This window comes from Sipha flava, unplaced genomic scaffold (assembly GCF_003268045.1).
Source record: "Sipha flava isolate LNK unplaced genomic scaffold, YSA_version1 106_pilon_pilon, whole genome shotgun sequence".
NCBI lineage: Eukaryota > Metazoa > Arthropoda > Insecta > Hemiptera > Aphididae > Sipha > Sipha flava.
Genome location: NW_020271721.1, coordinates 918516 through 1036035, shown reverse-complemented (window position 1 = coordinate 1036035; position 117520 = coordinate 918516). Strand labels below are relative to the sequence as shown.

Here is a 117520-nt window from a genome sequence, read left to right as displayed (position 1 = left end):
TTTTTCATATAATACGCGTAGGGCAATATGTCTGCGTGTATACACGGTATAATATTCGTACGATCGTCGACCGAGGAGGGAGACCCGCCGTGTGATGTGGAGGGTTTGGTTGTCGTCTAGATCATCGTCACCAACCACTTACCGTAAACATGTCTCGAGCCAAATATAACAATGTTACGAAAACTATGTAGTCACAAATATATTATGTATACACCCATATGTAAAAAGAAAGAAATAAAGAAACGTATTATATATACGAGTACGCAAATGTGGAACGTTATCATGAAAAATCAACGAGCGAACGATAACCGCCGTATTGTGCATCGATCAATTTGGGTTATCGAGGTATGTAAAAGAGTAATTTGAATAGGTTTAAAAGAAAAAGTTTAACTCGTCAGAGATAATAATCGTTCCGTATCGTTGTCGTCGTCGTGGCTCCGATCGTTTTAATGGTTTAAAATTTTTTCCAGGCGGCTTTTTTTTTTTATATATATTCGTTGTACCGAGTAAATATTTATTGTTCACTCAATATATATCACTCATAATCGGAGCGATATTTATTTTTTATAACCGCAGCCGGATCGTGCGCTAGGGTCGACACGCTTACTCTAAAATAAAGCACAAACTTAAAATAAGTCCCAATCGACCATTATACCTTGTATACATTTGTTTGCGTTAAAAACCGGATATTCGATTTCCGCTTCGTACCACGTAGACGTATCAACGCGGACTTCATACTTGTGAAACGGCTGACGTTCTTGTGTGCTGCACAGCGTATCGTCACTGTTATTACTTTATTTCGTACGTCTGTGACAACAAAAAAATTCGACTGATATCTGAAGTTTATTGCTCATTTAAATTTAAAACTTTTGGGTAAACAAGATATAAGGCAACAACTTTCAAATGCATTTAGGCTTAGTATACAAAAACATAATGAAACTGTAACTAACAACCGTTATATTTTATCTAAAATTATTGATTGTATTAAATTTTGTGGTGCATTTGAACTTGCTTTTCGATGGCATAATGAGAAGTCAGATTCTGAAAATCCAGGAATATTTCGCGGACTTATTAATTTTAGTTCTGAATTGGATAACACTTTAAAATTACACCTCGAACAGTCTACAGTATTTAAAGGCCTTTCTAAAATAATTCAAAATGAAATGTTGGAATGTATGCTATTCGTTATTCGACAAAATATTAAAAACGAAATAAAAAACGCTGATTTCTTTTCTGTTATATCTGACGAAACGACAGATGTATCAGCACAATTTCAAATGTCGATAATATTTCGTTATATTTTATCCAATGGTACGCCAGTTGAGAGATTTTGGGGCTTTTTTAATCCATCTGGACATGATGCAAAGTCACTATCAAAGTGTATAAAATATAACTTAAAAGAAGTAACAGAAAACCACGACAAATTAATCTCGCAAAGTTATGACGGAGCTGCTGTGATGAGTGGTCGACTTTCCGGGGTTCAAAAACTCATAAAAGATGAATATAAAAATGCACATTTTGTTCATTGTTATGCCCACCAGTTAAATTTAATCTTAAGTCAAGCTACAATGCACAACCGTGATGTAAGAATTTTTTTTTCCAACTTGACTGATGTAACTAATTTTTTTTCTAATTCTCCGCAAAGAGTTACCATTTTGGAAAAGTTGTTAACCATAGAATCCCTCGATCATCAAATACAAGATGGAACTTCAAAAGCCGTATTGTTAATACTGTACACGAAAATCGTGAGTTATTAATAGAATGTATGGAAGAGATCGAAAATACATTTAATCAAAATATTGTAATTAATCAGGCGTGCGCTATACGTAGAATGTTAAATGATGAAAAATTTATATTTTGGTTAGATGTTTTTCATTGTTTAATGCCACATGTAGATATATTATATAACCAGTTGCAAAAACGGAAAATCGACTCTATCGAAGTGAAAAATGCCGTTTCTCGATTTGAAGAAAATATTCAAAAAGAAAGACGAAATTTCGATAATTTTCAAAATGAAATGCCAGGTGAAGTAACTCAATGTAGACAAAAAAGAAAACGTGATGATGATACACTACTTTCTAGAATTTGTGTTGCAAAAGAAGTCTGTGATATTCTTATTGTCTGTGTTAAAGATAGGTTCGAATATAAAGCTCATTTAAACGCGTCTCTATTATTTATGTCCACTGAATTTCCTTTGTATGAAAAAAGTTTTCCACAAACATATGTTGATGAAACAATTGAAGCTTACCCTTTTTTAAATAAAAGGAAGCTTCAAACTGAATTGGAACTTATATATAAACGAACAGATTTTCGTAGCGTAATAGGTGCTGTTAATTTACTACAGTTTATTATTGATAACAACTTGGAACAAATATTTTCAGAAACATTTAAACTTATACGTATTATAGCAACAATACCTATGACATCTGCAGAAGCAGAAAGATCGTTTTCGACATTGAAGAGGATAAAAACATTTCTTCGAAATAGTATGGCAGAAGAGCGATTAACAGCATTAGCGATGTTATCAATTGAAAAGAAAATGGTGAACCAAATATCAAATTTTAATGAAGAATTCATCAAAGTATTCATGAAGAAAAAAGACAGACGGATCGATTTGGAATTCAAAAATATAACTACTGTATAATATTGTGTTAATTGTTAAAAGTACTTACAACTTATAATTATATTATAACGGCATAATAATTATATTCAATATTTATTTTTAAACCATAATTTTTTTTTTAATTATTTGTTTTGCAAGATACTTTATAAGAGTATAAGGTTTTGGTAAAAATTTTTATTTCATTTAAAAAATCAACAGGAATTGATGGTAAGTTCAAAGTTTTCATAGTGGAAAAAGAAGGAAATATTTGTGCCCTACCTTCAACGAACCCCACGAGCCGCCACTGTTAACAATCGTATGAAAATAACTCGTATACAATTTTCTTGATATAAACTATATTATTACTTGGCTATATAATTAAAACGCCAGAGTAATACAATGAACCATTTTACAAACTTGTCTTACGGGCAACGTTTTATTTGAATTCCTTAAGAAAACATGTAAAATGATGGTTTTGGAGACCCTACGTGACGACAAAAACAAGTACTGTATGACGGGATTCAAAACCCTACGTGGCATTATATTCAAAACTGAATTTTTTGTCTTAGCACTTAACCTGTAAATGTTATTATTTAATTGGGTAAATTGAAACGTTTCATGTTCTTTGTTTTTCATCATGACATCATTATTCATTAATCATCCTTACATATTTTGTTCCGAAAAAATATTTTATTGATAGTCTATCGTCCATAAGTATTAAATATTTAAATATATAGGTAACCATATTTTTTTAAGTATTATGAAGTGGGCAAATTTAATCAGTTGCCTCACCCTTTCAAAAGTTGAAATGACGCCCCTGCGTACGGGCCCCGGGGCTCTAGCCTTCCCTACCCCATCCTCTCGCCGGCCCTACCTATTCCGTTCACTTTTACATCGTTAATTAATATACATATCAGTGTATTATTTCTTATGTGTGAATTACACTCGCATTGTACAAATTACCTGTATGTTTTGTAATTATTTTGCATAGGTATTAGGTAGGTAAATTTACGTAAATAATTGTTTAGTTAATATTTGTGATATTATATGATCCGAGTGAATCGATAATCCTACGAAAACATGAAATTTCGTTCGGGCATTAATACGTCTGACATGATGAGTAAAATATTTTAATAATCCATGATCGTCGTTCATTTAAAAATTATTCTTATTAAAAACTGATAATTTGATAATAGATCAAGTGATAACAGTTAACATGTTACAGAACATTATTGTTTCTCCTATTACTCTATTACTCGTTTTGTGGAGTCTATATTCAATTTACTCGTAAACTTTAAATGCATTTCTGTTTAATAATATAAATCGTTTTAATTAGCATAATGATTCTCAACCTCATTGAACTGAACTATGCTAGCAGCTGTATTTTAATAGCATGCAGTACTAACAAAGGTGGAACTAGGAATTTTTACGCCCTGGGAAAATGTTAAAATTACGCCCTATCAGACCAATGATCAAGTACTTTTGTCGAGAATTTTTTTCTAACAATGAATATACAATCGTACTTATTGTGTTTTAAACTTATATCAGTATTTAACAAAGTTAAAACTATCTAATTAATTGTTAATAATTACAAAAATTACACCCTCTAAAATTTTACGCCCAGGGATGAATATCCGTCTTCCACTCCCTAGTTCCGCCTCTAAGTACTAATACATCTCCTAGTGGTTGGTATAAAATGAAAGGTTAAATTTTATTTATATGCTATGAAATGTTTAACGCTTATATGTTTTAGGTATTATATAGCTGCGTAAAGAAAAAAATGTGCAATGGTGGTCCAGTTTAAGAAAAGTTTGAAATCCCTGTCAAACTGATACAAACAAATTGGTTAAAATGTGTACCTGAAAGTAATATTTAAGAAGGACAGGAGGTAGAGTTAAAACCCGGTTCAGAATATCTCGACTGGCTTTAGAAACTTAATACGTAAAAATGTATTAAATTATAGAAGTATGCTTTTTATTTTTTTAAATATCCAAGCAAAATTTATACTATGAAAAGATAAACCTGTTTAGTGTCCAACATACTGAGAGTACAAACTTTAAACGGTTATTAAATTAATTTTTTATTTTAAATACATTTCATTAAAATCATTTATTTAATTCTACCTATACTTAAACATTCCAACTATTATTTAATATATTTTAATTAAAGCTATTATATAAATGTAATTTACGTTAAATATTAATTGAACCTTATATTATTTAGAACGTATCTTGCTCAATTTATATCATAATGACAAAATTAATTCTTAATAGTAACTTTGTTGGTAATAAGCCTTTTTGTTTTTGTTAAAATTCTTGTTTTTGTTAGAATTTTTATACTAATAAGTATAATATAATATACTACCATTAAAAAACAAATTTTAAATATTACAATTAAATACAATTTACTTATATAAGAATATAGTTTAGCTAAATAAAATGCCATTTGCTTAAAAATAACCTAAAATTTAATGTATACTTGTTTACATCATTCATTCACTATTTATTTATTTATTTATTTGGACAAACATAAGCCCAATAAATTATATATATGGTCAATTTAGCATACATTTTTTTTAAGTAATTACTATACACTAATAAAATTAGGTAATACTTTTTTAAATATACATTAACATCAATGTAAATATATATAAATATGATCAATATTAAGAATTATCAGGTTCTAGGTAATATCTTGTACATATTATTTTATTTAATTATTTAAATATATAATAAACATATCAACAGTTGCACATGAAAATAAATCAATATTAAATATATTAATTATTCCATACCTCTGTTCATAAGAGAACTTTGACCACAACTCATGAATTAGAATAGTAGATTAAGAGTGTTAAATTTTCTTGTTACGCGATTAGGAACCAGAATTAAAATTGGATGATAGTTAGTAGTGAATTGTCCTCTTTATAATGATTATATAATTTTTGTTTTAGGCAGACCAAAATCACTGGAAATTTGATTCAGATTTAAAGCGCAATACTGGCTTAGAATACAAAAATTAAGAATAAGAAAAAATAACTTTTTGAATAAGTTAAAAAAGTTTTAGATTATGTATATGTATAAGTAGTGATCATAATGTCTGTTTTGTATTTTTAAAAATCAAATTGAATTTTGCATTATAAATTCTAAAAAAAAAAACAAACAAAATATAAGTATTTTATTGCAATAATATTTGTTAATTGTAAATTGGTATTAACATGAAATGGCTCAATAAAGAGAGAATTAATGAGAAATTGTAGTGACAGGTAAAACTCTTAGAGTAACTCTGGAGTAGTATGGTCAAATGAAGAAGTAAATTGGTATATATCGAACGTAGATAGGTTAAATTATAAATTTGAGTACTTTTTTTTTCTATCTCAAAGTAACTTCTAAATTAAAAACACTTATTTTTAAAAATTAATGGTTAGTAGTATTCTAACAATATATATTTCTAAAAATGTAATTAAAATTTTAAGTTAATAATTAACAAATTGTAACTAGTAATTTTAGAAATAAGTGTAATAATCAAAATTTAAATTATCTGGTACTAAAAATGTATTAAATATTATGAAATCACTAAAATAAAGTCTAAGAATATTTTTATGACTTACTTCCATTAACCAGTACTGTATATTTGATGTATCTAATCATTAGATAATTATTAGTCCAATCTAAAAATGTAGTTGGTAAAAAGTGGTTTTTTTTTCACTGCATTCTATCATGTTGTATAAATTAAAATCTATAATTTCCACTATAGCAATTTGATCAATCATCTTATTCACATACTTCTGTGTGTAGCCCATCATTAACTTTGGATCTGATCATATGATTTTTATGAAAATAAAACTCACCCAGATTACAGTACCTACAGACTTGTTTTTTCAGTATAACACTAAATATTATTTGTCAATATGTGCCTTAAACGTAATTATATTTATAATTTTTATTATTTTTAACTTGTTTCTTCTTTAACAATTAAATTAAACCAAATCATATTGAAGAATACAATATTTAAATTGTCAATGAAGAAGGACTGAATTGGAATAAATCTTATCGGTATGATGGTAAATGTGTTAAAAACTTTATAATAAATTGAGTTATTTGTAACATAATGAAATTAACATAGTTCTAACTTCTAAGGTATACAGATTTACATAAAGCTATTAAAATAAATTCACTTGTAATGTGAAAAATAATGTATTGCATTAGTTACTTGTGTTCACTGATAGATCGCGCTTCGGATACCGTTATACTAACCATGAAGTAAATACATTGACATATTAAGATATCTCAATGTCTATGAGTAAATATTACAAAAACTTATCTTAGAGTCTATGTATTATAATATACTTAATAATAAATATGTATTATTATTACGCATGATCTCTAACATGTCCTATGCATTTTCAAAACAATTATTTTTAGAAGTTACAAAATATTGCGCAAATTCTATAAGCTCTAATAAAAAATATTCGAAACATAAACAATGAACAGTTTACTATTAACTTCCGTTGGGTACCGTGATATTATTTAGAACATTTTTTCACAATTCAAACATCGTTTTGACATGAATATTCCTTATCGCTGTGGTCATGCTTATATTTTGTGCGAAACATCACAATTGCCTAGGGGAAAAGCTTAAACCAATACGGTTCACCGTTGTTTCCCTGGCAACGATTTTGTTCTCAGAGTACCTACATGTTTGCAACGAAATCCTGATCAGAATCGTAGTGAATTTTGTGGAAATATATTCAAAACAGCAGAACCGTCCGATACGATAATTTTGACTGTGATTTATATTTTTTTTATTTATTAATTTATTCATACGGCCAAATCGTCGTTTGGAAAACGGTGAATTTTGCTCTTTTGCGTTTAGCGTAACACCAGTGCTCAACTTGTGGGGGGGGCAAGGGAACGGAATACCCCAACTAATTTTCAGAAATTGTAGCGTCCTCCTACTATTATTACGTTATAATTATAACGCTCAACAAGTTTTGGGGACGCTCTTTCTTTCAAGTAAATAAAGTCTCCTTCTTTAATTTTTTCCAATTCGAGCACTGCGTAACACACATGTGCTCCGCCCGACGATAAACGGCCGGTATGACGTTAGACCGTAATGCAATCTCGAATATTTTCCAAATACGGCGCGTAAAAATTAATATTGAAAAAAATTCGCGTACACGAAAAGTTAAGCTGACGTCCGCTCGTATGTCACTCGCAGTATTCGTTCGACAAGAATTTTTACGAACCGCATATTTTCGTACGAAAACGATAAACGTATAAGCCTTTTGTTTTCAACATTCGGTCGAATAAAAAAATAACCAAACGATCAATCAGGTAACCATACGCGATTGTTTACAGTACGTTATGATCGCAAACTTCATTCAGTAAGCACGGAGCGTGTAAAATGCAACCCGGGACCGCCGGAGTTTGGGGAGAAGCACAGGGTAAGTAGGAACGGGCAACAACGCGGTAAAAATACTTAGGCCCCTCTCCAACGTTATCTTCGTACGAAAGTTCCAAGTGTACATGTCATATTGTTCTTTCGAATGTTTACTGTGAAACGTTAAACGAAAATAATTAACGGATAATTAATAATTGCATAAAGTAAGAATGAAAATCCAGTTTAATACTGTAAAATACGTGTCGCATTTCGCGTGAATTAATGCTCTATTTAAACACTTGATACTAACTTGAATTGATTTTGAATGAATAATTGCCGCGTACCACTTAATTTTAATGTTTAACAATTACTGTTACTTATTATTATTCCACAGTTAATCTTCTCAATATTCTATATTTCCTTTTATCATTTTCTGTTTTCCATAACATTATGCGCGCAATTTTCCTCGATGGTCGTCAATAAATGAATGATCAAATTATCAAACTACCGCGTATAGTTTAGAAATTTAATTTATTAACATTTTCGATTATTTTAAGCGAGTAGTTATATAGTCTCGGGATTGTTCGAAGATTCCAAGGCCCTCCGCGCTCCGGGGCACTGCCCCGTTTTGTCCGATAGCTGCGCCACCGGGAAGAAGAGTATTTTAGTCCGGCGCACATAATGCATCGGAAACGAATCATGTGCGTGCACCTGTTTCGATGCTACTGAACCGTTCCCTTAGGTTTTTCGATATTTTTCTTATCGAAATGAAACTTCGCACACGATTCAGGCACTCGGGATCTGCAGAAATCTATCCGGTTGGGTTTTATTTGCTTACGTCGTACACCGACAGGGGTTTTCGAACGAAACCGGTAACGTGTATCGTTTAAGGTGAAGTCTTCTGTCAATAACCCAGTAATACGCATCGAGGTTTTTGAACTTGATCGTAGTGAATGTTATTATTATTTATTTCTAAAGTCTTTTACGATTTATCAACCGCCGAAAAAATAAAGAAAAAAAAGTATGTAGTGGTTTTAAACCTCATTTTAAGTGCCTGTATTAGGTGCGCTATCCGAGATTTTTTTATACATCTAACAATTTATAGTAACAGCTAATGATCCCAGTAATAATGTCAATAATGAGATTTCGTTTTTAAAATTTCGTAAGACATTACGATCTACGGTCTCCATCGCGTAGTGTAGAACATCTTTTGGTAAGGTTCTGACGTAATACAATGGACATCCAGACACAAAAAATAATAATAATAATAATAGTAATAACACGCTTTTAAGGTTTAACTACAAGAAAAAACCATTACCGTGATTAAAAATATAGGCAAGTGCATTGTCTGCAACTATTGAAGTGCGTTACGCACAGTAATCGTATTATTATACAATATCGTTTGGACCGGTGGTGGTCATAGGGTTGTCAGTTATCTTGGTCATCTTATACGAGATTAAAAAGTATAAAAAAAAAAAAAAAATAAAAACGATCTATAGAGTCATTACAATTATCATTGAACTCGGTTTGTGATTCATTGAAATTCTTCGGGCACTGGTCGATTCTTGCAGTCAGATAATCGTACTCCGCACGTTACACAATAAAACAGGCGGGTCGGTACATTCCAAGTTCCAGCGGACGGAACGTTTTACGTATATCATACCCACCTCGTACAACCGACAAGGTAGTTTTTAAACTTTGTGGTTTGCATTCCGTAGAGTTACGTCGTTACGCTGTAGACGTGTTTAATAAACACGGTTTGAAAAATGTAAGCGAAACGCTAAGTGTTACACGAACCGTGTTTATTGTTCTGTTTGTTCTATACGTCCGTTTGCCGATCAATTTCGGTTCATCAATTATAATATTTAAACCGACGTTTCGCACCGTGTCCACGTGAAAATATATTGATTTGTATAAATGTATGTTACATGCGCGCACACGTTAAAAAGAAAATTGCTTGACAGACCGCCGATTCTTATCTACGATTTCTTGTTGTAAAATAATTGATAACGGTTCAATTGTTCAATACTCGAGAACAGATAGCAGGTTCGGTTACGCAGCCGTGTTTTATATACCGAATAAGGTAACCTAACCTTCTATGCTTGGTCAAACGATGTACATGTTTTACGAGTGTTTCGTTTATTATTTCACCAACGGGCCTAATATTTTTACTGATTTTTTTTTTTCCGTAGTTTAATTTTCGGTGTTATTAGAATCCTCTCGTTAATGTCGCCGCGTCAAGTTTAGGTTGAATAAAGTGTTTTATACGGTCGTGGTCGTATTCGAGTTCTGACGATTGAATGTAAAAGTGGCATTGAGTGTACTTGACCCGGGAAGAAAATAAACTTTTCATTATAATTTGATTAAAAAAGGGCATCGATATTGAACGAGTTCTTCTTACGGTGCACAATCATGTTTGAACAATGTTTATATTTCTATGCGAGCCTATCTCGAATAGGTACATTGTTTACGAAAGACGAAAACCCGTGGCCTCTTGGTCAACACTAAAACAACGCTTCAACGGTAATTATTTATGATTGTTATACGACAATATGACTTGTTACAATAAATATATATTTTTTTTAATATATTACACAGCAATAAAATGATTCGGTAAACGATTTTTAGATTAGAACTTGCTTTATACATTTTTTTTTTAAACTCTAGTTTACCGGTAAACTTTTTTATTTTAATCCAACGTGGCAATTATTGGGCTCTTCGTTGGTCCAGTCAGTCGTATCACCCACATCCATCACAGTTAATGAGTCCGTATCGGTTCCGGGTGTGTCACCTTGCCATCGATTAAGTGGTCGTATTGCATCCTATTACGACTACAATTTTTCGATTCTGAAACTCACTGAATTTTTCCACTACATTTGTGCCAATTACTTGGATGACTCACGTTTCATCTCGGACATGTGGGCTGATATGTCAAGTATAGGTGATCGTACCACAAACCGTTGCTAATCTTTTCACGCAAATTGTAGTGCCGAGTTCACGTATGCTCATCCTAACATTTTCAATTTCATGTAAAGTTTAAAACAGATAATGGGTGATACGTATATAAAGCTCCGGAAGAATAGTAGGGAAAAACTAAAAACTAGCGAAAAATCTGTAACGTCATTCAGAAATGTTTTGTTGAAACAAGGAAAATTTACCGTAGTTGAGTAAACAAAAAATGTCTCCTTTAAGTTCAAACCTCTAGTTTTATAGTATTCATTTAGTTGATTTATTTCTGGGGTTATTTTATTTATTTATTTTACACGTCAACAACATTTTTAATCATGTCCACAGAGAATTTTTTCTCACTATAGCCAGTCCTCAGCCTGTAAATGGAAAGGAAAATGTTGATGATCGGAAGCCGATACGGCCATACTTCAAGTGAAAAGAGGGAGCCGGAGCGGACAGACGTAGCGGATACACATCTGTATGTTAAAATAATCAAGAATAAATCAATCGCGGTTACAGAGAAATCAAGGTATAATTTTCATTTATTTATTTAGTATATTGTATCACGTATCACTTAAAAATAGATGGCGTTGAATATAATAAGAATAACTTGGAAGAAAATATATTACACAAATCGCATACATTATAGGGAACAATTAAATATAATCGAAAATATTTACGAATTACCTTTATAGGAGGAGGAGAGCCAACTTTTATTTGTAAATATTGAATAAAATAGAACCTCTAGTGCTAAGGCTATTAATTGTAATACTTATTTATAGGCATCGATTATAGAATACATTGTGTTCCAGTATGTTCTGCAACCAGTTACACGTGCACTAACAGTGAACAGACCCGCGTAAAAAGATTATGGGTTCGTCAGATTTTTTTTCTATTATCATTTCTGCGGTAGGGCAGGTACTCCCGTTTTGGTCCCTGAATCCGTATTAAGGAATCGATTATATGTAAGATATCAATTTCAAGTTTTTTTAATATGGATTGTTTTAAAACGAAATCAAATTACGCGTGGCTGTGAATACTGAATTGGACTTTTTGTCGGGTCCATACTTAATGAAAAACCAAATAAAACACAAGCGTAACTTTCAATACACAGACAGGTGTAAAAAAAAGAACTTCACAAAAGTCGATTCTAAGTGAATCCGGCATTAAATTAAAAAAATAGCCACAGTTATTAAGGATTCACCTGATTTAAATATTACCAATAATTTTACTTGTAAATTGTGAGCCTGATTTAAAGAAAAAATTTGAGTTGCTCCCCCCCTAGAATTAAGTTTAAATACTACCCTGGATTACACCTTATTTGCCGCACGTACGATGCCCGCGATCTGCAAAGGATGACCATCTCATCTCGCGCACCATTTATCGATGTTTTACGCATTTTCGCAGACGAGCGGCCATAAACGATAAAGATAATTCGTTTATTACCTACCTATGGGATGATCCGAAATCCATTGAATCCGAACCTAAGTCCTTGTCCGTATGACTGCAAACGATTGACGGAAATCCTTGTCTCGCATCGATTTAAGAGTAAGTACAGCTAATATACGATTCCGAACGTTTTTACCTGCCTTTAATCGTGTGGATTTAGTGTTAGTCGATAACAAATTAGAACTACCAATGGCCCAGAGAGCTTTTATAGGACGTACAATGGTCAGTTTTATAGTCCCTATCCTTCAACATACGTAGTGATATCAGTTTTAAAAGAAACACAAACTCAAACTTTGACAATAATTAATTTAATTAAAAACAATGTACATAATCCTATAACCAAAAGAGATAAATCTAAAATTTTATTAACATTACAAAACGGTAATGATCATAAAATACACAAGGATCTAATTTTATATTTAAGAAGAACTGAAAATTCCTACCAGGGAAAATATTTAAATAAAAAAAAAGCAAAAACGAAGAAAATAATTTTTTTTTTTTTATTTGCCTTTGTTCGCATATTACAGCAAGAAAAATAATTTTTATAAACCTTTATTTTGTATGTATTATTTTAAAATTGTTTTGATTGATTAACGTGTTAAACACTACATATTATTTTGTAAAATTTTATTTTAGTTCGTAACGCAGTTATTGTTTTAATTGTGTTATTAATATCAATAGTTTTAAAAAACGTTTCGTAAACTTGGCAACGTTAGTCTATAAAAATGTTCGCAATTGTTCGTTTTTCGGCTAAAAAATCAAATCCTCTGATAAGCGTCATTCGTTCGCAATCGTGTTACGAAAAAAGTAAAACGTTTGCAACGTGTATGCGTCCGTTTCCGGGTACTGCTATGCCAAACTAGCTTCGCGCACGAAAACAATTTTCAATTTTATTTTTTAAATTATTTTTTCAAACAAATTGTTTTCGCACCGCCTCGCAGCAGTGTACACGTCGTTAAGCGCATGTCGGTATACATCCGTTATCGCGATCGGAAACAGTTTTTTAACTATCTCGCGGCGGCCCTACTCCTACCGTGTAGGTACGTATGCGGTGCGCGTCTTGCAAACCAAGCTAAACATACATTGAATTATGAATCGGTGCTACTCAGTGCCGTGTTAACCCTGCAGTGCATGTTTTTTTCTAAAGAAATTTGATGTAAAATTTGGAAAAAATCACTAAAAAAAATTTTTTTTTTTAATTGCAATCTACTCATTTTTACAATTTAAGGGTTTGTAGCCAATTGGCAACAGTGTGCATTGGTGACATGATAATTTTACCAATTAGTCATTTTTATTATTCGCGTTCCTCTAACGGTCGGTATGTAATATGATTGTTGCAGAATAAATAGTAAACAGAGAAGTAATAGTAATAACTACAAAAAAGAACGCCTGTAACATTGGCTTGTGTATACGACTTGAGATCAAATTAATGATACAAATAGTCTTAAGAAACATATAAAATCGACAAATATAGACATTTGTACTTTATTATTAATTATAATCAGTATTATGCAACCATACTACATGTTAATTTTCGATCATTTTTTCGATTCTATGGGAATTCAATTAATTTGCCTCGATTTTGTATTTTTTACCCAAATGCTATACATTATATGTAGTGTAGTTATGTACAGTTACAAGACTTAATCACGGTTCATAAATCAAAAGTACTGTTGGCAATGACGTCGTTTTCATAATTAAATTCCGTTGGAGTGTTAAACAATTCATATGAGTTAATAATGAAATCTCGTCTTTCAGTGCTGTATTTTTTATAAGTCCATCATTATTATTATGATGATAATTAGACATTATGTTTTAATTATTAAAACCTAAAAAAAAAATGCTATTATAAAGATAATATCCATAAGCATTTTCAGTTATTATGAAATTATAAAATATAATTATTTGTCTTAAAGAATAAGAAAATCATTAATTTTTTTGTAAAAATAAGACCACTTGAGACCTATATAATTTTTAGTCAAATTGAGGGTAATATAATAGAACAAACATTCGTTGTTTTGATAAAATTATAATTTTATAAGAGTTTTTAAAACATTATGTAGGCACAGTTTAAAGTTATACTACTGTGTATAACATTTTTGAAGCAAAAAAATTGTATTTTTCCAATTTCATTGTATAAAAAATAATTAATTTGTCTGTTTTGAGTTTTTTTTTTTTAAATTTATACTAATATTTTTTATTATGATAGTAATCTTGTATACATTTAATATTTTTAATTTATTAATTTAAATTCATAATAATTGATTATCTAAGTATATACCTAATATAAATAAGTTATTAATTAGGTGTTATATAATTAACTTTAAATTTACAAATAATTATAAAAATCGCTACGATAATAATAAAAATAAATTATACGATGTTGACTTGAACGATTGAAGAAATATTTGTTTCAAAAGTATTCGTAAATTGACCGTATTTCGAATCTAATTTATGTTTCTCTAGACCTAAGTAGATATTTTTCCTTCGTAAAGGATATTAGACAATGTTTGTCTAGAGAACGTAGACACGTTATAGTTTTTTATTAGTAGCATGTATTTTTTTCCTTGAGTTCTGCTAAAGATTTATAATGATGAAATTTTATAAAATCATCACTTATAATATTATACTACAGTAGGATTAATCACGTGCAATTCGCTGAAATAAAATCGTGCCTGGAAAGTTATTTATTTTTTTTTTGTCATGAACAATTTTTTTTTACTTACACTATCTTAAATACTTTTCTTTTTTCTTCATAATGTATTCAAAATAACTGTCATCAATAAGTTACGTCTCAACGTTTGCAATAATCTTTGTTATATACAGTGCATTGCACATTATTATTACTGTTTTAATACCATTCATTTTCACTTAAATCACATCTAAATAAAAATAATTCACCCACTTGCAAATTTGCCAAACCATTATAATATGTTGAATCAATTCAAATTTTGTAAACAGAAGCCAATATTATATTACAAATATTTTGATCATTTTTAAAAGCTTAAGATACAAAATTTTTTAACCACATTTCTCATATCTGGGCTGTGTCTATTATTTGTTTATTAACAACAATCTATCAACATATGCTCTAAAAACAATTTTATAATTAAAATTTATGTAGTTTGAAGCATATAATATATATATATATATATATATATATATATATATATATATATATATAATATTTTATTATTGAACTTGTCTAAATTAAGTTGTACACTAATTTTTTTTTTTTTTTTAATTGGGCTTTTATTAACATCAGCAGCAACGGCTATTAGTTATTATATTACAAGTTTTTTCTTATGTATGCGGTTCTTAAAATTATGTTGTTTAAATTAAATCATATAATTTAGTTTTTCTTAAAAATTTTAGAACTTGATTGATGGCGTCTGTATTCTGTCCGAGTGCTGTGTCAAGGGTGTTGGATATGTTGAAGTTGTTGAGTTCGTCTGTGTAACACTAAATTTTTTTCTCATTAATGCCATCAATATATGATGGTATATTCATTAATAGATAACAATTAACTCAAGAAATATGTTATGTTTTACCGTTTTTTTTTTAAAATTGGTACGTGTGTAGAAAGAAAAAAATTGGAAATCTCACTGAAATTTAAAATTATTTACATCCTAAGCAGAATTGTATTCAAATAATTATAAACACAAGATATACAGTTAGGATTATTAAAATTCTATGCTATAGAAACAGGTTTTTATTAAATTAGCAAATATATTCTTTAATAGTTATTACGTATTACCAACTTTGCAAAATTAAATTTAGATTTATGCGTATTACATATTTTGTGAACACGTCTGATCCCACGAATTGTGAATATAATAATGTATTTGAAATATTCTCATTTGGATTTATAGTTAGCTGATTAATCTTAAAATTCACCCTATATGTATACGTTCCTGATATACTGATATATAGTTAAAATATGTATCTATAACGACTTTAGTTACCGGTGTATAAAGTACAGTTAGAGTAAAAACTAGTTCCTCTTAGTTTTGAATGATCGATTGAGATTAAAGATTAATATGTACGTGAATATATAGATATTTGGTGGCCGTTACATATAATGTGCTCGTAGTTAGTCAGTATATCAGTATTATAATAACAATTATGTATGTAATATTTAGTAATCAGTTCATTATAGATAATTAGCGTGATGCGAAGATGATTAACTGATAACTGATGATATTCATTATAAAGTTTTTTTTTTTTTTTTGTATTTAAACGATAAAGTCATCCTGTGAGTCCTAATGAATCTAACAAAGTAACGTTAACAATTAACAGTATCTGTTAATTAACTAGACCACGTAGAAATAACCGTGAGGTGCGCGAGGAATAAATGTATTATACGCGTATAACTCTTACGATATATTTTTCAAACCCTCTTGTTTGAACGCATTTATTACTTACTGATTTATACTATCAAATTAATGACAAATATTGTACGGAAACGACAAAATATAACATATTCTACTACTAAATGTAAATCATGCACTAGATGCATAAATGTGTTCTAACGAAATATAGTCTTATGGCCGAAATTTGCCGTTTCAAATATTGGCGGATGGAAATTAAATTAAATTAGGTCTCCGGCAAACATCAAGCAATGACGATGAAATGATCGCTCAGGGTGGTGGGGTCGTGAAGAATGTTAAATCATTTCCGGCAACCACCTGGGGTTGACATAATGAGAGAGGTCTACTGACACCAATAATGTATGTTGCCTTCAGCACTATAGGAAATCATCATTTCGTGTGAGAGTGTTTCACATATTATTGTTATCGATAGTACTTTCCGCGGGCGTAGATGCAACCTTTTAATCAGTGTTTAGTACAACAGTTATGCCGAATAATAATTGATTGTAATTTGAAAGCATCTACCCGTAACCACGAGCGGTTTTTTTTTTCTGAACAAATTTTATCGTCTTGAATAATTGTTTGAACGAAAATACATTTCATTTATTAGTGAGGTTTTATTTTTTATATAATTTTATCGTTAATTTTATAACTGTTCACGAAAGAGAAAAAAACTTCAGCGTTATGAAATAGATTTTTTTTTATTTCATTTCCAAACCAGTCGATTTGCAGATGATCTTAATTAAGAATTCGATTTCTATTACATAAATAAACTGTGCATTAAAAAAAGTCTCGTAATTTCTTTTTTTTTAATCCATAACCTGCTACAATATTCGTGTTTTTTTCTTTTTTACATATTTGATAAAATGTGTATTATTATTTCGTATGATAAAACATTAGCATGTATGGTTTACTTCATGACGTGTTGTACATACCATATAAGTGATAATTATCTATGTAAATAAATTACTAATATAACTGTAAAAACTATTAAAGTAGTAAACAAACGTTAAATCCAAAAATATGGTATGGACTGACATAAAAATGTATTTAAATTAAATCATGGGTCTTACTGGGATAGAAAAAAATGTCATTGATAAAATAGTTTCACACTATTTTCATTTTTACAATGAAAGTCGAGTTAAAACAGAAAACCAAACCACGGAATCTAGTACAAAAGTGTACAGAACGGTTGGAGTTCTAAACGTTTTCTAAAAGAATGCAGTTTATGAACACTTTCAAATTACAAAATTGATTACCATTTTCCCTCGATATCCTTTACTGTTGTGTGTTATGTGCGCATAGCTTTCATGAGTTGTGATGGATATAGTATTTGTCAAATTATTGCTTATACCTAACGCTGGTGTTACCAATATGTATTACTTTATATTTTGTTATGACGAAATTAATAACAGAATTCCAATTTCCGTCGGACTTATACATGTATACACGCAACAACGAAACTATTTGACGACGAGGAACACGTCATCGAGCTATTTATAAAAATCTTGACCTTTATTACGCGATAAATATTTGTCAATAAATATATCAATATGACGGTCTCAAATGGAGAGAAAAAAATACAATAGCAATAGAAAGTCAACAATTTAAAAACAAAAACCGGAAACATAATCGAACCATCCCGTGCACATGATTTTCATAAATTAAAAATGATATGAGACATTCTTGTATCGATGACCCTCGAGGCTTCTTACTAACGGTACAGCAGAGTAACGTGTGACCTATACACCAAACATTCCGTATCCAATCATATACGTATAAGCATACGTGTACACGCGGTGGCACACAACCAAGGTGAATATTTTTTTCGTTAATTTTTTTAACTGATTTTAGACATAATGTAACAAAATACTTCTACATACAAGGGTTTATGGTAGTCATCACTTTTGGCATCGTTATCGCATTCACGAAAAATCGCTTTGTGTGCGGTGGCGATGTGGTACTCTGTTACTACGACTCAATAATGCATCCAAATAAAATAACAACGATTCCTCGCATTGCAATTATTCATATAATAAGATACTTCGAAAATATTATATCTATTAATGGAAGACGTGACACGTATCATACTCGCACGTCTCTTTATAATAATAATAATAATATAACGATTAGATATGGTGGACCTATCGTCCGAAGTCACTTATTTTTTATTTTTATTTTTTTTTTTTTAAACGTATTTAACGGTGCTTTTTCTACACCTTTTGTTATCACATCCTTTTGTACAGTTAGACATATAGGTACGTCGCATACAAAACGCGCTTTTCCCGCCGAGTGTTCTGCGCGCTACGGCGGCTACTTCGTTTTTGACGAACACGTACACGTTACTTTTGACGAATCAAATAAACATAACATATTAACGTGCAATAACTGATGACTGCACACATTATATAAGCATATAATATCGATTAGCTAGTGTTGTGCTTAATGTCAATCGTTTTAAGTCGTTTAAAAGGTCTTGTCGAACTTAGAGATGATTATTTTTGTTTTTTTGTTCAGCGTTTTTTCGTGTGTATCTGGGTATAGAATCCGATGAAAACAACTGACTGCGCGTTTGCAGAACAAATATATATTTTACACACTAATATGATATAAACGTTTTACATGAATTTTAATTCCTTTATTATGATTTTATTTTTCGGTTGCACAGGACGGTTTTTTAAAAAATATTATTTTTTTTTTTTATTATTAATGTTTAAGAATATACATGTTATCAGAGAAGTTGAATTTGAACGAGAAGATCTGTTTTCATTCTTAACCGCTACCTACATACTGGGCAAAACGTTTTTACGTTGTAAAACGATGTCGCAATATTGTTAAATCGTTTTCTCAAATCCTGCTTCGCTCCGCTGAGTAAGGTGACGCGGTAACATCGCCGCATAGTGGTCAGTAGCGTACGTACGATACAGGCTAGGAATGGGATATTTCGCAGGATAACGTTTCGATGTCCGTGGCCCGACGACCACGGTATAATTCGCACAGACAGGTATTTCTACGCGCGCGCACCCACCGCCGACGTTTGGGCGTACTGATATACAATTATTTTTTTTCTTCTGTTCGCGCGCGCAAGCCACCGCTGTTGCTGCTGCTACTGCTGCTGGTGCTGCTGCTTCTGTTGGGGTACAGCCCATTTGCGTCCGAAAGATAAGGTACTGCCTGTCGATTTATAGCCCTTTCGTGTACAACGTTGTCGTTTAGTATCATGGTTGTCTCGACTTATACCCCTCGAAACCAAGTATCTACTAAAGCGGGATTTAAAGTTACGATAATTGATGAAACACTCGTGGTTTTCAGTAGTTTCCGTTGTTTCAACCTATAAGCGTAACGCTGCAAAATAAATAGTAGCTACTGCATAGTTTCACTGCAAGGTTCACGGAAAGAAGTGAGAATCGTCGTGAACCGCAGTTAAGATGAAACGGACCGGTATATAGTATCGATGAGGACGTAACGAAAAAACTAAAATTAGTTCGATCGGTAAACAATGTACGGCACGAGTGCCCGATTGTGAAACGATAGAATTCGGCAACGTTGCACGGTTTTCGTTAGTGATGTTTCGGGCGCGAACGGGCTACGAAAAGGGTGTGATGGGCGCAAGTGGGCTGCTCCGTTCTGTCGCTGTACCTGCGTCGGGTAGCGGCACCGCGTCAAGTTTGTCCGCACGAAACGAGGTCTCGGTGTCTGTGCATGCGCGCACGGGGCCAAAAGGTTTGTAGTCGACCTTGGAGCCCACACCGCATTCCAGACACACGATACGTGTGCACGGTACCTGCACACGTACACAACGTTGTGCGTACTGCGAGAACCACATTTTCGAGATGGGAAAAAACACCGTAGTACGCAATAATAATAATAATAATAATAATGATAATAGTGGTAGGTAACGACAAACCCTCAACCCTTGTCCGCAGTCTGCTCGTTCACCATCGCACCCCTAAAAATATGTAATAAAAAAAAAAAAAAAAATCAACTCGGCGGCATTCGAGGCGTTCGAAATCCGTAAATGGCGGTATCATCTTTCGGTCGGTACCAATCGAAACCTGATACATGTTTACGACGTAGCTGGTTGTTTCGAATCAAAAAGTCGTCAGATCATCGACGACAGCGACGAATGCGTTTGTAATAGGAAGTGAAAACCGATACCGGATTACTCAGCGTCGACAGAACGAAGAAGGCGGAGAAAAAAAAAATCTCAACCTCCGCGTTCGTCATAGACGCATTTTTTTTCGCATCTGGTGAAAGTCAACGTACGAGCCATACGCATACGGGCCAGCGTCATGCTGATATTTCCTCCTACTTCGCATCCCTCGTTTCTATCTTTATTAGTCACCATTGTCAAGGACATCCGAATTTTTACGTGCGGCCGGGTGGTTTTCCCTCGTTTTCCTTCATTGTCCGACTCCACGCTACCGTGACCGAATAACCTGACTTGCAGTAATAACATAAGATTGTTAGGCGAACGTATTTTTTTTATATTTTTGTTTACTAATAAATGTATTATATTGTAACCCACGTATGGCGAGAATATTGTTCACACGAAATTATATTCTTCTGACATTGTGGATCAGTAAAATATGTCGAGGACTGTGTATGTAACGGAATTTACGTATCATATACACACGGTGTGTTCCGAAACGGAATAGGATTTTGTCTGTTCTGGCTATAACTTACGGTGATGAATGTTAAAGATTTTTCGATGCGTTTTCGAGTTCACCAAAAACAATTAACGCGTAACCCCATTTATTATAATTAATTGTTTATTAATTTTTATTTAATAATTATTATGATCGTATGATTTGACCCGACTTCCAAACAGGATGTAACGATAATAGGTGATACTAATCGTCTTAAAAAGTAAGACAACTTGTTGGGTAGCTATAAACAATCGATGAATTAATATGAACATTTTTTTCCAAAGCGCTATTTGAACGCCGATATTTATCAAATAATGAAAACAAATGTATTATTAGGAATCTAAGGACAGTTCAAATCCTGATGGAATGTATGACACGCAATGTTCAACCACACATTCATTAAATAGTATAGTATGTATGAGTAATCTCTCTGGCATACAGGAATACGTATAAAATCAATTCGAAGAAAGTAGGAAATGCGTAATGATGAGTTATTCTATATGAACCCATGGATGGTAAGTCTGATAAAAACTTATGAATGCTAATAATTGTGTTTAATATATCTGATAAAATTTGTAATTCGATTTCTAAAATGATAATAATATAAGGATCGGTCATGCCTTTTCGTTTCTTCACGATTTCTTATAATGATATTTTTCTAAATTAGTTTTTAATTTTTTAATTTTGTTTTTTATGAACAGTATAATGCGTTATTAACTATAGCTTTAGACAAAAAAGTGATTAAAATACAGCTTTAACTCATTGTTATTTTTATTAATTATCATTTGAATACAATTTTCTTAGTTGAAACTATTATTATTAAGATTACTTAATAAATACGACGAAACTTCCATTCCATTGCATCACCATATTACGTATAATATTATTTAAGCTCTACAATAAAACGAAAGATTTGGAAAAATGAAAACAGTATAGAGAATTAATATTTCACATTTATGTAGAAGTAGAACAATTAGATTAAATTACCATTTGGATATTGCACATATTATTTAATAGTTATTACTCGTAAAATGTAATAAGTTTAACAATAATTTATTTCACTATATAATATTTCTAGGTATAATTCTTAAAACATTAAATTTCATTTCTTTATTTTTTTAACTTATATAGTTTACTTACTAATAAAATTTTTAGTTTATGAACTGAAATACATTTATTTATCTTTTTTCATTACTTTTAGACGTTTAATTACTATACATTTTCATAACGCTTATATCGAAATATTTTCTATGTAAAATTATTCTGCTTGTGGCTTAGCGGTTTATATTGAATTTAAAAATAATTGTTATAGCATTAGATATGATTATAATATAGTCGAGAGTTATAACTTTTATAATAACGGCAAAAATATAAAGACAAATGCATGGAAATTATATGATATCGGACAATGTTCTTACAAATTATGGATTATTTTTATGTTACAAGGAAACAGTGAAAATGTATTTCAATTTTTTTTTATCCAATTGATATAAGTGTATTGTGAAAAATAAAACTATTAGTAATTCTACTAGTTAAACCAATAGAATTTTTTGCGCTTCATCTTGCGTTCAACTTGCACATAATGATTTTTACATGTATAAAACATGCCGAGAATATTAATATAAATATATGTGGGATTATATTTTGATGAGTCATAATTCAATTTTTAAAAGTTTTTAAAAATTCAACTTTATATCAACACTATGATATATTTATACTAAATGTAATACATTACATTTTTTTTTATTTTTAACAATTATAGAATTTTAAATATTGAACTAATTGCAATTGCATAATGCTACCTAAAAATGAAGGTTTAATAAATATATGCGTTTATTATAATATTATTTCGTAATCATGAGAAATATACAAAATTTAGATACGTGGTTGGTTAATTTGCGTATCATATTGATGCTATTTTTTTTTTTTTTTTTTTTAAATTAAGTTCAACATTTTATGATGAATCTTTTAAAGGAATCATTTTGAATCATTTTTAATTTGAAATATATGGTGAAATGTTATAATAAGTGTAAGAATATTTTATGGATGTCATAATATTACATTTGATCTTGTTCATTATTTCGATGTCTATGTTAATCAAAACATAAAAGAAATTCTAAAAGGTAAAACGAATAAAAAGGTAAATATTTAATTATTATGGAAAATAAGGATATGATGCATTTATGGTATGAACACTGTCAAAAATCAAAAAGATAAATGAAATAAAGCGTGGTCAAGGCTGGAATTGTACGGAGGGAATTTATCGTAGAACTAATAGAGTATTAAAAGAATTGCGTAATTCTTCGCCTTATTTATTTATCTCATTTAATGAAATATTATATTTCGCAACGTAGCGACCGAATATTGACTTAAAAAAAAATGTCGATTCAGGAATTTCGTACAATCGAGCAGTACCTGTATTGAAATCGTACACATTGTTCGAAATTGAAGTGGAATGGTCTCGAAACAGTGGCGTACGGTCAACCTACCAACGTATTAGTTGTTTTAGTTGTTATTTTTATTTGTTCGAAACACTATACGCGATATTTTATCGATCGCGGACACAAACCGTTGGAAATAAATTGTCGTAGTTCAACCTCGAGACTGGAATACAATATACGATTTGTGATACATAATATTGACGTATTATTATTATTATACGAACACGGTGAAGGATATACTTGCAAATCGTATTACGGGTATACACCGTGAATAATATTTATACACGTACAATTGTTTGCGAATGTTGAATTCGTATACACATGGATTTAACAGTCACGAATAATTGTCGTATATCGTTGCGTTTTTCGTGTACGGGTCAGAGCGACGATTACGCCGTGCTGTCGTTATTGAAAAATAAAACAATAAACAAGACGAGCGCGCGCGCGCGCGCGCCGATGTCGTCTTCTAATGATGTGTATTATTATTATTATTATCATCGACTCGATTTTCACTATTCAGGAACACTCGCCACAATTTGTCCGTTTTGCCCGCGCGCGCAGCGCTCGGTGGTAGGGGCGCACCTGCTTGTCTTGGCCAACAGGTTTCTTCTTTCTAGGTAGTTAGGTACAATAACCCGTGTCGGTTGGACGGCTCCGAGCAAAGGTGTCCGCAATACCGGTATTATCGTTTTTACTAACCATTAACTGCACGCATTTCGTGTTGCATTTTTCGTTTTACTATTCGCCAGTGTTTGTTCTTCCGTTGTTTTTCATTTTTTTTTTTTTTTTTGTGGAATACCCTCGTTAAGTGTACGATCGATGATAGTGTTCATTTATTCCCGCAGGAATATGATGATTTGATGGATTAAACAGTCACTCGAGAAACGTTCAGGTAAACCGTTTACGAACATTGTTTTTATTATTAAAAAAATCGATACAAAATCCATTCTTAATTTTCTGCTTTCCCATTTAAACGCGTCCAACGCACGTGGTAATAAATGTGTAGTAAATAAATTCGTAAATTTTGAACACTTCAACGTTAAACTGTTCAAAATATTTTACAAATCATTTAGCCCATAGTTTATTGTTATTGATAATAAGCAAATCCGAATAATTAACTCATGTCGCATGGATATTGTAGGCCAATGCAGTAGGTTTATTGTATCTGTAGAGAATATTATGGATTTATGTGATTTTAAAAATCTTGAGACACGGTTATTATTAATCTCTTTATAACGATAGTTACACATAGGATTGTTATATTCATTGTGTCCATCTGAAGTCAATCTAACCGTGGATAATAGCCTTTTGTGCATAGATGTAGGTCGACGGCACCAAAGTTATCGTATCTAATCATACGGTACATTATGAGATATGATACTTTATGTATGTGTCCATTGTATGTTTTCCCCAGAAAATACCATTCGTGTCCTTTAATTTAAACATCAAAGAGGAAATTATATTTTTTAAACTTCAGATGTCGGCGTCTACAAAATATATAATAGTCATCAACTACCGTTTTACGTTTCAAATGCATGTATTTCTACGAGAGAAAAATTGTTGTTTTATAATATTCTTACCTACACCTGCTGCAATAGTATACTCATGTGATAATATTTTTTATCGAAAATTATTTCCCCCTTTTCATGTGGAGATTGAAAATAAGACTATAGTGTCGAGGGAGCTTAATGCGCGTCTGGCCCATCCTTCCCATTGTATATTTTATGATATCTTTAGCCGTGGGATCGGAATGAATACTGTTATAAATAATAATTTTTTCGATGTTTTAAACATTATAAGTCATTTTTGTCTACTGCATATACATAATACATGGGCATATTTGTTTTCGTCATCGTGACGGGAGATTAAAAACTGCTAAACTTCCATTGATTTATAATAAGTTAGGTATATGGTTCGTGAATTGTGAAAGTGGTATTTTTAAAAGTTACAATAATAATATTTTTGCCAGAAAATACTGTACAAGAATAAAATTATGCTAAATCATTTTTGTCGCGATGACAGTAACTATTTATTAATAAGTTATTGTTTTTATTAAAAATATAACCCTATCATTAAGTACCATCTATGCGCTGGCACGGATACCGTTTCATAAAATAAGCTACTGCAGCCGGATGTCCGTGACTATATTTTATGATTTACTATTGTTTAAGATGTTTTTGTTACATATTGATGAAATAAATATACCTATATATATATATATATATATATATATATTTATTACGCTATAAACGAAGTACCATAAATACAGTTTTTTTTAGATTTTACGTTATTTTCCACACTACATGCAAATCATTTAAGAAAGCCGATGTGTTCTAAATTACAATGCGATACATTTGATATTTTTTCAAAGAATAGCCAGATTCCAGATTCAAATAAAAAACATATATTACGTCGAATTACCGACGAAAACTCTCATATAGTCCATGTGTAGATGCAACAAATACATTTATGCCAACAAGCATAAAAATGCATATAAAACGATTTTCTGTTAATTTATAGTGATGTGTAATTATGTACCCTATTTTATTTGAACTCTAATAAATATTGAAAATTCCTACAGTAAATAGTAATAAACAGAGTTCGACTTTATTCTGTATTATAACAAATCGAACCTAATCCGTAATGAATAGTGTTAAACGGTATACCATAATTTGTAGAGCAACAAAATCATTTATTTTACTTTAATTTCATTAAATTAATGTTAACATATATAATACGCGCATGTGCATACAAATTATATTTAACATAATTGTACATACGTTCGTCAAACACACGTATAGTGTATTTATAACTGTCTATTTTTAAAGTTCTAGTTGAGATTTTAATAAATAACTTCACTGTGATTGTAATGTATTCTAGTTAATCGACTATCTATAGTACTAAATATATACTATAACTATAGATATAGATATGTTTCGAAAAAAATATTGAATCGTTAAAACCGTTCTCGGCTTTATACTTTCTTATAGTGAAATTCTTTCTTTTTTTTTTTATAGGTACATTGATATAGTAGGTATGCCCGTAATTGTCTAATGCCTATTATAGGAATATCTATATTTATACATTAAATAATTTATACTATGATAACTATTAAATGTTATAAGCCTATTATATTTGAAAAGTAGTTTATAAATCCTCATGTTTTTATTAACATAATTAATTATATTCAAATCGAAGAATACTGTGTACCTATACTATTACATTTTAAATTGTTACTTTTACTTGATTAATGTTAATTGCAGAAAATTACCCAATACGGAACGGCATGGGACCATTTTCCGGCTTATCAATTACAATATTTATCTGCTATATAATTTGTAATGGGACTAAATACAATATTTTATTTTGGTTTATTCGAGGTCTATCTTTGACATGTAATTTCATACAACTTTAACGTAGCTCGAGAAATATTGTAAATCGATATTATTTTAAGTGATTACTCTTGTTCTATAGCGGTATTACTATAATTTACGGAGTGTATTGTGCGGTGTGCGTTTTATAGACGGCATTTAATCAAAACGAATACCAATTAGGTTATTTTATTTTATAATTTTAATTTTTTCGTAATTTTTTTGGTAACAAGTGCAAACAAAAAGAAAAAAAAGATGATTTGCGATATTTTTTACTTGATTATTCGCCATGTATGATGTGAATTATTCGCACATGTCGATTGAAATATGAACTTGATCGGTAGGCTATGCGAGAATAATAATTTCCGAGAGATAATTATACAGACACGCTAGTAGTGACATTCATTAGGTGCTTGTTGCAACTGCGAAGTGTAATACACAGTGTGTATAACGCACAAGACGCACCGAGATCCATAGCGGCTTCGGGAAATACGACTGCAGAGACTTAGACGGCTGCGCATGAACGGAACACATCATTAATGTTATATTTTGTACAGTATTTATACAGTCTATTTTTATTTTTATTTATATAACTACTTATTGTAATGTAAAAATCGCACACACGGTCGTACGTTAACGGAAATCACACACCTGCGCGAGATTGCGTGGTAGGATTTTATATATATATATTTTTTTTTTCCCCCCGTTTCCGAACCGAATAGAAACGCGCGTCGTACGTGCACGCCATGTAGAATACAATATTCGAGTACGATGTACGAAGCCACGCGCACGCGTTTGTCAAAAAAAGTACATTGTTCGGTGCGTAACAATCGTGCGCAGTGTTCGAGTCGGCGATAATTACGAAAATGAAACGAGAAGAAAATCTAACGTACACGTGTGTTATGGGTTTTTCGACGGCATTCGTCTACCGATGCCGGAGCGCTTGGCCCACGAGGTGTGCTTCCAATAGAGGTTTTCGACCGTTTCGCGTTCGTAGTGGACGTGTGCACTGCCCACTCGACGTACACGCGCGGGCGGTAAATAAAATCGCGTACAAAACGCCCAAACGGACCGGCCGAACCCTGTGCACGCGCGGTACGATACGCGTGCATTGCGTATTTCATTTGCAACGATATCGTGTTTTTTTCGCGTTACGCGACGTCGGCACGTCGACCGTAGATAATACGCGCATGCGGTCGTTAAGTCATTGTCCGGTTGTTAAACGCGCATGCACTCGAAGATCGCGATGATTTTCGACAGTCATATCGCAATGGCGTCGTCGTCCACTACGTACGTACGCGTAAATACGATTTTCACGGTCGTCCGAGTGCGCAGTCAGTGGCGTATCCGACTTAAATGTACGGGGCCGAGGGAGGGAGGGGGGGCGAATAAGATTCCGCTCGAGAAGGATGGGAGGAGGGGGGGGCAGTATTTATTCAAGAGTTAACACAACGTTTATTGCACTTGATATTGGTAGGTACTTTTAGATTCTGAGCGGAGCGAGGAATGTATTGGTTTTACAATGATGTTTATTTATTTTTCTTCTTTATTCTGTAAACACTTTTTCTCCCTCCAAACTTGCTCAAAAGTATCAAGCGTAGCATCTTTTCTGAAAGGTAATATTTTTGAACTGGTACTTTAGATATATCGTTTTTCGATTTTCGAAACGGTACTCGAAATAAAAGCGGTTAAACGAGAAAAAACGTACGGTTTCACGATTTTATAATATTAAATAACTACGGACGACGTTTTCTACCAGAAATATTGCTTCAAATGAAAAATGACAAGGGATATTGTTTGTTGTATTTTGGATTTTGTTCCTTACAGTTTAAAATTCAGGAATTCGATTTTTTTTCTTGTCTGTAGGGGTGATGGGGGTTTGTCCATGAAAATGGAAATGATAGTTCATCTATACAAAAAAAGTTAGATTTTAATGTAGAAAATAAATGTACCTATATATACTAGGTGGTATAAAAACAATAGATAGAAAAATATTAATTATACAAAATTAAATAAAAAAGATTCCTTCGTCCGCTCAGGATCGTTTTATATCGAATGCAATCATTACATTCAAATAGAATATAGTAAAATTACACTATCCTGTCCGAGGTTTTTCAAAATTATGTACGTCGAGAATTTATCGTGGAAACGGTATTTTATTTTTTAATTTACATAACTATTATAATTTTTTAAATTTTCCTGTTAATATAAAAATAGCTGTGCGGTATAAAATAGGTATTCAAAAATAATATTTATTTAAAATAACAATCAACAGTAGGTTAGTAATCTTATCAAGCCATAAATTCCTTGTTCCATTGTAACTTAATCTTATTGAATACGCAGCAAATACCTACACAAACATAAATCTATGAGGGGAATGATTGTCTCCATCTTATCCTTTCAATTACGCCATCGTACACAGTACACACGTAGTGTCGTTGTGAACTGCGCGAAACGGATTTGTGTTTGAACTTTTATACCGATCACGCGATCGTATCGATGCACGTCGTTACATTCTGTATCATGTATCCGATACGTACATAATACGTTGACGGCCGTCGCTATACCCGTTTGGGGCCAACAATTTTCAATTTTTACTTCTACGCATTATAGTTCAAATAAATGTCCGTGTAGCCTGGGGACGTGATCGGTGCAACGGATTCGAAATGGATCTGTATTGCTAAACGATTCACTAGTCATGTAACCGAGCGTGATTTTTTTTCAGTTATTCCGTGATGTACTTGTGAAGAATCATTTGTATTTTATTTTTAGTATGGCCAGTGACTGTTGGACAAAGATTATTTTCTAACCCGAAACGAATTAAAACTTACCTGATGAATCCTGTAGCTCAACGCCCAAACCAATGTTGCCGCGGTAAATACAGAACAGCGGCTGTCTGAAAACGAATACGGTTCCGAGTCTTCGATAATTCCGCGAATTATACAAGTCCAACGAGACATTTTCGTCTGGTTCGTTCCTCGGTTTAATAAGAATCAAACCCAACACTTTGTTCAGCTGTTTCCCCCCCCGGTCGTGTCCGGAGCTCCGACGAACCTAGTGGCGGCGCTGCTCGTGCGTACGATACAACTCATCGTGCACCGTGCGTAATGAGCTACGGCTACCGGCGTACCCGCGGCTATAATTATTATTAATTTTATCCCGAGCGCATACGTTACGGCCGTCGGTGTGCACGCGCACATCGGCGCCTCTCGATAAAAGGCGAACGAGTGCGTTGGGCCACGGGACGAGATCGGCCGTGGACGGTGGCAAATCTAATTAATACGAGATCAATCGATAACGGACGGAACGCGCGCGCGTACACCGTGAATAATGGAACGCGCTCGTTCGCGCCGCGGGAAGCCGCGCAAAATCGAACAGTCCTAGTCCCTCGTGCGCACACGTAATAGGTGCCCATACACGAGCGGATTTTATAACGGATTTGGTCTCTGACGGATTAAATCCTATAAAAAGTCCTATCGCGTGTGGTGTTCTAAGGATTCAATCCGGCAGATTTAAAATGCAACGGATTTAGTCCAACGGTTCAAGTCTCTCGCTTTGCCACAGACTAAAAGACCAGGTCCGGCGGACCACGGACCTTGATAAGAAATTTTTGTTTTATTGACAACTGTTGTAGTCCGTCGCATAAATCCGCAGATCTTTCAGAACGTCTTGAAAGACCAAAGGACTAGGTCCTCAGCATAAAAATCAACGGATTTCCTCCACTAACCAGCGGACATGGTCCGCTGGTGGATTCGCTCCGCGAAAAATAGCGGACTTTTATTTTCACGTTAGTGGACACGTTAAAGGACCTAGTCCGACGGACCAAATCTTTCAAGGACCTAAGGATTTAGTCCGTCAGACCAAATCCGTTATAAAATCCGCTCGTGTATGGGCACACGTAATAACACTCGTCGAAGTTCTCGCCGTCGGGACGCATCATTCCGCCGTCGCGCGTACGCGTTCCGCACGCGCAACGGCCGCAAAACACCGCTGCAGCGAAATCACGAACCGTGTACACGATTTAAAAGCCCACGGATATGCTCCAGTTACGCGTAGCGTATACCTGCACGCAGGCACGTGACTCGTGTACCGTGCCGTACATACCTGTGTGCGCGTTTGGTCGACACGAGAGAATCTTTTTCGAGTCGATGCGACGCGACGACGCCGCGCGTGCACCTACCGCGTTCGCAACATGCATTTTTATGCAACGCGTAACGTGTAACGTGTTGTAATGTGCAGCATCACCGGTCGACCTCGCGCTCTCGTTTCTATCGCTCCGTACGCACGCATGTGTCGCGATCGTTATCGCACGTAAACGAGCCGGTTACGACCGCGGTGTTTCAATTTTTATTGTTTACCGTATTCTGTACGCATACAACTATTGTTCCACTGCTACGTGCGTTGCCCGCGCAGTTCCGCGTCATCGGTAAGGTTTTCCTCATTTTTTTTTTTTTTCTCCCTCCCGAAAGCCGCTGATTTCGTTCAACACGGCCACCGGTTGTGCGGTGCTCAGCGCGTCCGCGGCTTACGCTTACTGCCGCGGACCATGAAACGTTTGCGTGCCCGTTCGCGATATCATTATTGTCGTGTTCGTTTTGTTTTTCGGTCCGCTGTTGAGGAATCTGTCGCATTGCACGTGCAGGGTACACGTATTGCGCATTGCAAATACAATGCGCAGCAATACCGAGCAGACGATAACAATTGTACTACGAGCACGTTACAGACATTGATTCTTACCCCGGAATCCGACCGACCTGGCTTGGAATTCGGACCCATACGGACCACTCCTTTGCGCGCGCGCGCGCGCACGTCACATTACCTACACGTATGCCGTGGAATTATATTTAAGCATGTATATATGTGGACGCGGATGACGGTGGAACAAATTTATTGTTTGCTCTTACCTTTTGGACGGTGCGCAGTATCTACACCCCTCGGTGATCCAAGGTTATTTATTATTTTAATGCGTACAGCTCAAACACGTATTTCTAAGGGTGTGTTTACCGTGCGCGATTCCACTTATAAAACGTGTTCGGAGAAAAGCCGTTTTTATATGCGTATTCACCTGGCAGTGCACATCGTTGTTCGTTAAAACTGGTAACATCCCTCCGCTGTATCACGACTCATCCTTTTATTTTTATCCGTCTACACGTAAACCTGTACGCACGTCGGGTTGTCACGTTAATAGAATGGAAAAAAAAAAATCAAATATGTGGTGGTGGCCCCTGCGATCACGCCGACGTTCGGTTAGACAATATTATGTCGGAGAAACGAGATTTCGGGAACATACGGTTATTATGAACGCGTACATGGTATTTTTTTTTCTTTTTCATTACGATTCGTCGGCGTCGTCCGATACCGTTAACATCTACCCAGTTTTTTCGTCGTTATTTTCATATAAATTAAATGAGATACGCGCGCCTCCGAGAAAAAATAATATGCTGTACGACAGGTAAACGATGTGATGGTACGTTACAACATAACGTATACGGAACAAATGTATGTACTGGCAGCGACGCGAAGGTTTCGGGTACACCAGAGGTCAAAATAAAAACGCCCATTATATTCCGAAATCGTTTCATGTGTACGCAAGTCCACCGGGTAAATGTGGGTCGATTTTACAGTTGTGCCGAGTATTAAAGAGCCATTGTGATATCTGTTTTTGTTTTTGTAACATTTTCACCACCAGAAGAGATAATAAAAAATAACCATCGTACAATTTGAACCGAAAAATAATCGAAATCGGTAGACATAACGTGCTTGGTCCTGATGCGTGAAAATTGTGCACGAAGAACGTACCTCGGTAAGATGTGTGTACGTAGTGAGATTTTTGAAAACGTTTGGTGTCCTTTTAAAGCGTTTTCGGTTATTTTGTATTTCGACGCCGAACCGGGGTAAACCAGATTCAGACCTTCAATCCCGACGGTTGGGGGGGGGGGGCGGTACATTTTTCTTGACCGGGTACCGCGGTACGCCATAGGAGTAAACGATCGATAAATAATTACATTTTATCGATGAATACCCACACCTACCGTTAGTGCAACGTACGCAGGCGCGCGGAAATACCACGACCGCGGTACAACAATAGTCGGATTCGCACACGTTATCCCCGTCCGTTGTCCGGTCACGTACCGGTGTCGATCACCGCGCATAGTAATGATCGCGTTATTAATTCGTAGGCGTCCGTTGCTTATTACTGTTATTGTTGTTATTGGCACGGGGCCGGGAAGATCGCGCGGCGAACGTTCGTTGCCTACGTTTTAATTACGTACCTGCGGCCGGCTATCGCGGTGACGTTCGTGCGCTCGGCGACCGTTCCGCACGTCGTCGCCGGCCGGCGGAGCGGGTGCGCGCGCAACGTTCCGCGTGTACTATCGCGGCGGACCGGTCGTCGGCCCAGTCCGCGCGACCGCGGTGGGCACAACGGCGGCCACGGCAAACTCGTTGTTGTTGCGCGCGCGTGTGACGCGGCGAGCGCGGCGTACGCGCCGCGGAGGAAGTCGGGAGCATCGAACTCCTCGCGCCCCGCGCCGCCGTAGCCGGCGCACCGTCCGCGGTCGACGCGATGCCGATTATTGTTGCGACGGTGGCTCGTTGACCGGTGCACGTTATCCGCCCGCGTAACCGTCTCGTTTTCGAAAAAAAAAAAACACCAACGTTCCCTCGAACGGACGCGTTCTGGAGCTCTGCGCCGCATCACACGGAATGCGCTAAAAAAAGACCGTGATCGGACCGAAGTTTATAAATAAGAAACGCGACGAGCCATTTTGGTATCCAAAAACGTTTTGATCATAGTTCGAATAACATATTATTGTGTTGGGTATTATTTCACCGTGTAATGTGTGCACGTTAAGCCATAATAAATTGTTGTTCAAAATTATGACCATTGTCGTCTTAATGGACTGAAGGCGAACGGACCAGACTGGACTTGATTTCTTTTTTTTTTAGACTAGGGGACCGGGGACGCGTTGAAACGAAAAACACAAAGACCGGAAAAGAGCACTAACGTATGACTCCCGTCCTCGGGCGTCGGTTGCTGACGGTTTTTCTTGAATTTTCCTCGCGCCCCGTTCGCCGAACCCTCCGTCCTCGGGGTACACCTGTGTTGTATCATCACCTAACACGTATATTAAATTTAATAAAATTAATATATTGTCAGCAAACACACACCACCTTCACAAAATGCTGACAATATAGATTAGAATAGCATAAAACGCCGCCCGCAAGACGGGATGGGGGTTCGTTCTACTACCATCGACGTGGAGAACGAAACGCTGCCCGTTTTGCGAGTGACCGGTAATTATTTTGTTTTTGTAGTTAACAAATATTTTTTCGTTTGTTTTAAAATAAAAAGTTTTTATATTATTATTTTTTTTTCTACCTTACGTACTCGTGCAAGTTTTGAGAGAGTTGGCAAACTAACGAAAGGGGTAAATAAAATTATATTGCATTTCAAACCTCAATCCAGTGCTAGATTATATTCTTTGTCAGTTGTTTCGAGTGTAAAATAACTTTAGAGCTATTAAAGGAAAGTAAACCTTTTAAAAAACCTGTTTTTCGACTATCCTATTAAGCAGTGCTAGATTGTATTCTTTGTCGTTTAAGAAGATAGTCGTCCGGGTCAATTATTAAGTTTTCCTTTACTTGCTTGTTTGACAGTTAGAGTGCCCGACAACCAATAATACCTCGTTTTTGTGTTGTTATACGCCAAACCTTTGCGTGGCGTATACGACACCTGTACGTGCTGCGAAAAGCCGCCGAGACGGGACCAACAACGAAACGTGTCGTCCGATCAGTCATAGTACTGTCACCATACGTTTACGTTCACAATGTTTATTGTATTTTCGGAAAGCGTACGTGTCACGTCGTCAGATTTGAGAACGTTTCGACGTCGAACGGATCCGCAACACGGGCGTTGTGTTATTATATATCGAACGGGAGAAAAAAAAAATGTCGTGATCGACGTCGCCAAAGTCGTAAATCATTACCGTCGAACACGCGATTATGTCGGCCCGAGCACCGCAATCGTAAACGATCGTTTCGCGATCATGTTCGCCGCGCGTCCATCTTTTACGTTTCGAACACAACGCGCTGATCATCGTCCGCACGGTCCTGAACGCCATTTCATAGCTCGGACGCACTGTGTTCGCACGCACCATTATTACGCGACCCGCTCGCGTAATAATGGTAATACGTCGTCTTTACGATAATCCGATAATAATACAACATCGCGTGTAACATTTTGTATTGCATACGAACACCTGTGCGTATATCCGTTCGGGGTTATACGTGTTTCTCGTACGCGCAGCGGTGTGCTTATCGGCGAAGGGTTTCCGGGTCTCTACATCCCTCGGTGTGAACATTTAAGAGATCGGGTTCGAAAGTCACGTACGACTCGCTGCGCACGGGCACGGAGAAAGGTTCATTTATTATTATGCGTTTACTGTTCGTATATATTTTTTTTTTTTTTTTTTTATAAAATATCATGTTGTGACTTGTGACAAAGAAATAATGGGAAAAAAAGTGTTGTCGCCGCAACCCAGTCATCTTATAATTGATCGATGTTTAACTATAATATTATAAAATCACTTACTCTTCGGAAAAACACGCCACTACATAGATTTGTATGCGCGGCTGTCCCACACTCGCGGCGGCACACGAAAACGTTCCAGACGTCTGTTTTCCAACGATTGTTATTAGATTATTATTACTGACTGTCGGTCGACCGCTCTGTTATTTATCGTTATTATTTTCTAAACGGTTTTTTAATTAACAAACGAGGTATAGTGGTTCCCGCGTGAAATCGTCGACCGGCCGCAGCGAATAATAGGCCCTCCTATCATTTAAAATCAAACCAGGCGTCGTCGTACCCGTCGCGCACATATTGTATTTTGTACACATCACGGCGGCGCGTACACCTTCAGCAGCTACCTGCGATGCACAACAATTGTTAATTGTTGTCGTTATTATCAAAAAATATTGAAAAAAAAATGACCATGATAAAAATAATTATAAAAAAAAAAAAAGGGGGCAACCGAACAAGATTAGTTTCTCCCCACCGCAGAAGTAGCTCTCCGTCGGATAGCCGTACAGGCGTAAACATGGTTGGGTAAAAATCTCGGAATTCAGCGATCGAGCGTGTTAGTCAAACGTAAATTTTTCGGTTTTTACTGATTGTTGTACTGATATTCGATGTGAATCTTGCTCGTCCTCTTCTCGTCCCGTTTCTCTGGCGATTCATGGCCCGCAGCATCACCGTCCGGTTTCCGTATTGTAGTAGGCGCACGCGTAAGCGTGTGATTTGTGTACACCCGGTGAATTGATGACCAACAGGAATGCGTTACACCGACGAATACCTATTTTAGTGTAACGTACACGTAGTTTATACAAAAGTCGATTGTGGAGTAATAATCTTCATGTTTACTGCGACATAACGGCCCGAGTGTTGTAACAAGCACAGAACCGTGAATTTATAGACAACAGTAACGTGTTTTTTTTTTTTAGTGAATTTCAACCACATGTGACAGTAAGCACAAAAACAACGTTTTGATTTGCTTTATTCGCCTTGTGGTAAGGTGGACTTTTCTTTCCTATCGCATTTTAAACCGGGATTAAAAGATCGTTTTTTTTTTAAAAATATATTTACATTTTAAATACAAGTCGGGAGTTCCATTTATTAAACTTTTTTTTTATATTTTAAGTCTTTTTTTTTTTTTATCTAAATATTTTCGAAAGCCTGTTACACATACGGTCCTAGATTATTGCACATGTGTTCGAAATTGAAGATTTTTTTTTAATAAAAAATACGTATTAGCGCTTTGCTTTTTTTATACGATAACAAAAAGGTTTATATTGTTTTAATGTAATGATAATTTGTCCTCACGCGTCTCTAATTGCGTATTGTACGTATTAATTCATATCGTTTCGTGGTGAAATCAGACTAGCGGATTTAACACGTCGAACGGCTGATTAGAACGCACGTCTTATTAGCGTTTTATAATCCGTAATAGTAAATCAACTCTCCACCCCCACGCGGCACTAAATAATATAACCTAATATCCGTTTATATACATATAAACTGTCAAAGATAATGGAAATTACCGCAATACCGCAGAGGAAAATAGAAAAAAAAATATGAAATATCCAAACACTTTTACTAAGTAACGTCCACGTAGTCGGTACATTAATTATAGCATTATGTATAATATTATTGTTATATCTCGTTTCGTATCGGTAGATACAACACGCGTGTTTTCTTTTTACGTCAAACAATAGACGCGAAATTTTGGTACGTTTTGTAATAATTTATACGCTTATATATTTGTATAGTGTACTGAATCTCGAAAGAAAATCGTTTTCCGTTAAGAAGTGAACTATACAATTATCGTGAACAAAATACCGAAAAAACTTTTTTTACTTGTTGCTACAGTACAAATATATGTATGTATACATTTATACCTTTGCGCGTCGTTGTACGCAGAGGCATGTGACATATTGGATACGGTTGGCCGACGTGTAGGTATGAAAGCCATAGAAGAGTGGGTTCGGCAGCAGCTGCTGCAGATGTTACTGGCATATTCCCGACGACGACGTATATAATAATGTACTTATATCATATAGGGTGCCGATGTAACAGTACAGTAGTGCACTTATTACGTTTTAAACGTATAGGTTTACACGGACCGTTCGGAATGTACTCGAATACAATACCCTGTACATTGTACAAAAAAAAAAAAAAAAATAAAATAAAATATTTGAACGTGCAGGTGTGGTGTTCGCGACGCAGGTATAAAGTCTTACGTGGCACAACATTGGTCACGGTTCGATAGGGGTTTATCGTGAAAATGTTTCCACCTGGGAACAGGTTTGGATACACAGGTATTCGAACACACATTTTTCTGGGGTTGGTCTTGCACGATACGTTCACCGAGTGACTTACGCTTGGGTGCGGTGCGAGTCGGCAGACGTGGAGCTATTTTGTTTTGAAGACATTATTATTATGTTACTGTGACGTCATCTCGGGGACGACGACAATACTGCACGATGTGATATATGTACATACATATTATTATGTACGTCTAAACATTGTAAACTGTAAACGTAGGTGCATACATTCACTGGCCGGCGTGTGCGGTCATTGTGTTTTCTTCCGAAAAGAAATAATAACGACGATAATCACTGTCTGCGACGGTACCTATCTGCTGTATATTATAATTTTCTTTCAGGGAGAGCGGAAGTACGTGTAACGTACCGATCCGTCGGAGACACACACGCGTGATGCGCGCACCCGCAGGCACGTGCTATAGTGTGTAGCTTAATATTCAAGACGAACGGTTTGACATTTGAATGATAGGTGTGACTGAAATAATATCGTCGATTCGCCATGACGCTGAGAATGCATATACATAAATATGATGTATATGTACGTAGGTACGGTCTGTTGGGTTTTTGACCCGTGTTGATTTTTCGATGCGCTTTTTTTCACCCGTCCTCCTCCTATAGAGGTTGTGTACATAATACCGTATACGCTTTTAGTATTCGGCTACGGCAACCGAGCCCGTCGCGCGCATAAATTAAAAACGATGGACGAGAGAGAAGAAGAGAGAGGAAAAAAAAAGGTAAAAAAATAAATAAATCATTCAATATTAAAATCGTCTCCTTCCGGTAGCGACGTGTTTTTTTTCCTCGTCTTTTACTCGGGTACACGAACAGATTCGGCAAGAGTTCATCACTCCATAACATGCGCGCGCACCTGCAACTGTCGCGCCAAGTTTCGTTCAATGATTTTAGGGCAGGCGAGAGTGCCTATAATATAGAGCGTGGTTTACCTTTATAAAAAATGTAAACAACCATTTACACGCAACGTTATAGTTAAGGTGATTGCGAGCCATAATTTATTGTCTCCGTCCATCGCTCGCGTAACACGGGGATTTAGATGTTTTCTGTTTCTAACGATCGATCGGTGCAATAACGATTTTTAAAATCGATTCGAACTCATTGTTAAGTATACTTTAGACTGGCTTTCCAATAAACAAATTATGGAAACATTAAAGTCAACGGAAGTTCATATTAGCATATTTGGTACAGAATTCGAAATTGCAAGTACGATCGAAAGTAGACTTTAGTTGAATTCAAATAGGTTTACAAAACTTTGATCGTATCAGTTAATCGATGTTGATCGATCGGTTCATTAGAAGTAACAGAAAGTTATAGCCATTCCGTGGACGAATAAAGAATGATGACCGTTTGACGAACGACCCCTGGAGGGTGAAAACCCACTTGTGAAACGAGATTATCGTGTGCTGGTGCTGTTGTCGTGCCGACGGTAAAACGCGCTGCCCGGGTTCGCAGACCTGTGACTAAACGGTCCACGAAATTAACCTAGATTTTTTTCTCTTTCCAACCATGGCCGGCGCGTCACGGAAACGAATCGCACCGCGCGTTATTAAATCGCGCCCGCGCTAGTGTGTTTTTCGTTTTCCCATTGTTGTAAAATTGGCACTGCGACGTATGCACACACCGTATATTTACCCATTCGTCGTGTGCGTGTGTACACGTATAATTTCGTGAGAAAGTGGTCATGGGCTCTTTGTCGTCCGCGTCGGACACTAATAAAATAACGCCACCGTCGTGCGGCCGACGATAACGAACAATAGGGCAAATCAGGGGAGAGGGGTAGGGACGATATTTAGGCCGGGGTGTTGTGCAAACTTGCAACACGCGCGGCGCATTATTTCGGCCGTGTTCCCGCGGCACTCGGAGGACCGACGGACAGTGGTTACGATACGTCCGCTCGGGTGGAAAACGTGTACGTCGGACGGGAAACACGTGCGCGCCTGTTGCTCGACGGCGGTTGCGAACATGACTCGTCGACCGGGGTCGAGGGCGCGGACGAAAAACCTAAACAATAGTGTAACGATTGTCGTACGACAGGTACGTGGGCTCGGCGGAGTCGCACCGATCGCGCGGGTCGGGATTTCGGGTCTGTGCCGACTCCCACGAATCCTTTGTGCGCACACACGCGCCCCTGTCTCTCGCGCATTGTGACGGGCACCGTCACCGGGTACCGTTGTCCGCGACGGAGAGAGATAGGGGGAGGCGAAGGGACCGGTGGCTGTTGAACAATGCGTACGCTCGCGCTATCTTTTCAACGGTAAAACGTTATGCGCGGGTTTTTTATTTTTTTATTTATTTTTTTCTTCCGTCGGGTACGACGAGGCTCGCCGGTACGTGTAAAGTGCTGCGCGCGCACAATGTACAATGCGTGTACGCCGAACGTTGTTGGTATGCGTTATGAAACGACTGCTCAGACGACGTGTACGACGTGTCCGCTCGAACAAAAACGGTTGTACACCGGCGGTAGCGGTGCCCGCGTGGTACTTTTGTGTTACCAAACCTAACCACACGTGGTACGTGTGGTCATGCACACCGTAACGGCGTGCCGGAATGCAAAGCGAACAACCGCTGCGGCGCGGTCCGCGCGTAAGAGGCGCTGTTGATACTCCCCCGTCCCCTCGCCGCCGCCGCCATCGTCTGCGAGACGTTTCGAATTTTACTCGTTAACGATAACTCGACGAAACCTGATCGTGCATCTGTTTACGGTACGCGCGCGCGGAACGCGTATGCGCGATCGTGTTGTCGTGTATTTTAAAAATACGGATCCTGATACGTACGCGCCCAGCGTTCATCTCGAATTTTGTGTCTCGTCCTCAATCCGTATCGTTTGGTTTGTCGGACTTGTAGAACAATACAGTTGTTTTCTTACCGCAAGATGGTTTATAAATTTTTCGATGGGGGAAAAAAAAATGATCAAGTTTTGTTGCTCATACACGATGTATTATTAAAATTTTAACGTTTATTTTCACTTAAAAAAAAAAAACTACGTAAAACGAAGAAACGTTATTGTTTTAATTAAACTAAGTGTAAGCAATTATGGATTTATAGTGCATACACGAGGAATGCAATAACATAAGCGTTTAAATTTTTGTTTAATTTTAAAAACAATTATGTACCTGTGTCTACACATATGTATTTAAAATTAATTCCCTAGTGCTTTCTTTAAACTATTAAAATTAAACAATTGTTCATCTTTGTTGTTAAAACATTTTTTTAATCTTCCTATTATTTTTTTATTTTTACACTATTAAAGTGTTTGTGTATGCTATATAAATTATTATTTTAATTATTTTAAAAATAGGTATACTAGATGTTTTTTTACTTATAACGGTAAATTTATAAAAAGAATTAGTAATACTATTTTATTACTATTATTATTGTGTTATTCATAAAATTAACTTGTACGTATCTCTTTCATATTTATAGAGCTTAGCCCGTCAACATTCTTAGTAAATATATATATATATATATATCTAATGCAGAATGAAACATAAAAATTCCAAAAAACTCGTTATTGAATAGTCATAATAAGATATGCGATTTTATTTTTGAAACCAGTTTTAATTCATCAACTAGAGTCGGAAAATTGTACACATTTTTCTAAAACGTTGTGTCTACAGAAATTTTTATACAAAATACATTTAATATACAGAAATGCTATATTTATCAAAATGGTATGATCGAATCTATAATGATGAATGCAAAAAAAAAACGAATTTTTGATATTTAGACACTGAAGTGTTGAAGCTGTCTCATACTTTTCATACTAATCATTTTATTCTTCGAAATTCAATAAGTGATATCATATTTCCTTACGTCGGAATTGTTACTCTTGCGTTGGTTTTGAAAATTGTTTTCTTCTATTTTTCGATTCTTGATAAACTTGAATTGCGAAAATATTTTTCATTAAAATAACGGAAAATGTTGCGCGTAAAAGGGTCGGGTATATATCGTGTTAAATATACGTATTTAACACTGTGCACCTATTGTGAATGACACTGAGCGGAGAGAAAAATTATTTTGAAAAGTATTGTTATGATGTCTACTGTTTTAATGGTTCTGAATACCCCCCGTAAAGATATCTTATTGTATAATAATTGCTCGTGTAAAACATTAAGTACAACCATGAGGAGAATATCGACATCAGTCAGACGATCGCGCGACTATGACGTTACAAGGGTAAACCATTGAAATGTATACATTTATTACACTATTTGTGATGCAGTGTAGAGCAGCAGCAGCAGTAGAACTGTACTATATATATATATATAAATGTATTGTTGCGTCATAATCTGTAATGAAGTCGAGCCTCGTGAGTGTGTACAGTTTTCGGATTGAAGTTCAAGTGCGTAAAAACTGGTCACGTTATTGTGTCAATGACGGGACACTGTAATACGCCTCGTATTATTTCCTTTCGTTTTTCACACGATTGTTGTACACGCGCAGAACCTATTTTTATAATACGTTTACGATGCTCGGTTGGTGCCTAGGATTAACGTCGAACGGCTGGTATGGGTATATTATCGGCCCACGACTTCCAAACCGTGTTATAAAAAACAAGAAATAAACCTTTCTCTTTCAAAACCGTGCAGTGAACTGCTAATAGTTAAGGCCGCGATTCTCTCTCGGCTTCCCCGGGTAAATACGATCACGCCCGATGTGAAGTGTAGCCCGCTGATCGGTGGATATCGTTGTCGACCTGGCAGCGAAGTAAATATGCACACACCTGTTAGCTCAGTTAGCTTTTAAAATGTGAATGTTTTTCGAGAATTAACTTCACGCTAAATTGTAATGCAAAGACAAATGGTCTTGGACCACATATGAGAAATGTATTGATATGTATATTTGTTTTTATCAAGGTATTTTTGATATTAACATCAAGGCCACAGTGGTTTTTCAATACTCGTAAATTCTCCAGTTATACTGAAACGTCCTAAAACAAAAAAAAAAAAAAACTTGTGCCACTGATTTTGTGACTGCATATTAACAACGTACGGCAGACGATGGATCTGAATTTGTGAATTTGTTGGCCTATCATACGAAAAAATTGGGTTCAACTCTCCGAGGACTGTTATCTTTCATACATTTTTTACACGCGCGTTAGCTTTTGAAACGTTTCAAATGGTCTTTATACGTAATTACATTGTATCTTAGGTACGAAAAGTTCGATGAAGATGCTCGAAGTAAAATATTAAATAGGTAATGATTTTTCTTAAAATGGTTACAAGAAAAATTGAGTGAAATGTATTCTCGCTATCGTTAATATCTCATTTAGTAAAGTGAGTTGACGATGAAGTTTAAAGTCTCTAGAACAGGGGTCCGCAATCTTTTTATCATCGAGTACCATCAGACACTTATATAATCAATACGCGTACCACTTTAATTCTAAAACTTAATTAGGAGTCAACATTTTTTCAACGTATATTTTTATTATTCATACATTTATTAAAATTCTTTATTATTTGAAATTTATGAAAGCTAAAAGAATCTCAATTTTTAGTTAAATCTTAATATTTAAATTACAATTATATTTTTTAAATTTAATGTGATATTTGTTGTTGTTTATTTTGTACAAGCAACTCAATGTCATCGATATTTATGAAATTAGATAATATCAAATGAACTAAACTAAATAATACCGAATGCAAATAGTAATAAAAATAATAATTCCAAAACATTTCTTCGCGTACCACCTACGAGCCTCCCGCGTACCACGGGTTGGGAACCCCTGCTCTAGATCAGTGGTCGTCAACCGGTGGTTAGAGAGAAAACTCAGATGGTCCGCAGAAAAATTTAAACGTCACTCACAGAATCTTTTTGTCGTTATTTCCCCAAAAAAATAGAACCCTAGACATGATGTTATGTGGATAATAGATCCATTCGCAGCAAACAATCAAAATAACAAGTCAAATACGACCGAAAAAAAAATAAAATACCTCATCGATTTATTTAACGGTATTTATGTAAAAAGCTATTTCAAGCTAAAAGTGGTCCGCAGAGTTTTGAGCATGTATTTAGAGGGTCCGTGAGGCCCGAAAGGTTGGCGACCGCTGCTCTAGACGATCGCATTTCGATCCGTTGCCCTCCCGCGATGCGATTCGAACGATCGCGGTACGCGGTTCCTTTGCACGCGAACACATTGAGATTTTCCACGGTTTCCAAGCGCTTTTTCGACGACGTGTTACGTTTACGGGACGCGGCCGCGCGATACCGCGTACACAGACGTAATGCCATATAATCACGGATCGCATTTCATCCGTGCGCCACGGTGTATGATCAGATCTATGAAAATATGTTCGATCGATTCGTGTACCAGACGCGAGCAACACGTTACGCACGCAAGGCAGCCGGCCACCATAGGCGGAGTGGACGAAAATCTCGTTTCCGTATACGAATACGAGCACTTAATTTCCGTGTGTTTAAAATAAAAAAAAAAAAACCCAGCCCGGTTTTGGAATGTTGTTTATTAAGTTGCGACCAGGCACCGTTGTTCGTCCTACATTCTTTCGCCCATCTTTCATGTGACCACGCTGTATGCGTTTCGTTGCCGGGTAAGCGAACACGGTTACCTCTACCGCCGGTCCGCCGCACCGCAGTCGACGTTAAGTCTGAGCCAATCGATTGCGCATAATAATCGTCATAGCCCACCGGCAACGGAACGTTTATTCCCGCAACTCGACGAGGACGATTTCCCGACGACGGACGTCCAACAATTACTAACCAAATGTACAATATTGTACGTCGTCGATATACGTTTCTGCGGCGTACACGCCCGTCCGCCGTAACGAATATCTGATCATTTTTTTTTTTTTTTTTTCACCGTACAGGAGTAGCGCATTCGTTTCGTTGAGCGTTTGGACCCGTTTTTATTTTATTTTCTTTTTTTTTTCTTTTATTTCATTTAAGTAGGTAAAATATAATAATAGTAATAATAATAATAATAATAATAATAATACACTCGTATGTAAGAAATACAAAGTGCGTTTATACACGTTATACGTTTTTACTCGCACGCACACTGTACACAGGAGTAAAATATTTCAAAAATATTATTCAAATGAGCGTGTATGTTAAACGATCTCGACTTATAATACTTCCAAACATTTTTCTACTGTTAATTATTTCGTTCCAATTTACGCTCCGCAGCCTCATTAGTTTTAATACTGGTACAATACACTCGAATTCGATAACACAACTCTTTATATAATGCAGGTATAGGTAATGTAACCAACTGCTTTCGCGGAGTTTTTATCATTATTTTACAGCAGATATTCGTGTAAAATATTATAGTTTCAGATTTAGGTCAACGTTAAATTAAAGTTGGACGACAATAAATGGGATAATAAAAATTTAATGAACCAGAATCGTTCTTAAGTCATTAATTTTCGTGATAACTGCCATGGAGTAAATAATAATATAAACATAATTTTAAAAATTATTGCGTTATCATTATTAAGCATACAGTCATTATATGTGAACTTAGACTAATATGTACATTTTAGATTATAGATTTTAGAATTATATTGGATTTTTAGTGAGATAGCGAATCCTTTCTTGAAGATAACGTGCACTTTGAAATCTTATACCGTGAAGTATGAATAAATAACTTGACATAGGCCTCGTTGGTAACCTTCTCAAACTGTACATTAATTACTCGAATTAATATATCGAACCTTGATAATATTCTTTCGGTCTCTTTTGTACTCGAATTACTCTCACCACAATCGAGCGAGTCACAAGGTATACAAGTGCGTGTTTGATGCATGTATTGTTATTTAAATAACTACCTGAAATAAATACGTCTGATCGTTCACCATAGGCATTACACAATTAACTGCAAGTATTTCACCGATGATTTCACGGCGAGTTAAATGCTCATCTTGGTACGTTCAAGTCGACTTTTCGTCACACTCGTCGACGAAATAAATTATAACTGCGATGGTTTTGCATAATATGTACACACACATATAAGATTCCCAACTGCATAGTTTTAGTTTTCGGGGTAAAAAAAACATTTTTACATGATACACCTCTATCGGCTCTATCAATTTTGAAATGTAATACAGACCGTACCATAAATAGGTCATTTTTTCGGAATGTTTCAAATCGTTTCAATACATTTTCAGAGAACTGTATAAAACATTACAAAACCCAATAATTGCGGTTACTGGTTTGTGACCAGTGTCTACTCGGTAAAAAAAAAATCGCATAAGTGTTTGTTTCTTCAATATTTATATCATTCCGTTAAAAATGTTTTTTAGTATTTATTATCGTTGTATTCATTTATAAGAAAATGGTACATGTAAATTAATATGAATGGACGGTTTTCAATATTACACAGTGATGAAACAAACATCTATTGGTGTTTCTTAAAAACACAATTTTTCCAAAATTAGGTTGTGCAAAATCGACTCGTTTTGACGTTATATTATTTTATCGTTTATAATAACCGTGCCGTGCAAAATAAAAATCTACCTACATGTTTTCAGACTAATAGTTCCTCCGTTCGCATTTTAAACATAAATTTTATTTATCTACATAAATTCATTACGTAAATTATGCACACATTTTACCATAGGGCGGTTCATACGGGTTTCCATAACTGCAAGCCAGTTCAACAGCAATTCACCTTGTTCCGCAATACGAACGTTTTCAGTAGAATTGGAAAATACGAGAATATTTAATTGCGTATATAATTTTTTTTTTTTTTTTACTACGCAATAAAATAAATTTGACAAAAGTGATATTAACAGCGCGCGGCTTGTACTATGATAATCAATTGATCCACGCGTTTTCTTCGCGTCCTTTCCGCCTCTTCGACCTCCGCCATATAGCGGATTGAACAGCCCGGGAACGGCACTGCGTACATACACGTAGAAATTGTTGAAATAATTCAATATTTCTCTCCGTATATCGAAGCGCACTGATATATAACTACAACGATTTTCGGAGCCCAAAAAACGTATATATACATAGGCATTTAAGCAAGTTACATAAAACTACTTTTAACTCCCACGACGAATCACATGAGATGTATACCACAAACTGTCCTACTAAAACACTGTTACTAGAAACGCATATAAGTATATATATATATGTCGTTCTGTTGATAGTATCATGCCGTAACGTACAAATGCATAGCGTTGGCCAATTCCGTTCTATAGACGAGTAAAATGTCACACCCTAGTGACCTTTAAATGATACTGATACTACAATGTCATTTTACTCCATACAGGTGCGGGCCAGGCTGAAAACGATGAAAGTGGGTTAGGTAACTAACGTTTTAAAAGGTCTAAATCGCCGTGTGATAAGTATCTGATAGATGTATACTTTTAACCATAATAAATCGTAATATACAGAGTTTGACCCAGATCATTCGCAATTCTTCGAATGTGGTTTCGGCTGCAGTTTGATTATACAATTGGCATTAAAATCATTGGCATTATTTGAAGGAAACGTACCGGAATGGTCACAGCGAATATTTTTGAATTAAAACATTTTGATTACTGTATTTTTTTTTTTATTATGATACATCATTGAGCGTGGGAAAAGGGCGTACCTTGGATATTTAGTGTATTGAACACTTTATATTATTCGGAAAAATGTATGGGTTGCATACATATGCAGCTCACGTTGTACCGTAATGTCCTATGAAATACATTTCGAATAACCAAATTGATGATTACGTTTTCAATATGCGTTTGTACTATTTATAAAAAATTAAAATAGTATGCTTAAAATCATAAAACAATCATAATAATACGCTCATTACAAAATACAAAAAACAATAAAACCAACCTCAATAACGTGCTATAACCTAGTCATAGTTAAAATCACATGAATACGGTGATTAATTCAATAATTGTATGTAATAAAACAATTCATGGTCTTGAGATTGTTATACCTCTCACGGTTCTATAGTAATTTTATAACAGGATATTTTTTTATTTAAAATTTAAGGCGCCTGATAATATATACATATGTAATTTCGTGCAATACATGTACTGAGAGATTATGATGAATTTTTAGTGAACTGGTTGATTTGATATAGAATGTAATAAAAAAAATGTACTTTAAACACCGTGATGTATAAAATATTTAAATTATATGAACCACGTAAAACATTAGTTCTGGCACTCTCTTTCAAAAAATCTATTTATATTAAAAAAAAAAAAAAATTATTTCAAAGTGTCGAAATAACTATAAATTATAATTTGTTCGTTGATAGTATTGTGTAATATCGTTACAATACGGTGGTGTGTCTGATTACTCTAAATGAGCTCATAAAATTCACAAAAACAAAAATAACCAACTGTATTTATTTATGACTATTTGATTTATACAACATTTAACATTGTTCTATTTTGTTACAGATTCATCTTGCTGGCATGAGGATAAAAATATATACGGCCATTTTCCTGGTCGTCACTCTTCCATACGTGTTGTCTCAGGTACATTAAACTATAGTAACCAACTATGCATAGATACTCATTAGTCATTATATACTTATTATAATAAACTCGTTATAATATTATTAACATCCGGACACAAAATTTGTACTGCGTTACGTCAACGAACATTATTATTGTTCCTGTTACCTAAGGATACGTCTATAATAAAACAGCTTCGTTGACAATTTTATTATTCAGCCTATTCAATATTATAATGTATAATATAATCTGCAGTCTCCATTGCGGCTCGTGGTTACGTTAAGACGTTCACTTCAAATTAAGCATAATGATGTAACACTTTTTTGTACTCTTTATTCTTACCTTTTATTATAAGACTAGAAATGGAATGAATCAAAAGATTCTAGGGGGAAAGTGTTTGTAGGATTCTTAATGAGTCTATTCCCTACTTCCAAAAACATAAATTTATCTTAAAAGTTTAAAAATTGTCTTCAAACAAACGAGTCGCATTTATTTTAAAAATAACCTTCGTGTAAACTATTACAACTTTCAGTAAACATACTTCAAAATTCAAATGCATACATTATAAGCGATATTTTGCTAATATTTTAAATTCATAATATCGATTGGGATTATGATCACTGCATTACTAAATAATTATTCATCAAACAGCGCCGTATAAAAAGTAGGAAGTGTCGCGTAATGCAGTCTCTCCGGTTTACTAATTAGAAAGGTTTCAGTATACATAGTAACATTTATGAGCGTCATGTTGTGTTGTATATATATAAATTTGGTCAGACACAGGACATACTGTACAGGGGTATAATAACCTTGTGAATGAATCGTGTCAAAAATAGTTGACCGCCCCTAATTTCGTTGTTATTTCAAGAACCTTGAGAAAAAATTAATTGTTTTTACTATCCTTAACCCAATAATAAAAAAAATAACAACAGCAATAAAAATATCGATATTTCGTTAACACATGTCGAGACGCGTATACCACTGGAATAACTTTCGACGTCTTACGGAATAAATGTGCGAGTGCACATATATTTCCGTGTACCATTAATCAGTCTCTTGCAGTTATGCCTTTATTTAACGTACGATATACTATACATTCATACCTATATACCCACTGTGAAAGTGGCACGGCTACATCACGACGGAATAATGTCTATAAGAACACCTTTATAATACGTTTCTTAACGGAATTGACTGTCGTGTATGTGCTCTGACAACATTATATGTACATAAATGCGTGTGTGTGTGTGTGTGCGCCCTCCGGAGGCAATCTGCATAATTGATGCAGCCGCGTATGTTTGCGATTAATTTTTTTCTCCTTCGCATACCTTCCGCGCCACACGTGCACACAAACGTCCAGTAAAGTTACGTCATTATTGTTATATTAGAACCGTTTAAGCATTTTAAATAATCGATTTGACGATACAAATACAAACACAACGTACACGGGGCGGAATATAATATAATATATTTGTACACGTGCGATCGTTACGACCGTATATAACGTTGAATAATACGATGTATGTATAATATAACGTGTACACTATTATAATATAGCATATTATGTGCTCGGGTGTGTATTGGTTCTATATTAGCATATATCAGAGGCATCCAAACTTTTTTCGGCCACGATCTACTAAAAATATACTTCACCTTTGAAGATCGACTTTCTTGGAAAATTTTTTTTTTATTATTAAATAATTATAATTATTAAGAAATATAACTTGCTTAAAGTGTATATAAACATACATAAAATATTATAAACTAATTACTAATTACTAAAAATAATATAATATACAGATAAAACTTATCGACAATTTGTTCATAATCGCCACGATTAATTTTCGTGTACGTGGCCTAAAAATAAATTCTAACATGATCGACTCTGAAATCGTCCGCGATCGATCGTTTGGCCGCCCCTGGCATATAATAATATTAATAACATGAATAAAATTGATCCGAAACGTGTGTAAGTAATACACTTGTATACTTCTCAACAAATCGTTCTTCTTCCACACCCCGTAGTGCTGCAATAAACGGTTAAACATTATACAACGTTATAAATAATATTATGATTTAACGACTCTAATATGTTTCAATGACATAATACATAAGTACAGTGAAAATGAGGCGTTAAGGATAGATTTTTCTTCATTTATTAGTAAGCGCATAACTCGGGAAGAATGTCTACTGTTATATTTTAAATATTTTTCATTTTATTCATTACCTAGGACTATATTTCCATCGGAAATACGTATCGACAAGCCATTGAGTATTAATTCATAATATAAAAAATATTGAAAGTTTCGTATTATTGACAAACGTTGGTAATCTATGAACATGTTCCTAATATTATGCCGCTGCAACTGCAACGTCGAGATTTTTGTATTTTTTACATACACGCATGCGTAATGCGTTAGTTTATTCGAATGTAAATATTTTATTTATTAATTATTCCGATTAATATTTTCAACCGTAAGAAGTAAGTATAGTAAAGCGCAGTTATTTTCCAAAAAATTATTATTTGACCAGCACACGTAACAGACAAGCAATTCTCGGGTTACTCATGTATCTACGAATGGCTAACCATCTAATTTTTTTTCTAAATCTAAATTGCTGATAGCATTATATAACCTAAAAACATGAAATAATAACTCGTTGAAATATTTTTCCGATAAACGTGATTTTTGTCTAAATTATAAAAATAAAAATTGTTCTTCGAGACAAAAAGTTATCTATATACTATTATACAAGACTTCGATGATTGGATTTTTTTTCATCACATTATACTCGAGCGTTGAATTTGTTTTGTAAACCTCTACCCTTTGAATTTATTATACTGAATGTTTAATAAAAAAAAAAAAAAAAACAACGAGCACGATATTGCATAATGTAACAAGTGATGATGTATTAATAATATAATGGTGACAATACATGACTCGTTAATTACATGGACGCTTATTGAATTTTTTCTTTTTATTCCGCTAGAATTAATGGCTAAACAAATAGCCCCCCCGATCAATACAATAATAATGCAACGGTATGAAAATAGTTACGAGTAAAATGTATTAAAGCGTAGTACATATCTTCATTTTTCTAAAGGCGTAAAATGTATTATTTCCAATAAAAATATAGTCATAAATTGTAGTATAGACAATTGAGACAATGAACGGCATTAAAGTTGTGTTGCGTGTAGACTCCCATAACTAATTCTGCAATGTTATATATTTTACTCGTATAGTACAAATCACAATAGTATCTTTCTTACATGTGAACCACCTTTTTATGTTGTCCTTGACTATTTGACCCCGTCGGCGAATGCGATGCAGTTGTTTTAAGAATATCATGTTTTTGGATTTTCAAATAAATACCACCGAAGGGAAAAAAGTGAACTGCTTAAAATATGTTTTTGTACTACATTTTTATATAATGATATGTGTTTCGAGTGCAGGTCCAGCAATTAAAAAAAACAATGATTTATACTTTCTATCAGTTTTTAAATCTATCTAACTTTATCTTAAAATTTAAACTATACGAATCAAAAATAAACAACCTTCAGACAACAAAATAGTGTAATTCTGTAGTAAATTATTAATATTGATATTTCTAGATTTAAAATTATTACTCACTAATTTATGTGTTTACTTATATTCCATATTCGAGTGTACTATGGTGCAAAACCGTTAGTAGTCTCATTACTGTGGTTAAGATATTATGGGCGATTGTAAATTCCACCGATTTACAGGTAATCGATTTTAGGGTTGGGTTTATAACATGTAAATTCCACTGATAATTTTTTTTTTATCTGAAAAAAAATGTAAATTCCACCGGTACGTACTTTTTACCTGATAACACCTAAACTCCTTTGAAGACACACATCCAAATAACTTTACAAAAGCTCGATTAGATATTAAATCATTCGCTAAAATTAAATTAAACAGCATTAATGAACCTAATAACCTTAGAAGTTCACAATCAAAATCACGCCAAAAATATTTAAACACCATAATTTTGGCATTCAAAGAAAACAATATTACCATTATGCAATTCGTCAAAGCTGCATCTAAACATTACCCAACCAAATTTTAAATTTTAAATTATTGTATCTAATTACACTAAATATATTATAATAAATCTATGTCCATATAAATTATGTAATCTTAATCAGATTGGCTTTGGATTAAAATTTTACCAACATAATGTTACTTTTATTTCAAGTAAAAAAAAACATATCAATGGAATTTACATTTTTTTTAAGACAAATAAAAACGTAACGGTAGAATTTACATGAATAAAGGTCTAAAAAGGTAGCAATCGATGGAATTTACATGCGCCCGATATTATACTTATCTAATATGTTACATAAAAGTTTAAATAATACAGGTTTATTTGATAATATTTAAACTTCTTCAATAAAAATCTACAATAAAATCTAAACAAATTTACTGTTAGACAACTATTATTTAATTTTTTTTTTTTTTTAATCCAATACATAGAAAAAAATTAAGTGGACTTATTACTACACATTATAATTTTCTCGTCTTACACGATAATTCTGTTAAAAATAATTGTGTTAAATGTATTTTTATTTTATATAGCGTTTGTGCATATAGAATTTATAATAATTGTACGTTTCCGTAAGACCGTATTTGGCGCGTGAATTTCCGAGTTTCTAATGGCCTTAATGATTTTATAAAATAAAATAAAAAATACAAGCAGACAAATTTAATAGTTCTATAGTTTTCTTACAATTAAAAAAAACCCCCACAAATAAATGTATACGATACATATTTTTTTTACGACTGACATGATTAAACATAATTGTTAATTGTTTAATTCGTCTGAAAAATTTTAATTTTTTTTTGTAATTAGTTCAAGGTTTTTATTTATACATAACTATATATTTTATTCGTATCTAACTGTACATATGCATTATCTTGAACCTTTAATGAGTTTAATTCGTAATTGAAATTGAATATTTAATTTTGAAATTCAGTAAAATAATTCATATTTGATATTAATTTGTACTTTACAGCGATAATACCACGTGTATAGCACATGTTTTTCTTGTGAACTGAAAATATACTTATGAAATTTGGTAATATATAAAGAAAGATTTCGTGTTAAGTAGTTGAACATTATACTCTTCTTATACAATAATAATTCTAATCAGTTTGAACACGATAAAATATATTATACACGTATAAGTTCATAAATTAACTTTTCTCTATGTGTTCGTTTTAAACAGGTATAATAAAATGTGCGGCTGTTTTATTTATTATGACACTCGATTTCTTTTCGTTTTTATTTATGATTGTACATGATGTATTGTTGATATATTATAGTACCATTGCTTTTTGTTTAATATTTTTTTTTCCGGGGATCATATGAATTATTATTTTCATTTTCACCCCGTAATTCTCAACATTGAAAAAACCAATTATCTATAATGGCTACTGTGAACATTTTATTTTTAACATCACATATGGACTGCAGTTTGACGTTTGAATCCCATCAAACGAAATATTGTTATATATACCATATTTAATGTCGTAAGTACAAAATTATAAAGCACTTCTCGAAAACATATGAAACTCAAAAAACGTGTAATATTTATGTATTGCAAAGTATCGGAGTACTATTTTTTCAGAAATTCATCAATCGTACCTGCGTTGTAACATACTTACCATATCATTCCGTCGTGTACGTATATAAAGCGGTTACAATCAATTATCACCATGTACCTAGTTGTTTAAACACTCGCGAATGCCCGCATTTCGCATTAGTTATAGTCCGTTATGCACATGTATATATTATTATAATGTTGCCCATGCCTACTAATTCCACGCCGGTTCCGTGGATAATATTTACGCACTATTTAGGCCGCTATACCAATCTCGCGTATACGAATGCGAATGCGGCTATAAAACGGTCAGTTATGGAGAGTTAAACAGTTTCATGTTAGAACATCATCCTGGATGCCCAGCGCGCGATTTAACCTACTTAAATTTTTTTTATATACCCGTATTTCGAGAACTATTTCGACTAAATAGTAACAATGAAAATGTATCGCGAAATATCAGATGATGTATAACAATAATATCATGTGTAGGTACGCACAAATAAGTAGTAGCTATAATAGGCCTGTGGCTTGCGCCCGTTTATACGATTTCGCGATTTCGATAAAAACGTATCTGACCTAGTATTAACACACGTATGTATACTTATATTTATGCGTACACGCAGTGCAAATCGGTCTAGTGAAAATATGTCAACAAAACGAGAAGCGTTTCTGATCCCATTAACAATTCGTGATGATAATACTAGGGTCAAATCGAAAATAAGACAGGTCAGCAATTTTAACGTAATATGCAGAGCCTGGTGAATTGGCATGTATTATATATGTGTATAGGTACACTTTAACGTAAATATCATCTCGATATGAACTAAATTATAGCAAACTAACACTATTACAGTATAGGAACTAAGGACCAATATAATATAATAACACTATTGTAACGAAACCATGCGAAATATTATAAGTATACAATATAATAACAGTTCGCCTATACTGCTGCACCCCGTCATTATTCGGAATACAAAAGCAAGGTGCCAGTGTTTATTTCAGACCTTCTGTTACCAGAGGTAATTACCTTCTATTATCGTACATTTTCGGGGGGAGGAGGTACGGTATGCCATAAGAGTAAATAATTAATAAATAATGACATTTTTTTGGGGGGGTATATATTTTTCTTCGGAGGTAATATCCTACCCCCTCTCGTTCACCACCCTGAAATAAACTCTGCGTGGTACTGTAGATAATTTATAATACCTTTATAGGCATTGTACCAAAAAAATAAAAAAAATACGTAACGTAATTATTTTACCTATACACTCACACTCCCACTGCTTTATTTAGGTGATGGTACTTAGGTAATAATTACAAATTTTAATTACCTAACCTAACCTAATCTCGAGTATAACATATTGACATCTAATTTATATTTATTGCTCTCACAATGGGTTTTCAATAAATCCAATACCCATTCATCCTGCATGATGTGATAGGTACCTGTATAATACCTACAACGTATATAATGGAATTTTTGATTTCCTTTGTAAGCGATCAATCATACACAGGATTATTCTGAAAACACTACGCACAACTAAAGTGTTAACTAATTACATAGGTACTTAATATGAACTATACTAGCTATATTATAGATGGGCTAAATAATATGTATTATATAGATAGGTTTTGCTGTAGGCTGGAGACAAGATTAATTATATATCCTAGAAGTGTTTGATCCAAACGATTTATGACTTTTAAATTTGTATGTAATTAACCGTTGTTTCATACACGCGTTCCCCATACAGGATAATATAGTCATATATACATAATATATCAACAATTTGATTACATTGAATCCTTACAGTTGTAATAATGAATAAAATGATACCCAAATGTTTTCTTTTTACGTAATTAATTATGAAACGAACACTGACAAGTGACAACGCTCTCAAGCCTATATACCTATATATTAACTAATCAAGTCGATTATACCTAAGTACCAATTACTATAATTACGTGTTGTATCACATTAGATGTCCTAATTATATGTCCTATTAGGTAAGACATTTTTACATTAATATATTAGATGATAAAGATTAAAAATGAAATTCATAAGATTAATTTCAAATATCTATCTGAATTTATTAGTAAGTTAAGGCAGGTAGGTATCGACTTATATATACCAAAATTATAAACAATATATAATACTAGTTGTTATAGCTTATATATTTTATAGGTTGAACTAGATTATATTTAATTATTAAACATGACGTGATAACAAAAGAGTTTATTAATTATTGAATTTAATGACTATCCGAAAACAATACAATACAATTAATAGATTTAGATAGGTACCTATTCGAATAAATTCAGAGTTACGTATAATATTAGGTGTACAACATTTTAAATTTCTGATTTTTCTTTGGTGGTATCGCAGATTACATTAAAGTTTCATGTACCTAATCTGTGGTGGTATCATACTCATAAAATATAACCGCAATTGTAAATTTTATATTAGCCGTTCATTAATTGTGAAAAATCGAATTTGGTTTAGTTACGTATTCGTATTTTCAATAAATATAACATTTAACACATCATAATAATTGTACTATTTAATTTTTTATTAACTTAATGAAATATCCTTATCATTATTAATTATAATATAAACATATTAAAAATTAGACTAAACCAAGTGTGTTTGGTTTAAATTAAATTGTTTTTCTTCATCTTACAACAATCCGGTATGGTCTAGTGGCTAGGATACCTGGCTTTCACCCAGGAGGCTCGGGTTCGATTCCCGGTACCGGAATAAAATTTTTGCGAATTTATTTTTCATATAATTACATTATTGTATGTATTTAGTATTATTTTATTTACACGTGTCTGTATTTTTTGTTTACAGATCCAAACTCCCGGAACTGGACTGTTTTCCTGTCCATCAGGTAAGATTTACATTTTTGTAAGTTCAAAAGTCCTTGCGCGTAGTGATACCAGTGTACACGAGCTAATATTACGAGAATGGTAACACCACCCGTGTTGCTCTTTTTTTGGTTGCAAAGTTCCGAAGTCGCTTAAATTTGTTCTCAAGACTCAGATCATTACGTAATCATTACGCTTTCCATGGCACTTTATTTCATACAGTATCTTTGTACAAGCGTAATATTATAATGTTTTTTGAAACTGCATTATTACAGTGTCGATTTTACGTTAGTGTTGTCAATACTATTATGGAACGCGATCATTATCGCGTCCAACGAAAACTAACATTTTAATCGGTTCGTGAATTTTCATCCTTTCACGCGTAGCCCGTTTCGGGTGTACGATATTATTTTCACACGTTGTATAACACGCGTTTTCAATCGAAATAATTATACGCGTAATGATTTCAATAGCCTCGTGTGCGAAACACTACACCCGCGCAACGTACTCTGGTGTATATTGTACAATAGAATCGGACGTGCGCAATGTTACGCGAACACATGCTAGTGGTATTATACGTTTTGATGAATATTTTAAAACGGCATATTTTCCCTCTAAAAAAAAAAAAAAAAAATAACCGGATCCAGCCCGGAACCGTTGATCGTATATCTGTGTATCGTTTCATAATCCCTACGCGGGAGCTGAGGGAAGCGCGTTAAGAACCGATACGTTCGTTTCTCCGATGCTGCTCGTGTGCGCCTCGTACGTTATGACTTACGACTCCCCGCGTAATGCATCGTCATATTTTTTCACTTAAAATGGACTACGAGCATTTGCCCGCGGCGTCGGTTGATTGTTTTAGAACGCGTGTATCCTTGCTGCGTATGGTGTGTGTGTGTGTGTGTGTATACACATTCTCCGCAGCCTCGTACCGCAGACGGTATTTGTTTTGATCGATCGTTCCCGGGTACGTTTTCAATTTTAATAACCCACCCGGGCCCGTGTTAAAGAAACGCGTTTTTCGTTCCATTTCATTCTGCCGCGCTCTGCGGGGCCACACGTCTTTCGAACACCGCATACCGCGCGTTCGTGTCGGTCGTTTGACTCGCGCACGCAACCTGACCGTAGGCACCGCTTCAACGGAATGCAACTGCTGCGCTCACCACCGTTGCTGGTGCAACAACAACGCGTCTCGCCTGACGTGGTAACGTAACGCGTTCGGTTTAGAACACGGTTACCGCGGAGGGTTACGGCGCGTCGGATTTTATCATTAACGTTACCAATCAAAATGTTTTATGTTTTTTTTTTTTTTTTTTGTACGACGCGTAACTATTTTAAACGATACGGTGATCGCATTCGCAAACAGTGACCCGTGGCGAGTGCGGCGAAGGCGGGCAGCCACAGAAACCGAAACGTGTCCGACGACCCCGTCGCTGTAGACTATGCTATGCGGGCCACTCCGAGGGATACGTTCAGAACCTGTGCCTATGAACGGCCTGTTCACGTAGTCGGCAATCGTCAACAAATCGAGTAACATCGGTGTTGTAGAATTCCGTTGTAGAGAGTAGTCGGCAAATTTGTACGTTTATAACCCGCCCCCGTCAATGTTTGTTGGCGGTGGCCCTAGATACGCACCGGTCTCGTCCCGCGGAAATCTAGGGACACCGAGAACACGCGGAAGGAGAGGGACCGTGAGCGGACGGCGCACGAAAATAAAAGGGATCGCGGCGATCACGGGGTTCAAACCGAAATGTCGCCGTCTTCGATGGTCACCTTATGCCGTGCCCTCCTCTTGGATAAACGCAGTTGCGCTCACAATGGCCGGATACTCGTCCGTCGTCCGTGTGCCCGTTCTTCTCGACTGACCGTAAAAATATTCGCTGCCGCCGCTACCCGGTTGTGTAACCCTGAGCCCGACGCGTGCTGTATACAGACCGATCGAAAAATTTATACTTTTTCGTTCGTAAACCGCCAAACGGCATCGATCTCGCCGTCGACCGTTTGCGAACCGACGACCACTTCCTCGTGCCGAGATCATCGCGTGCGCAATACGGCAAATTGAACGCCGTAGATTTTTCATGCGGTCGTCGCAAGTCGGACGACTTCCTGATGGTTTTCCTACAGAGCACCGTGGTCATTTGTTGCGCGACCGTTTTCTCAACGCTTGTTGGACACGTGTTTCAGAGCAGGGGGACCCGTAGAAGTGATTTTTACCAATAATGATGTACTATGGTCAGTGCCGGTTTACCCAATAAGCGGAGTAGGCGTTCCCCTTAGGGCCTTACTCATTTAAGGGGACCTGTGAAAACGGAACATTATATTTTTTATTATTTAATAATACCTGTATTTTATTTACGAATTTACGGGAAAAAATTCATTATGAAGTATATATACATATTAAGTTGTGGATGTTATATGCTGTAATAATAATAAAATTATTTTGAAAAAAATAGAAATAATATGATAATTATGATAATTAATTTTTCTTGCAAATAAAAATATTCAATAAACATGATTTTATTTATTAATTATAGTTGGTTATTATTAAAACTGTTTACTTTAATTATTGGATAGTAATGTTAAAAATGCCTAGGGGCCCACAAATGTTTAATCTGGCATTGACTATGGTACATACCACATCGTTGCGCATTATCGTTTTGAAGAAGATTAATAATCGCCTCCCCTCAAAAACAATCAATTATTGCCGTGCGGTTGTAAAAATAATAATCCGTTTATTGGCCGTTGCCAACGATTCACGGTAGTGCTCAAGAACCACGGAAGCGGCGTCTTCAGTGCCCGCCGAACAGGGAACGGTTTGTCAAGATCCACGGGGACTAAACGTTTCGTCGAGGTTTACCGCTGGATTCGTACGACATGTAAATTATAGGATAATTATTCTTTTTCGATCTCTCCGTATAATAATCATACAAGTACATGCTTAAAAACGACGACCGCGATAGCGTAGCGTTTAGAAAACCCGGTTGCTCAACATAATATTGTAATACGTGATGTAAATTTAGTACTGCAAGACATTTTTTTTCCGTTCGGATCGTGTACGCGAAACATCACAATGGCGTTTAAATTTTCCTTGCTCAATTCCGATTACGTTTAACAATGACCATAACAAGTGTTCTCCGCCGCGTGCGTATACTTTTACCAATGTCATGGATTCGAATTGCTGCTCGGCATAATTTGTTCTACGTCTTCGCAGGAGTGGAAAACTTTAGTTGTTTATTTAATGGTCATTATTTTATTTATTTCTCATTAAAACGTTGAAGTATAAAAATTTTATGTTCTTTTTTTCATCCATCGAAATACGTTCTAAAATCGAAAAATTCATACCCTTACAATCCGTGACCCTGAAAAAAATTTAAGGACCCCTTACTTTACACATCATTTCTCGACCGGCACGGTGCCATCGCACTAAAACCGAAACTCATTACGTACACGTCGTGCGTAAACACGGGTACGTTATAGCTCGTGTTTTATTTATGCGTACTATTATTATTGGTTTTTTTTTTATTCCCGAACACGTGTTATAAACGAAATGTATTTTTAAACAATCACGCGCCCCATCAATACCCCGACGCGTTTACAACTGCACGTCGTACAATACCTCTCTCAGCGTAAGTCATCTGTATAAATATCCAGGTGTCTTGCAGAATCCATTGGTTCGCTCGCGATTGTGACTTTTCTTCGTAAGCGGAAAAAACCAATTGTTGTGTAATTATTGCGAACTTGAAGTACGATTAATGATAAATTAAATATAATTGATACACTTTTTCTGTATTTAGATCAAAATTAACAGGGAGTACTGATTTATGTATTAAGCGTTACACTGCGCACATATAACCATCCGCATCATTGATTTGAGAACAATTAATACATTCACTTGTACACGGCATACACTGCCGTGGGGTAACGGGAGAATATTATAGCGTTATTGTGAACACACTGTATATAGTGTATGCCGGAGTCGCATAAACGGAATATCACCGTGACCATAGTTTTTTTATTTTTTTATTTCTTGCCCCTCTCGTACGTGACCAACTGGTCGTCGCTAAAGCCACAAGGACCGTGTTATTTATAACATATATACTGTGTGGTACGGGTATGCATGACGAACACGCGCGTGTGTGTGTGTGTTCTTAATATTGTCATTGCATTTTTTTTTTCTTCGGATCGTCATCGCCTGTGCGTGAAGCCGCGCACATCGGTCCCATGCGACAAACCGCAAACCCTATGTGCAAAGGTACTATAGTACCGTATATTACCTATACCTATAGTACCGTATATGGTCAAATCGCGGTTAATCCGTAACACTACACATCTGTTGTACACTGCTCATTACAAGTATTCTTATATATTATGGCGTGTACAGGAGTCTTCCGAATTTTAAATAACTCTCGCAGAAGTAAAAAAACCACAACGAATACTTGTTTGCATAATATTTTTATTGAAAACATAATTTAAATTAGATGCCGTTTAGAGTTCAAAGTTCGAAAATATGATGATTTAAAATTAATCCCAGTAAGACGGTGTCCGGATACATTGCCATAAAATGACTCGTCCGACATTAACAAGTTGTTAATAAAACTGGGGTCGATAGAAGTTATTTTTATACGCCTAATCGAATCGGCAGTAATCGGCAGTTCGATGGTTTCAGCTTCTGTATGATTTACATTTACTAGACGTTGGAAAAGCCACGCGCAGTGTCTGCGTTCTGTTTCAAGAATTTACATCTAAGTATACAAACGGAGACACCGTTCTACCGACATTAATTGTATGACATGATATTTTTATCCTTAGGACTCCTAATGACCTATAATGTAGATTTTGCGGTGTTCATCGTGAAACCCACGTGATTAATTTTATACATTTATTTTTGTTATTCGTTGATAGAATTTTCCCATCCTTCTGGAATACCATGTGTCAGTGTCAGTCCGGTCCATCCGATGATTCTCGTCAATTGTACTATATTAACAGCCAATCGACTTTCCATCGGGTATTTGAACTAACCCACTAGTTTTTCAATAACCCACGCATATCGTCGAGTCCTTCATGATCCCTATCGGTTATCTTTAAGCGTACAGATATTATACACATAAGATATACCTAGTGTGTATTGTTTGCTGTACCGCGGAGGTTGTAGCTCGTCCGTAGATTTGTTTATAGATTGGAATATCGAGATGTGTTAATCTGCATATATATATATTTATGTATGATTTATTTGTTATAATCTACCGATCGCGCGTACCGTGGTCCTGCGAAACGCAACTCAAAACGTGACCGCAGTCGATTTCTGTGCGCGTATTGTGATGCGATAATTACGTAATAAATGTATGGGCGAATATTGTATAAATGTATTTGGTGAGACGTGATGAGTACAGTGTAGATACACATACCTCGCAGTCACAAAACACACACACGCTCATGTATATATTATTTATAACGATTTGTAAGACCCGTTACATTATCATGCGTATTACGATATACGTATGCAAATCTCGAAAATAATATTATATTATTATAATAACGGATTGTTCGGTGTACGTGTACTCTGATGCGTTCGATGATGAAACAAAAATAATGATACACCTCGCTGTCCGCGTTGCAGATGTGCGTGTGTTTGTAATACGTTTTTAATCGGTACACATGTTTCTGAATTTGGCTATTCGTTATTCTCAGGTGCGTCCGTGTATAGCGATTATTATTAAATGCCGAATGCTGTTATACGATATCATTACGTTGCTGTTATAATCGACTTTTGATTTTCCTAACACGTAGTCATAATGTATTACAGGCACCGTTTTATTAAAAGAAAACTCATATAGTGGCATGTGTTTAATTTATATCGTAATCGAAAAAATGAAAAAATCGTTACAAAATGTTTATCAACAAAATTAACCATAGAACGTGGGAGCGAACAAAAATTCATGTAATTTATCGGTTCATTAAATATTGGCTGTACTCATCTAATATAAATATGATCCTTGCTCAGTGAACCAAATTCTTTTTTTAAAAGTACATTTATTTTCTTCCGTTTAGCGTCCCTCAATTTTCGCATACGAGTCCTGAAAATGATTCCAATCCTTGCCTTCCACATGCTATTCTCAATATATAAAATTCAACAATCGTGTATGAAAATAACAAGTTAAAAAAAAGAGATAAAAACAGTAAACTAATTATTCGGGAAAAATATAATATACAATGTGTAACCTCTTTACACACATATATTATGAATACATTAACTGCAGTTAACACGTGATTGGAGTGCACAGGGATAACATTGAGACTGTAAGTGTTTTCCTCAAGTGTCTTCCTCGATAACTCCACTGATTTATTATGTAATGTTTTTCTCATTAAATTGTTTATAATGAACTGTCCACAAAAAATCTCAAATTTAAATCACTGGGTTAAAATTATAATGGAATATAGTAAAACAATTTCAGCATTTTCCACAGCAATTCGATAACTCAACCACTTTTGATTTTATTTTCTCAATTTCTATCCTACACCTATACCCGAGTACGTTGACCTCTCCTGATGATTCTCAACCACGTATTTCTAATAGGTAATATTTTCAAATCAAAAGTCACAATATAAATCACTGCTGCAGCGTGTAATAAAATATGCACGAATACTTACTTAGATAACTATAAACATATATTGTTAAGAATATTCGTTTTCGGAATAAATTATCATCACAATTCATAACCCATAAACGGAAGATAAAAAATAAGAAAGAATTACTTCCAAAAAGTCGCGATTTCTATACGATTTTTTTTTTTTTTTTTGCGATACGGATAATTTGCCAGGCACGTATTACATTTTCTCGGGATTGATCGTTGAGCACGATGCTTTCTAGGTTAAGGGCAAGCTTCAAAATTAACATTCCAACTAGGTACCTATGCATATTATAATATGGCGTAGCAGTTGCGGTACTGCGAGTATACTGGTGTGTATATCAATGCAGGTCGTATTATACATAGAGAATAAGAGCTACAATTATATGTATTTATTATTAACTATTATAATACCGAAGAAAGCAAGTTTGTGTTTTCAAAAACGTACTCGAACTGAATAATTGTTAAATGGCTTTACACAAATATAGTATATAAATATATGTATAATATTCATACATGATGTAGAGACGATACGTTTTTACGCATAGTACGAAATAAATGCCAAATGAAATCGTGTACAAGCACGTATATGATATACGCATACACGGATATATCATTATTAATTCATTTCAGACGTAAATAATGTACTTCGGAGAAAATGCGCGACGACCAACATATTATAATACTACGGTGTATTTGTTCTGATTTCTGCTGCTGCTCGCAACAGGTAGCTGTTTTTTTTTTTAGGTTCGCCCCGAATGATACAGAAAAAAAATAATCAATTCACGTATACGTATTCGTTTACTTGTATATACTTAAGATTTTCGTCCACACACACTCACACACTTATCCGACCTACTTGACGTTCTGCTAATGCTGTGCTAGAATATAGTATTAAATATTTACTTTTTATTTGTATTTTTTCGTAAACGTGCGAAAAAAAAATAACGACGCAATAACGATATAATACATCGCTTTTGCATATATTATATGAACTTTGAACGTATTATTATACCGTTCACCGAATACGGCTACCGCCAAGTGTGTAAGAACTCGGTGATAAAAATCTTACGCCGTGTAAGAGACAATCACAGTCAAATATTTAAAAATTTTTTTTTTTACACACGTTTACAGTCCACGCATTACCTACTATTTTTAAATGTGTTTCTAATATACGGTTAATATAACGTTTAACGATGACCCGAAGTGAAATTGTTGAATCGAATAAATGTATACGCGCCGTCGTAGCGTACGCGCACGCTGTACAATTAAGAACATAACGGTGTTTATCACTCTGTGTAGAACCGTGTACTCATCGGACGCATAAAACAGTATAATTGAGCTACGGAGGGAAAAAAAAATCGATGATCATTAATTATAACGCTACATAATTGATAGCCGCGCGAATGTATCAATCATTCGGTCCTTCTTGCCCTCCCTCTTAACGTTAATTTCCGAGTACGCTTCTACGCGTTATTCGGCACATTTCGTCGGCCACGCGTGTACACTGTTACAACGTAATACGACGGAACACGTTGGTCCGCATTGAAATCATGCCGAAAACGCGCTCGTTCGCGAACCCGACGGAAACCGCTTACAAAACGCGACAAACCGTCTCCGTCTGGTCCAGCCGTCCGTACCGCAGGACGGTAAGACGACCGCAGCGGTCCCTTCGGTGTTCGCCGGATTTACGGTGACGCGCGATAACCTCCTGTCATCCGGGTCGAGCACGGAAACGTGCGACACAGATAGCTGCCGGTGCACGTAGTTCTTGTGATCGGATAAATGATCGCGTCGCCAACGAAATCCATCGGTAGTCAGACCAAGGGGGAACTGCAATTATAACCACGCGATGCACTGACGTACGTATACGAATATTATTATGTACGTCACGAGGGTGTCTTGCGCGTGTACAGTTATCGAGTTGTAGTGCGCGCGAGTAAGAAAGATACCAAGAGACGGGAAAAGAAATACGGAGAGAGAGAGAGAGAGAGAGAGAGAGATGGGAATTATATTATTACAATATGTAGGTATATAATTATTATTTAGTGTAACGCGAGGTCCGCGCGAAACGCCGGAACACCGCTAGGTAAATGATCGCTTATTTCGCGCGTCCGCAATATTTAATTATACACGCACACGCACCGTGTTACTGTCAGTAATTAACAAACTTATTTCTGGACGGCGAATCGATGTGCGTATATAAAATCTATCTGTGTCCGTCTCGCCTTCTTTCTCACGTGCGTCCACAGCGTCGTAATGTATACGACCCGGTAACGCGCGAAAGATTGATTTGATTTTTTTTTCCCCTGTACATTTTTTTCCTTTGCATCCGCATAACAGACGTCGGCGACGGTTCACGTTCGTTAACGCGGTGTGACGGGCTTTCGAATTTTTCCGGAACACCGGAACCGCAAGGAGATACGTCGATTTTTCGTGAAACTCTCGGACGGGTAAAAATATTCACACGCATGCGTACGGGTTTTCTTCGAGGACCTTTTCCCGCTGCGCCCATTAGTCGTACATTGTTGCAAAGTGCCAATACCGTCTCGTACACGATTCGATTCCATTCGGTACGTGTTGGTTTCGCGGCGAATTGTTGCAGTTTTTCTGCTCGCTTAAACCGTCCGATACCTTAAGAACACCGCAGCACGTCGCAGTACCAGATATTTCGTTGGAATCTGACCCGGACGCGCAGTACCTTTTGGCGAAGAAAGTGTTTTTCGATTTTTCCCCACGGTCCGCGAGGTAGGAGTGCTGGACAATCGACTAGGACTACATTGCAACGCGTTTCGGCAAACGTTCACGTATTGTTTGGTCTGAGCCGACGAAACGAATGGAGATGTGCGATGTGTGTGTGTGTTTCGGATTTTATGCGGACGGTAAGAAATTATTGACAGCCCTAAAGCCGCGAGCGAAAATCTTCGCTAGCACTCGCGTGGTTAGGTGTAACACAACATGATCGTTGTGTAACGTCATCGATCGTCGGCGGTGATGCGCGCGCTTCGGGTCGTGACGTGCTCGAGCCGCTGCGACTCCGCGACTTGGGAACCACCGCCGACGGGGTCTCGGCCTCGGCTCTTACCTGATACTTATACGCACGGCCAAAACCGTTTTGCAAGAGAAAGCCGTATTGCACGCGCGTAAAACGAGTACGGCGGCCGACCGTGCGTAATAGTATACTCACCACGAGATGACGGAGGCAGACGACGAGAAAAAGAGAGAGAGAGAGAAAGAGTGAGAAAGATACTGCTAAATAAGATGAGAAGTACAGGAATAAAATATTATTATCTATTTCCACGACACCGTCTTCCTGGTTTGTGGCCAAATCGTCCCCTCGGGTCACTTATATCATTACTTACACATATGTACCTGCGTTTACCGCACATGCTCGTTCGTGAATCGTAATCGAATAAATTGCATTGTTATTCGTCCGCAAAGACGATTTCTTAAAACACGATAAGTAATAATGGCTACAGTTTGGTGCGCATGAGAAAAGCACTGATGCGAGTGCCTCTTTGCTTTTGCGGTTATCCGAGGATCGTTAAACCTATCTACGGCGCGTAATAGTGCGTTTATCGTCATCATTTGAATATGAAATGGTAAAACGTGTAACACTTACACTTCTCTGTAAAGTGTCACAATAACTTTGTTCTTAATTAGGTACAATATTAACGATTAAATAATTCGAAGTGTACATTATGGTTTGAACTTTCGAAAATCCAAGTAGTTTTTTGTTTACTAGCAAATCCTAATAGATTTTTAATGCTCGGCCTACAGTGTATTGCCCAATTTTAAATTAACGTTTCCGAAATAAATTATATATATCTTAATTTTCACGTATTTAAAATATTTGTTAGCAAACCACTCGAATCGCCTTCGTACAGGTACACATATTATAATCACCGTAATTAGATCAGGAATACATTGTATATACAATGTAGTTAGTATACAAGCAGGCCGACGGTTATAAAATACGTTATTTGTTGTACTAAAACAATATATGCGGTGAGCAGCAATGGGTGTTTTTTGTTTTTTTTCAAGGAAGTTGCGATATCACGGTCGGCGTCCGATACGTACCTACCTACATAGTATAGATACGGATTTTGCGGGCCACCAGAGAGACAACGCGTGCGTATTTAGATTGTACGATTCCGTTGAACTGCCACAGAGTTTCGAGCCATTTGTCATCGAGCCCATAGGTTGTATTACTGTCACGTAAGGTATTACATTTTTAATTGCCGACCGAATAAAGAGCTAGAGAAATTATTATTCGTACGATTAGGTTTCAACTATGTATACATAATTGATTATACATTTATACGCGTTATTTGTTAACGGGAAAAAAAAAAAAACAATTGGGCCACGATCAACCTAATTTTTTAATTTTTTTATATTCTGCGTTAATTAAATTTTGTCTTTGGTTTTTTTTCTTTTTACTCGACGAAATCGGCAAATCTTATCATTAGAAAACTGATTTTTCGATTAAAAATATGCAATATAGTGTAGTGTCATTTAATTTCCTCAGGTAAGATTTCACACTTTGCTTTGTGAAAGTTGATGATAATATCAATAACAATAGTAAAAATACATATTTTTCCAACTGATGTTGTCTCTGATTTTACTTGCTTACATAATACAGGCGATTGTAATGAATCACATTTGTCTTACTACGTTCGCTCACAATCATACGTATAAACGCGAATGCAAATTACTGGACAATCATCGAATAGGATGAACCGCCAACAAAACACCTATCCGCTAAGATTTCGATGTTCGATAAGCGCTGAAAACGCCACAATATCAGAAACTATCTCTCGCGGTTATCTAATAATCCTATGCAAAGATTATAATTAATAATTTTCATTGTTTTCGTACCGCATCAATGCGATTTCCGTCAGTCACTATCGCTTTCTAACGGTGGTCTAAAAAGCCGAGATCGCCGAAATTCACGAATTTACTGCGGTGCCAGTGTGTGATAATATTATAATACGAGAGTGTCGCGCACGTATCTCAATCATTATCGCTATCTCGTTGTCACCATCGGTAATAACTGTACGCCGCCGTGTATTTAGTACGAAGCGACGTGGCGTGTATGATCAACGCCGTATGATATAGGTATACGTTTTGGAAAACGTCAACGAGGACTGACCTAAAATTTCGTTCCATGATGAGCGATGTGACTAGTTTCAATTTCTATCGCAAACGTACGTGATTCATAAAGTTTCACCGAATGAAAACGAACAATGTGTAGAGGAGAAAAAAAATTCTGAGGAAAAAAATAAAATAATAATAATAAATGGAAAGGAATAAGCGGCGATTCCTGTTTTGTGGAAGTGCACGGTCGTCTTCCGTCGTAGTAAAAGTGGTAGTGGTGTAGTAGTCGTAGTAGTAGTTGTAGTAGAGATAGTAGTAGTCCTACATATGTGCCGCATTGAAACTCTTTCACGACGAATGTATGTCACATGGGATATCAATCGCGTCCCGTCATGGTGGAAACTGTATCGTTTTTCGACTCTGCCATTCAGAGCCGCGGGGTTTCGGTTTCAATAGACCGGCACAAATGTGTATCAAACCGCAGGTATCCAATACCCGCTTGTTCGCGATCGAAACCTGTCCGTGTCACGTACACAGCCTCGATGGTTTCAAACGGGGCGATCAGGCGCTGTTGTAAATTGAATTATGTTCTATTGAGGTTGAAAAAATTATGTATCGCAATACCGACGATGGTCTCGGGCAATAACTGATGATGTATGCATATCACATGCAGCCGTGAATAGAATTAGAATATCCATTGTACCGCTGTGCCACCATCTCGTTGGTTTTGACTTTTTCAAATCGATATGATATGATAATAACGTGTAATACACGTAGACCGGGGATTAAATTATAGATACAGCGAGACTGTACTGTATTGTATTGTATTGAGCGCGCGATCCAGCACGTTCGCAGAGCGTATCACTAATATTCCGTTTTGTTCGTTTGTTGTACACAGGATGGGAGCTCAAAGGACTTCATTGTTACAAGTTTTTCAGCATAAAGCATTCGTGGGAGAACGCTGCCCACCTATGTAACAGGTACGGTATAAGCTGAACGCTCGAATTATCGTGCCTACCGGGATCTCACGTACGATTTGTTTTCGTTATATTTAGGTACGGCAGCGACTTGGTGTTAATCGAGTCGTATACGGAAAACAATTACACGGCATCGTTGGCCAGAAGAAGCCTAGGGCCGGTGGATAGAAACAACCAGAAATATTGGTTAGGTTTGGCCTCTTCAGATGACCTCCGTACGAATACTTTGGAATATGCTGGCGGCATTTTAGTGTCACAATATTCCGGTAAATTTCTTGGACCAAAGGCTACATATTATTTTTTATTACAGCACTTGTATTGATGTTCTAAAACGATTTTTTTTTCTACGTCTTTTTAGGATTTTGGTCATTGTCTCAACCCGATACATCGTCCGGTGAATGCGTTGACGTGACTGTGACTGATGAACAACAGTCGTGGGAGTTGCAAACGTGCGAATCTCTACTGCCATTTTTGTGCCGTGCCAACGCTTGTCCAACAGGTTAGATACCGCAGTACATTTTGTACATCTGTGATGATAATTTTATTTTCACGTAATTTTTTTTTGTTATTAGGCTCGTTCCACTGCTCGAATGGCCGTTGCATCAATTCAGCATTTAAATGTGACAAACAGAATGATTGTGGTGATTGGTCGGATGAACTGGACTGTTCATCAAACTGTCACTATTATATGGCCAACAGCGGTGACGTAGTAGAATCTCCAAATTACCCTCACAAATATGAAGCCCTGTCAAATTGCAAATGGACGTTGGAAGGTCCACAGGGTCACAATATACTGTTGCAGGTTTGCCAAAATCAAAAAAAAAAAAATCAAACCAATAGTTAGAATATATATTTTATTCGATGACGATTTAATTTTTAGTTCCAAGAATTTGAGACGGAGAAGTCATTCGATACCGTTCAAATCCTTGTCGGAGGTCGTACTGAAGACAAGGCGGTGAATTTAGCCACGCTCTCCGGAAAAATAGATTTGAGCAATAAAATGTTTGTTTCCGCTTCAAATTTCATGATAATTAAATTTAGTTCAGACGCTTCAGTAGAACGCAAAGGTTTCAGGTAAATGTCAAAGTTATAAAAATAAGATTGACGAAAAGAATAATAATATATTTTAATATAATTTTAAAGAGCCTCGTGGAAAACTGAACCTCAGGTATGTGGTGGCAATTTAAGAGCAACCTCACAATCACAGACACTGACTTCACCGGGATTCCCTAATAACTATCCCGGGGGCTTAGAATGCTTGTACACCATTACTGCTCAAGCTGGAAGAATAATTACTCTAGAGGTAAGGTTTAATTTTTTCTTTTTTCGTCTTATAAGTCTTATAACATTTCAGTTTTTAATTAAATAAAATATAAAATTTCAGATTGAAGATTTAGAATTACAACAAAACAGAGACTTTGTATTAATTAGAGACGGAGATACGCCAAAGAGTCAACCAATTGGACGTTTAACAGGATCGCTGGAAAGCAATTCTAGGTTAATAATGTCGACCGGAAACCAAATGTATTTGTACTTCAAAACAGGTTTGGGCGACAGCAAAAAGGGCTTCAAAATAAAGTACTCGCAAGGTTGTAAAGCCACTATAACCGCAGCCAACGGAACAATTTACTCGCCTACTTTTGGCCTGTCAAATTACCCAAGCAATTTGGAATGCCTCATTAAAATCAAGAATCCTACTCTCAGTCCATTGTCATTGAAATTCGATTCCTTCGTTTTACACCAATCTGATTTCGTACAAGTATACGACGGCGCAAGCACTAGTGGATTAAGACTTCATCCGAACAATGGTTTTACTGGAAGTACACCTCCCAAGATAACGCTTACTGCTGCTAGTGGGGAAATGTTGGTAAGATTTGTTACAGACGCATTACATAATCAAAAAGGATGGCACGCAACGTTCTCAGCAGGTAATATTCAACATACAATTTTTCAAAAATTGAATTCGTTCTCAAATGTATACTTTAACGTTATTAGATTGTCCCACATTAAAACCGGGCGAAGGAGCATTAGAATCGAACAGAGACACTGCTTTTGGAACGACCGTTACTTTCTCGTGCCCGGTCGGACAAGAGTTTGCCACTGGAAAATCTAAAATCACATCAGAATGTTTAATTGGCGGCAATTGGTCGGTTTCTTACATCCCAAAATGTCAAGGTAAAGAAACGAATATCAAATAATGTATAGTGTTGTGACACTTTATTCATATTTTACGCTTACGATTTAGAGGTGTACTGTGGTCCCGTTCCTCAAATTGACAATGGTTTCTCAACCGGTTCAACAAATGTAACTTACCGGGGTCAAGCTATGTATCAATGTTATGCAGGATTTGCTTTCCCGTCGAACGAGCCGATTGAAAAAGTGTCGTGCCTTGCAGATGGACGTTGGGAAAGATTACCCACATGTCTTGGTAAGTGAATTAAATTTGTACTTTTTTAGAAGATTTATCATCAAATTTTCCAACTAATATTTAGCTTCACAATGTCCACCACTTCCGGAAACACCACACGCTAATGTCACGGTTTTAAATGGCGGTGGACGTAGTTACGGAACTATTGTTCGATTCCAATGTGAGTCAGGATACGTTCGGTCGGGACATCCCGTAGTTCTCTGCATGAGTAACGGAACTTGGTCTAGCAGCGTTCCAGTCTGTTCTCGTAAGTTATTAATGTGATTTCAAACATGCAGTAACAACATTAAATTAAATAATGGTCTTGTAATGTAGGTGCTGAGTGTCCAATATTGCCAGAAGTTAATAATGGATTTGTTATTGACCAAAGTCGTAAATACTTTTACGGAGATGAAGCTCGAGTACAATGTCACCGAGGATTTAAACTCATTGGAGGACCATCGATAATTAAGTGTGGAGCCAATCAAACATTTTCTAATGTTCCAAAATGTGAAGGTATGCTATTAAGTTAAATTTTTTCAAATCGAAATTATTTTTTCTCGATAATCAAATACCGTGTGTTCTATTAATTAGATGTGAACGAGTGTGCTGCTAGTCAATGTGATTTGGCATCGACAGAATGTGTTAATAGCTTAGGTGGTTTCCACTGTCGTTGCAAGACCGGGTTCGCGCCCACTATGGAATGCAGGCCAATAGGAGATCTTGGTTTGATAAGCGGAGGAATTTCTGATAACTCTATAACTGTATCGGGATCCGAACCAGCATTTACCAAAGAGGTAGGTATCGAACTGTTGATGTTCAACTAATTAACCGTTTAATTAAAATTACTAACATCTTATGTTCAGATGATAAGGTTGAACACAATGCGAGGGTGGTGCGGCACACACGTTGAGCCCGGTGACAACTGGGTTTTAATCGACCTGAAAGCACCAACCATAATAAGAGGTTTCAGATCACAAGGTGTGATGAGAGGTTCTAACAAAATAGCATTCTCTTCTGCTATAAGAATCCAATATTCAAATAATCTGACGGATCTGTTCAGAGATTACACTAATCCCGACGGAACACCGGTAGAATTTCGCATTCTTGAACCCAGCTTATCTGTACTTAATTTCCCAATGCCTATTGAAGCTCAATACATCAAACTTAAGATTCAAGATTACTCCGTTGCGCCTTGTTTAAAACTCGAGTTGATCGGTTGTACAAGATTGGACTGTGTTGATATAAATGAATGTTCTGTCAACAATGGTGGATGCCAACAAAAATGTATCAACAGCCCCGGAAGCTACGCTTGTTCGTGTAACATAGGCTATGAGTTATACATGAAGAATGGAACTGCTGGATTCTTCATCAACGAATTCGAATCTGGTGAAAGAGACGGTGACGTGTATCAGAGAAACAAGACTTGTGTTCCAGTTATGTGTCCCAGTCTACAAGCTCCGGAAAACGGCATGATACTTTCGACAAAGGAATCCTATCATTTCGGAGATTTAGTGAACTTCCAGTGCAAGTTTGGATACGTGATGAGTGGATCTGCATCTCTGTTGTGTACATCTACTGGAGCATGGAATGGAACAGTACCTCAATGCCAGTGTAATTAATACTTAACTTTAATATTTTTTTGTTTTGTTTAAACCACTGAGTAGCTAATAAATAAATGATATTTTTACAGTCGCAAAATGTGTATCCCTTCCCGACGATAAAGTGGAAGGTCTTAAAGTTAGTCGATTTGAAAAAGATGCAGTTCTCGTACCGTTCAAAGAAAATGTCACGTTGAAATGTGAGAATCCAGGACGGACGCTTAGGAGAACTGCAACTTCAGGATTTAGACAATGTGTTTATGATCCAAAGCCTGTTAGTATTATTTAGATATTAAATAGTAATAAAAATATTACCTACTTGATTATATTTTAAAATGCGTGTAGGGTTTTCCTGATTATTGGTTATCTGGAATAACTCCATCGTGCCCGAGGGTGGATTGCGGAGTGCCGATGCCTACAGCCGGTGCTGAGTACGGCAATTTCAAAGACACAAGATATCAATCGTCTTTCTTCTTTGGTTGTCAAGATACTTTTAAGCTTGCGGGACAAACTGATAAAAACGATAATGTGGTGCGTTGTCAAGCAAATGGTATTTGGGATTTCGGAGATTTGAGATGTGAAGGCCCAGTGTGTCAAGATCCCGGCAGGCCCACGGATGGTTATCAAGTAGCCACTAGTTATGAACAGGGTTCTGAAGTACAATTCGGTTGTAACAAACCGGGTTACATACTAATCAATCCTCGCCCAATTTCATGTATAAGAGAACCAGAATGTAAAATTATTAAACCATTGGGTCTAACCTCCGGTAGAATACCAGATTCGGCCATAAATGCAACATCCGAAAGGTAAGGATTTTTTTTTCAATGTTTTTTAAAAAATTTCAACCAATAAAACTAAAATATAATCGACTGCAATTTAATTTCAGACCTAATTATGAAGCTCGTAACATTCGTCTGAATTCAGTCACTGGTTGGTGTGGTAAGCAAGAAGCATTTACTTACGTCAGTGTAGATTTGGGACAAGTTTACAGAGTCAAGGTACGTCGGTTAAGAGCAAAAATATATACACAGCTATGATAAATAACAAAAACTTTTTGTTCTGCAGGCAATTCTCGTGAAAGGTGTTGTTACTAACGATATCGTCGGACGTCCAACCGAAATACGTTTCTTCTACAAACAAGAAGAAAAAGAAAATTTCGTTGTATATTTCCCCAATTTCAATCTTACGATGAGAGATCCTGGAAACTTTGGCGAACTAGCTATGATTACTTTACCGAAATATGTCCAAGCACGATTTGTTATTTTAGGAATCGTCAGTTATATGGATAATGCTTGTTTGAAATTTGAATTGATGGGTTGTGAAGAACCCAAGGTTGAACCTTTATTAGGTTTTGACTATGGTCATTCGCCATGTGTTGGTAAGTAATTTAAAACTATTATATTATTGTATCGAAAAATAACTGTTATAAAAAACATTTTAGACAACGAACCACCGGTCTTCCAAAACTGTCCAACTCAACCGATCGTAGTACACCGGGGACCTAATGGAATAGAACCAGTAAACATGACAGAACCCGTTCCGGTAGACAACAGCGGTAGCATTGCTAGACTCGAAGTAAAACCACAGAGCTTTAAATTGCCATTCTACACGTTCCAAGACACGGCAGTAAAATACGTCGCGTTTGATTTTGATGGAAACGTAGCAATCTGCGAAATAAACATCACCGTCACGGGTAATTATTTTTACAATAATTGGTTAAGCTACCACCACGAAACACTTGAATTGATTCATTGTATTATCCTATGTATTAGATGAAACGCCACCGCAGTTGAGTTGCCCTCAGAGTTATGTTATCGAATTAGTGAACAAACAAGACAATTACGTGGTGAACTTTAATGAAACTCGTAGACGAATCAACGTTTCAGATGCTTCTGGTGAGGTCACGCTTGCATTCAATCCCGATCGAGCTTCTATTGCCATCGGAGATTTCGAGAACGTGACGGTCACTGCTACCGATAAATTTGGTAACAAGGCTGTTTGTTACTTCCAGGTACTTACAATATGTAATTGAGCTTAGGCACAAAAAAAAAAAGCATGTTTTTAAAATAAATACTGATGTACGAAATTATTATTGCCCGTAGGTTTCAGTACAGGCTACACCTTGTGTGGATTGGGACCTTAAAACGCCGTTGAACGGAGCATTGAATTGTTTACCTTCCGACGATGACGGTTTAGAGTGTATAGCCACGTGTAAAGCAGGATTTAGATTCACTGACGGTCAACCGACTAAATCGTTCACTTGTGAACAAAGAAGTCTATGGTCACCATCATCGGTCGTACCAGATTGTGTGTCCGAAAACACCCAAGAAGCTGACTATCACGTAGTACCGTCCGTCACTTATCGTGCTAACGGAGCCGTTCCATCTTTATGTTTGAGACAATACGCTGATATTTTAAGTCAACACTACGCTCTTCTCAACGATGTTTTGACAGAAAGATGTTCTGCTGTTAAAGTCAACATGAACGTCTCATTTATCGATACTAAACCGCAATTGTTGGACGAAAACTTGGTCCAGGTGTGTATATAGCTAACCCAAAACCATATACATATTATCAAAATTATTAATACGAGTTTCAAAAGCGTTATTATTTACGATATCTTATTTTTTCAGGTTGATTTCGTGCTAGGAGTCTTGCCAGAAGTCAGACAGCCCCAGTTGTATGATTTCTGTGGTTCGACTTTGAATTTAGTTTTTGACCTTAGTGTATCATACGCTAGCGCTGCGATAGAACCGTTGTTGAACATATCAGCAGTAGCTAATCAATGTCCTCCCTTGAAGGCCCTCAGGTCATCAGTATCAAAAGGATTTGCTTGCAACATTGGCGAAGTACTCAATATGGACACTAACCATGTGCCTCATTGCTGTAAGAAAAAAAAATACTTGTCATATGTATAATGAATGTCGTATTAATGTTAATTATTCATTATCTAGTGCATTGTCCTGCTGGAACTTATGCTGGAGTCAAGCAAACTTCGTGTATGCCATGTGCTCGCGGATACTACCAAGATACAGCTAGACAAGGCGCTTGTATGAAATGTCCCAATGGAACTTACACTAAGGAATTGGGATCCAAGAGCTTGAAAGACTGTATTCCGGTGTGTGGTTATGGAACTTATTCACCGACTGGTCTTGTTCCTTGTCTCGAGTGTCCTAGAAATAGTTATACGTCCGAACCACCGACTTCCGGTTTTAAAGAATGTGTTTCATGTCCACCTAGTATGTTCACGTATCAACCTTCTGCGCCGAACAAAGATTTTTGCAGAAGTAATTATATATTAATTTTTTTTTTTTTTGTAAACGTATAAAAAAAATCATGCAAAACTAATCAATTATGTTTTAAAGCTAAATGTCCTCCGGGTCAATACTCAGAAACTGGTTTAGCACCATGCTCGCCGTGCCCAGCAAACTTCTATCAAGCAACAAGTGGACAGACCGTGTGCATGGAATGTCCCACGAATACCAGAACCAAAGGTGTTGGAGCAGCGGGACGAGATGAATGCCAATCAATTGTGTGCACCGAAAATTCTTGTTTACATGGTGGACTTTGTATGCCACTTGGACATGGAGTTCAATGTTTCTGTCCAGCTGGATTTTCAGGAAAACGTTGCGATATCGACATTGACGAATGTGCTTCTCAGCCATGTTTCAATGGCGGTTCGTGTATAGACCTTCCACAAGGTTACCGTTGTCAATGTAAGAACGGGTTTAGTGGAATAAACTGCCAAGAGGAAAAATCTGATTGTAGAAATGATACATGTCCCGAGAGAGCAATGTGTAAAGACGAACCAGGTTTAGGTAACTTCACGTGTCTCTGCCGAAGTGGATACACCGGACAAAATTGTGATGTGACGGTTAGTTAGCTATAACGAAAAAGTAACCTTCAAAGCGATAATTATTAATTATCGTTTTTTGTTTGCTATTTTCAGATCGATCCATGCATGGAAACCATTAACCCGTGCAAGAATGCAGCTACGTGCACAGCATTGAAACAAGGCCGATACAAATGCGAATGCAAACCCGGCTGGGAAGGTGAACATTGCGATGAGAACATTGACGATTGCGCAGAACGACCATGTCTTTTGGGAGCGGCTTGCACCGATCTCGTGAATGACTTCAAATGTGCTTGTCCTCCGGGCTTTACCGGCAAACGTTGTGAAACGAAAATCGATATATGTTCAGCTAACCCATGTCAAAATGGTGTATGCGTCGATAGGCTGTTCAGCCATCAATGCGTTTGTCATCCAGGGTGGACTGGCGCTGCTTGTGAGATTAACATTGATGATTGCGCGAGTAACCCGTGTGGAAGCGACGGGGAGTGCACGGACATGGTAAACGGTTACTCTTGTACTTGTGACGTGGGTTACACCGGTAAGAGGTGTCAACACTTGATCGACGATTGTGCGTCTGGACCATGTCAAAACGGAGGGTCATGCATAGATATGTTGGATGGATTTGTTTGCCGCTGTAGACCGGGTTTCTTGGGTATTCAGTGCGAGGCTGGAATAGACGAATGTCTCAGTGACCCTTGCAGTCCCGAAGGCACGGAACAATGTTTAGATTTGGATAACAATTACAAGTGTATATGCCACAATGGATACACCGGACAAATGTGTGAAAAGAACATCGATGATTGCGCTTCTTCTCCATGCATGAACAACGGAAAATGCTATGACGGCGTCAACACGTTCTCGTGCCAATGCCCTCCTGGCTGGACTGGAAAACGTTGCGAAATCGATATCAGCTCGTGTCAAAGCAAACCTTGTTTCAATGACGCGATGTGCATCAATTTATTCCAAGATTACTTCTGTGTGTAAGTATTACGATGGTGAAATGTTGCGATAATTCGTAACCTTTAACCACATCTTTTCATTTTAGATGTCCATCTGGAACGGATGGAAAACAGTGTGAAACTGCTCCAGAACGTTGTATCGGCAATCCATGTATGCACGGAGGTAGATGCCAAGATTTTGGTTCAGGATTGAATTGCACGTGTCCAAGTGACTACAATGGTATTGGTTGCCAGTACGAGTTTGATGCCTGTCAAGCAAACACATGCAAAAATGGAGCGACGTGTGTTGACAACGGGCCGGGGTACAAATGTATGTGTCCACCTGGCTTTACGGGTGTAAACTGCGATGAAGATATAGTCGACTGCAAAGAAAATTCATGTCCGCCTACAGCTACTTGTATCGATCTTACTAATAAGTTCTACTGCCAGTGTCCATTTAACTTGACCGGAGACGATTGCAGAAAAAGTAAGCTATACATATACTTAGTATGGTTAATCGAAGCCACGAACGGGCTTTCATTCAAATATTTATATTTCAGCCATCCAAGTTGATTACGACTTTAGTTTCCCCGAAGAGATGTTGAGTAGCGCGGCTTTAACAGTTCCGTTCCAATTCACGGGCGGTAGAGACAGTTTTACGATCGCCATGTGGGTTCAATACGCACAAAAAGATGAACCTGGAATATTCTTTACGCTATACAGTGTCACGTGAGTTACATTTCGTTATAGATAATAAAAAAAATGCACTTGTGTGCGACGAACATTCTTAATTGGAAATTGTTTTTAGGTCCCCTCACGTCGTGCAAGGTCAAAGGGTGATAATACAAGCTCATTCCAGTGGTGTAGAAGTGTCAATATTCCCAGAACTGCAAGATGTATTCTTGGCTTTCCACGAGTACACTACGATTAACGACGGTCAATGGCATCACATAGCCATAGTGTGGAACCAAGGTACACTGACATTGATCACCGAAGGATTGATCGCTAGTAAAATGGAAGGTTATGGAGCCGGAAGGAAACTGCCAGAATTGTAAGATGAATTTTGAGTTAAATTTTGATGAACATTAATAAAACTTTTGTTTGACGTTTTAGTGGTTGGGCTGTACTAGGAAAGCCGAGAACGGTTAGAAAGACGTTCACAGAGGCTGGGTTCAAGGGCCAGTTGAACAAAGTACAGATTTGGGGACGTGCACTTGATGTCACCAACGAAGTGCAGAAACAAGTGCGAGATTGTAGAACTGAGCCAGTACTCTATCAAGGATTAGTGCTCACGTGGGCAGGATTTGATGACATCCAAGGGGGCGTTGAAAGAATCGTTCCTTCTAAATGCAGTCAACACTCGTGCCCGGCTGGATACACCGGACCGAACTGCGAACAACTTCAAGTTGACAAGAAACCACCGCAAGTAGAGTATTGTCCTGGCGATCTTTGGGTCATTGCTAAGAATGGATCAGCAGTTGTCAGTTGGGACGAACCGAGATTCACCGATAATGTGGGCGTAGTAAGAGTCGAGGAAAAGAACGGTCACAAACCTGGTCAAACGTTATTATGGGGAACTTACCGCATAGCCTACGTTGGTTTTGATGAAATCGGTAACGCTGCAGTGTGCTCCTTCAGAGTGTATGTTCTGTGTAAGTAAATTTTTAAATCTCGTTTTTCATCAAAAACCGTTTCAAACTATTTACGTTGTGTTTAATTCCGTTTCAGCCGAGTTCTGTCCAACGTTGGCAGATCCAATCGGAGGTAAGCAACAATGTAAAGACTGGGGTTCCGGTGGACAGTTCAAGGTATGTGAAATCAGTTGTAATCCGGGTCTGAGGTTCTCGCAAGAAGTTCCGAAATTCTACACTTGTGGAGCTGAAGGTTTCTGGAGACCGACCACCGATCCTGCGTATCCAACCATCTATCCGGCCTGTTCAACTTCTAAACCAGCTCAGAGAGTGTTCAAGGTGGACATGAAATTCCCTACATCAGTGCTGTGTAATGAAGCAGGACAAGGAGTACTGAGACAGAAAGTTAGAAATGCAATCAACACGTTGAACAGGGAATGGAACATTTGCTCGTACTCTATTAAAGGAACTCGCGAATGTAAGGATTTGAATATAGACGTGAAATGTGATCATCGCGCATCTAGACCAACGAGAAACGTAGACGACAGTGATGCAGAAGACTCGGCTATTGTAATCAGGTAAAACTACAAGTTCAAGTATAATTTCTAGCTGGGATCTTTTAATTGACCAAAATAATTATTATACAATTTATATTATATTTATATATTTAAAAATGTTTTTTACCGACATTTCAGAGAGAAGAGGCAAGCTAGCGACACATATTCCGTACAGATTTCGTTCCCGGCTATTAAGTAAGTTTTTGCTGCACTTGACGCGAGTAAAATACACGAGTACTCACTTACGCTTTACTGTTTACAGCGACCCCGTGGTCAATAGTAACTCGAATCAAAGAGCAAACATTCAAAGGTTATTGGAAAAGCTCATATTGGAAGAAGATCAATTCGACGTGCACGACATACTGCCAAACACCGTACCGGACCCTGCTTCTCTGAACTTGGAATCCGATTACGCATGTCCCGTCGGTGAAGTGGTTATGGCACCCGACTGCGGTAAGACATCACGACAGTACCGTTACAACTATAGTCGACGCGTTGTTCGCATTACGTTTAGCGGTTCTGACGATCGTTAATTATTTAATTGCAGTGCCGTGTTCCGTGGGAAGTTACTTTGACAAAGAAATGAAAATATGTGTGCCTTGTGCTGTGGGCTCGTACCAAAGTGAATCCGGTCAATTGCAGTGTTCGGTGTGTCCAGCAATAGCTGGTCGCCAAGGCGTGACCGTGTCCACGGGGGCTCGATCAGCGTCTCAATGCAAAGAGAGGTGTCCGGCAGGCAAGTACTACGACGACGAAGCCGGTTTGTGCAGAAGCTGTGGATACGGTTTCTACCAACCATCAGAAGGTAGTTTCAAATGTCTGTTGTGCGGTCTCGGCAAGACTACGAGGACTACGGAAGCAGTGTCTCAAGAGGTGAGAGCAGTTGTTGTTGACCACAGCAGCAGTGGATTACAAAAGACGAAATCCATAAACCTGTGGTTCTGTAAATTTGTTCGCAGGAATGCAGAGACGAGTGTGCCGACGGTATGCATTTGGGCGTCGAAGGCGAATGCGAACCGTGTCCGAGAGGAACGTACAGGACCCAAGGCGTGGAACCAGCTTGCCAGCAATGTCCCGCCGGCAGGACCACCAAGCAATCTGGTGCTTCTAGCATCGAGGAATGCTCGTTGCCCATCTGTGTGCCAGGTACCTACCATAATATAACACGATCGAATAACGTCGCGAAAGCCTAGTGCGCATGAGTGTCGCCGATATAACCGCAATTCCGACGTGTTTCAGGTACATATTTGAACACGACCCAGAACAGCTGTATATCCTGTAAGAAGGGAACTTACCAACCGGCCATGCAGCAGACTATCTGTCTGCCGTGCCCGCCGAACATGAGCACCAAGACCGTAGCAGCTGTAAGTGCACGCCAACGATACAGATTAGACGACCGCGGCGGTGCTGTGAAATGTATACTAACGGTTTGTTTTTGTTTTACCCGCAGACCAGCAAGTCCGAATGCTGGAACCCGTGCGAGGCGAACGTGGCCGGCAAACACTGCGATATAAACGCTGACTGTCTGCTGATACCGGAGACGTCGGACTTCAAATGCGAGTGCAGGCCCGGGTTCAACGGCACCGGCAAGGTTTGCAAGGATGTGTGCGAGAACTACTGCGAGAACAAGGGCACGTGCGTCAAGGACTTGCGCGGCCAACCGTCCTGCCGATGCGTCGGCTCGTTCATCGGGCCGCACTGCGAGGACAAGTCGGACTTTGCGTACATCGCCGGCGGTATCGCAGCCACCGTCATATTCCTCATTGTTATCGCGCTGTTCGTGTGGATGATTTGTGCGCGGTCGGAACGCGTCAAGGAGCCCAAGAAGCTGATGGCTCAGACCAACGACCAGACCGGTTCGCAGGTGAACTTCTACTACGGCGCAGCGCCGTACGCGGAGTCCATAGCGCCGTCGCATCACTCCACGTACGCGCATTATTACGACGACGAGGAGGACGGCTGGGAGATGCCAAACTTCTACAACGAGACGTACATGAAAGGTAACAACCACATATATACGTGACGACATGTCTTCGTGAGGATTCGATATCCAATCCCCGTATCTCCTTTCCTGTTTTCCATCGTTTTTCCATTTTCACGCGACATTAAAATTGCCCTTGACCGTACCCAACCGTTGCTGATAATTTGGCAAAAAGAAACAATTTAAATTTTGCCTAACGCGCTATTTGTAATCGTTCGCAGAGAGCTTGCACAACGGCAAGATGAACAGTTTGGCCAGATCGAACGCCAGCATTTACGGTAACAAAGAAGACTTATACGACAGACTCAAGAGGCACGCTTACAACGGCAAGAAAGGTGAGAACGGTAACCAATTGATATTATTTTAATGTACTAATCGGATTCATTGTGAACAGTTAACACGACCTAGCATTTGAAATTCAGAATTTAAATTTCATTATTGGATTTATTATGACTTTTTCATTTTTTTTTTTCTAAATATCTTAGGCATATGCCTTATGTATTTCGAATCTGATTAATTTTAATTTTTTTTTTCTCGACTTTTAATCAACATAACTAAAAAGGTAATTTTTACTACTTTTAATATTTCAAAACAGTTTTTGTTTTCCTATGTAAAGACATTACTTATAAATAATAGATTTTCGACGTAAACGAAGGTCATAAATTACAAATGTATAGCTGCCGAGAGATGATGGCCATGTTTATAATTTCAAAGTAAATTTTCCAGCTCTGAAGTACGATTTTCAAATCATATGGATAAATATTTTCACATACCTTTTTAGAACATTTATTTATTTATTTTTTTTTTTTTACTATGAAAACTCAATTTTTTCCAAGGAGATTAACTGAGTGTTTTTAAGACCGATATCCTAATCCATACGACGTGAAACGATCACGAATTACTGAGATCAAATCCGTTCCATTTGATATGCATCAAATATTTCATTTTGTTTTTGGTGTGTTTCAGATAAAAGTGATACCGAAAGCGAATGCCAGTGAATAGACTACAAATGTAATAATAATAATATTATAGTTGCTCAAAAGTAAATAGATATGAAAAAAAAATAATAAGATAAAAGTTAATAGAAAATTAAGAAATTACAAAATAATTCGTACGGTTCGGGCGAACATAAGTGGCGGACGGACAGTAGGCCACAGGAAGCGGAAAAATCAAAACCAACGCAGCAGCAAAAAGAGCATATCATATACGTATACGTTTTCTTCCTGTTAAACTACTGACCAAACGCACCTCCCTACATATACTATGCTACATTATGAACGATAAATGTTAAAAAATTTGCGAACGACACGTGGGAGGTACATACCCGAATTTTCCTCAACACAAAAACGCGAAACTAATTATTTATAATTTATAATATAGAAATCTAGTGTCATAAAAATACTATGTACGCGAACGAATTTGTATGTACTGTGTGTAAATAGCTATAAATATTATATTATGTAATTGTTATTATAATTTTTTAACAAGTCCTAATGTCCAGACATAAGCGTATAGGAATAATAGAGACTTTATTGGCTCGTAAACCAAAACTGTACAGTTTAGACGATTTTTATTATTCACTACGATTTGTATAAGTGTCATTATTCAAAAACAATCATTTTTATTTTTATTATTATTATTTTTCATCATAGCTTTTAAGACAAAATATATTATATTACTTTATTTGTTAAGATTTTTCCCTTTTATATTTATACAAATTGTATCATGTATAATATATATATATATATGTTTTTTACCATCATCAAATAAACAACACATTAAATACATAATAATACGCATGTTTGACATATATTACTTTCACATACCATTAATTATTATTATTATTATTTAGACAATAAAGATAAAATATTTCTGTAACTAATATTATAAAAAATAAATAATCCGCAAAAAGGAACTTACAATAATATTGAACATTCTTGTAAATACTAAAATAAGCAAAAACTATTAATTTTTTATTTGTTTTCGAAGAACATCATATACATAATATATAACCGACTCGAGTCGAAACAATATATAAATCGATAATAGTTCCTACATAAAACAATATTCAGCACCTTCTAAACATATTGAGAAACCGAAACGTGCTGTATACACGTATCCGTGCAAATCATGTAAGTACATAGGTAATGTTAAAATATTATTATTACATGTGCGGGGGGAGAGGAAGAGAAACTCAAGTTTGAGCAGCACGGACACGTAGTAATCGTACAATATAACTATTATCACTCCGTTGAAGTATACACATTGAATGAACGTTAAAACTAAATAATAATAATAATAATAATAATAATATATTAAGATGACAGCTTTTTCGGCGCACTAATACACATTTGAAAATATTCTTATAATATATTTTGTTCGCATGCGCTGTGACAAAAACACACAAGTTGTATTTAGGTACGTGACGCCTTTAGCCGGGTGAAATATTACGAATACGAAATGTAAAAAATGTACAAGTCATAAAAAAAAAAGTTGTAACAAACACGTAGTAAAAACATACATAGTACTATATTATCTCGAGGTAATTAGAATGTTACAATAGTGTTGTTATAATATAATATATAGTAGTAGGCGAATGTGATGTGCAGGTTATAATGTACACGTCGGTAAAACGTAATGAAAAAATTATTTCTTAAACGTATAATTTTTTTTTTTTTGTGACGAGTAACGACGACGATGTCTATGCTACTAATCGACCATTGGCGGTTATTAATTTTTACCAAGTCGGGTACATTTACAGTACGAGAACAAATCATCGTTCCATAAAGGGAACTCGCGGTGTGCCAAGAGGGTTTCAAAATCAAACTTCGAGATTGCAGTTTATTGTAATTTGAATGCCTTGCGTTACACATTCTCGTTTTCGGTTTTTTCCAAATCGTCGTCGCAAAACTCGTGCACGGCTTGTTCATGAATTTCACACCAACAGATAATGAAAAACCATACACAGATAAACCGTCGTCCATTACGACACATATTATAATATAAATTGCATGTAATTAACATCTTTATTCCCGTCAATAACACAAAAATAATTGACAAAGAATAAATATTAACATAGATGTTTTAGAATAGTTAGTGGAAGGTTCGTACATCGATTAAAAGCATATTTTTTAATTTTTTTTTTTGTTTTTTAATACATAAATCATTATGTTAATACTTTATACGTACATTATAATACACAAGAAGTAAGAATCGCGGGATTATTATTATCATTGTAGGTAACAGAGTTAAATATTGTTTTCGTTATCCAATATTAAATTATACATATTTTGATTATTTTCAACGTTTTACGCGTGACCGCTAAAAATAATAATAATAATACCTTCGGTGCTACACGTATTGATAATGTTCATACATTACACTATAAGTACTTTAGTTTCTAATTAACGACATTGTACATTTATGGAGGGGGTGATAAATAATAACGAGATAAAAATTATAATATACTTTTAATGATATTTTTGTACTTTGATTAATAATAACTACGAGAGAGAAACAAAATATATAAAAAAAAAAAATTAAAATTGAAACAGAATATTGATTATAACTTTTATATTAAATTATTATTACAGGTAAATTATTTTATCAAATAAAAACTTAAGAGGTAAACGGTGAGTTTGATCTACATATCTTGGTAAGTATAAATATTGAGTAATTTTGAAATAAAGGTATTTTGAAAGCCAATGTTTTAAGAATTATAATGAATTATTATAGCAATTTCAAGTTCAAAGTACACTAAAATTATACTTAATTATAATAATTAGAATATTAATTTATAAGAACGTGAAGTAACCGAAAGAGTTCTTCCAATGTTAAACTAATACAACATAATTATTTGTTGTTACTTAAACTAATCACAAAAATTAAAACATACCAAGAAACCGATGAGCTTAATAAACATTATTTCAGGCAAGTAGAACAGATATATATATATAATATACTTTGTTGAGATTTACAACTTAATAGTCAAATTAATAGTAGTACATCGTTAAAAAATAATTAATTACTATCACACACAGTATTTTTATTAACATAATAAATATTAAAACTAATATTAAATATATCTAAATATTAAAACTTAATATACCTTAAGACTGTCTTAAGTGGCTCTCCTACTTCTTCTAGTTACATAAGCATTCTGTGGCAAAGAAACACTGTAACTTTACATTCTTTGTAATATTCTATTACGTAGAATAGTAATCATATTCTCTTCATCTCTGATTTCAAATAAAGACGGATCTAATAAATAATGAGTGAATATAATTGGTAATGGTTTAAAAAGTTTAAAAATTAATATGTGTCATGTCCACACTCACTTAAATACCCGTCATGTCTAGACCAGATTTCATGGGATAAACATTTTACTTGTCTGCCAGCAGGGACATTAAAGAAACCCAGGGGTGCTTGGCGCAGAATATTGGCTTCATGACGTGCTGGATTCCAACTTGTACTTGAATCTTCAGTAATAGCTTCTAGCTGCCAATAAGCCTCTAGGTAGCAAGTATCAGTCTTGGGGTTCCACAAAATCACACACTTTGTCTCAAAGCCCCTAAATTGACACATATAGAATATTTTAAATAGATTATACATCAAGCGATGTTAATGTTTTATTTTGCAAGAGGTAAAAACTACATTTTTTTTTCTTTATACACAAATAATGTTTATATCTACTATTAGAAAAAATATAAGTATTATAATATTGATAATAGTTTTTTAAGAATTTGACAGATATTAAAAACATTCATAATTAAACAAATTTTTTGCTGAACTATGTACTTATTCTAATTATCTAAATATATTGAAAAAGAAAACAAACATGTACCTGCTACTCTCAGATTGGCAAATAGGTATGGGTCGTTTTTCTTCTTCGGTGTTCAGTCTTATGCACAGTGCAATTAAAATGTCCCCATTCAAAGGACAAATCTAAGCATAATAAATTAAGGTTATTGCTACAATCAGTTAAATAAACACAATAAACTAATATTTACATCAATAATTGCTGAATCATAGTCATTGTAGCACCAAAATTTGTGCCCTTCTAGATTGCAAATAATTTCTGCTACTTTATAACTAACATGCTCAAAATCTAAACTCGCTTGCTTAATGACACAAACATTTTTCTCCTAAGGAAAATAAATTATGTAAATTTAAAAAGTTAAATAATTAAATGAGTAAATCCCTAATCATTGGCATTTTAAATCTTTTAATAGATTAATAGGTGCCGATATCCTATATAAACATTTTCATAGTTAATAAAATTACTAAAATTATACAGCTAGTGATATTTATGCTAGTGATGACTCACCTGTTTTCCAATTTTAGTAGTATTAACCATTTGCATTTGAGCAGAAGCAGACCCATGCACAGACAAAGGAAGTGCACATAAAGACCCTGTTAAACCGTCTTCTTCTATAGTTAAAAAAAAAAAAAATAGATATTTAATACTTTAAAATAAATATAGTAATTTTAATAAAAATATTTTATGGGTTCAACTATATTTATAGATGGAGTGATAAATTTGAGTATTCAAGTATTTATTTTTAGTTTAAGGTTAACCTCCATAATATAAATCATTAAATATGTATACGCTTCAAACGCTCCCATATATTTTTTTATAATTGCAACTGTTATAGTGTACTTCTTTTTATTCTTCTTTTAAATTAAATATATCTAAAAATTCCCTAAAATGCGTAAAGTGCAAGTGTTGGTAAGATCTTCTATAAGATATAAACAACATTTTTATAAGTAAATTAATATTTCATCAATGGGTTTATATCATAATATTAATATCAATTATCATAATATTCATATTTTGTCTCAATATTCTTATTGTGTTAAAGAAACAAATTGTATACTACATATAATCATTAAAATTAAAAAAAAAGTTTAGGATTGAAAAATATTAATTTATGAAATATTGAAGAAGTTAATGTTTTATTTTATAAAACATTATATTTCTATAGGCCACTTGTCTCCTTAATATTGTTTTATATTTTATATTCAGATAAAATAAAAATTATAATTCATAACACACTAATTATTAAATGATATAATGAAAAAATGACATAAAAGGATCGATAAATTAAGGCTCATAGTCAAGAGTTATTAACACTAAATTATGCTTGTTTTAACTGGTCCACTAATTTAATGTGATAATAAGATAAATATGTTTACATAAATGTAACAATAATGAAGAACTAATAATTTTCAGCTAAAAATTCCATTGCAATGTAGAGAATTCTTTTGAATAATATCAAATGTTTTAAATGCAATATATTGAAAGCAGCTAACAATTTAGTTTAAGTAAAGCAGGGGTAATCTTTAATAGACTTATAATATTTTTAAATTCTCATCATACTTGCATTAAAAAGGAACTACAATTTTCATCAAAATATAGAATAAAGTATTTTGTATAAACTAAAGTTCTGAATAGAGAAAATGTAAAAGCAAATAGAATGATTATTCTTATAATAAACTTATTATAATTAAAATTTGTTTTTTTATAGAATTTCAATAATGTCAATTATTTAAGTTAATTATAATTATGATTAATTTTCATTTAAATAGGATACAATATTTTTTAACTCTATTTCAAGTGATTTAAACACAATAGTAACTTTAAATAACTTAATATTCTAATTATCACCTCAATAAAAATAATGTTAACAATTTTCTTTATTTTTAATGATCTATTAGAACTAGTAAAGAAAAAAAATATTTAAAATGATGTATATTTGATTATAATAATTAATTTTTATATTTACACAATTTTAATCTTAATTATTGAAATATAATTTTTTATGATTTACTATTTGTTAATTACAACACATTGTTCATGTCTATTTTATTGATAAGAGTTTGCTTATAAATAATTACACGATCGACCATGACATTTATGGGCTCATCTATACTGCTATAATTTTGATTGGTCAAGCTTAATGCTTTCATAATGAGTGATAAAGCTTTATTAGGTCCATGCACAAATTCTAAACAAATGGCATATTTAACAGCAAAATACAATATGATAACTGCACTAACAGTATTTTTCAAACAGAGCATCCAACCAGATTTGAACTCATTTAGAGCTTTATGATGATTATACAATTTAATTTTATCGTTACATACTTCAGCTTTATACCTGTGATAATCACCACAAATTTGATACATTAATACTTTATGGTCAACATTTTTAATGGCACCCATCAAATGATCATTAATGAATAAAATAATTTCATTGCAGGTAAGTTTGATATCAGATGAAATACTCAGTTTGTATTCATTAAAAATTGACCAGTCATAACTACTTAAATCTGAACAATTTTCTTGTTTTAACATATGACGCCAGGCAGAACGTTTTTTATTTATGATTTGTTTATAACAATTAGACCACATTTTAATTTTATAAATATTGACATCAGAAGAATTTCTCATTAAAGGTATTAAATACTCTAAACAATCTTCATATTGATTGATTTCATAGGTTACTTCTGCCATAAACATTTCCATTTTAAATTTTAATATTTCACTTAGTGCTCTAGTTATGTACTTAATTAAAAATAAATAAACAAAAATCTAGTTTAAAAATATGAATGGTAACTAATCAAAATGTATAAAAATCAAAGACTACACAATTTATGAAAATAAAAATAAAAAATATTAATAAAATGTAAATATACTTATTAAGTACTGTGCACACAGAATTTCAACTTTAGATTAATTTTCTTTATATATGAAAATAAAAATTATTCGTATCCAAGTTATGATGTCATTCTAGATGCCAAATCAAAATAAAAAACTAGGGTAACTCCTAATTAATAAATTTACTTAAAATTTATAAATTGTCAATTATATTATATAGTTAAACATAATTTAAACATTTAGAAATTTACAATGAAATTGGACCTTCAAAATTAATAAGTGTAATAGATTTTCAAGAGTTATTTTTATGATCTAGAATCTAATTAATATTATTATGATAATGTATTAATAATATAAAAATTCATTCAAACCATCTAAATCTGTGGAGACTGAAACAATTTCTTCATCTACTTCTATGTACCGTCTCTCTAGTTTTACTGAACATCCTTGTAATGGTACGGATAGAAATACATTATTAGATTGACTTCCTATTGTAAGTATTAAAAATTGAATAAAATAAAATAATGGACTACATATAACTTTTTTAATAACATAGGTAATATGATAATAAAAATCTTACCTTGAGTATTATTATCAGGTACAAGCATAACACTGACTTTCTTATCACAGGCATTTTTGGAATTCTTTGTCAATGGAGTTTTATTTCTTGGCTTGAGCACATTAGTTATTTTTCTATTAGCAATATCAGGACTCTTAAGGTCTCTATCTTCAGAGGTAACTGAACGAGGTGACGATAAACAATCCCAGTCCGCAATGATTGCATTTAATTCTTGAGCAATTAACATTTTTCTATCACAGTCATTTAATCTATCATCTTCATAGTCTGTGTGTATATATAATGGTGTTTGATCAACAGCAGAAGGTCCTGGTGATTCACAACGTTGACATAGACTTTTTTTAGATGAAGGATGTACATTCTCCATATCTTCTTCTTCAGAACAAAATTCATACATTTTATCAGCTATTCTTCTTCGCCTGAACCATTTGAATTTAAGCATACAGCTATCATCGTTTTCGTCAAAATCATAGATCTATTAGATAAACCATACAACATTAATATAATAGTTAAATTTGTATTATTAATTGTAACTTTTTTTTTTACCTTTTCAGCATCTTTCATTCTCAAAAGACGATGGCTGTTATAATTTGGTATAGGATTCAAAGCAGATATGGTTAAATCTTGTTCTTTATCAAACTGTAATAAAAAATAAACTTAAATTTATAAAATAACAATACATTTATATTAATTACATACAAAGCATCTTGATTCAATATGTCTTCTCTTGATACCTCTTTCTTGATTATCACTTTTATTTGCCATTTTATAACCAAATTCAGTCAAATCATTACTAAGCCTATAAATTAAAATAATTGTCTAATATGTGTTTTATCCAAGTTATTTACATTTTTGTTTTTTACTTGTGAGCTAATGGAGCATTAATGTTTTCTGTTTTATCAGATTCAATATCTTGATTTTGATCTAAATCAATATTTAAAACATGAATGAAATTACACGTATTAAGCACAATATGATCATCATATTTCAATAATACGTATGGCTCTAGGCTTGGATAAGGATGCGACACAGTAAATAATGTATGAACAGTAAGGCCATGAACAAGACATGTATTACCTGAATAATACTTGGAAAAATCTATAAATAAATTAAAGTGTATTAATAAATAAATAACAATAATATTAAATAATAAACAATCTTACCTTCATGTCTATGTTCATAGGCTACAGATCGACAATCTATACAGTTATTTAAAGATGGTAATGTAGTAACTGTAATATAGATTTTGTGCATATCACATTCATCATCTTCAGATATTACACTAAAATCAAAAAATGTAGTAACAATTCATTTATTTATACATTATTATTTAATTTATAAATAATTTACCTTTCACCGAAAACTACAACTCTATCAGAACGGTTTGGCCATTGAACAATATAAACATTTAAAAGATCAATATGATCAGCATTTTCAAATAACGAAACTTCTGTAACCTTAAAAGCTTTTTGACCTGGCCGAAATGCCCAAAAATGAAGTTTGTACTTAATATTCGAACTAGATATAATAGGACTATCAATGACAACAGTTTCAGTCTCTGCTACTGTACATGTATAAGTCAATAGAAATCGGCCACATCGAGTAAAGCCCATTAATACATGACTAAAACAAAGAGAAAAAAATAAATATTTAGAGAAACATTTAAACAATTGAAAAAAAGTTTTATCAATTTTCAATTTACTTACTCTGACATGTCTTTTATAATATCAGACAATAAAAATGTACACCAATCTGGATTTTTTTTGAATAAATATCTTGCATTATTTTGAGGGTTATATTTATACTTAAAAGTACCATGGACCTGAAACATTTTTAAAATATTATTAAGAAAACTTAATTGTCAAAAAAAAATAATATTTATTGTAGAAATACCAATTAGCTACTTCATATCAATAAGTGTAATTTTAAATATTCCAATCATAATTTTAGTTCCAGAAAAATGTATAGTAAGAAAACAAAAAATACAATATATATTGTTTATAAATATAATGATATTAAAATATTAAAATACAGACAATTAATATTTAATATAAGCATATATATTATATAAGTACAATTCTTCATTGCTGTATAACTAGTTATTTATTATTATATAAATTAATATTTTATATTCAAATTAATTCCTTACTAAATTAATTGGCCAGAAATTGATAATTTGTTATAATTACATAGGTTAGTTAACTAGCTTTAATTAAATCAATTTGATAGATGTACGTATAAAAATCAAATTGCCCAAGTAATATTAAGGAAAATAACAGAATAAATATTATTAAATCATTTAAGAAAAATACTAGTAATTAAGACTTTAAACATTTGCAGATTTAAATCTTTAAAAAATATGTGTCAAAAATTGAATTTTCATCATATAAAATCGTTAATACAAATAAATAAATAAATAAATGATTAGCCAGGAATATTATTATATTTGAAAAATATGACCAGTTTCAAATTAAAAATCATCATTAGGTATAAAATAAGTTAATAAAATTGCGACTGAATTTGAAAAAATAAAGGAAGGAATAATAATACATTGAGAAAAATTATTTTATTTATTTTAATAGAAGAGATTATTTAAAATTAAATCTTAATAGACAAAGATATAAATATAATTTAGATAATGAAATAAAGGTACAAACCGATTTTAAAAATAATATCTAAGATTATAATCTTACATCAATACATTTGAGATAATAATAAATAATAACCAAAGTACTCATACTTCTTAACATATTTTTTCTTTTATTTTTTTACTTTCATTCATGATTTTATTGACTTTGCATATATCTGATGACGAAATTTTAATTTGAAAAAACCGGTCATACTTTACATATATAATAATACTCTAGACTAAGAATTTATTTATTTCTATGTATAAACTATTTGTTTATTTATTTATATATTAATAATAATAAATCAAATTATAAGAAAATAAATCAAGGAACTAAATAATTTATATGTTTTATTCTCTATTTCAAAGCATCACCAAAGGGATATCAGTTTAAACTTTTTTTTAGTATTCTGCAACAAAAACCTTAAACAATATTAAAAATGAAAGAGAAAAGAGTTGATAGGAATCATAAGAATTGAAAAAAATGATTTTCTTATAATAAAATCTAAAGAACGTAGACGCGTATCCCCAAGCTTTGAGGCGCTGGTACACTGTAACTTCACTTGCACTACTAGGAAATCTAGGAACCATTGTAATATACCCAAATCGAAATACAACAACCGTTCGAACAGGTCGGAAGATATGAAAAGTTTCGCATAAGATGTCGAAACGAGTAGGTGAGGAATGGGTGATTTCGCGTCCAACAACACGAGGACACGAAAAAATCCGCATGGTTGTACAAAATGACAACGTCAAACGCAAGTATTCCATTACCTGCCGGTTATAGAGTTTGTGGATAATGGAATCTGACGAGATGGACATTTTGAAACGGTCGCAGCGCGTACCTCGGCGGTCGGTAAACGTATTATTAGTATTTGCACCAGCCAGTCCGTAACACGACGGTACGCCTAAGACCGTCCGGACGTTCAAGCCAATTGGTTTGCGCCGCGGCGAGAAACGTAAATGATTGAACGGACAGACGGACTGGACAATACTGCAGCGGCGGCGGTGGTGGCGGCGAACGGAACATTAATCGAAAACATTTTAAAAAGATGTGCAAGGAAAAAAATTATCGAAAAAAAAAAAATAATAACCAAGACAGATCCACCGCACACGGAGTAACGATTAATTATTCTGGGGTATTATGGTAGTAGTGAGATGTTTTGCTCGGACGTACGATAATAAACAAAACATTATACCAATATTGTATTATTATGCTGTGATAACGTATCAATCACTTTTCCATGATTGATCGGACGAAAAAAATAAAACAGTCGGAAAAAACAGACAGCGGCTGCCGTTCAAGCGGTAGTGGCGGCAGTGGCGCTCGCGGTGATATCGGCCGTACAGTTTGTAATGTTTCATGAACAGAACTGTGTTTTCGATTGATAGTGGCCGAGAAAACAGGAGAGAACACGACCTGAAATCATTATTTTACGGGATCCGCAATCCTGTACGACCGTTCGTCGCACCATATCGATTTATTAGAACACGAACGGTAATATCCGTTCTCTGAAAACCGTTCGATTCGGCGTCCGAAACGGATTTTGAACATTTCGTTTGCAAGTAAGTACCGACCATGCGGACGCATATGATCGTCCCGGTGGATGTCTGCGTAACGTAATGTTTTTTTGTTTTTTGTTCTCGCGCCGGACGCGTTCTTTGCGTTTTCCGTTGTTTTCCAGCACCCGAGTAGTTTGAACTTGGATCTTTGCTGGGAAATCGACCGGGAATATGTTTGGGCCTGCAGGGCGTTTTACCCGAGGCTTTTCGGATTGTTTTTACCGTCCAGGCAACTGTAGATTAATTAGTCCTTGTTAATTTCGTATTCGGCTACAAAATAAGAACCGTGTAGAATGATTTTGTTTTAAAACGTATGTAATCGATGATGGTAAAAAAATAATTCACTCTCAAACATCCTCTTTAATTGATGTCTATCCTATGTGTGTTTGATATTAGTTACATTTTTCAGAAAAATTTCAATATGGGAAACACGGTGTCGGAAGCTCAAAAGAATGCACAGACTATTGTGAAACAAAATGAAACAAACAACAATGAAGTACTTAAAAATCCACATAACTTTACTAGTACTGTAGGCAAGAGTCCACCTCCCGAATGCCCAATGCATGTCAAAATGGAAGAAAAAAAACCAGTTGGATGCGCCGTTGCAGGAAATCCTGACGATATCAATCCATTGAATATGGTGAGTATCAATAATTAATCTTTGTTAAATAGCATCAAAAAAGTTTGTTAGTTATATATTCTTTTATTTTGCTTCCTTAATATTAAAGTTTAATATTCTTAATCTAATGCTGTTGTCCATTCCACTTTTGGAATTTCAAATTTTGTTTCATGCAAGGTTGACCTCTTTAAATTATCTCATGTTACTCTTTTCATCCTTATTCTTTGTTATTTTCCACTTTACTAGAAGATTTTTTTTTTTTAAACCATCTTAATGTACTATAAGCATAATCGCCCATGACATAAAATGATATGCAATGTCAAAATATCTAAGTTAAATCAATGTTTTTAATGTTTTAATCAAATTCTTAATATTTTCTTTACTAGTGCATTTATACTTGAAATACTATAACCGAATTTGAAATACATTAACAATCGAATATAGGGCATTAATAATCAATATGATAAGCATAGATAAGTGTAGTTAAAATTATGAATGAGTGAAAACCACGTATTAAATAATATCACATAATAAATATGTGAAAGTGTGACAAACAACCCAAGGATGAGCACATAATAATGATTAGATAAAAGCCAAATCCCAAGTTAACAGGAAAACTTTGTACTTGTGAAATCACATATCTCTGACCTCGTCTTGTATTAAATAGTCATGAGACAAAAAACGGTAAGAAGTTCACACAAAATTGGGATATAAAGGGGGTCCTTCTAATGTGTTTTAGTCCTGTTATTAGTGTGCACCTTCACACCAGTTTGTTTAATAAATTAATTATTTGGACTTAATTTAATCACAATAAAAGTAATTCACTTAAGTTGAGAGTTCATTATGTCATACCTATCACTATTCTACATTGATTAAAATCTACTCTCGTTGTCTATCTGTATCCACAGACCGGCATGCAACAGAATAAAAAATATTAATATTTAATTATCTAAAATGTGAAGTTGAGTTATTAAAAGAATGTGAAACAATGATGAAAGTTTTTCTCTAATTTAAGTAAAATTATGGAAAACCTAATAATATCGATCTTATGATATTAGTTCATACAAAATAATCTCTTTGTTAAAAAAATTTCATGACTGCATAAACCAATTTCTAACTAATATGACTTGTAAATTACTTAATATAGTATGTTAAAACAATTTTAATGAAAAAGTTGATTTTGGACTTCTTCTTACATATGATATTTGTATATTTGCACAATTTATGTTGTCAGTAAATGTAATTATATTTTCTTTTATAGATGCCACCCCCTAATCAAAGACCAGCACCTGATCAACCATTTGCATTACCAGTAGAACGTGAAGTATCATCTATTCCAAAGGCAGATGGTGATTTTTGGGTTTATCCATCTGCTCAAGTAATTAATATAAATAAATTAAAACATTACATTTTTTTAGTCTTAACTGTTTGATATTTAGATGTTTTGGAATGCAATGTTACGTAAAGGATGGCGTTGGAAGGATGATGATTTATCACCAAAAGATATGGATGTTATTATTAAAATACATAACATAAACAATGAGCTTGCTTGGCGTGAAGTATTAAAATGGGAAGCATTCCATGCAAATGAGTGTTCCAGTCCAAAATTAAAGAGTTTTGGTGGAAAAGCTAAAGACTATTCTCCAAGAGCTAGAATACGAAGTTTGATGGGATATGAATTACCTTTTGATAGACATGACTGGATTGTAGATCGTTGTGGTAAAGAAGTGCGTTATATTATTGATTATTATAGCACAGATAACTCTACAAATAAATATCAAGTAGCCATTTTGGATGTAAGACCAGCTTTAGATTCATTTGAAGCTTTATGGGATCGTACAAAGGTAACTATATGCTTTTTTTTTTTTACTAGATGTTACCTTCAATTTTGCAACTATATTATTTTTGTAATATTTTTAACTTCAATTAATTATTTTTATTTATAAATTATGATGTAGGCGGCTTATTGGAGATGGCGTTTTGAAGCTGAAACGGAAAGAAATATAGCCAACAAAATGGAAGAATTAAGAAAAACTGATCAAGCATAAATTAATTGTTTTCAATTGTATAGTGTATAGTAGATTCCTTAAGTAGAGATAATTCTCTGCAATCATCCAAAATTTAAGATAAAAGTAAACACTATGGATACTAATACAATAATGTATCAGATTTTGTGACTATTATTATTACTATTCTGTTTCCTATTTGAATTGTTGACAATGATTATATTAATTGTATGTCTTGACAAAATCTGAACATAAATATAATTGTTGATAATATTTAAATAGTTTTATAATTTTATTTTAACTTTTATTTGATTGTCCTACTATTAAAACTAAAACAAAATTTAAAAAAAAAATGGCCTTTTTTTTTTTTTAATACATTTTCTTTTGGCTATTACATAAAATAAATATTATGGTAGTAATGAAAAGAGTATTGGTTTGAAAAATTATGTGTAACAGAATATAAATAATTAATAGGAAACAAAATATTCTGTTTTATATTTTATAAAACTTCTATGGTACTCTGTTTTTTACATTAATTGTTTTTAATTAATATACTGTCCTATACAATTTAATATTTAATTTAATTATTATATAGTTTCCATGTGGTTTTTCATATAGGAAATTAATGAGAATAAAATGTAAATAATCAATTTATTTTTTAGTTATTATAAAAATAAACGTTATAAAAATATAATATTAATTCAATTGATGCTATTTAAAATAAATCAACAATCCTTTGTAATAGTAAAAAATAGTATTTTAGAAGAGCCGTTCAGTATTCAGTTTAAGCATTTATCAGTAGTGGCTAACTTGCAGCAAATGAGACCTCTTTTTATGCAAAATATTTTTACTATCATAGTACATTTTGATTGTTATATCATTAATCTCAATAATATTTATTATGTTAAAATAACGGAGATTTTCAAATTATACGTACTTAAATTAAAATTACATTAGATATGTATGTATTATATTTTTAAGTAAGCTTCTTGAAGTTAACCAAATGCTAAACGAAATCATTTAAAATGAATAATTGGATAAATAATTTCCAACCGGATTCTCAATGTTATATGAATATTTATAATTTGTTTTGTATTTTATGAAAATAGTAATAGTTGTAACTTTTAATAATAAATTGTATTTTATTTTGAGCGTAGTTTGTACAATGTTTTGATTACAAATACTAGTTTATATGTGTAATCATTTTGCTGTAAAAAAAAAAAAAGTTTACAGATGCTAAAATTGTTTAATGTCCTTGTAACTTTAGTATCATGCAGTAATCACTACCTACCTAGCGCGAACAAAACATACCAATTATTTAAAAAAATAAAAATTGTATTATGTAATTAAGTTTATTATTATTATTCTTATAATGACGCAACTCACAAGGATATTATGTTAAAAAAAAATTAACTTATTCGTTTCCATTTATGATATTAAAAATATGCTACAATTGATGGAAATAATTTAAAATAAAAATAAAATAAAGTAATCATTTTTATCGGTAAACTATCGTCCACGTCGTTAATAAACATATTTATAGAACTTACACCAAGTGTCAGAACATATTTTACGAACTGTATTCTGTAACGTGTAAGATTTGTTCATAAATGTTTTCTATTATGACAAACGTATGCTACTCGTATCGAAATTGATAATGAATAGTACATATTATCAATGATGTTACAGTATCATTTTTAGTTGTTGGTAGATAAGTGTCGTATCGTTCAAAGTTATCGGTTATTTTAGAGCCGTTTATTTTACTGTTCTTTTTTTTTTTTTTTTTACTCATTATAATAACGTAATACTTTGTATATTTATCAACAAAGGTAATTTTAAATTATTTTTTTGTTGCGGTCTCGATGTCTGCTGATCTCACGTGGCTGAACATATTTAATCAACGCTGTCAATCGCGTTTGGTGTAGTTCGTTAGTGCCATGAGGGTCTATTCCATTTATTTGTTGATTGTGTGCTTGTCCAGCGGACTGGTCCGGTGTTCCGTCAACGACAATGAATTCATCGATCCCTTGGACATGCTCAATTACGACCGGTCGACCGCTTCAATGAGAAGGTCTCGGACACAGGAGACCAGCAACAACGCTAAATCAGTTCACGATGACCGTTGTACTGTGTTTGTCTCGAGATTTATTAACAGTTTGCTCCAAAATACCGGATTGTCTGTAAGTGTATTTGTACAATCATTCTGCAATTTACTGGTAAACCAAGTTTTAAGACTTTAGTCTGCTAAAAAAAATTTGTATTTTCAAAACACATTACATGTTATATAACTAATGAAAACAGTGAAAACAATAATGATTACAATCTATAAACCACACTTAGTTTTACTCTGTTGCTCCCAGACTAGTTTTACATTAACAAGGATCTAGTATGTTATGAGTAGAGCTGGGATTTTAATGCAAGTGCATCTTTTTTTCTGATGTTCTTAACACATAGGTTTGTAAGAAGAAAATGTACTTCTAATGACATTGATTATTATAATGTAGTTTTTATTTTAGATTTTATGACAAATTTAACTTAAGACGCATTTTTAGGGCATTTTTCAGAATTGATCTATATTATTATATTATCTTTATTCTTAAATATTTGGGTATTTGATTATACTTTTGGCATTTGTTCACTTATAATTTACACGTTTAGTATGTAATCTTAAATACTAAAAAATACAAATATATCGGCCCATATACCTATTTTATCAAAAATAGAACAAAATTGTTATAGTATAAAGAAGTTTTTTTATTTATAAAAAATCCAAAAACTATCATAACAGCAAGTTATGAAATAAAGTTAAATAAAATGTAAATATTAAACAAAAAAGTGCCTATTTTGTTATTATTATGTTAAATATATATAATTATATATGTTTGGTAACATGTATAATTATATAATTTATAATGTAATATTTAAACTATAGTAAATCATTTTTTTGCACATTTTTTTAGAGCATTTTTACTATTTTTAGAACATTAAAATCTAAGCTCTAGTTATAAGCTATTTAATTAAAAATATTTAAAAAAAAGATCAAAAGTGATACAGTACCTTTTTATAGACAAAAACGAAAAAAATCAATAGTTAAATATAGTTAACTATATAAATTAGAATATTTAATACATTTTATTTGATTTCATTAAAAATCTTATCAAAATATTATGTAAATAAGTTTTTATTCTTAAATTCTGTAGGTAGTTATTAGAAACATAATTATACTATATTTAATAATTACACTGGTCAATTTATAATTGATTGATCAAAACTTGTATGAATTGTATAAAAATCTATGCTATTACAATGGTTATTGTTTTCTTTTTATGGTCTGTTACAGTTATTGAGATAATCTGCAGAAAATGTGTAATTTACTATAAATATTATATCATAATTTTCTTTTATGTTAATGTACATCTTTTGATTTCAAGTCCAAACAGAAGAACCAAGAAGAGCTGAAATCCTACACTTTGGTAAAAATCAGTGATAAAGATCTTCAGTCGTTGAAAAATATGGCCAGTAACAGAAATATTGATTATGTTGAAATTGATCGAATATTAAATAGTATGTTTACTCCCTTTAAAAAAAGTATGACAGACAAGTATGAAGGAACATCGTTTAATGAGGTAATTCTATCAAATAAATCAGATAATATTCTGCAAAATAAACATTAATATTTCTTTTGTAACTCATCAAAATTAATGTTGGTTTTTAAACTTAAATTTAGTTTTCTAAAACATTAATTTTGATAAACTTCTATACAAACGTATAAAAATTATTTCAAATAATTATTTGATTCTTAATTTTTATCAGTTTCTTAAATATTAATTAATAATTTAGATTTTCAGTGAACTCAAAGTTCTTCCTATACTTATTTTATTCATATTTCGATGAAGGAACATTTTAATAAGACAATATTGATTTAATGAAGAAAAATGAACCTTTATTTACTAATTAATTGAACTTCTCTTTTTTAAGTGAGGGGACTGAAAAATTAAAAATTACTGCTAATATTAGGAAGCTGGAACTCAAAATTAAGAAAAGAATAAAAATATAACCAGAAAATATTGAAAGTTGAGAAGAAAATAAAAAATATTGAATAATAATAGTGTATAAAAATGTACAGAAAAATTGTAATTTTATTTTCAGCATTTTATTGATAAAATTAGGATTAGAAAATGTTTGAAACCTAAAAATGTTAAAATCATGTTTAAGTTATAAACAAAGCATAATTTATTTTAATGAACTCTTTTAAATTCCATTGTTTCAGATTAAGGGAGTGCTATTTTGGATTTTCTGTGGCCTTATATTGTTGCTTACACTATATGTTATATCTAAACAAATTCACTTTGTGTTGAGCTACACATTTGTTTTTAGTGTTATAATTATTCTCGCATTTGCTTCAACTTGGTATTCTATGTACATGGTAAGAACTTTTTTAATTTATTGACTTTATATTTAATTGTATTTGAACCACATCTCTACAATCATATATTGTCCCCATTAAAGAAACTTATACCAGATTTTCCTGTTTTATATATGTTTATTTTTTAAGTTTTAATTTTAATCTTGTTTCCACAATTGAAGTTCATACAACTAGCTCATGTAATATTAATTATAAAATAGACTTAGACAAAGAATACAGTTATGATATCCAATTCACATTTTTATGAAACTATAGAAAGCTGTAATTAATCGAAATGTTCACCTGGACCATATGCCTGCTCATTGTCAACATACAGGAGGAAGTTGGCTTCATTCGAGTTGGTTTAGAAGACATGATATTGGTAAGAAAATTAATATTTATCATATTAAAATAATAATAAAAATGAATTAAATTTAAAAACTATTAAATGATTAATACTCATAAATTAATTTATAAATAAATAAATGTTTAGTCTGGAGTATTATATTTATAATGTATGATTGGTTTCAAATTAAAACTTCATCATTAGGTATATATACAAAGTTAATAAAACTAAATATGAAGAAATAAAATCTTTATTTAACGCAATTTTATTTATTTATTTTTCAGTTACAATTTTATTAATTTTATATATACCTGATGATGAAATTTTAATTTGAAACTGGTCATACTTTACAAATATAATACTCGAGGCTAAAATTTTATTTATTTATTTATTTATTTATGTAAACTGTTTGTGTATGTATATATTAAATATCTATCATTATTATGGTGTTTAAACTTTGATATTGATTTATTTTAGAGGAGTGCAAAAGGTTCAGAGAGGCAATTATTTTGGATCCAAAGTATTCCATTTCAGTAACTGAAGTGTTATCTGAAATGTTGAGTAAAATTATAACAAAACCAATTGAAAGCTTAGGAGAATCTATTTATGGATTTAATAAATCAGTTTTAAGTAAGTGAAAATGTATTTAGGATATTTTCTTTGTAGTAATATATTAATGTCACTAGCCTAATTAAGTTTGAATTATCTCAAATATTTAAAAAAAAAAAAAGAATTACATAACAAAATTAATACATTTCTTGTTTAGCTCAAAATAAAAAATAAAATTCTAGAAATAATTAAAAAAACATTCTATAATATTCTTACATTCACTTTTTAAATGAACTAAATATTATAAAATTAAGTGTTTTTAATCAATGATATATTATTATTTCATTTAAAAAGGTTATATAACATAATTAAAGTTTCGACATAAGTTTTTTTTTTTGTTTTATTGAATTGAACTTAAATAATAATTGAGTTATTGTTATTTCATTTTTCAGAGGATATTCCATTTTGGGCTCAGATATTGATAGTTCCTATCATTATTGTCATATTCATAAAATCATTTTTGTTGGCAATTGCATTATTAGTTGGTAGAAGTTTGAGTATGAAATCCGTGTTTGGATATGGTGGCACATCAATTGGCTCAGGACCTACAATTAACGATCAGAATAACACATATAGTAGAACCAACAATAATACCCAACCAACAACTAGAGTATTACCCACTATTACTCATATGCCTCAAATTCCCAAAGTTAATTTAAATATCAATTTATTTCATCCTAGTAATATTGTTGATGATTGTAAAAAAATAGAAAATAATACTTCGTTCTTAATTAATAATAAATTAAAAACTAATAAAAAAAATCTAAGCAATTTAATAGAAATGTTAAAGAATAAAGAGATTGATAGTGTTGATAGTAAAAATGCTGATAGTCTAGCTGTGAAAAGATATAGGCATAGAACATTATCTTTTTGATTTTCATTTTCAGAATACATACTGCACAAATTTTGATCTGATTATAATTTTAAAATGTTACTTATTTTTGTCTATTTTTATTGATAGCTTTGTGTCTTTTTATAAATTATAAATTTAGAAGTGGATTTGTGTATAAATATGCACAAAAACATTTCCTAAATAATATTTAATATTTACTGAAAATTCCACAGTGTATATATGTCTTGAATAGTTAAATAATGGAGACACTTTCACAATAATTATTTCAAAGAGATTTGAGTTTTGAGAAACTTTTTATGTACAATGTGTACATTTTTATATTAATTGCTACTCGTGTACTGATTTTTTTATTTTAAAATTATGACTGTAAATATTATGTTCTTATATTACTGAACTAGATTAAAAAAATAGTATTAAATATATTTTTATAATACAAACAAGATATTTCTTTTTTTTATGTATCTATATAAATAAAATAACAATGTAGTAAATTTCTTACTTAAACATACATCCACATTATATTATTGGTTGACTAGTTTTTGATAATTTTGAACTTATAATTTAATCTATATCATGCTAACACCATTTACATGCGCGATCTCGCTTTAGGCTTGCTAAATTTGAATTTAAAACCTGACAAACACTCATGTTTTTAAAAAGAATACTTAAATATATTTTATTTATGATGATAATATTCAAAGACATTACTTATAATTGTATTTTTATAAATAATTGTTGAATGATTGTTTTAAAAGTTTTCAGAAAATATGATTTTTTTTTAATGCGAAATAAAATCCTCTTCGTGGATCTATTGGGATACAAATAAAATTAATTTAAGTAATTTTAAAGTTAAATGTGATACTTGACATTTTCGGATAATACGAGTTATTTAATAATTCTAAAAAAAATTATAAATAGTCACGAATAAAGAAAAAACTTAAAATATTCATCATGTTCTTTATCAAAGTTGTAGTATCAACATTAAAATGTTCTGCTACTGTTAAAATTTTACAAGAGAAATCAATCGAACGTCTCGTAATGAAGTTCTCTAGAGAGCGATCCATGTGTCAAGAAAAGCAGGTATGCCTCAACCCAAGCAATCTTGCGCGTTTCAGGCGGTGGATAGACATTTTTGAATATCCTCTGGCGGCAGGAAACTGCTAATATATATTGGTTAAGCACTTGCAAACCACGAGGGTAGTTCTCGCTTCTCATTCCTCGATTAGAGCATACCTCCCCCCTTCCTGGTGTACTCTAAAGGGAAATTCCTGACTGATGGATTAGCCAATCTTTAAGGCGGGTTGATGAAAGAAACTACGGGTCCTTTACCGTGGTCTCCGAAGATGTCTCGATTAAATTTTGATCGCACTTTAGAAAGTCTGTGCGGGTGAATCTAACTTGCTCCGGAGTCCATTTTTTTTCTATCACATTATAGCCAGGACCTAGAGGAGGATGCTCTCGCTTTGTTTTCCTCACAGTTTAGACATCGTTTATTCACTAATAACTACAAATAAAGCTATGGAAAAAAATTGAAAAAATATGTAAACATATAATTTTGAACTCCCCTTGTACGATTCCTGCGCACGTTCCTGATGAAAAATATGTTATTTTTTGTTATTTACTTATACATGTATTTTGATATTTACTTATAATTATAAATAAAATTTAAAACAAAATTAATTTTTTTTTAATTTGTTGTTTAGAAGCACGGTTGAGATTTAGGACAAGTGGACAGATATACTTTTTTTTACTCATTAAGGCTAATATACCCCGTCTAACTTGATTTTGCTTAAGGCCATCGAAGCACTTAATCCGGTACTGTATCTTTTCTCGCATATTTTAATCTCTTGTTTTTGTCGACGGAAAAGCCACACTCCTTTCCGGGATTTAGTGTACACGACTTTTGGTTTGATTCAAATTAACTCGTACGATAGAAATGTCTTGTGACGGAAGAATCACGGCCCACTTAAATTACACGGGCCATCGCCAACATAAAAAATGATCCTGAGGATAGCGGCAGCGTCCACGTTGGAAACCACTAGCTTAGAGCGTCATTCCGCGTGGCAGAGGATTTCGTTAAGAACTGCGGATAAGTCTAATGTCATCCTGGCATTAACCTTTCACATATCGGCGCAACAGCGAATCCAGGTGGCACTCTTGAACTTGTACGATTCATGTAAATAATTTTCGGGGCTAGTTTATGATGCGTAGTCTAAGACGAGCGATTGCTCCTCAACCCGTCGGTTACACACTTTTGAATTATAAGATCGCGAGGTTTGGAAAAGATGATTTTTTTTTGAAAGAACCAAAAATCGTTTTTACACTGTACTACCACTGTAACTATCGCTGCGCTACAGCATGTACCAGTTTGCGATTTTTTTTTAACTTTACCATCACACAAAACGATATTATGTGATGTTTTATAATTATAATAATAACAATAAGTTAAGTTATTATTCTTGATGAAAATGCAACCAGAAGAAAAAAAACCGCGTTCTTGTAACTTCTCGTACATCTGTTTGCAACCCTTTCTCACACGTGTAGTATATAACTATGATGGTACCTGTTGATCAATAATTGCTATCAATTTCCGCTGGGTTAACTTACATAACTTGAACGTTTATATTCAAAGGGTGCTCTACAATAACAATCGACACGTTGCAGCCATACAATCGGTTATAACAACATAATAACTGTTTAACTCGTGGATGCGTTTAGATTATAAAATATTATTATGTTACCGGTGTGTACGCAATACGACATATGTGCACATATCAATAGCGTTTAACCGTGGCTAGTTTGTAGTATTTTCACCCGTTAAACAGGCGAGGTACATAGTTTCGATAGCGGCCATGGCGGTAATTCGAGAACACGTGATTACGTGCGAATTATCTTGTTCGCCAATTAGGAAAAAACAACTTTTGCGCACGATTTCAAGCATATCGACGTCCGTCTGGCCAAGGTTTATTCGACAGAGGGTCCTTATGCTACCTGCAACGCTAAAGTGATAATATTAGACATTAAAATCGTATTTTCGCGACGCGTGTCGGAAATTAAGGAAGATGGATGCATCAAAGCGATAATGTTGATGGTTAATAATGATTAGGGCTCGGGTGTTTATGAAATTGCATACTTTTTTCTATTGATCCAATTTAATGTGGACTTGGATGTAAATTTACTATTTTTATTTTGCATATTTTTGAAAATATTATGGTTTTATATTTTAAATGCATATTTCAGTACATTTTCGAATCTATTTAAAAATCATTTAAAGTAATGGGTAGATAAATGATAAATTATCGACCCGTATACTAATGTTCGTCCCCAAAATTTTTAGATTTAGGTAATTTTGATCAAATTAAAAAAAAAAAGACATTGTATCACACAATGTAACGCTCAAATTTTAAATTAGTATATAAGGAATAATATTTAAAAAAGTATAAAATATAAAAATAACGATTAATATAAATTATAATACAAAAGGTGAAATACATTTTACTCTGCATATTTTATGTTTTTTTTTTGCGTATATTTTGAATGCATATTTGGTTATTTTATTTTAGTGCATAAATGCATACATATTACAGTAATTTTAAGTGCACAAACATCCGAGTCCTAAGTATAATATTATATATTTGAGTATATACTATACATATATAGTGAAAGATAATTATATAGTCTAATAATAATAATAATCTAATATAGTCTTTGAAAAACTCGGATCGATCTTGTGGCGTAGCGGAGGAGTGAAAAATATTTAATCATTCGAGAAGTTAAAATAAAATTGATCTCCAAAGATTGCCGGGTTAGCCGGGTGTCAATTGTCTTGGGATCCGACACAGTTCGTAGTAAATACTTAAAAACATTATATATAGCCGCGTATCGCTGTAAAATAACAATAACCACTATAGTGCTTTATTAACTCGCGCGCAAGCACTTTGAAAACGCTTAATGTTTTCGTCCGGCGTTGAACACGATATAAGTCGTCGTGACTAGTTATGCTGACGTGTAAGAAGTATAAGTGCCTCTTCTAAATTTTAATATTTACCGGTATGTAAAATTTAAATACACTTGTTATACCACGTTTCATTATGAATACAATACGGAGTAGCGCGGAAATCCAATGAGCGAATAGCACATTAATTTTTTTTTATTCAAAAATATTAGTACTTACCTATACAAATACAATGATTGTAAAATATTAAATGTCGATAACGCGTGTATACTTTGTACGCATAAATATATTTGTTTGTACGGTAAGACGGTAATTATTATGCCAAATTAATACCAGCGTTTTCAAGTATATTTAAGCACACTTGTGCGCATATAAAATTTTAAGTATTCTATTTTTTCGGCATGAGTTTTATGCAACATCACATCTTAAAACGAGACGTACAATATATTTTAACGTGAATCAAATTATGCACAATTACTATATTTATTTATAACTGAACGGATACGGCCCGTTTGTATGATTATTATCTGCCTTTATTGTAGTGTAGGTACACCGAATTATATTTTAATCAGACGAACAGCATTGCACTCGCAGTTATATAGTAATATAATAACTTTATATTAAATGTTAAGGCTTTTTGTCAAACCAAAATTATTGTATCGATATTTTCGAAAAAGCTAAGAGAACAAGAATATTGCAACCATCTATAAATAGCTTACAAAATTTATTGAAAATGATACGATCTATAACGAACATTGATATAAGCATTCAGCGAAAATGTCAAGTCTCTACGATTATTATTTTTTGAGTTACGATGAAAACAAAATTTCGATTAAGTCGGAAACCGGTAACAGTACATTTTGGTGTATAGTTACAAATTTTCGTCGGTTTTTCGAAATTATTAAAAAAACTGTTGAGAACTTCTTAAATTCAACCTCTGTCAAAGTATCGAACCATTTAATTTATTTTATTATCATAATTATTTGGTGATGTTTGGAGCACTCCTTCTGGTTGAAATTGCGTACACAGTTACACAAAAAAAAAAAAAAAAAAAACACACATCTTAATAAAACCAATACGTTACTCATTTCATGCAGAATCAAAAATATTATATGTAAATTCAAATATAGAATAATAATACATATAATCAATTATCATCTTACAGTGACCGAATGAAGGTCGAATACAAATGTGTTGGTTATAAAAAACATTAAAAAAAATAAAGTTTTTTTTTGCCTTTGTTGAGAGCAACAATTACAAAACATTACAGCTCATAAAGAATATTAAGAATATTTAATTAGTTACGATTTATGAGCACTATGAAAATTTAAACATACCAATACGTTTTTCCTTTTTCATCACTGATTTGTGTTTGTAATTAAAAAATGTACGCCTACACGGTGCACGACTTATTACTTGAAGTACATATTTCTTATTATGCTTATTACTAAAGACCTTACACCACCCATGCGAATTAAATGTTCGAATCGAACAATTCAATTATTTCAATAATAATAAAAAAAAAATTCATTTGTATAGATGGACGATATTTAGCAACTTGATGTATTAATGATATTAGCACGCGGCTGACCCTGGCAATTTTAGTAAGGTTAGCTAAACTAACATACATTTTTACATTTAGATTTCAATCGAATTATTTTAAATTCATAAACCAAAAAATTTACTGGATATTACTGCTACATATTTTATCACACATATTTACACGCGCAAATGACTTGTTATTTTCGTGTTTTTTCTTAGAGCTTTTATATCCCGGTCTTAGTCATAGCAATTTTTCAAGAACATTCAACCGTTGGGTTATGCAGACCTTGTGTTGTTGTATAAGTCGTAACTGATATTCACATTAGATAATTTACTCTTAAAATAATCAAAACGTGATGTAAAATAAAATGGAATTTTTAAAAAAAATATATAAAACATTTATACTACGCAAATGTAATTTAATAATTGTTAAAATTAATAAAATCCGGAAAAAAAAATTAACTTAACCGTTCGTAATGGCTGTTTTATTACAAATAATAAGCATTTATTATTTACCTTGTATAAAAAAAGATTATATCAGCATGAGTTGGTTAAATATTTTTTATTAAAATACTATCTGACCCGTCGCGTTGCCATTGAAAGAAATTTAATACTCATCGTTTATTTTTTATTGAAACTTTTTTAAAAAATAATAAATTTAAAATTGACAAATGAAAATTAACTTGTGGAGATATCCGATTGGATGGATACTGTAAGAATGCATAAAGGACAAATGGACAAACATTCGCTCATGTATAGATATTAGGTCAACAACGATGTAATATTTTAGCGTTAAATTCGTTTTAAACGTACACAATTTTTAAATTTATAAAATATAATTGTAATCGTAAAACCGTTAAGCTGTAAAATATGTTGATTTTTTTTTTTTTTTTATTGAACAATAGAAAGGTGTACTTGCGTATTTGAATATCTATTGTACTTGCGTATCGATGATCGCCAAAAATCGTTTTGGAACCACATGACTTCCATTTACTATATTATATTATACGTTTATGTATGAGTTATTGTAATTGGAACCACGTGAAATTTTATCGGTTAACGACGCAGTAATAACTAAAAATAATACGTTCACGTGCAAAACAACAGTGGCCAATTAGGAAAAATAGAAATATGACCATAGGAAGGCAAATCCATCTTGTTGCAGATGGCCGTTAGTTTGACACTTCATTTTCGTTCGTCTTGTGTACCGACCGCGGTTCGACCGTACTACGATTTTCTTTGTTGTTATTTTCGGTGACAAAATGTAATTTCGTTTCGGGCGTCACTTTAACAGGAGTTTAATAATCCGTAACATGATCCATCCGTCACTGGACATGTTACATGTTAATACACCGGTGACCGCGGTAACACTACCTGCAGTTACGCTATGGCTGCGATCCTCCTGGAGGGCGAAGGTCCGTTTAGACATAATTTGGTATTGATACAGAGTTTTTTTTTTTTTTTTTAAACCTCACCGAGTCCACGTGTGCGCGAAAAAGGTATGCGCAGTACAATATAACCGCGACTAGAAAAATACATTTATTTATTTATTTTTCGCTTTGGACTATAAACGGGACCAACGATCGCAGTGGCGTGCGATCGTTTTCGGATTTCCATTTGTTCGGATATTATAATACGCACTTCGTATTACGCGTTCGAATCATTTGCCTTCTGCGATAGTTATTATGTACGTGCACGTTCAATGGTATGTTGTTGATTACAAGCGTACGGGTTTCCGTCGCTTAGTTAATGTTAAATCCTATAATATCTGTACAGCAGTATCTAATGTTCGTTTCTAGTTGCACGTTAGTCTATGCGGTTCTAATGTTGTACGGACGCGTTGAATATTTTATATTCTCCCGAGCTTACATGATTCGATCATGAATGTCATTGACAACTTCTTATAATCGTTTTGTTTTCGTTTAAAATACGATAACCCGTTTAAAGTTCTCCTACAATGTGTACGAGTAATATGCTATACGATTTTTTTTTTTTTTTTATTCGTTTCGTAGCATAACACGCGTTTGTTTTTATGATATAAATAATGATAATAAACATCGTAGATAATGATCAGAAACTATAGTACAGCTATCGAGACGAACGAACTAACGAGTTTGGGACAGTTTAAATTTCCCTACGAGTATATTTGCATAACATAAGCGATATTATAATTCAGTAAACATTTGTGATTCACGCACAATCTTCGTGGGGGGAACAACAATGCATTATGTAAAACAATATCTACACGCGATCGCCTAATACTGTAACTGCACGTCTGTGTAGTGTATCAAATGCACAATAATACGAATGAAATCTATGAAATCTAGTTTGGAGAGGGGGTGTTCGAGGAGAAAGTACAGCATTATGCATGTTTCGTCGTTTAATTATACATCGAATGCAACAGTGAAACGAACATATAAACCGAAATGACTTCCATGGTTGTGGTTCGGATCCGAACCATTTTGGTTTGGAAATTAATTTTTTTTTTTTTTTTATAAAACGTAGTAAGTTTGTTACTTCGTCGAGTATAACGTCAAACAGGAGAAAAATAAACTTGGAAATAACGCGTGAGAGCGTTAATAGAACCGAAAAACAGATTTTTGTATAATTTGAATTAATAAAAATGCCGTATTTGGTTAGTTCAAGTGAGCTAGAAATGGAGAGCTCATGTCAGCCTGGACCGATTTAAACTCAAGTACAAACGATGTATTACAATTAGTCCACACATATAACGCCATCTGCTATACGTCCTACGCAGCCGCATGACCTACGATTATGTTAAAAATCAAAGTAAAATTAATAGCCGTACTTCAATTTTTTTTTCCATCGACACGACCGTCAGAGGTCTTCACTTGGTCTTTCACTTGAGAGGGTAAATCGCAGTGTAGCATTCGTACCCGCTTCTCTAAGTAGAGAATTATCATGCGCGTGGGTCTTCACTCCCGGTGGGGAGCAGTGTAGAGCAACCCAAAACGATGACAGGAGAGAGAGACTACAGAATTCATTCTGCAGAAAGTATCTTACGCTAAGCCAGGTGTCCGAACTCATGACCACGGGCGTCGTAGCCAACTGTCTGGTGACCAATGGACCAAACTAAAAATAACAAATTATTTTAAAATTCCTTTTCGTTTAACCGATTATTTATTATGATTGTACATCAAACGTTTTAACGAACACAGACTGGGCATCCGATGCAAAAACAACTTAATAACGGTTATTTTAAATTTTCTAAACGGTTAAAAAATCAAAGCTACAAAAAAAAATGTTTTACGAGATGTTTCATCGTATCTGCGGAAAAACAATAGCGAGAATTTCAACAAATGTACGCCATTTCGAATGGTGCAATTTCGTCACATCTACGTTTCGATTCAACGCGTTTTATGATATAATTATATAATCACTCGAAAAGAAAATATTTCGATTAAAGTTTGTATGTAATCGACGCAAGACATTCTTTACGCATTTTATTATACATTTGTATGTATATATTACAGTTAAAATATTGAATCAGTTCGTTTATAAAACTAAAACGTGTAGATAATGTATATGATCTATACTTCAATTAGTTAATTTATACATTCTCTGACATCACTCCGTTAATGTGTCAAATTGATAGATTCATACATGTACAATATCGTTATTTTACTGTCCATCATAGCAATAAATTATACAAAACTGATGTTCTTGTTGTCGGTGACTGCAGTGTTCATTTACATTTATTATGTTAGATAAAATTATCGTTGAACATATATTATTATTTAGATTGTCAATAAAATTGGTAAGGTTTAAAGTTTAATAATATTCTTACAGTCACACGCGTTCACTGTATCTACAATAACCTTGTATGTACAAATGAATAATTAATTAAAATAAAAAAAAATAAAATGTTATAATATAAAATTTTTAAATTTTAATGTATTTTATACTTCAACATATAACGAACTAAAATTGTATAGAATAACTAGATATTATGTGGGATGTGGGGTCAGATCCTCCCCATAGGTCTTTTTGAAATTGTAAAAAATAGTGTTCTTAATGTAAGGAAATTATAAGGAAGTAAAAAAATATTGAGGATGTATGGTAAATAATTATTTTGACACATTCAATATATACACACACACACACATATATATATATATATTTTATTATTTATTATTGAAATGTGCAGATACTAAGGTTTAGGATTTTCCTTCCATAATAATTTTTTTTGCAACTGATCCTCCCCCCATATAAAAGTTATGTATACGCCACTTCATTCGTAGATAATTCATGAACTACCTAGTTATTTCATAAAATAACGAAATTCAATACTTTAACTGTAAAAATACATATGTCTACTTTGATATTATTTTTTATTATTACAAATGACCAATTTCAGCAAAATTATTTTTTTTTTTTTTTTAATTGATCCTTAAGCTCGGCAATTATGGCCATTAGCTTATAAATTTATGCTGTCCTTATCGTTAAATGTTCATAACGCATTATTATAGACACAACACCAGCTCACCAACACAAGATATTCTCCAAGTATTCGTTAAGACTTGAACATTATCTCTCTTAGTCGTTGTTTAAATTTGTATAACATTTAATTATTTTACCCAATACATACCTAATATTTTTAATATATTTGTTTATTCGTTATAATTGGATAAATATAATAAAACGCGTTGAATTGAGGTTCGTCGAAAAAAACGTAACACCCATTTCAACAGCTAACAATAATAATAATAATAATAATAATAAGAACACCAGAGCCGATATAAAATTATAATCTATCCGATAGGTTTTATTACATTTGCCTATATAAAACCCCTTAAATGCAATTTTCCAGTTGGTAACAATATTTTTTCATTATTATAGCTTTGCATGGTTTTATTTGATTATACATAATTACTATAGTTGCCTCACCTGGATCAAAAGCGCTGTCATATAGTCAATAGTAATTTGGTAATTTAAATAATTCATTCGAATTTGTTTTATGAGTCAATGAACCGTCGTCGATTTACTAGAATCGATTATAATAACTGAAAAGTGTTTTAAGTTTTTAATTTTTTAATTAATATCACTTAGCGAAAAATCGCAAAAAGTTAAAAAAAAAAAAAAACGATTACAATGCACTAAGGTCAGTCCGGATTTCGGAGTTGGTTCGTAATGATTAATAATTTTCGGGCTTGAGAATGAAAATTCAAGATTGTCTCAATTGAAACCGTTCAAAAATCAGACACAATACTTTTGGGTTGAGCTGAAATTTAGTTGCCCGAAAACTGTAACATTTTTGAAAAAAATAACTAAATAGGTGCAAAGTTTGAGAATGAAATGACGCTTGACGAATATAGATGTAATTGCGCATACTATTATTATTTGTGTACGACCCTAAGCAATGGACGCGCTTTGACTCATTATTATGTTCGTTCGTCGTACTCTTGCCGAAAAGGTCATTCACTGTGTTATTGAAATATATTATTAGTGCGAGCAACAGGAAGAATGAGGAGAGTGAGAGAGAAAGAGAGAGAGAGGAAACCCAGACGATGCGGCCATTTTGCCGTTTATGGACGTCATTAGCCACTTGTGGAAATTTTTGCGAAACCGGTACGATAATCATTATTACGCGCGTACGAACAGGGCCGTTGAATAAGCAAAAAAAATGTAATCCGCTCGAGTCGAACACACACGAATCTGATCGTATGCCAATTCCCAAGTAATTTCAATCTCATAGCTTTCTGAATAATAGTATAATGTGATTTATAGTAATACAAACGGTCAGCATAAGATTTGCAACCATTGTGAATCGGATCGCATGTTGCATCTATGCCGCCTACGAGATTTCGACACAGGCGTGGCATAATATAGAGACCGTTTTATGACGACTAACGGTAGATTTAACGTCGTCCAGTAAACTTTTATTTGTTATTTAAACGGATTAGTAACAATATTAAGTAGTAAACGTATTACGCTATATCGAAAATCTATTAAATTTCCGAAACTTTTTACGTCTACTGTTTTCTTCAATGCTGCTGTCAACATAAGCGTAAACTGGTGGAAAGGGGAGCCAATTTAACCCCTAAAATCAATCGAGAGGGGCAGTACCCCCTATGATATTTAACGTACCTCGTTTTAAAATAAGTACAAAACAACTGGTTATATCTATTACTATACAGTTTTGTTTTTTTTTAAATCTTAACTTTCAATTTTAGTCTTATCAAATATGTTATATAATGAATAATGAATAATTTTATATAATAATATGTAGGTAGTAAAGCGGCATTTTTATTTAGAAGTTATAAAATATTAAAAATTTCTAAGTGACTAGAATGTTTACGAATATCCAAACCCAATACGATTATATAAGATCTTGTGGTCACGAGGATGCTGATCACCGCCGTTGAAACATCGTTCAAACGATCAATACAAATACGAAGTACGAAATGTGTTGTGATCTCAACACACCTTTATGACAACTCGAAACAACGTTGAATATTTTTACTGGTCCATTCAGAAGGAAAAAGAACGGTTCACACTGTATATATATCCATGGATAGGACATAACAACATTTTCAGCATTTAACCTGAAACCAAATTAGGCAACGATTTCAAACATAATCAATATTTTCTGATAAAAGCGAGAAACCTTACTTGGCTCCTAACGAGTGTCCAACATCTAACCTATTAATAACGTGAATTTTTTTATGCAAAGGACTAGCGCCTCTAAGACTCTCAAAGACGATGGGATTATCATTTATAATATACGTACAGGATTTGCGAAAAGCAGGTGTTACGAACCACGAGACTTCATTGTGATAAATATACGTTAATTTGCATCAGGCAACTGATTTTTAGCTGCTGCACAGTTTTCAGCGGTCGACGTGTATATAAAAAATGTATTAAAAAAAAAAAAAAAAAAAAAAAAAAAAAAAAAAAAAATGATGACGAGAGCAAACGTACCGAGACACGGATATCTAATCCGGTACTGGGCGTGTACTCAACCAACACATATACGAGTACAGGTATAGCTAGAGGTAGAATGTTGACGACCTAGAAGTATACCGAAAATGCTCTAAAATGTTTTTTTCATATTTATCTGATAATCATTGTAAACATAGCCAACTGAATCTGTTACTAGTTTAGGTTTGCAATTGAAGCCGGTCCCACACGACTCGTCTACTCGGCGAATATTCGTCAACAGTGATGCCATACGAATCGTGTAGGAGGTGTTTAATCGTTAAGTACGGCGATTATTTTTCCCGCCGAGTCACTCGTCGACTCATAATTTCCCATCAGTTGTCGGAAAAGAATAATGAATTATCGCGTTTATTGATCGGCAAGTGTACGAGTCGTGTAAGTGCGACACAAGTCAAAGTACCCGGTGAACATACGCGATTGCGATGCTCGCCAAGTACCGCGAGTAGTGTAGGACCGGTTTGAGACACGCTTAGTTTCAAAAACACTTCTGTAGAGAGAGAGAAAAAAATGAAGGTATACGGGGAAAATCGATAGTAGACAAAAAAAATATCTGGTTATTGTGTCATCTTGTCATTTGTTTTAAAAAGTAAATTCAATTTTTCGTTTATCAATTTTATCGACAGTTAAATTGTATTACCACAATATTTCGTGCTTAATTTTTGAGTTTTGAAACTTTAAAACTGCAATACTAAACAGTTTAGGAATATTGACTAAAATCGTTTTTTCCCCGTAACCCTTGAAATAAGTCTTACAAAAGTCATTGACATTTTATCTCTACACGGCATGTTATTTCTTTGCGATTTCTTTGTTACTTTAATGCGACGACGCGTATTAGGTGCACTTTATTATATATGCATGCACCCACAGTCGGGTCTTTTGAAAGGATCTTCGACAGTAATTTCGTGCCGATCTAGCTTGACTGGTTGGCGTGTTGCATACAATATAGGTATAATGCGATCGCAGCTATTAAGTTTGATACATCACAAACGTTCTCAGAGCGCTCGAAAACTTGATCCGGTCGTCTGACACGCGAATGCAATTATTGGTAGTCTGCATTCGAAGTGGCTTTAAACATAACAATGGGGAGTTTCAACATTTC

The 117520-nt window shown here is 34.0% G+C and overlaps 7 protein-coding genes, 1 long non-coding RNA gene and 1 other non-coding gene across 12 annotated transcripts; 7 read left to right on the top strand and 2 right to left on the bottom strand.

Moving 5' to 3' along the window:
- Nucleotides 1-882: 882 nt before the first annotated feature.
- LOC112684990 lies at nt 883-3185 on the top strand (the record flags this gene model as incomplete). The annotated part of the gene is made up of 3 exons (XM_025556738.1): nt 883-1745; nt 1913-2638; nt 3057-3185. Coding segments are annotated over 3 exons (1718 nt in total), but the record flags the coding sequence as incomplete, so codon positions are not given.
- A 1204-nt stretch (nt 3186-4389) lies between these two features.
- LOC112684979 lies at nt 4390-5685 on the top strand. Its single transcript, XM_025556727.1, is given in 3 exon segments — nt 4390-4400; nt 4469-4543; nt 5587-5685. Coding segments are annotated over 3 exon segments (168 nt in total). The 3' UTR covers nt 5669-5685.
- A 4369-nt stretch (nt 5686-10054) lies between these two features.
- Nucleotides 10055-12477, top strand: LOC112685117. Its single transcript, XR_003148759.1, has 3 exons — nt 10055-10507; nt 11279-11462; nt 12341-12477. It is a non-coding gene; the product is annotated as an uncharacterized LOC112685117 (long non-coding RNA).
- Nucleotides 12478-24449: 11972 nt separating this feature from the next.
- On the top strand, nt 24450-83751 carry LOC112684887. Of its 2 annotated transcripts, XM_025556620.1 has the most exons (40): nt 24450-24734; nt 48483-48560; nt 57014-57053; nt 69652-69733; nt 69809-69996; nt 70089-70229; nt 70303-70532; nt 70611-70804; nt 70874-71033; nt 71115-71658; nt 71726-71905; nt 71976-72158; nt 72223-72405; nt 72474-72653; nt 72732-72934; nt 73004-73751; nt 73831-74012; nt 74084-74544; nt 74625-74736; nt 74804-75116; nt 75180-75431; nt 75511-75749; nt 75841-76275; nt 76372-76624; nt 76693-77025; nt 77104-77612; nt 77688-78571; nt 78637-79016; nt 79090-79258; nt 79338-79580; nt 79643-80181; nt 80258-80738; nt 80856-80912; nt 80980-81170; nt 81265-81590; nt 81677-81863; nt 81957-82081; nt 82168-82717; nt 82920-83033; nt 83665-83696. In XM_025556620.1, exons 2-40 carry the CDS (start codon nt 48498-48500, stop codon nt 83694-83696), a joined length of 10686 nt encoding a protein of 3561 aa, XP_025412405.1. In that variant the 5' UTR covers nt 24450-24734; nt 48483-48497. The 2 variants fall into 2 exon arrangements, with proteins under 2 accessions (XP_025412405.1, XP_025412396.1); XM_025556611.1 differs by lacking the exon at nt 24450-24734 and having other exon boundaries at nt 48498-48560; nt 83665-83751.
- Trnae-uuc lies at nt 56849-56920 on the top strand. The gene has a single exon. It is a non-coding gene; the product is annotated as a tRNA-Glu (tRNA).
- Nucleotides 83752-86578: 2827 nt separating the features above from the next.
- Nucleotides 86579-94739, bottom strand: LOC112684793. The gene is made up of 14 exons (XM_025556463.1): nt 94338-94739; nt 92641-92756; nt 92285-92557; nt 92098-92216; nt 91798-92032; nt 91634-91733; nt 91481-91573; nt 90938-91409; nt 90729-90845; nt 88025-88128; nt 87708-87842; nt 87542-87642; nt 87036-87268; nt 86579-86958 (listed from the first exon to the last, which is right to left on the bottom strand). Exons 1-14 carry the CDS (start codon nt 94383-94385, stop codon nt 86882-86884), a joined length of 2223 nt encoding a protein of 740 aa, XP_025412248.1. The 5' UTR covers nt 94386-94739; the 3' UTR covers nt 86579-86881.
- Nucleotides 89521-90245, bottom strand: LOC112684813 (14-3-3 protein homolog). The gene has a single exon (XM_025556507.1). The coding sequence runs from the start codon at nt 90223-90225 to the stop codon at nt 89539-89541; it is 687 nt and encodes a 228-aa protein (XP_025412292.1). The 5' UTR covers nt 90226-90245; the 3' UTR covers nt 89521-89538.
- A 195-nt stretch (nt 94740-94934) lies between the features above and the next one.
- Nucleotides 94935-98030, top strand: LOC112684801 (cytochrome c-type heme lyase). 3 transcript variants are annotated; one of them, XM_025556493.1, is made up of 6 exons: nt 94935-95129; nt 95249-95437; nt 95536-95766; nt 97007-97123; nt 97185-97589; nt 97704-98030. In XM_025556493.1, the coding sequence occupies exons 3-6, from the start codon at nt 95548-95550 to the stop codon at nt 97791-97793; spliced, it is 831 nt and encodes a 276-aa protein (XP_025412278.1). In that variant the 5' UTR covers nt 94935-95129; nt 95249-95437; nt 95536-95547; the 3' UTR covers nt 97794-98030. The 3 variants fall into 3 exon arrangements, with proteins under 3 accessions (XP_025412278.1, XP_025412268.1, XP_025412260.1); XM_025556483.1 differs by having other exon boundaries at nt 95523-95766; XM_025556475.1 differs by lacking the exon at nt 95249-95437 and having other exon boundaries at nt 94936-95129.
- Nucleotides 98031-99317: 1287 nt separating this feature from the next.
- LOC112684937 lies at nt 99318-104077 on the top strand. Its single transcript, XM_025556674.1, has 6 exons — nt 99318-99931; nt 101183-101377; nt 102022-102177; nt 102433-102538; nt 102980-103132; nt 103504-104077. The coding sequence occupies exons 1-6, from the start codon at nt 99689-99691 to the stop codon at nt 103983-103985; spliced, it is 1335 nt and encodes a 444-aa protein (XP_025412459.1). The 5' UTR covers nt 99318-99688; the 3' UTR covers nt 103986-104077.
- Nucleotides 104078-117520: the final 13443 nt, after the last annotated feature.

Coding starts and splice junctions, on each gene's coding strand:
- LOC112684887 (XM_025556611.1), top strand. CDS start 48,498: ATGAGGATAAAAATATATACGGCCATTTTCCTGGTCGTCACTCTTCCA. Junction 79,017..79,089: donor CGGAGACGATTGCAGAAAAA/GTAAGCTATACA, acceptor TTTATATTTCAG/CCATCCAAGTTGATTACGAC. Junction 81,591..81,676: donor CGGAAGCAGTGTCTCAAGAG/GTGAGAGCAGTT, acceptor ATTTGTTCGCAG/GAATGCAGAGACGAGTGTGC.
- LOC112684813 (XM_025556507.1), bottom strand. CDS start 90,225: ATGGAAATGTTTATGGCAGAAGTAACCTATGAAATCAATCAATATGAA.
- LOC112684793 (XM_025556463.1), bottom strand. CDS start 94,385: ATGTCCATCTCGTCAGATTCCATTATCCACAAACTCTATAACCGGCAG. Junction 92,757..94,337: donor ACAAACTCTATAACCGGCAG/GTAATGGAATAC, acceptor AAAATGTTTCAG/GTCCATGGTACTTTTAAGTA. Junction 91,410..91,480: donor GAATGAAAGATGCTGAAAAG/GTAAAAAAAAAA, acceptor TTTATCTAATAG/ATCTATGATTTTGACGAAAA.
- LOC112684801 (XM_025556493.1), top strand. CDS start 95,548: ATGGGAAACACGGTGTCGGAAGCTCAAAAGAATGCACAGACTATTGTG. Junction 95,767..97,006: donor ATATCAATCCATTGAATATG/GTGAGTATCAAT, acceptor TTTCTTTTATAG/ATGCCACCCCCTAATCAAAG. Junction 97,590..97,703: donor CTTTATGGGATCGTACAAAG/GTAACTATATGC, acceptor ATTATGATGTAG/GCGGCTTATTGGAGATGGCG.
- LOC112684937 (XM_025556674.1), top strand. CDS start 99,689: ATGAGGGTCTATTCCATTTATTTGTTGATTGTGTGCTTGTCCAGCGGA. Junction 102,178..102,432: donor CTTGGTATTCTATGTACATG/GTAAGAACTTTT, acceptor ATGAAACTATAG/AAAGCTGTAATTAATCGAAA. Junction 102,539..102,979: donor GTTTAGAAGACATGATATTG/GTAAGAAAATTA, acceptor GATTTATTTTAG/AGGAGTGCAAAAGGTTCAGA.